Here is a 144,179-nt window from a genome sequence, read left to right on the forward strand (position 1 = left end):
GTTGGGCACTAGATGTTGAAGTGCCAACATCCATGAAGCTTCGCTTAGCTCCCAAGAAATTATTTTTTTTCTTTTGGATATTGAACCCAGGGACCTTTTCTACATTCTTTCCTACCCATGTCTCTTCTACCTTCTTCTTACCCTTATCATCTCCCGTCGCAACTCCTCTCCTGGTTACGATGTTGATGCATGGTTCATGCTCCCTTGGCTCAGCGGTCATCATTTGAATATTTGTTGCAGGATGCTAGTTCCTTTTCTCCTGCATCTTCGTGATAAGGACGTGACATTCTTCTATCATGTGATCAAAATATTTTCAGTAGCTGTAGGTTCTTGTAGGGTTCTGACAGTCTCTTGCGAAGTGTCCTGTCTGTCCATAGTTATAACAAATGATCAGGCTGTGTCCTCGACCAGCTCCTCCTCTGCATCCTCGTCCACCTCCTTGGAAGCTTCCTCAACCAACATGCTGGTCTAAATCCTCCGTGAATGTCCTTCATCTTATATTCTATAAGCATCAGTAGTGTGCTCCATCATCAATTCATAACTTCGACTATTTCTCTGATCATGGCCCACTGACTTACAAAATTTGCAAAACAACTGCTTTGGTGTCTACACATACTTTTGTAATAAATAGAAATGTTCAGAGCGATGTTGGCCTCTTGTTCTACAAATATTGCACCACAAAATTGATCCTGGGTTGACTAGATTAGGTGCTCCACTTGCCAAGTAATCTCAGAACACAAGGCATTGATCCTTATAATGGCCCTTTGGTTTTCATTTTGTACACCACACTTCTGATATGGTTTCTTTATCTTTCTTGAGATATTGCAATTCCAAGGTCAAACTTTCTAGCTAACTCTAAATTTGCTATACTCTTGCATGAGTATCTACGATTGGTGAGGCTTCCAGCTTCATGGCAATATCCAATGCGTTGGCTTGAGTTGCGATCTTCTGCTGCGTCAAGGGTAACTTGATATGTGGCAGTATTGTGGCTACAAACCATTATTTATGTTGTTCTCGCGGTATGTTAAATTTTACTTGTCCCATTAACACCTTGAATCATTGATCCAACTCCCACACAAACTCAGTAGTCATTTTTTTTATTTCCTTCAGCTCTGTAATGCACCGTGATTCTGATTTCAGCTTCAATTCTGATACCAATGCTTTCTTAATATCATCCAACAAAGCATCTTGATTATTCGCAGAATACTTCATGTACCATGTTAGTGCTCTTTCTAGCAACGTCATGATCAATTGCACCTTCTTGACATCTTCGTTAGTGATCTGCCTTGCTTTCCATAATGCATCAACTATAAACTAGAACTCGTTCAGATCCTCTTATCCAAGGCCTCTAAAGATAGGCAGCTTAATGTCATCACCCATTTTTATTCTTGGGGGGTTATGGGGAGGGGAATGGGGGGTAAGGGGAATAGATGGCTGGGGAATCCCAAAGATGCCCTAATTTTTCTCAACTCCAAACTTCGACATACATTCAGGGAGGGAATATCGCAGGGTTTCGGGGTTACTCCCTTCTTCTTCACTCTTAGACCCACCTAGCAAGGGTTTATAGTTAGTTCCAATAAAACAATTTGGTTCGCGATCTACTCTATATGAGTTTCCACTTCGTGTAGATCCCAGTCCTATTTCAAACTTATTCCCTCTTCATCCAAACATTAATCTGAATTCATTTGTAGTATTCCATTTGATGAGCACTAGTATTGCAGCAAAAATGTTGCAACTCCTGGGGCTACCAACTTTACTTTATCAACCTGGGGTTCATACAAACATGGAGGTGATAGTGTTGTATACACAAGTAAATGTGATGGGTCTGCTCTTTGTCACTTCTAAGTTGGTGATAGACCACTAATTTTTTTCAAACCAAACTTCTATTGATTCAAAAGAAGCTTGATTACCCATGAGGAAAAGAGAAATCTACACTAAGAGCAATCTTGTCTACTGCAGTAAGGAAAAACACTGAAATTAAATGCTTAAACACACCATTTTTCTAACTAACTGCAAAGAAGCTTTGCTTCAAAAGAATGCTAATTTAACATGGATGCAATCCTACTATCCTATGCATGCAAATTAAAACATCAAATATTCTACTGTTGTGCATGTAAATGAACAAAATAACTCTATTTTTCTTTTTGTCTTTTTTGTGTGGAAGTGTGAAAGCTAACTTCTTTTAGTGATGTGGTAGGTGGCTGAGGGATGATGGTGAATGGTCAGAAGGCTTGGGAGACAAGTAGGGGTCCCTTTCTACCTTCCTAGGGGATTTTTCCTCAATTCTACCTCAAAATAGACCACTACAGGTCAACCTATAGGATGTCCTAATGTGCTCTACAGGATGTCATGAATTCCTACAGGATCCCTTGTATTCTTATAGGATACAACCGAGAGAAAAAGGAGGGATGTTGAAGGTGATGGAAGGCTTAAATAAGGCGGCTGGTAGATGGTATGAGGCAAGGGAGTGCCTAGGACCACTTCAAAACTCAAAACAAGAGTTGAGAGATGGTTGGATTTGCTCAACAAGCTTGGAGAAGTATTCTTGTGAAATGATGCAATTGGTGAGGGTTTTAGTGAAAGAAAGGAATGACCAAGGATGGATGAAGTTGGGATGAGGCTGTTGATCATGAAATCTCTATGTACTACTAAAACTCCTGCACTGCATTGAACATTGACATTTATCCATAAATCATGTAGACAAGAAGGATTTCAATTAACTAAGGAAAACAAAATTTCATGAGCTAGCTTCCTATTTCATGCATGGGAAACTTGCAGAATAATATGAAACCATGATGAGATATAAAGTAAGACTGAAGAGAGTAGAAATGGAAATCATATCCTGTTCTTGAAAACTAGCAAAATGCTGACCTAAGTAACATAAGACCCTAAATTCCATGAGAAACTAGAATTCTGTCTTTTTGGGGTTGCATAGGAGTTTTTTCCTCAAACCATGATCCCTGAATGGAGGAGTGAGGCCAAATCTGCCTACTGATAGATTTTTGATGTTCCTTTATCTCTTCTAAGCTATTGCTGAAGTAAAGCACAAATGGAAGCAAACTAATCAAATCCACAACTGCTTGCAATGAAATAATACTAAATACAATTCAACCATTAATATATGAAATCAACTAAGCATACAAATACAAGAAGAGGAGCCTTTTTTGCTAGGGTTGGGCCCTAACCCAAGAGCTTCAGCCCTCTGAGTCAACTCAGTGTTGGATCAAGGAAATTCTCATTCGCATTATCAAATCAGAAAATTACATAACAATGTCTTCCACAAGTCTTGAACTCGAAAATGACTAGTATTTTTATAGCAAAAATTCGAATCCTAATGAGGCTATAGACTCCTTATTTATACAACTAAATTCTCCAATGACTTCCTTAAATCCAAGGAGACTCGGCTCCCAAACGCAAGATAAACTAGCTCTTTAACTTTCACTTGCTCGGTTGCCTTTCGATCTCCATGACTTGGCTGCTTGTACTCCCAGCCACTGTGATTGATGGATGAATATTCGAATGAGTGAGGAGTAAATGAGGAGGATCTACCTCCTACAATCTCTCCTCCTTCTCTCATTCGAGTTTCACTGCTTAAGTAGCCTAAATTTCCATGATTTTCTCTCAAAAACCTGCAGTAAATGCACATTAGTCCACTACGCATAATATCTCACTTTGACTCATCTCATTAAGAAAAATACAATCAAAACATGTAAGAAATTATGAGAAGAGATGATTTGAATAAGCTAGGAGGTGCATTAAGGTCTATATAGTTACCCAATGATGAGGCTCATCACCACCCCCCTACTGAAAGTGTTGCTCATCCTCTGAGCAACTCAATCTATATCCATGTCTTTCATTGCTCTAGTGGTCTCCCTGACATCCCATGCTTCTATTGTAGTTTCCTCTTCCTGTGCATAGAATCTCGCCTTCCTTTCTATCTCCTCCCACTTCTTTCTTTCTTCCTCTTCCTACCTCCCTTCCAACATTCCTAAGAGTAGTAGTGGACTGAGTCTCAAGCCAATCCAATTGACTTTGAGCCTTTGGAGAGCTTGCTTGTACATGGGTGTCTTGTTCAGTGCTTCTCTCATTCTCTGAGGAGAATGATACTCTTTGATTTTAAAGTTGTAGGGAAAAGTGTTCCATCTCCTTTGGCAAGCTTGCATGTTGTCAACCCCTAACAGCCTAAACATATCCTCAAAGTGTGTGATTGCTTTCTCTTGGGCAGCAAGGTACCTAGGTGCAAGTTGAGGGTCATTTGCAATCAAGTTATGAGTGTTGATGACAAACATTGGATTTGATTGCTCAACACTTATCATGAGGGGTTTTGTTTATTCCCTTGCCATTACTTTCTTCATTTCTGTAGACCTTGCTTCGTCATGATTCATCCATGATGCCAAATCCATCAACTGTAAGTCCCCTAGTTTTGAATTCGGGTCCCACACATTCAGATCTATCAAGGCTAAGTTATGTAGGTAGAACTCAGACATTTTAGCCCTATCCTCCAATGTGCTTTGATCACAAAGATAAATGAATTGTCTATAATCCTGGAAGGGCATAGTGCCTTTATGTGCTAAAGTCTTGATTTGGAACTGCAACCACTGCTCCTTAAGTTACAATGCATAGGACTTTCCTGGCATCCTACACTGGATTGCCTCGAAGGATAGACTGGCCATGGATGCCAATTAATTCTCTCTCTCTTGTAGTTGTCCTCTTAACCATGCATTTTCTGCCTCCAACTAAGCTTTCATCACTGCCTCTCTATCCCTCAGGTTGCTCAGTTCTCTGTCCATCTCCTTTATTTTCTCCTCCATGTGACCTATGTCCTCCACTCCTTTAGTCTTCACAATTTTCATCCATCTATGTGTTCTTTCCCTTTGTTTCTCAAGCTCAAAGAACAATGGAATGGAAAATTTCTGTGGAATGACCCTGCCCCCTTCAATGAAACTATAGTAGGAGTCAAGGTTAGGTTGAGGACTAGGTTCCCTTAGCTCTGGATCCTCCTTCTTTGTTTTTTGTTGCATACTCCCTTCTTTGTTCAATTTCTGAGTTTCCTATAGGTTTAGCAGAGTTTCCTATAGGATTGCCTCTGCTTCATGTAGGTCCTTCTTTGTATCCTGTAGGAGGCCTTTTCCTTTGGATGAAGCATATCTAGTGACAGGCCTGCTAACATAAGTGATATGAGATTTGGGAGAGGCTTGTCTTGATGATCCTTCTCCTTGATTTTTCATGAGAGGAGCTATCTTTTCTTTCTATTTTGGTGAGTCTTCAATGACAATAGGAACCTTTGTGGGAGTTTGAGATTTTCCTTTGCCTTATTCATGTACATTTTCTTGTCCTAAAGTACAATGGATTTTTTTTATCTTTTTTTATTTTATTTATTTATTTTTTTTTTTTTTATTTTATTTTTATTTTTTATTTTTATTTTTATTTATTTTTATTTATTTTTTATTTTTTATTTTATTTTATTTTATTTTTATTTTATTTTATTTTATTTTTTATTTATTTATTTATTTATTTTCTGTCTCTTCCCTTTTTGCTTGATAGGGGTACTAAGGGCAGTGAGGGCAGCTGCTACCTCTTTCTTAGTGGGTTTTGGAGATACCCTTGGTGATTCCTCCCCTTATTTGCCTTGCATTGTAGACCTATGTTCTTCCTTGTCTTTTGTCTCCCCTTTTCCATTCTCCTTCTCATCCTTGTCTTTCTCCTCTTCTCCTCCCTCTAGTTACTCACTTTGTTCATCAATTTCATCCTTTTCATCCTCTTATGTCTCTTCACCACTTTCCTTCTCCTTTTATTGCTCTTCTTCCTCCTCTATTTCCTCTTCATCCCTCTCTGTTTCTTCTTCCTCCTTTTTAGTTTCTTCTTTATCCTTCTCTGTTTCTTCTTCATCTCTTTCACTGGCAGTGGGGCTCTTGTCATATTCAAGGGCTTTTATATCTTCCTCTGTCTGCATGTCTCTGAAAGTTGCACATGTGATAGGGATTCTGAGGTTTTGGAGGAAATCTTCTATGATAAGTCTAATTAACCCATGATGGGATAGTTTTTGATGGTTTCCTTCCTGCACCTTAATGATCATATCTATCACTGATTGAAGAAGGAAGTAGGGTATGTTGAGTCTATTTTGAGGAGGTGTGTCTGCTCCAAACCTCAACCCTTGGAGAAGCCTAAAATGGTATCCATATACCACACTATACCTACCTTCACATGATATATACTTAATAAGGTGGTAGCTAACTTCATTCCAAGGATATGGTAGGCTTGCTCTTCTAACTCCATTTTTGTCTTCCCTTGCCTCCTCTCCTTCTAAAAAGAATTTCTTCTTTGCAATTTGGCTATTACCCTTATCCTCCTTTGTCCAAGGCATCCCTAAAGGAAGGGTGGTGATTCTGCCTATGATTTCAAGGGTGAGTTCTATAGAGAGGGCTTTCACCAAAATAATGGCATGGGTCCTATAGTCAGTAGAATGAGGGAGAGAGCAAAATATCAGGCTACTTCATCATCATATCCCCTCAATTTTTCAACGAAACACATCGAATTGTGCCTTGTGAATATCTCTAGTACAGGAGGGTTTTGATGAATCCTCACCGTGTTGATGGGTTCCCTCTTATTAAATCCCCTATCATTTTTCTCTGATGGATGGAGGGTTGTATATGTCTGATATCAAATTTAATGGATGAGGAATTTTAAATGAAAATTTTTTGTATACAATTCCCCTAGACTGCAATATTTTTCAACACAATAGAAGGCTTTCCTATATTATTTTCACTTGGAAAAATTTGGAAAGTTCAGCTCCTACCTCCTTATCACTCTCTGATGAAGCCAACCTATGTTTTTCTCTTTTAAAACTTCTCACTTCCAATCATGTAGTTGTTTTTCTGTATCCTGTATGATCCTGTAGGATCTTTTAGGTGCTCTTGTGCTAGAAAAAAATGATCATTGCCTTTCCTGTAGATTGCTTGAGGGCTGAGAGAAACTTTGCTAGTGTGTAGCCTCGAGAATGAGAATGCCTCTATGCATGAGAATAAACATTTTATTTCCACATATGGGTGATTTGAGGGGGATGTTGTGCTAGCAGTCGAAGTATGAGTATCCATTTTTGGATCATTGGTCCCACTACCACATCATCATTCGCCTTACCTCGTAATCAACTCCCACTAGCTTAACCACTTTTGACCTCATCTCTCATTTTCCTTGACTTGATTTCTGCCACGTGTGTAGGGACTAACTGTCTTCTCCTCGTTGACTGAGCAAAGGTGGCCAAGTTAGCTGGCCACCTTCTGCTTATAAAACCAACTCATTCACAAAATTACATGTTTGATCATATTATGCCAACGAGAGAGTGGAAGCGAGATACATACCTGTGGTAATGATGCCTTGATGTTGTTTGTTGAAGAGTGAAGTCCTTGTTGTGTATTTGCTGCATGTGTTTCTCTTCTCTTTTTTTTATTGTCCTTTGACGTTTTTCCTTGATGTGCAGGTACTAGGTGTTGATGCTGATGATCCTAATGCTAATGCTAAGCTCTGGAGGAGCTTCTTTGACCTCTAGATCTTCCATGATAAAGGTGACTGCAACCTGTGATTTTTTGTTTTGTGGGATAGGCTGCTACAGGATTTCCTACAAGATGTCTTGTAGTTGCCTCTCCCTCAAACTTTTTTAATCATTTTTCACTTTTGGAGCATGAGGATGGTTTCCATGGGTAGAGAAGGTGTCTAGGGATTTATGAATGAAAGATATAGCCTTCAGTTACTGTCTCCTTGTTCTCTGTCTTCATCCCTTTTTTTTTTTTTTTTTGAAAATTGTATTTTTTTTCTTCTTGAAACTAACTTTATTGGATGAATGCATGGGTGATCATTGTGGAGAGAAACATGGTGATGAGATGGTGAAGTAGAATTTTATTTTTTTGACATGAGCACGTCATCCCCTTGCTCTAGGGTTACTTCCTTTGGGATTCCCAAGCCACTGTAATTCCTACAGGATCATCCTGTAGGTTTTCAGGGAATCCTATAGGTTTATAGGGAATCCTGTAGAAGACACAAAACCCTTGCAAACTGAGCTAAATGAGTAGGAAAATGAAGGGAATGATGGAATGATAAAGGATGTGGAATGGAGAAATGAAAACATGAGCTGGATAGGTCCCTTTTGATCCTCTCTTGTTGCTCTAGTCCTCCTCCTACTGCAACCAATATTTTCACGACATGCAAACAATATTTTCAAAGTTTTCTTTTCTCTTTTTTCTTTGTTTTTTTTTCTCTTTTTGAAAGCAACTAGGCTGCCTCGAAGAGGTTTTCATCCTAGCTGCTTGCCCTAGGCGCCTCAAAAGAGGTTTTCACCCAGAGATCTTTTTATTCCTCTTTTTTATTTTGACACCATTGGGCTTCCTGAAGAGGTTTTCAACCAAACAGTGGGACTCAGGTGCCTCATGGAGGTTTTCACATGAGCCTCCTTATTTTTTCTCTTTTTTTCTTTTTTTTTTTTCTTTTTCTTTTTTCTTTTTCAATGACTTAATGAGGTAGAAGTTGAGACTTGCTCCACCACCATCACTGTCTTGCTGATGCCATCAATGAATTATTGCTTTGATAATGGCTTCTTATAAACCTTCAATCTATGCCCATTAACAAGTAAACAAATAGCCTCTGCATCAATGGTTCTAATCTGCACTTAATCATTATCATGACATTTCTCTATGATATAAGGCCCTAACCATCTAGTCCTTGACTTACCACTAAAATCTTTGTATCTGGAATCATATAAAAAATCCCAATCACCTTCTTGAAATTGCTTGTCCTTGATGTTCTTGTCAAGCGAGATCTTCCTATGAATTTGATTCACCTCTGTGTGTAGGAGGGTCTGAATTATAAACTCATCTAACCCATTCAGTTGGAGCAATCTCACTTTTTGTGCACTGGTGAGATCTAGATCTAGCTGGCCTGCCATCCTCAATGTATTGTACTCAAATTCAATGGACACCAGGGCCTTCTTCCCATGGACCAACTCATAGGGAGTGAATCCAGTGGTGGTCTTCCAGGTGGTATTGTAGACCCAAGTGGCCTCAACTAATATATCCACCCAATATTTTCTGCTGCTACTAACCACTTTGGTAAGAATGCCCTCCAGCTCTCTGTTGGTCACCTCCACTTGCCCATTAACTTGTGGGTGATAGGGAGTGGAGGTTCTATGCTCGATCTTGTATTGGATTAACAAGTCTTCAATCACATGAGATGTAAATTGGTTGCCTTGATCAGTGACCAGTTCTCTAGGGTACCCAAACTTGTAAAATAGATTTTCACTTAAGAACTCAACCACTTTCTCCTCTGTTGCTGCCTTGATTTCCTTGGTTTCAGCCCACTTGGTCAAATAGTCAGTGAACACAATGATGTACTACTTTTGCTTGGATGGAGGGTGAATAGGTCCAACGAAATCCATGCCCCACTTGTCAAATGGATCGAAAGTCACTTGAGGTTGTAGAGGCATTTCATCCCTTGGAGTAGTTTTTCCCATCCTTTGGCATCGATCACATTGACTAGTATACCTTCTCACATCCTGATGAAGAGTGGGCCAATAATAACCAGCTTTTAACACCTTGAATGTTGTCCTCTTGGCTACAAAGTGACCTCCATAAGGCCCATCATGACAGGTCAAAAGGATGTCAAAGAGATCCTCCTCCCTGACACATCTTCTAAGAATATGATCCAGGCCTAGTTTGAAAAGGTTTCCCCCAATCCAAGTGAATGGGGAGCTCTTCCTCACAATCTTGCTTTTCTCTTTGGAGGACAAATTCGGTGGAAACTGTGCAGACACCAAGTAGTTTTCTATGTTAGAAAACCATGGAGAGAGAACTGAAATGGCGAAGAAGTGCTCATCCGGTAACTGATCATCAACCATTCCTTCCTCCCCTACAGGCAAAGTTAACCTAGATAAAAAATCTGCAACAACATTCTCCCTGCAAGGCTTATCAACAATAGTTAGATCAAACTGTTGTAATAAATGTAACCATCTAATAATCGGGGCATTCACATCAGGTTTATTCATCATATATTTAATTGAAGCATGGTCAGTATGTACAAATGTTTGGTAACCTGTAATTTAATGCCTAAATTTGTTCAATGAATGCACAACAGCTAGGAGCTCCTTTTCAGTCATTGTGTAGTTCAGTTCGGCCTTTGACATATTCTAACTGATGAAGTAAATGGCATAAGGTAACTATTCATCTATCTGGCCTACAGCTGCACCTATGGGTTTGTGTGAGGCATCAACATGTATATGAAAAGAAAGGGCCCAATTGAGGCCTCAGAGAATAGATGCAGTGGTCAACTTGTACTTCAAGGTGTCCGAGGCCTCTTGACAACTTTTTGACCATACAAATTCAGACTCTTTGGCCAACAACCCAAATAAAGGAGAAGCTAACTTGCTGAAATCTTTTATAAACCTTCGATAGTATCCAGCTAAACCTAGAAAACTTATGACATCTATCTATTTTTGCAGAGGTGGGACCATTTGTATGATTGCTTTTTTGTTTGGGTCCACCTCCAGTCCTTGTTGGGATATTGAATGACCTAGAACAATCCCTGCAGTCATCAAGAACTCACATTTTTTGGGACTAAGGGATAGGTTCATTTAAATGCATCTATTCAACACCTTACCTAAGTTGGACAAAGCCTCTTGGAAATCACACCCAAAGGGTGTAAAATCATCCATATAAATTTCTATCGCATCATGGACTAGCTCGGCAAAGATACTCAAGACTGCTCTTTGTAAAGTCGCAAGGGCATTGCATAGGCCAAATGGAAGGACTCTTTAAGCAAAAGTACCCCAAGGAAAAGTGAAGGTGGTTTTATCCTGGTCTTCCGGTCTGATCTGGATTTGATTGTACCCACTATACCCATCTATGAAATAGAAAATTTTTCCCCTGCTAGGCCATCTAGCACTTGGTCAATGGAAGGTAGAGGGAAATGGTCCTTCTTTGTTGCTTTGTTTAACTCTCTGTAATTGACACAAATCCTCCACTTCGCATTTTTCTTTAGAACCAACACCAAAGGAGAGACGTACTCCCTGTCTGAGATAGGGTAAATGAATCTTGCATCTAGCAGCTTTTGAAATTCTTCTTTGACTATATCCTTGAGAGATGGATTCATTCTCCTTTGGGGTTGTCGGACTGGTTTGCAACATTCTTTGATATAAATGTGGTGAGTACACATGGAGGGGTGCACTCCCTTCATTTCCTTGTAACTCCAAGCACAGGCAATCAGATGTTCCTTTAGCATGTTGCACAACTATTCTTCTTAGTGTATAGAAAGAGATGGGTTGATTTTCAAAGTTCTCTTAGGGCCAAATTCTATGGTTTTGACACGGGTAGGATTTGAATCAGCTAAGAATAGATGAATCTCATGGTTTTTCTAGGTTTCCTTTACTACTTCCTCTAAGGACAAGGTGCTGGGAGCTGGAATTTGGAGTATGTGTTCAATCAAATCATCTGCATCTGGTTGTCCTCCTCCCATGGTTGTTTCTAAGGTATAGGGTTGGGTTGAGTAGACTTAATATTCTTCCTCCTATTCCAGCCATAAAGGTAAGTCGTGTTCTAAAGATAGCTGATCAAGAGGGTAAAGGACTAATTTCTTGGACATATTCCCATTTTTTATAGTCATATTTCCAGCCTTGCAACTAATGTAGGTGTCAACACTAGCTAACCAAGGCCTCCCAAGTATGAGAGAGTAACCAGTAAGCTTGGCCTTAGGCTAAAGAACCAAGAAATATGCAGTGTACTCCCAAGAGTCAATGGAGACCATCACATCCTCCATAATCCCCTCAGGGGTCACTGTGGAACGGTCTGCAAGTTGCAAGACTATTGTGGTCTTTCTCAATGAACCCTAGAGATTGAGCTTGAGCATGTTGTCCTTAGTCATCACATTAATGGAAGCCCCAAGACCAATCAAAGTGTGTGGGGCAATGGTGCCATTGACATGCACATGTACTATAGGGCCTCCAGCGTCCAAATACTTTGGGCAAATTACCTGCCCTAGCATTAAGTCAGACAGTTGTCCAATGACATTAATGGTAGGGGTGTCTCTTTTTCACCTCCCTAGATGTTTGAAGCACTTCTCCTTAATCAAATTATTGTAAATAGGTACATCCTTTATGGCTTGGAGAAGTGGAATTTTGAAACATAGATTTTTCAATTCACCTAGAAGTTCATTCTCCTTTGGGGTAGGTTGGACTAGATGGGTTAATCTCTTAGGAAAGGGTGGTGGATTTACTCTAGGCATGCTTTCCTCTCTTTCTTCCCTAGTCTCCCTAGGTAGAGGTAGAGGTTGGTTGTCCGGGAGTACTCTCCCAGATCTCAGGTTGATTTCCTAAATCTCCACAGCATAAGCAGGATATGATGTCTCTCCACTGTATACTTGTTGTTCTTGTCTGTTGTTCAGGTTTGGATTTGGCTGGGTAGACAGTTGGGGTTGTTTAGGTGGAGCAGGGTGTAAAATCTATGGTTGAGTAGGTGGTGAAGGAAATAAAGCTTGACCATTATTGTATGGGGGCCTCCACCCTTGGGGCAGTGCATTCCACTGAGGCTGTGGCGGAGCATATGGCTGAAATGACTGGCTGGTTGGATGGGAATGGTATTGAGGTGCAAAAGTCCAAGGAGGAGGTGTAGATCAGGAAGTATGAGTAGGGACCCCCCAAGAGGGAATGGATGTGGTATGGTTGGGCTTGTAATAGGCATGGGATGACCCTTGCATGCCCTACTGGTATGGCCGAGGCCCATGAAGTCTCCTTTGATTTATGTAGTAGAGCTATTGAGTCACCCCTTCAATTCCCTGATACACAACTTTTAGTCCAGTTAGAAAAGGGCACTTGTCTATGGAGTCATTTTCTTCACATATCGAGCAGACTTCAATCAGATTCAATGGACATTCATTCCTCGGGTGCCTCCTTATGCATCTAGCGAAGAAAATGGCTTTGTTCCTCCTCTTGCTTTATCTTTATGTGCATAGTGTCCATTTGTAGGGCAAGGTTTTGCAGCATTCCACTCTTGAAATCTTCTAACATATTTCCAATTTCACCCTTGATGGATTTATTGGAAGATGATGGACTTACCATAGGTTAACTACCCCTACCCTTTTTCATTGCTACCCAGAGCGATTCTAAAGACAGTCTTGATATCTTCATAGAGTAGCTGGTAGATGTCCCCTCCTGCTAGCAAGTTCAGGGTATCCAGAATATCTTCCCTTACCCCTCTAAGTAGGACTAGCTTCAATGACTCAGGATCAAGTGTGCACCTAGCCCTTTTGTAGTTAAGCTAGAATATTTCTTCATAATCCTCTAGGGATTCATCATGCCCTAAGGTCATCCTAAAATTTTCCTCTTTAGTGTCTTTAGATCTGCAATAGTTTCGATACTTGTTGTTGAAGGCTTGTTGCATCTGAGCCCAAGTTGTGATGTTATCCCTAGGTAAACCCAAGAACTAGCGCAAAGCTGCATCCTTGAGAGTGGATGGGAATAGTTTCAACTTCTGTTCATCATTGGTGTAATCATAGGTTCTGCATATCACAACAAAGTCAAACACGAAAGTGTCTGGATCTTCTGAGATCAGGCCATGGAAATGAGGAAGAGCAGAGGGGCTTATGTTATTTATCTTGGTATCTCCATTAATTTCTCTGATGGGAAAGACACTCTCAACTCTTTCTCTATTGCCTCTCTCATTTATATTTTGAGCCATTGGGTTAGTTGGAATGGGTTCTTCTTCTTCTTCTCCCCTTGTAGGCTCTTCAAATATCTCTGGTTGTTCACCTAAGGGGTTCTCCAATTCATAGCCACCGAAGAAGAGGGAATTTTGGCTATTTGATGTGGTGGGGGTATTTGGCAGAAATTTCCCTAAGTTATCCCTATTCCTACGAGGCATGAAAGAAGTGTTTTTGTTTTGTTTTGTGTTTTTTTCAAGCTTTGAGGATAATTGCAAAATTGAAATCACAAACTGAATGGAAACTAACTGACTAAATGAAAACTAACTGCTTGAATGAAATATCACATGAAGAATGGAAAAGAAAGCAAACTAAATTACTTTTGCAGAAATGAAACTAATAGCAGAATGTCAGAGATAAGGAACGGAAGAAAGAAATCAGAAATCACATATTACTCAGACACCTCCCTAGCAACGGTGCCAAAAAGTGATGAGCACCAATATTGCAACAAGAATGTTGCAACTCCTGGGGCTACCAACTTTACTCTATCAACCCAGGGTTCGTACAAACTTGGAGGCGACAATGTTGTATACACAAGTAAATGTGATGGGTCCACTCTTTGTCACTACTAAGCTGGCAATAGACCACTAAGGTTTTTCAAACCAGACTTCTATTGATTCAGAAGAAGCTTGATTATCAATCAAGAAAAGAGAAATCTACACTAAGAGAAATCTTGTGTACTGCAGTATAGAAAAATACTGAAATTAAATGCTTAAACACACCATTTTTATAACTAACTTCTAAGAGGCTTTGCTTCAAAATAATACTAAGTTAACATGGAATCAATCCTACTTTCCTAGGCATGCAAATTAAAACATCAAACATTCTACTGTTGTGCATGTAAATGAACAAAATAACTCTGTTTTTCTTTTTGTCTTTTTCATGTGGAAGTGTGAAAGCTAACATATTTGGGTGATGTGTCAGGTGGATGAGGGATGATGGTGAATGGTCAAAAGGCTTGGGAGACAAGTAGGGGTCCCTTTCTACCTTCCTAGGGGATTTTTCCTCAATTTTTCCTCAAAACAGGCCACTACAAGTTAACCTAGAGGATGTCCTAATGCATTCTACAGGATGTCCTGAATTCCTATTGGATCCCCTGTATTCTTACAGGATACAACCGAAAGAAAAAGGAGGGATTTTGAAGGTGATGGAAGGCTTAAATAAGGTTGTTGGTGGATGGCATGAGGCAAGGGAGTGCCTAGGACCACTTAAAAACTCAAAACCAGAGTTGGGAGATGGCTGTATTTGCTCAACAAGCTTGGAGAAGTATTTATGTGAAATGATGAAATTGGTGAGGGTTTTAGTGAAAGAAAGGAATGATCAAGGATGGATGAAGTTGGGATAAGGTTGTTGATCATGAAATCTCTATGTACTGTTGAAACTCCTACACTTCATCAAACATTGACATTTATCCATAAATGATGTAGACAAGAAGGATTTCAATTAACTAAGGAAAACATAATTTCATGAGCTAGCTTCCTATTTCATGCATGGGAAAACTTGCAGAATAACATGAAACCGTGATGACATCTAAAGTAAGACTGAAGATAGTATAAATGGAAATCATATCCTATTCTTTAAAACTAGTAAAATGTTTACCTAAGTAACAAAAGACCCTAAATTCCACGAGAAACTAGAATTCTGTCTTTTTGGGGCTGCATAGGAGTTCTTTCCTCAAACCATGATCCCTGAATGGAGGAGTGAGGCGAAATCTGCCTACTGATAACTTTTTGATGTTCCTTTATCTCTTCTAAGATATTGCTGAAGTAAAGCACAAATGGAAGCAAACTAATCAAATCCACAACTACTTGCAATGAAATAATACTAAAGACAATTCAACCATTAATCGATGAAATAAACTAAGCATACAAATACAAGAGGAGGAGCCTTTGCTGATAGGATTGGGCCCTAACCCAAGAGCTTTAGCCCTCTGAGTCAACTCAGTGCTGGATCAAGGAAATGCTCATTCTCATTATCAAATCAGAAAATTACATAACAATGTCTTCCACAAGTCTTCAACTCAAAAATTACTAGTGTTTTTACAGCAAAAATTCGAATCCTATGAGGCTCTAGGCCTCCTTATTTTTACAATTAAAGTCTCCAATGACTTCCTTAAATCCAAGGAGGCTCGTCTCCCAAACGCGAGATAAACTAGCTCTTTAACTTTCACTTGCTCGGTTGCCTTTTGATCTCCATGACTTGGCTGCTTATACTTCGAGCTAGTGTGACTGACGGAGGAATATTCGAATTAGTGAGGAGTAAATGAGGAGTATCTACCTCCTGCAATCTCTCCTCCTTCTCTCATTCGAGTTTCAGCCCTTAATTAGTCAAAATTTCCATGATTTTCTCTCAAAAACATACAATCAATGCACATTAGTCCACTAGGCATAATATCTCACTTTGACTCATCTCATTAAGCAAAATAAAATCAAAATATGTAAGAAATTATGAGAAGAGTGGATTTGAATAAGCTAGGAGGTCCATTAATGTTTATATAGTTACCCAATGATGAGGCTCATCACCATTTTCACACAAACGCATTTTAATCCACAAATTTAAAGAATTCAGGTACTTACCTTGCGGACCCTTGAAAAATCTTCGTTCAACTTCGCTATCACATATAGTCATGTTTATTATGAATTCACTGATAAATCCTCCTAGAATATTGTCAATCCAAAAATCAACCGCTCTTGAGATACTGTTGTTAGTATTCCTGAGTCGTCATACCAATTCACGACTCCACGTAGTAGGCTCATCATTTTTGAAACAGGTATTATGCTTAGTCAACTTTGATACTCATTCATATAGTTCATTAGAAACTTTCGTGAATAATATCTCAACCAATTCTATATAGAGATACTTCTGCAACCAAACTTCAATGGAAAATTGTGGATTTCCATTTTCCTGAACTACAAATTCTCGCTCTTTTTATTCAACCAACTCCTGGATTTCCTTCTTTGATGGATACCAAAACATATCCCTCAAAGAGATCCTGGTCCTGGAAACGAAACCATTTTTTGGATTAAGGGGCTTGGACCCGGGTTCAAAGTATATTGCGCACCAACAAAAACCCTCAACCACTAGCCCTTTCGGCAACGACTTGCAAGCATATCAAAGTCTCACATGAAGTAGTTATGGGAGGCTGTACAAGTAGATTTCTGTAGCCAGAGGGATATTCCACTATGGCACCAATGTGCTTTATTATATTTTATACTGATCTAGAACTTCACATACATAAAATACATCGCGCAGATGCTTTACTTCATAGATTTTCACTTATTACATAAACATATCAGAAAACAACAGAACATATATTCTTTCAAATAAATAAGTAAGAATCATGTGTATTAGTACATAGGAACATAGATTAAGAATACATATACACAAGACCTCACCAAAATTTCTTCTTTTTTATTAAGATGGATCTTTTACTGCATATAACTTCTTCAACCTGTGCAACCAACTGTAGGTGGTCTATCCACTCAATTATAGACTCTTCCAAGGCCTCCGCACACTCAGCTACAAAGCCTTCCCTTCAAGGCCCAAAATATAGACTACAGATAGAAAGTATGATCAATTCATCTATGAATCTCCCTTTCGACAAATCATTACATCTCCTTATATATATTTCATTACTACAAAACCATGGTCCATATACTATGGGTTCGACAAAACAATGAGCTAAAACCCCGATACTTGTTACAAAATGAGGGTCTTTCACCGACCCCAAATCCCCTAGACATTTCGCGATGAATATAACTTTGCGGACTCCGTGCACTCCACTCCTCCAAATGAAAAGTCTTTGAGCAAAATTGGACCAAGTTGGACCATGCCCAATAGTTATTCCCTTTGGTCTTTGTGATACCCCATCCACCATTCAAAGTCTCATGAATCACCTTATCAAGCCATATCTCATAAAGTTTCCCTTGATAATTTTTTATGATATACTAATCTACAACAAAACATGGGAAATACATATTCAACATGTTGACAAGGTATTACAAATTTGTAAGGATAATAAATTACTTGTTAAATTGTTGAAGTGTACTTTTGGAAGGGAAGAGGTGGAGTTTTTGGACAAATTTTGGGCCTTGAAAGAGTACGGGTGGATCCAAAAAATATTTAGGAAATCCAAGATCGGCCACAACCTTGGACCTTGAAAATTGTGCTAGGATTTTCGGGACTCATAGGATACTGTCACAAATTTGTCAGAAATTATGGACACATTATGAGACCCCTCATAAATATTCTTAAGAAAAATGCATTCCTCTGGAAGAAACTCAACAGACCTTCCTCAATCTTAAACAGGCCATGTGTTCCACCGTGGTGTTGGCCCTCCCATATTTTACAAAACCCTTTATGATTGAATGTGATGCCTTGGGGACTGACATTAGAGCAGTCTTAACGAAAAAAGGTTGACCAATAACCTTCAGAAGCCAACAATTAAGTGGCAATAATTTGGGACAATCTACTTATGAGAAAGAAATGATAGAAATCCTACATGGAATGGACACTTAGCAACCATACTTTCTTGGATGATGTTTTTAGATTCAAGTTGACCATCATATTTTGAAGTATATTTGAGAGCAATGCATATCCTCTCTGCAACAAAATAAATGACTTACCAAAATGTTGGACTATGACTATGAGATAATCTATGAGAAGGGTCGAGACAATGTTGTGACCGATTCCTTGTCTCGACAATTTAAGGAGGACAACACCCTATTATCCCTATGTTTTCCCATACCATCTTAGATTGAGGAGGCACACAACAAATCATTTTCCCATCCATCTCTTTCCCATCTAATCTAATGGTTACAAGTGGATCCTAAGCCTCCAGAAGGTTATATTTCGTAGGAAGATATTCTTTTATATAAGGATCATGTGGTTCTCTCCCCTAACTCCACTCTAAAAACACACATCCTAGCTAAGTTTCACTCCTCAACCATTGTAGGACATTTGAGCTTTCAAAAGACTTATGCTCATGCATGCCACTCTTTCTTTTGGGAAGGGATGAAACAAGACATTCTTACACTTGTTGTTAAATGTGACATATTCCAATGTAACAAAGGGGAAAAATGAAGACACTACGAACCTTACAACCCTTTTTTCTACTGGCTTTTATATGGACAGATGTCTCCATGGACTTCATTACAGGTCTCCAAAATTAGGCAACAAGTGAGTCATCACGTTGGTAGTGGAGCAACTCTCCAAATATGCCTATTTTTGTGTCTTATCACACTTGTTCACTCTAGATTTGGTGGCCCAAGTCTTTTTGGACCAAATTTTCAAACTGCATTGCATGCCTACATTTATTATGTCTGATCAAGATCCAACCTTCACTACCAATATTTTGCAAGAGTTGTTCAAGCTACATGGCACGCAACTCCAAATGAGTACAACATATCACCCCTAGACGGATTGTCAAAGTGAAGAAATAAATAAATGTTTGGAGAAGTGGTTAAATTTGACAAGTATTTACCCGTATTTCACTTTTCTAACAATGATTTGCCCTAATTTTTAAAATTGCATGTCATTAATCACTTTTGATTAATTTTCTAAAACGTCAATTTGATGGGTATACTTAAATTTTACCCCTATATATATAGATACTTGCTATTTTATAAAAAAATCAAAACTTTTTGTTACTTTATGGAAAATCAATATATATATATATATATATATATATATATATATATATATATATATATATATATATATTGATTTTCCATAAAGTAACAAAAAGTTTTGATTTTTTTATAAAATAGCAAGTAGTTTTTATAATAATTTTTCCATAATTAATAATGGAGAATTTGATTTTTTACATAGCTAAGTATTGCGCCAAGAGGCTCTCTAGCCCAATGTGGAAGGATGTAATTTATCGTTATGTTATGTTTTGTAAACATTTTGACTCGGTAAAATAAAAATAAAATAAAATAACCAAATAAAATCAATAATTTAACATTTTCAAGAACAACGCAACCACTTGATGCAAAATATGTAAGTTTTAATCTTTTCAACTAGTTTATATTTTCTGTAAGATAGTTTTGTTTTCTCAAGGATTCATTTATTTTGATTTGAATTTATATTAATGAATTATATTTATTGTATGCAGGTTGTTTGTAACTATGAAGCTAATAAGATAAAGATGATTATCCAATAATGAGTTAAATCATAATTTTAATTTTAATTAATAAAAATAATTTGTCTCTCTAGTATCATACTAGAGGCTGATATTATACAACAAATATTTCGTGTGTGTCTCATAACTTACCCCAAAAAAGATGTTACTCATAATTTAAGTTTATTTATTTCTAAAGTCACATTTATTCATGAAATTTTAATGGTTGCTTAACACTGAAAGTATGCTTTAAAATCATAGTAAATTAGTTTTAATTTGAATTTGTTTATTTCTATGTCACATTTATTCATAAGAAATTCATAGTAAATAATCTAATAAGATAAACATGATTATTCAATAATCAAAGTCAAATCATAATTTTAATATATTTTTTATTATTATTTAATTAATTAAAATAATTAGCCTCTTATGTGGAATTCCATTTTTCTCCTCCTAATGTAGGTAAGAGAATTTTCTTGCCTTAAGGAAAAGAAAAAGAGAAGTGAGCTCCTCACAATTCATGAAATTAAATACATAGTAAAAGTAAAAAAAAATAACTTTCTATGATAAAGCATATATATATGGTTATTTTTATCATAGAAAGTTATTTGACAATTGGACAAGGATAGTTTTATTTGGCTCCAACCAAAAGGGGTCCTGGATTCATGGGAATGACATCTTCACAACCACACTATCAAGGAATTCCTCATCTAGTGGAAAGACACCTTACCAAAATATGTAACATGAGAACCAATAACTATTCTTCAGAATTTTCCACATCTCCAACCTTGAGGGCAAGGCTGCTTCTGAAGGGGGAGGGCGTGTTAGGGTCAAAACCTAACCCCTTTATTAATATAATAGGTCCAAGGGGCCCCATAAGAGTCATGATTAGTTAGTTTAATAAATAAATCATGTAATGAATTAACCACATTAATGACGATTGTAAGTGGTTGACCTGCGTTATGAAAAAGAGACCACAATTAGTTATAATGGACCATAGATAACAAATAAAATGGTTAACCCACATTATGCAAGGGACCACAAATAGTTAGGGTTTTGGATCCCATGAAAACTATATCTAGTCGAAGATAGTAAGAGAAGTCTTGTGTTGTGTTGTGTAATGGAGCTTTCCTCTACTAGAGGTTGCGCCCTAGAAGAGGCAAGTGAACAATATTGTTTTAGATCTTAATATAATATTTCCAATTTCTATCAACTTATTGTGTTATTTTATGTGGTATCTCAAGCATATTTCACACTTCTGATATTTTTGCAGGTCAATCATACTATAGATTTAGGGTTAAGAAGGGTTTGAGTAAAAGAATCAACTTCTAAGGAAACTTGGGTCACAATTCCATAACCATGGATCCCATGGATTGAGAATTGAAAATGAAAAGCAATATTAGAAAAATGTATGTAGCAAACCAATGAGGGATGGATTTGGTTCCCAATCTTGATAAGAACAAATTATTTAAGGTCTTTAGGACAAGTTTGCCCTAATGTAGATTTTCCATAACAGTAAAGGGTGGAAAGGCCATTTAGTTTTGAGAGAGATAATATCCCATAATGGGGCTACAATATGCTATAAGATTGGATAGAATCTTAATAGGGAACTAGGGAAGTCCACTTACACTAGGTAATGTGGTTGGGTTTCTTTCTTAATGGAGAAATCATGGGTCAAATTGGAAAAGAACACGAAGGTATTCTCACCTATTCAAGGGCCCTAAAGAAATATTTTTTGGACATAGGCCAACTCATTAAATTTGAAATATTTTGATTAACCATCAAGTATAGGTGGAATGTAAGCCTTGTGGACCTCACACCTCCCAAATATTGCTTCAAAGGATGCTTAGAGGCATCTACCCTACATAATATCCTAAGATGAAGTCCAACCATAAATTAATTACGTAAACAATCTTATTCTTCATTAACAACTCTAATATCAATGAAAATGGTATTTACCAAAGATAAACCTTTAAAGCAATTACTCTTATGAACTTTGGACACCATTTCCATTTTATAAATTAGCAACATAACCAGAAAAACAATCCTAAATAAATTAACCATGCCTTCATTATGATAAAAATGTAGTACTCAAACAAATCACAATAAATGCAAAAAGTGCCTAATAAAACAATAACTTTGCAATGACTTCAAGGATGGAAAACCTTTACTTGATTGGTCAAAAGCCTTAAATTCGAAATTCAAAAGGTTCAATTTACGACTCTAAAGTAAATTATAAAATGGATTTATTATGTATTTCAAAACAATTACATCTTTAAACAAGGTGCGTTGCAGAACAATAAATCCCTTCCCAAAAGCATGACGGCAAGAGCCAAAGTTGCCACAATTGTGGCAACAACTCTAGTAGAAAATTGATCATTTAACCCTTTGAATAGTTTGAATAACGTGAATATGACTGGAATCAGACCATTCTACTTAGTAACCCTAATCAAGTTGGTGTGTTACTTAACTTTTATTACAAGCAAGCTTACCATTATGATAACTCTTATGACCTTAATATGAATAAGGGTGATTACACATAAGCACTCAATATGGAAACACCGTAATCATAATGGAAGGATTAATGGAAATCTTAACACCAACTTCTAGGAACAAGCAATAGAAACAAAGCCTCACACATAACACAATAATTTTTCAATCACTGAAGATGATTCATAATGGAGTCATCATTTTATTCTAAATCTTTTAACCAATGTCCCTTATTGTAAATCGAGAAACATATCCTACGGTCTCTCACCAAGATTACGTGATTGAAAAACAGATCTTGTAGATTCTCACGAAGATTACATGATTTCATGAACTCTTTTAAGGAAAAAATGACTAGAAAAAAAATATCAATCACGATAGTTGATGTCATTTCCTTCCATCATAATTCTCACACGCTGGATTTGCAACTACATAAGTTTGTTTTCGTTATTTGACAGATCTCCTACCGCTTCCTCTTGAAGAGGATGAGTCTCGGGAACCTGGAAAATATGATTTATGAAAACTGATATACTTGAATACTTTTAATACGTATATCGTTCACGTAGCTTTCTCCATCAAAATCACTCGACATTTATGAAATTCACGTATGAGGTAGTTGTCATAAAATCTCATCTATAATAAGAATCCACTGCTCACTGAATAAAACTTAAAATATCAAGTCTCCCTAAAAATCACTGGATGTTGAGTGAATTCATGTAAATTAAATAAGTAAATTAGGAGGTTGAGTGAATTTATGTGAATTAAATAAGCAAATTAGGAGCTTGAAATTGACATAATGGATATGATTCTTCATTGTGAACCTCTATTTATAAAATAATAATTTTTATTTTATATTATTATTTTAAACTTAAATTAATTTATATTTTAAATATTTTTTTAATAATAAATATAGTAAGATTCTAGTTTTAAAAATATAATTTTAATCTTTAAAATTAAAAATCTAAAAAGATAAAATTTTGTTATTTCATATATATATATATATATATCGGAAAACTATATAACATCATGTCACTATATATGATTATAACATTTTACATAACATATATATAACTATATAACATCATATATATATATATAACATAGCATGTTACATAACTATAACTACACTACAACTCAATTATATATATATAAAATGATTTAACATAACACTAGCCTAGATCCAACTTAACACCAGATTTATAGTGCGGAGAGGGATCAAATCTCTCGAGGTGAAAATCTTTTTTTGACTGCAAAACTTGAGGAAAGGTTTGCACCTAGAGAGATTTCATCTCTCTCAGTGCTTGATAGATCATGTGTTAAGATGGATCTAGGCTTGTTTTAGTCGTGTGTGGTCATACAAAATTTGATGAATATGCTAAATATGTCTAGGATTAATTTGGTCAATTTAATTTAAAATTTTCTTAGTTGCCTCAGTTTGTTGAGATGAAAGAAACTATTGGTAACTAAATGATGAAAAATGATGAAATACAAATTTTGAGTGCAAAATATCAATGTAACAATTTTGATTGATAGAAAATGTAAATAATAAGAATATAGCCAATTACAAACAATCTTCATTGTGATCAATCTGAAACTATTTTCTTCTACTATTCCTATTGTCACACCCACTAGTTTTTCCATGTTCTCATATCGATCATCTAAAAAGAGTAGTTGGAATCATAGACCATTCAAATATTTAACTCAATTTACTATAGTAAAAAACATGCCCTGTCTCTATTGCTCTCCAATATTGATAGTAGTTTTCTCCAAAGTTAATAATTGTGACTTATGGAGTGTTAAACCCCAAATAATTTTCAATTGTAGTTACTTTCTATTACGATGTTTGAATGCAAAGTAATTAACAATGTCGAATGATAGAAAATGGGAATAATAAAAATGTACACAATTATAAATAGTATATAGTTTCAAAAAGAAAACATTTCGGGTAAGAAAACATTTTATTTATGAAGAAAATTCAAGTATTGTATTTGTGGTTGAATTACTATAACACATAAGTCAATGCAAGTCATGAATAATTTTTATGTTCTTACACTGAGAGAGAGTGCATATGTTTCGAGGTGAGAAGGAGAGACAAGGGGTGATAGAGATATAGATGTGGGGAGGAGAGAGGGAAGAAGAGAGAGGCAAAGACAGGGAGGAAGGAAGAGATATAGATATGGAGAAAGAAATGTTAGAGAGAGAGAGAGGGAGGGGAAAGGGAGGAAGGGAGAGAGAGAGGGAGGGGAAAGGGAGGAAGGGAGAGAGAGATATATAGATATCGAGAGAAAGCATCTATGTTTAGGGGGTGAGATGGAGAGATAGACAAGGAGAGACAATGGGAGATAGAGATATGGATGGAGGAGGCAGAGATATTCTTACACTAAAATCAATGCACACTATTAATCTAGTTACTTTGAAATTAATGTACATCATACATCTAGTTGTACCAAATAAAAAATCAACTTCTACACTAAAATCAATGCATATAGTGCAAACAATCGAATATGATTATAAATCAACATCTATACTGAAATCATGCATCTATTGCAATCAATAAAATAGGATTAGAAATCAATATCTACACTGAAACCAATGCATATAATGCAAGCAATCGAATATGAGTAGAAATCAACATGTATGCTGAAATCAATGCATTTAGTGCAAGCGATCAAATGGGATTAGAAATAAATATCTACAATGAACCTAATGCATCATGTGCAAGAAATCAAATAGAAGTAGAAATCAACATCGACACTGGAATCAATGCATCTAGTGTAAGGTATTAAATAGGATTACAAATCGACATATACACTAAAATCAATGCATATAGTGCATGTGATCAAATAGGATTACAAATCAACAACTTCGTTGAAATCAATACATCTATTTTAGTGAAAAACTAAAATATTCATGACTTTCTAGATCTAACTTTTATGTTTTTATTTGTCTCTGTGTGTCTCTTTCTTCTTCCCTCTCTCTCCACCTTTCATTATGTGTCTATCACCCTCCCCCTCTCCTTCTCTCTTCCCCTCCATATCTCCTGCATCTCTCTCTATATGATTCTCCCTCCCTTTCTCTATCTTTCTCTTCTCCCCTCTCTCTCCCTGTCGTCTATATCTATACCCCCCTCCATATCTCCTTATTTGTCTCTCTATCTCAGCCCCCTAAACACATGTCACGCTCTCTCTCTCCCCTTATCTGTCTATCTATCTATCTATCTCTACCTCTTCCTTTCCCTCTCTATCTCTCCCCCTTCTCTCTCTCTCTCTCTCTCTCTCTCTCTCTCTGCCCCCTCCATCTATATCTCTATCTCCCATCTATCTCTCTTCCTCTCTCCATCTCTTTGCCTCTCTCTTCTACCCTCTCCCCCGCCACATCTATATCTCTATCTCCCCTTGACTCCCCTTCTCACCCCCAAAACATACACACTCTCTCTATATCTATTTATCTCTCTCATTCCCTCTTCCTCTCTCTCTCTCTCTCTCTCTCTCTCTCTCTCTCTCTCTTACTCTTCTCTCACATTCACTGACTCTCCATCTCTCCCTTGCCACTAACTCTCCACCTTCCTCTCCCTATGCTTTTCATCCCCTTCCCACTCCATCTCTTTCTCCCCCCTCTCTCCTCTCTCTCAAGTCCTCTCTCTTTTTCCTTCTTCTCTCTCCCCTTCTCTCCCACCTCCCTCCATCTCTCCCCCCATCATACACACACTCTCTCTCCACCCTACAACTCTATCACTATCTCCCTCCCTCTCTCCTTCTCTCTCTTCTCCTCTCTCCCCCCTCCATATCTATGTCTCCTTCTCTCCCTCTTCCCCTTCTTTCCCTATCTTTATCCTCTCCTTTTCTTTGTCTTCCCTCGTCTCTTGTCTCCCTCATTCCATCTCCATCTCTCCCTTATCACTCCCTCTGTCTCTCTACCTCTATCTCTCAATGTCTTTTTCTTCACTCCCTCTCTTTCCCCCTCCAAATCCATATCTCTCCCTCCCTCTCCCCCCTCCTCTCTATCTTCCTTTATCTCTCTCACTGTCTCTCCCACCTCTATGTCTCTCTCTCCCCACTATATTCCCCCTTCCATTTCACACTCTTTCTTAAATATGATCCCATTGTATTGTATTTAAGAAAGTATCTAAATTAAAAAAAAAAAAAACATAATTGGTTGTAAAATATTAAACCTATATTTTCTATCAATCATGTTAAAGAAAATACAATAATAAAAAACTTAAGAGAATTCGACACGAGAAGCAGACAGTAGATAGTGGTTTGAAAATTAAGGTATAATTTCCCACTACATGATAGATTCCCCCCCTAATAAAAATTGCATAGCCTAATAAAAACCCCTAAGTTAAACATTGGGCCTTCATCTCTTACAACATTTACCATCACCTTGTACTTACACATGATGAACGTCTACCACAGTCAATAGGCTTTCAGTAGCATGGATCGAACCATATAATAGTCCCCATTACATTACTAGCATCCATGACCATCACCTTCCACCCATGAACCATTCATTTGCATGACTTGAAAGATGTCCAAATTTCTTCTTCTCACTTGATTACTAACCACCCTTCCTAAGAACTCATTTGATTGATCACCAAGAATGCATCACTACGTTTGCAATTTTCCTCTCACATAACCACAATCTAGTAAAACATTTGGACAGTCAATCCCATTTCATTTTCCTCACATCGAGACTAACCAAAGAGGGGCTTATCCTTTGTAGTCACTCCCTTACACCATCACATAGGTCACCACACATTTGGGACACTTGTATCCATGTTTGTACATTCCAAACCACAATTACATTCTTTTTACAAGTGTACAAAGATTCTTTTTGGAAGCAAGAAGCTCACCCATTTTTATATTTATTATCTTTCGAAAGTGCCTAGTCACCCTTCATTAGAGTGCAACTGGAATATAACATCTGGTCAATATTGATTTCATGTCTCACGCGAGATTTTGGATTCACAATGGATAAGTGCATTGTTAAGGCACACCATGCGAAAAGGTGATCGGTTCAAATCCTCATGGTTGTTTATCCCAAAAATTTATATATATTTATTTTGTGTCATCTACCTCAAAATATGGAAAATATGTTCTTCAACATCTTTTGACCAAACTCGTCTTGTGTACGTGTAATCATATTATTTAAAGTCATTGTTGGGCTCCACTTTTTTCATATTATTTTCTACATAAATACTTTCACAATTACACTTTTTCCTTCTTTTTTATTTTGTTAAAAAAGAACTATAAACCTCCATTACCTATTGTCATTAACTGTTATACATTCTGTGTGGTTAATGCATAATTTTTCCATATCTTTAGTGTTTAAAAGGATAAAGATATGATGGTTTTATCTATGATGTTTATATAATGCATTATGACTATAATTGGCATTCATGTGAGCGTAAATAAATATTTTAAAAATAAGAGAATTAATTTTGGCACCAAGTATATGTTTTGGGTACCTGGCTTTGGTTATTGATATACCTCCATTAATTCAATGCAATAATTGCCACGTGGGTTCTGAAGAGGATAGGTTCAAGATTTTTTCTATCTATAATCATTTTCGGAGCAAAATCTATAGTTGGTTCCTCTATCGTGCTCAGGCCATTTGCAAAGTATACACATTTTCACTACTAGATCGATCGAAATTAGAGTGAGGATAATCTGTTGGTTGTAGTCATTCTTTGTTTTCATATCAAATCCAAGGAAACATGGCATGATTCATCTATCTCATCCATGAGAATAAGGTTTCGAGGAAACATGGCATGATTCATTTATCTCATCCATGAGAATAAGGTTTCGAGTAAGTTGTTGTGACATTATTAGTTTCAATTTCCTTATATTGAACTGGGCTACTCTGAGCTATGTTACTCACTAAGGTATTGCCATGTCTATGCCCAAACTTGCAACCAGGTATGTTGTCCCTCTCAATTTGACATTCAGTAGGGAATTTCTTGGAACTATTTCTCATCTTCATTACAGTAAGGCCCTTATTCCTCATTTATCATCTTCAAAAGACTCCTACAATGGTTTATTATGGTTGCCGAAATACAGTTTGGAGTTATTATCTACTTATTTTTTGAAATTTCTAACCATGGTTTCAATGTGAAAAATTGGTGATTCCTCTAGAGGACACTTCCCTTTTTTTGCTCGGAGTGGGTACATGTTCTTATACTTAATTTATTTTATTCATCTATTTCCCAGCGTATTGTCATGATAGTCTATAATTTATAAATCAACTACCATCAAATAATAATATTTTTTCTCCTCGTTGCACGTTCCAACAATAATAGGGTGTTTCGACAAAACCCATCCTCAACATGTATCCAACCGATTATGGTTATTTATAATCATTTTATGTTCAATTATGATTTTTCTATTTTCACAAATAGGGTTCTCAATAACTAGGTTCCACTCTTGCAACTAACTTCAGTACCTATAGGCTGAGGATTTTTCTTTAAAGTCCAAACGATGGTTAGGTTTTTGTCTCCCACTGGCTAACTTCTCCTACTCGCGCCATGTTAGTTTTCTTTCATAACTTCTTCTTATTGCAGGAGTATTTCACGGATAAAAGATAAAATGGTTTCATTTCTTGCTCCGTGTAAATTCCCCTTATTAAGGGCCGCTACTAGTTTCGTTTTTTTCCAGTGTGATCACAAACTTAAGAACTGGAACCATTCGGTGGCATCGAATTGTTTTTAATTGTTGAATGTATGTGGATACGTAAGAGTGGGTTTACATCTCCAGCTAGTAAATGAGCTTGACTCAAGACATCCCTCTGGGAAATTTTTGTCAATTTAGTTTCTTTAGGAGAAATGTATTCTCATATTTTCCTCACTGTGGTTATACATTTCCTTATTCTATGAGTTATATAAAATTTGTCTCTGTGAAAATATTTTCATATGAATGCTAGTTTTTCACTCTTACAATTCTATCTAGTGATTGTATATAGTGGTGGCTTATGGGTGAAATACTTATATATTTCAAATGAAATTTGAAAGTGGTTTTATTTTTCTTTTCTGGTTATTGACGTTGTTTTTACTACTAATATGATTGGCAGCCAATTGATTTACCTTTTGTTTCCTTTATGTATGTACTCGTAATGTATATTAAATATCATAGATCCATTTATCTTTGTTGAATATTAAATGTGAAAGGTATTTTTCTAGTCGTTTATAAATACTTTAAAGGATTTATGACTATGTATCCATTATGGAAATTTTCCTCCTAGGCGGGTTCTATATCAAGGGTTATTCAGTAATTTTTTGAAAGTTTTTTTTTTAAATCTATGTTCCAATAAATTATTAATTCTGATGGTTCCAATGCCATCTCTAGTAGTGAAATAATTTATTTGCCTTACGTGCACCTCTGTGTCAATCCTTGTAATATTGATTCCGCTTTGGCTACTTCCTTCCTTTCGTAAGCTTAAGGGAATCTAAACGGTGAATACAGGGGTCGAGTGTGTGGAGAACACACCCATAAACCGACATACTCATTTCCTTTCCCATGGTTCACAATTTTTTATTCAATTCACCTTTCCTATTTATGTCTCATCCCATCCTATGATTAAGTGATTCACTCTTGTAATTAACATTTCTCAGCAGTGCAGAGGGAAGTTTATGTACCCTGGACTATAACAAATCTGAACCATGCGGCACAGGTAACCCTGTGATCAATAAAAATTTACGGTAACACATCCTAGTGAAAAAAAACAAACAAAATAAACAATATGTTTGTGTCAAGCATCCGTACCCATGCGGCACAGGTAACCCTGTGATCAATAAAAATTTACGGTAACACATCCTAGTGAAAAAAAACAAACAAAATAAACAATATGTTTGTGTCAAGCATCCGTAGGATCTCCTTTTTACATTTTTTTCGTATAATATTTTCTTAAAATAGGCATCTTCGTATAATTCCTTCATGAATGATTAACTATCCATAGATTCATATTGTATTTTTTATTTACTATTCACATGCATACTCATAACTACCCAACCACTTTACCCATACATGCATAATAATCATTACAATGCATACAATATATAAATATAAAGTTACTTGAACAACTAACAAGCACAATCAATACTACTTTCATGTTTAGTGAAAAATCAACACATTCACAATTTTCATATAACCAAAATTTTAGACATATGCACAGAACTTCTAACTGTAATTATAAAATGGTCTGCATTTGGGTGAGTCACTTTCCTCCCAACTTTTAATTTTATCCTCCAGATCCCCCTGAGATGAGATGTACTTTTTAGGGAATCAACAATTTCTTTGATCCCTTAATAACGTATTTTTATGCATTCTCTTCCAAATTATATTTTCCTTAGCGTGTCCCACTTTTGTGGGACTGCCAACACACTTGCCAAGGCTTTTCTTTCTATCTTTTTTTTCTTTAAAGCATGCTTTTCTCTCCCGCAACACTTTATTCCATGCACACTTAGCATCTTTCTCCAACTAATTTATTTAATGGGTCTCTCTCTTCTATCACAATAACTCTTATTTAACACCTCCTAGTGATTTTTTGGAAGTATTTAATATGGAAGATTTATCTCAATCTGCCAATTTTTCCCCAAGAATTTCATGACTCTAGTGTCTTATTCCGAAGAATTCCCAATCTTTTATTTATTAAAAAATAATTTATTTATTACATCAGAATAACTTTACTGTTGACATTGCATTTCCACCTAACATGGTTTTGCCATCATCTAGTCGAATAATTTAGTCTACACATAGTAAGACATTACATAACAAAAACAGAGGGATATTAAATCATCCCCTCCTTTATTTAACATCGTCCTTGGTGTTTCTTGTTCGATTTGTTCACTTGTGAAATAGTGCTAGGTAGGCCTCTTGCATTTTGTATTCTAACTCCCAAGTAGGCTCCTTAGGTGCAAAGTGCTTCCATTGCACTTCAACCTGAGCGATGAATCAATTCTGGAGCATGATCTCTTTCTGATCTAAAATGTGAGTTGGTTTTGCCAATAAGTCTCCTTCTAGTTCAACCTGTATCAAATTCCAATCAATTATGTGAGAAACAGCATGAGCATATTTCTTTAACAAAGACAAATGAAAGACATTTTGCACTTTAACATGGTTGGGTAATGCCATCTTGTATGCTACCATTCGCACCCTATCCAAAATCTCAAAAGGTCCACAAAATCATGGTGCTAGTTTTGTATAGTTCTTATTCTTAAGGTAATTTTCCTTAGCTTCACACTTAAATAAACATGATCCCCAACCTTAAATTTCTTACGACTTCTCCTCTTACCAGCGTAACTTTTCTTCTAGTCCTGTGTAGTGTGTCTATTTTATCTGATTTTTTGTACCATCTATTCCATTTTTTGAAGTGTCTTTGGCCCCAATATTAGCATGTCATTAGGTTGACTCCTTTTGAGAGGTGCGTGGAATTTTCTGCCATACAGGGCTTTGAAAAGTCTCATTTTTATTGAGGCTTGGTAACTATTGTTGTAAGAAAATTCTTTTAAGTGCAGAAAATCCTCCCACCTAGTGGGTCTATCCATGATATACATCATTAGCATGTCTTCCAGAATCTAATTAGTTCTCTCTACCTGCCAATCAGTCCGTGGGTGGTATGTGGTGCTAAAGTTTAGTTGTGTCCCCATGCCTCCAAATAAGGCTCTCCAAAATTTTGACATAAACTTGGAATCCCTGTCAGACACTATCATCTTCGGTACTCCATGTAATCGAAAAAACTCTTTCATAAAAATGTTGGCAATCTGTGTTGTTCCATAAGTAGACTCCATCGGTATGAAATGTGTCACCTTGCTTAAAGTGTCCACCACCATCATCATGGAATCATTTTTTAATTTAGTCTTTTGTAATCTTGTAATAAAATCCACTAAAATTACTTCCCATTTCCATTCAAGAATGGATAGTGGGTTTAATAGTCTATTATAGTGATAGTGCTCCACCTTTACTTGCTAACATTCTAAATAGTTTGACAAGTATTCTTCCACCTCATTTTTCATGCCTGGCTACAAAACTTCTTCCCTTAATGTTGTTATCATCTTTTTATATCCAAGATGTCCCGCGTATGGTTTCTTATTATATTCGTCTAATATCAAATGTTTTAAAGCAATCACATTGGGGCCATATAATTTATTTTTATAGATTAACAAATTTTCAGGGTTCTCTTCATAACCTGGAATGTCTGTTTATTGTAATTTATGTTGAATTTACAAGTATTTAGGATCATCTGAAATGGAATTTTTTAAGATGCTCTATAAACTTTGTTCTAATACTGCTAATAGATACTCCCATTACAACATGTGTATGTCTACTTAATTCATATGCAATTTTATCTTCTTTTTCTTGTATGTGTTTAATGTCAAACTCGAATTCACTAAGAAAAGATAGCCTCCTAGACTGTATAGCATTAAGGTCTGGTTGACTAAAAAATATTTCAGACTGATATGATCGGTTACCAAGGTAAACACAAATTCCCCATTGGTAAGCCTACACATTTTTAAAGCATGTATTACTATAGCCAACTCTAAATCATATACTGCATAGTTATTTTCATCGGTTTTCAGCTACATGGACTCATAAGTTATTAGTGAATTCCCATGCATCAAAACTCCTCCTAACCCTTCTAGACAAGCATCTGTGTAGATAATAAATTCTTTATTTGGATTTGCAATCTGTAAAATAGGAGCCACTATAAGTAAGTGTTTAAATTTATCAAAACCTTCCTAGAATTTGGTTGTCCATTCAATTCTTATTCCCTTCTTCTGTAAGGATGTAATTGGGTAGGCCAGTTTAGAGAATCCTTCTATAAATATTCAGAATATCCTATGATTCCCATGAATGAGCGTATAGCTGACACATCCTTTGGTATGGGCCAATTCAAAATATATTTAACCTTCTTATCGTCCACAAATAGACACTCTTCCGAAATAACATGACCCAAATATTGTATTCTATCCTTATAAAACTCGCATTTGCTAAGTTTTGCATATAGTTGATTTTCCCTTAAACTTTTCAACGCTAATCTCATACATTCCCTCTATTCCTCTTGATTCTTGGAATACACTAAAATATCATCTATAAATACAGGCATAAATTTATGAATATATTTTTTGAGGACACTATTCATTAAACACATAAAGGTTTCTAGTTCATTAGTAAGACTGAATGGTAACAATTCATCCTTTATTCTCAACTAGTGATACCTAATCCCTAAATCAAATTTTGAAAATCCACACTTGATCGAACAAATCATCAATGCATGGCAGTGAGTATTTATTTTTTATAGTTAACTTATTTAATTTCCAATAGGGAATGCACATTCTGAGTGTGCTATCTTTTTTCTTGACAAATAACACAGGAGCCCCCCATGATGAGACACTGGGTCTAATTAGCCCTTGTCTATTAACTCCTGCAAATGCGTACTTAATTCCACTAACTCCAGTGTGCTCATTCTATAAGTAGCTCTAGATATGGGAGTTTCACTTAGTACTATCTCGATGGAGAAATCTATATCTCTACAAGGAGGTAAACCCATAATTTCTTTTGGAAAAACATCCCAAAATTTCATAATGATTGGAAGTTTCTCCAAATATTTCTTTTATGTTTCATGCTCATTAACTTCCACTTGCACCATATATAACTGACGCCCTTCCTTGGCACTCCTTTCCAGCTGTAATGTTGAAATTCATGTAACTAATATTGGTTTTGGTATCCCTTTAATTAACTGAGTTTAGACATCTTGAGTCACACAACTTACTATTTCCTTTGAACAATTTATAATATCTCCATGTCTCTCCAACCAGTCCATGCCTATTAATACATCATAGAAACCTAGATGAAGGATATTTAAATTTACTTCTAAAGAAAAACCATTTAGGTTGATGAGACACCATATTACTTGGCTAGTTACCTTTCTTTTTGTGCTAGTTGCTAGTTGTACCAACCATGTAGTTTTAAATCTTTCTGGTTTTAATTCAGATTTTTCCACAAAAAAGGACTAATGTAACTTAAAGTAGCCCCTGGATCTATTAAAATATAAATAGACTAGTTTAGAATGGTACCTTCAAACTCAATCATAGTAGATTGATGCTCAACATGTCTATCCTCTGGTGTGACACTTATCCTAGAAATGTTTCTGGCAACGTCATTCATAGTTGTTTCTGCATGGACAACATGAATATTCTGAATGGATCTAGGATTATGCGGGAAATATATTAATAGGTGTGGTTCACCAAACCTCCATCACTTCAACGAATCTTTCTCCTTAACCCCACTAATATTTTTATTGTTCATATCCATGGGTTTCGACACAGTTTGAGACTATGCTCGCTAATTTAAAATTCCCTTTCTGAACTTCTTCTGCTGATGGTCCTTCAAAAATTCTTAAGATAAGCAGCTTACAATTCCATTTTTTTTCTCGGTGTGGGTATAGGTACTCATAATTAATTGAATTTATTCATCTATTTCCTTGCGTATGGTCTTGATAATCTCCAAAGTTATAGCTCAACTGCCACCAAATAATAATAATTTTTCTCTTCGTTGCATGTTCTAGGAAAATAGGGTGTTCCAACAGAAACTCATCCTCAATAGGTATCCAACTGATTATGGTGATTTATAATTTTTTTCTATTCAATTATGTTTTTTCTATTTTCACAAACAAGGTTCTCAATAACTAGGTTCCGCTATTGCAGGTAACTTCAGTACCTGTAGGCTCAGGGTTTTTCTTTAAAGTCCAAATAGCTAGTTTTTGTCTCACACTAGTTAACTTCTCTTAATATTTCCCATGTTAGTTCCCTTGTATAACTTCTGCTTCTTGGAGGAATAGTTCATGCAAAAAAGGGATAATGGTTTCATTTATTGCTCAATGTAAATTTCCCTTGTTAAGGGACGCTACTAGCTTGCTTTGTTTTTCCAGTTTGACCATGGACTTAGGGACTGGAACCATTTGTTGGTATAAAATTGCTTTTAATTGTTGAATGTATGTGAATACATAAGAGGGGTTTCACACCTACAACTAGTAAATGAGCTTGACTCAAGACTTCCCACTATGAAGTTTCTATCAATTTATTTTCTTCTAGTGAAATGCATTCTCAAATTTTCCTCACTTTGGTTATATATTTCCTTATTCCATGAGTTATATAAGAAAATTCTCTGTGCAAATATTTTCATATGAATGCTAGGTTTTATGTCTTCCAATTTTTTCTAGTGTTTGTATATGACGGTGGCTTATGGGTGAAATACTTATATATTTCAAATTCAATCTCAAAAAGTTTTTATTTTTCTTTTCTTGTTGTTCACTCTAGTTTTACTGCTAATATGATTGGCAACCAATTTAGTTACCCTTTGTTTCCTTTATGTATGTACTCATAATGTTCAGTAAATCCCATAGATCCATTTATCTATGTCGAATATTTAAATGTGAAAGGCCTTGTTCTAATCGTTTATAAATACTTAAAAGGATTTATTACTATGTATCCACTATGGAATGTTTCCTTCTAGATGAGTTCTATATCAAGTGTTATATAGTAATTATGTGCAAGGATTTTTTTTTCAAATCTATGTTCAAATACACTATTCATTCGGATGGTTCTCGTGACATCGCTAGTAGTGAAATAATTTCTCTGCCTTTTTCACAACTTGATGTCAATCCTTGGAATTTCAATTCCACTTTAGCTACTTTATTCCTTCTGTTAGCTTGAGGGAATCTAAACAATGACTGCACTATTCGAGTGTGTGGACAACACACCCATAGATACCTTTCATATCAACCGGTATACCAAATTCCCTTCCCTTGGTTCACAAATTTTTGTTCAATTTTCCTTTCCTATTTATGTCTCATCCCATATTTCATTTATGCAATTCCCTCTTCTACCAATTGTTTCTCAACAGTGCAAAGGTAAGTTTATGTACCCTAGACTATAACCAATCTGACCCATGCATGCACAGGTAACCCTGTACTCAATAAAAATTTACGGTAACACACCCTAGTGAAAAAACTTAAACGAAAAAGAACAATGTATGTGCCAAGCATCCATAGTATCTCCTTTTTACATTGTTCTGCATATAATATTTTCTTAAAACAAGTGTCTTCGTATAATTCCTTCATGAATGATTAAATATCCATAGATTCATATTGTACTTGTTATTTTACTATTCACATGCATACTCATACCTACCTAGCCATTTTACTCATACATGCACAATAACTATGAAAATACATACATTATATAAATATAAATTTACTTGAACAACTAACGAGCACAATCAATACTACTTTCATGTTTAGTGAAAAATCAACACATTCAGAATTTTCATGTAACCATAATTTTAGATATATGCTTAGAACTTCTAACCATGGTTACAAACTGGACTGCACTTAGGTGAGTCACTTTCGTCCCAACCTTTAATTGAGTCCTCTATTCCCCCTTGAGATGAGATTTACTTTCTAGGGAACCAACAACCCTTTTGATCCCTTAATACCGTATTTTTATACATTCTCTTCCAGAGCAAATTTTTCCTTAGCGGTGTCCCGCTTTCGTGGGACTTCCAACCAACTTTCCAAGGCTCTTCTTTCTATTTTCTTTTCTTTAAAGCCTGCTTTTCTCTCCCGTGACACTAATTCCACCCACACTTAATGACTTTATCCAGCTAAGTGATTTAATGGGTCTCTCTCTGTTATCCCATTAAATATTATTTCGCACCTCCTAGGGATTTTTAGGAAGTCTTTAATATGGAATATTTATATCAATCTCATCTATAAATGAGATTTTCCAAATTTTCCACAAGAATATCTTGACTCTAGTATCTCATTCCCAAGCAATCCTAATCTTTTATTTTTTAATAATATATGTATTTATTACATCTTAATAACTTTATTGTTCACATTACATTTCAACCAAACATAGTTTTACCATCATTTATTCCAATACGTTGGTCTACATATAATAAGACATAACATAACAAAAACAAAGGGATATTACATGTAACATAACATAATTCATAACATAACATAATGTAACATGTACATTGTGCATAACTATAACATAATATAACTATAACATTTAACATAGCATATAACGAGGTTTCTTTCCTCTTATTGTGGAAGGGGACTCCCAAATTATCATCACTATGGCCTCAAAACTTACGCAAATCGAAAGTGGGCTCTGGTCAAATGGGAGAAGGTATGTCTACCAAAGAAAGCTGGAGGCATTGGGCTAAGAGACCCAGAACATAGCAATATGGTAATGGGGGCCAAAATATGGTGGAGATGGCTCTCAAATCCCAGCACTCCTTGGGCCTCCCTATGGATGGCGAAATATGCGAGCAATATGCCCATAGAGGATAGAATTAGAATGTCAGAAGGATCTAAAATATGCAAAGTTTGGAATGTTGACACCATTTCTATAGGAGAAAATGTCATTTGATGGCGAAGTGTTTGGGAGAATTCTGCAAGTGAAAATAAAGGATTGGGACTTTAATGATAGAAGTAAATATCTGTAGTTCAAACTAAGAAAGTACCCACACCAAGTTTATTATTGAGAGAGCACAACTATGAGCACCACCCTAAATGTTACATTCTACCCAATATTTCACCTCACTCCTACTAATTTTATTGAGCACCTTCCATTATATTGAGTTTACTTTCCTACAACAAACCTCAATGCAACTAAATATAAATTTACTTTATTACAGAAAGGCCACGAAATTTACCTCGTTATTAATTGAATCCTCTGCTTCCTTTACCTATTTTTCTTTGTTACTCAATGAATCGACAATTTTTTTCTTTTTTTTTTAATTAATTTTTAATTTTATTTTAAAGTAACGTTACACATATCTTCCGCATATACAATATATATTAGCTGACACATATATATTTTTTAATGTAACATTACGTTAGGTGACAACATCTTGCTCATATTTTTTTTAATATTTTTTTAATGTAACATTATGTTACGTGACATCATCTCGCTCATCTTTTTTTAATATATATTTTTTTAATGTAACGTTACGTTATGTATCATATCCCTCATATTTTTTCAATATTTTTTAATGTAACGTGTGTCAACATCTCCCTCATATTTTTTAAATATTTTTTAATGTAACATTACGTAACGTGACAACATCTCCCTCATATACATAGCATAATTCTCACCAGCAATTCGTAGACGATAATATGTTATTCGGTCATCCATCTGTTCAAGAAGCTCGTTCTTTCAAATCAATACTTGCAAACTTCTCGGATGCTTCGGGAGCTCTCATTAACAAAGTTAAGTCTCAGATATTCTTCTTTAATACGCCTCCCCCCACCCAAAGAGCCATTGCCCGTATCCTAGGCTTCACCATTGCTTCCCTTCCTTCTAAATATCTGGGCGCTCCTTTAATTGCCTCGGCTCTCAAGCATTCCTCCTGGAAAGACCTTTTAGAAAAACTTGAAGCCAGATTGTTCCTATGGACCCACAGAGCTCTTAATATGGCTAGTAGGTTAGTGCTAATTAAAGCTGTTCTACAGTCCATGCCTCTTTACCTTTTTTCCATATTGGCGGCACCTAAGTGGGTTCTCAAAGCAATAAAACAGCTTCAGCGCAATTTCTTATGGGGAAATTCGGGTCCAAATCGAAAGTGGGCTCTGGTCAAATGGGAGAAGGTATGTCTACCAAAGAAAGCTGGAGGCATTGGGCTAAGAGACCCAGAACATAGCAATATGGTAATGGGGGCCAAAATCTGGTGGAGATGGCTCTCAAATCCCAGCACTCCTTGGGCCTCCCTATGGACGGCGAAATATGCGAGCAATACGCCCATAGAGGATAGAATTAGAATGTCAGAAGTTAGTAAAGGATCAGTCATCTGGAACTCGGCCATTCAACATCGAAATCTAATACAAAAGCATAGCTTTTGGGATGTGAAGGATGGCCACACAGCACGGTTTTGGGAAGACTCATGGCAGCAGCTTCCAAACCTCAGAGACACTATCCCGGGCCTCCCAGAACAAGATATAAATCAGTATGATAAGGTGAGTCAATTTTGGGACTCACTCTCTGCTCAAGAACACAGAAAGTGGAAAGAAGCTAGTCATATAATACCTCACAGCCCGGAGCAAACTCAACTTTCTCTTTCCTCAGAACTTCAAAAATGAAAAATCCTATCTTCGGCAGGAATGGACATTCTCAGGTGGGGATACGAGGAAAAGGGCACTTTCACCACCAGAGAAGCATACAAAATTATCATCAAAGATAGGATAATCAGAGATAATTTATGGGATAAGATATGGAATTCATCTATATGGCCGAAGGTTTCTACTTTTCTGTGGCTTCTGTCTCACAACAGGATTCTCACATGGGACAACCTCAGGAAAAGGAACTTCTCTGGGCCATCCATATGTCCTAACTGCAAACAGGAAGAGGAATCAGCATTACATCTTATGCAAACCTGTCAGCTAGGAAGGAAACTGTGGGAAAAGGTCACATTCCGCTGTCAAAAGGAAGGCAGAGTGTATGGGGACATTAAAGGCACCCTTCGCACCTGGAGCCAAGAGCCATATCAAAGCAAACTTTTAAACACACTATGGCAGCTCATTCCGGGACTACTAATGTGGAATATATGGAAGGAGAGAAACAAAAGGATCTTTAAAGATCAATCACTGTCGATTGAGCAGATATGGACTGGATTGCACCAAAATATTAAAGAAACTTTGTCTATCAAAGCCTGGTCCCAAGAAGATTTCCCATCAATCCCGCAGGAACAAACTATCTGGGACAACTGGCAGATTCACTTAACGCATCCGCTCTCTTCCAATTACAACTCCTCAAAGCATCATGATCCTCCAGCAAGATGGACTCCACCGCTAATCAATGTGTTTCAACTTAACTTTGATGGAGCTTCGAGGGGTAATCCTGGGAAAACAGGATTTGGTGGAGCCATCAGAAATTACCAGGGTACTCCCCTTCTAACTTTTTTTGGCTCAATTGGATGGAACACCAACAATGCAGCAGAATTGGAAGGATTATGGAGAGGGCTTAATCTGGCGCAAGAACGAGGTTTCTTTCCTCTTATTGTGGAAGGGGACTCCCAAATTATCATCACTATGGCCTCAAAACTTATGCAAGGATCCCCCATTCACAAGGTCAGCAGCAGCTGGAGAATGGCTCCACGACTTGAGCTTCTCAATCAATGGCTTTCTCATCACCAAGCAATCTCCTTCAAACACATCAGGCGGGAAGGGAACAAGCTGGCAGACTTTCTTGCTAATTTAGGAGTGGACACTGGAATGGAATTCTTCGAAGGCCCTCTATCCAGCATAGCTTCTGAGAACCAACTCTCTAACTTCCATACCATCGTAACAAATGATATGCATTCGAAGGAAGATACACACCCGGATGCGGGTGCATTAATAGCGTGTTAATCGCACTGCATGCGACTTGGGAAGCTGTCAACCTACTTAGCTGGATCTGGCAGTTCACGGTATGTGATCTCCAGGCATTTATGGTTCATTTGGCTCGAGGTCTGCAGGTAAGGGATTTTATTATGGCGCGCCTTAATCACGGTTCATTAGCTCCGAGTTCTTCAGGTATTGGTAATCTGGTTTTCCTCTGTTGGTTATGCCCTCAGTGCCCCTGCGCAGCTCAGGGAGTTTGGAAGCCCCTCTGGCTTCACAACCAGTCTCAATCTGCCTGCTTCTGGTATATTGTTCTGGTTTTCTCCGCCGGTGTCTGGTGTATTGAGTTGGTCTTCTCCGCCTGCGTCCGGTCTACTGATTTCGTCTTGTCCGTCTATGTATGGTGTATCGATTCGGTCTTTTCTGCAAGTGTCTGGTCCGTGCATTGGGTTTATTCTGCCTTTGCCTGGTTTTTTCTTCTGGTCTACTCCATCTGTAGCGAGTTTTGCATTTGGGTCTACTGTACAGAGGTCTGGTCCTTGAATTGGTTTCAATCAGACTGTGTCTGGCCGCCTTACTCCCACCTTCAGTCTCCTTGCTCATTCAAGCTGCCGATACATTCTGTAATGGCCCGATGTCGCGGCGTCCCCCGGCGTGGTAGTAATTCAGGCTCTCGTGGAGGTTCTTGGGGTTGTGGTGGATCTGCCCCTCAACGCATCACTCCGTTAGCCTCTGCCTCTCCATCCTCTCCGCCCTCTGACCATTCTCGACCCACCCTGAACAGCTCCTTTCAAACGACCCGGTTCAAGTTCAGAAGTAGGCTCAATAAGCCTCTCATCTCAGCCACTATTACTGTTATCTTCTCGGAGGAGGAAGATGAGCTTACAAGCTCGGATGAAACCTCCAGGGCTCAGTCTCAATCTCAAAATTCAAGTGATTTTCAGGGTGACATGGCTGGAGTTGTCCTCAATGACACTGTCGTGCTGCACGAGGAGGGCCATCAGGAAGACCTTCAACCCCAGCCAGCTTCACCACAAGAGCAAATTCTTGCTTGTGAGCCTGCGCGCCTCTCTGGAAGTGTTCTGAATCTTGTTCTTCCTCCAGAAGGCAGTATGATGGAAGCTGAAGACAATGTAATGGTGACCTGGGTTAGCTCCCCCAACCAGGCAAACGAGGACGCGACAGGCTCTCCTCCGCAGGTTTAATCACTCCTGGCTCCAGCGTCATGACAGCAAGCTATCTTCTGATTTCTGGTATTTGTGTGAAGTTCCCATGATGCATGGCTTCTTTTGATATCAGCATGAAATTTTATAGTCTCCAGGACACAAATTTGGTTTTGAATCTTTTTGTAATAGCGATTGTAAAAGACAACAATTTTGTAAATGATCAGCTTCCTCTGAAGCTTCGATCTCATATAGCTCAGTTTAGTTTTGGGTCTCTCAAGCTCACCATAATTCTCACTTCTATGACTCTCATTTTTGTAAAAGGAATGCAGTGTGCTACCTGCAACAGTGTTTTTGGTAGAGGGCAGGCTATAGCCCCCTCAGAGGTTCAAACCTCTTTGTAAATATTTTTTCCTTTTATCTTTTAATATAATAGTCTTTATTCAGAAGAAAAAAAAAAAAAAAAAAAAAAATTAATGCATCTAATACAAGAAATGAAATAGAATTATAAATTAACATCTGCACAGAAATAAATGCATCCAATTTGCAAGAAATCAAACAGGATTATAAATCAACATCTGTACACTGAAATCAATGCATATAGTGAAAGCAATTTTCTTCCCTTTCTCTCCCCTCTCCATCTATATTGATCTCTCCCTCCATCTATCCTTATTTGTCTCTCTATCTCACCCCCCAAAAACATACACTCTCTCTCTTCATATCTAATTGTCTCTCCCTCCCTCCCTCTATCTCTTTCTTTTTCCCTCTTTACCCCTTCAATCTATATCTCCATCTCCCTCTATCTCTCTTTCTTCATCTCTTTATATCACCGCAAAAACATACACATTTCTTCTCCAAATCTATATATATCTCCCTCCCTCTCCCTCTCCCTCTCCCTCTCTCTCTCTCTTCCCCTTATCTCCCTCTATCTCCCCTTCTATCTCTCTTCACTCCTACTCTCCTCTCTCCCTCTCTGTCCATATCCCCTGTCACTCCCTATCTCTCTCTCTCCATCTCCCTTGTCTCTCCCACTCCAACCCCATCTCTCTCTCTCTCTCCTCCCTCTCAAGTCCTCTCTCTCTTCCATTCTCTCTCGCCTCCCTCTGTCTCTCTCCCATGTCACTCACTCACTCTCTCTTTCTCTCTCTCAAGCTTCATCTTGCAACTCTGTTGACCATCTCCACCCCCCCTCTCATTCTCTCTCCCCATTCTCTCCATATCTCCTTCTTTGTCTTTCGATCTCACCCCCAAACATACACACTCATCTCTCCCTTGTCACACACTCTCTCTCTCTCTCCACCTTTCTCTCTCTATATGTCTTGAACTTCATCGTACCTTATCATTTCCACCAACTCCATCTCTCGAGTTCCGTCTCTTTCTCAGAGACTCTCACTTCCTCTTCCTCTCTCGAGCTCCCTCTCTTTCTCAAACACTCTCACCTCCTATCCCTCTCTCCATCTTTGTGTCCCCCCTCTCTCTCTTACCCTTCTCTCCCACTCTCTCACTCTATATTTCAATATTTTTAAAATACCTTGAATATATATATATATATATATTATTCTTCTGTCGTACAACAATTTATTTATTTTATTTAATACATATTCAAAATGAAAGATTTAAAATATGTGTTGTACATTTACCTAGAGGTAACATTATAGTTTTCCATGGAAATATTATCTAAAATTTTCCAAAATATTAATGTTCGAGTTAGCTCCATCAAAGTTTCATAGCATGCTTCATGTCTTCCAATTGAAACTATTTAGGTTTTATTTCATTAAAGGTAGCTTTAGGTTTTGATTGCTTCAGGATTTTAAAAATATTATATATTTTATTATGTTATATTTATAACAGAAATAGGTTAAATAAAATTAAGATATATTGAGTCAGCTTGTATGGCTCTTTTTGTGTTAATGGTCAACTATATCACATTTATCAATGTGGTTGTGCTAGTATATATTATAATATAATAAATTTTATATTATATTAAAGATAATAATACTATCTTAATCCAAAATTAATAAATTTAATATTAACATTAAAATATATTAATATTAATTTTTTTATTAATATCATATCATCGTTTAATTTAATAATAATAATAATAATATTCTTTTAATATTAATACTAAATTTAATAAGGTTTTTATATGACATTATAACAATAATTATAACAAAATTTGGAATTTTAGATGTTTAATTTTAGATAATTCAATTTATTTTATAAAGGCTTTATTGAGCTCCGATTAACCACGTAAATGGTTTGATCGAGTTATTTAAATTTAAAATTTAGGCGCTTGATCGAGTACTTTAAGCGCTCAATCGAGCCTCTTAAGTCCTAAAATCATAAATTTGAGCACCTCTTATGAAAAATTTCCTGTAACTCCTTTTTGTACCCTAACATACTTAGGGCTAGATTTTTCATCGGGTGGCAGAGTTGATCGCATTGGATTCATGAAGGAATCCTCTACACAATTGATCCGGATCTTCGAGGGAGGCCCCTAAGTTCTAGAAAATTATGAAATACCAGAAGAAAGAGGAGAACACACAATAAAAAAAACCACAAAGAATTTTTTTTTTTATTAAAAGAAAGAATAAATGTAAAAGCTATATTGTGGTGGACAATCTATCCTTTTACAAAATGTGACTTGTTACGTATAGTCTTTTTTTGTTACAATACCACATGTAAATTACATGGGTGGGTAAATACCATGGGCGAATCAATACCATGGGTGAATGTCACCTACAATACCATGTGTAAATTCCATGAATGGATAAATACCATGGGGGATGAATACAAAGGGTAGATGCCACTTACAATACCATGGGAAAATACCACGAGTGAATGAATAGCATGCGTGGATTGCACTTAGAATACCATGGGTGGATGCCAGTTACAATACCATGGGAAAATTCCATGGGTGGATGAATACCATGGGTGGATACCATTTTCCATTCAGATCATTCCTCCCTCCTTAAGAATCCATGGTCCCCATTGCATGAAGTTCCCTCGTGTGAAGCCTTTGTTGAATATGAAGAGCCACTGAAGAGAAGGGTTTTTTGTGGATAACCCATAACCATGATGAACGAAGATCTGAGGATAGAGATACCATGTAATGCTTGTATCCAATTTTTATATGAACAATGTGCAACGTAGAAAATGGACTTCAATGAAGCGTGGATTTGTAGATGACCCATAACCATGAAAAATGAATATCCGAGGATAGATATACCATGTAATTATTGTGACAAACTATGATACTAAGAGTGTTCAGTGTAGCAAATGGACTTCGATGACAAGGATTTTGTGCGGTTGAGCCATAACCTTGATGCTCAATGTTGATGAAGTAACAAGTGCCTACATAGCCTGTAGTGGGAGGGAACACTTCCAAAGAACCCAAGCTAGATGTTGCTATGCTAAAACTGATGAATATGAAGTAGGTTCCTACTAAAGCGGGGTGGAAGGGCATGTCTTTAAAGGGAAACCGATCTGAATGGTACTCTAGTTATAAAAAATCATGGATTCTCGGTGGGGTACAAAACCAAGCCATACCAGAGATGTAATTGAACTATAAATGTGTTGCAAACTTGTAACAAAATTCACCATGGGTGTTGTAGATTCTCCTATCCAATGAGATCTTATAAAGGCTTCTTTCACATTATAGATCTCTTGCTAGAACTTTGTTGCTAACTTCTGCTATAGGTGATGAAATGAAATTTCGTCAAAAACCCATTTGAGGTATTGAAGAGATATTTCCACTGATATAAGAAACTTGAAATTTCATGACATGTGGAGTGTGAAAATAATTGAAGAAACTCATGGTATGCATGACCACGTAATGTTCCATACATATGTAACTTCAATTGCTCATATCTCTCAAATCGGGAACCAAAATAAAATTCTTTAAAAAACTCATTTGAGATATTGGAAAATAATTTCAAATGAGCTATTTTTCACCTTCTAGAATTCTTTGTGGAGTTAGTAAGAATTGCATGAAGTTATTGCTACAAAATTTTGAAACTGGAATATGCTTCAAACACTCATTCCCATGGAGTCGTAATCTAAATATGATACCAATGATCTAGATCATGGGGAGAGGTCACCAAGATCTAAAAAATTATGAAATTATAGAAGAAAAGAGGAGAACAAAAAAGAAAAAACACAAAGAAACTTTCTTTTTTAATTAAAACAAAGAATAATTGTAAAAGCTACATTGTGGTGGACAATTTGTCCCTTCACAAAATGTGACTTGTTACTTATAGTCATTTTGGTTACAATACCACAAGTAAATTCCATGAGTGGGTAAATACCATGGGTGAATGAATACCATGGGTAGACGCCACTTACAATACCATGGGTAAATTCCATGAGTGCATAAATACCATGGGAGGATTAATATCAAGGGTGGATGTCACTTATAATACCATGGGAAAATACCATGGGTGGATGCCACTTATAATACCATGGAAAAATACCATGGGTGGATGCCACTTATAATACTGTGGGTAAATTCGATGGGTGGATAAATACCATGGGTGGATGAATACCATGGGTGGATGTCGCTTACAATACCACGGGTAAATTCCATGGGTGGATGAATACCATGGTTGAATGTCATTTTCCATTCGGATAAATAATGACATATGAGTTTGACATTATTGAATTAATATGATATTTTTCATCTAATTTCTTTTAAATATAATGCTTGAATTCTTTTTAATTGTTTTAAAGAAGTTGAATAAAAAATTATTATCGTAAAATATACACTACCAAAAAATTTCAAAAAATACCACTATCTTCATTTACAAGTCCTCTTTAAAAGGGTACTTTTGGTTTTTCAATTTATTTAAATAGTTGGAAAAACCTTATGTGAACGCATGTGTCTAAAAAATGCAATTGAAATATTACTTCGCGAACTTCCAGAAATAATAAAAAATACATTTTTTCAAAAAAAAAAAAAAATTTAACATGAAAAACATAGCTCTCTCCATGTAGATCATGCTCATATATATAAATTTTAAAAATTACACATTTTAGACCATAATGTGAATACATGCATACCTCTGAAGATGTGTGAAAGTTTGCAAGGATTAACAATTCATTTAATGGAAAATTGACATATTATACGACACTAAATATGTTTGTGAAAAATATCATTAGAACAAAAACATAATTCTCCACAATTTGTCTTCTTACTCTGAATCAAAATTCACATTGATTATATGAATTTTGAGGGCTTCGATTCGATAAAAGAGAAAAAAAGTGAAATTTCATCACCACAATTGGCCAAAAAGTGTAACCCATCTTCATGCTTTCACCCACGTATGAGTATGATGTTTTATTAATAAAAAATAGCGACTGCAAGGGTTTTATAGTATCAGTTCCAATCAAACTTTGTGTTTGTTCCACTAGATGGGCCTTTGATCAATCTTGAAATTAAGTTCTTATCGATTCGAGCATGGACGCAACCAAAAAAAACATAATAGTGTAAGTAAAAGCATGCCAACGTTTGTTTTTTCTAATTCTATCATACGGGGTTTTATTATCATGTCCATGTTCTGAAAGCCTCGTTTCTTATTCCCGCCATAAAGTAATTTGTTGGGTCATAACCACCTGACTTTTGTACTGACCTTTATCCTATCTTGCCTTCCTGTTTAATTCAATAACACAACTACAACCTACATTATCAACCTGAAGATTTATATGAATATAGTTACATTACATAGAAAAATAATTTAATGTAGATATTATAATAACACAAAAGTATGCAAGCAAACAAAGCAGTAGTCACCAATGTATTCCACATATACATGTTTCCTTTCTACTAGGTATTCAAAAAGAATTTGACCTACCATATGGAACATATCGATATTTTGATATATCTTCAGATCATGAAGGAACTAGGTAAGTTGTATCTACTAAATTTGGAAGCTTGGAACTAGTTATGGCTCTTGTCAAACTACTAGAAGGAAAACCCTTCAAGACAAAGGTGACATATATTTTTCCCATCACCATGAAGAGTCTATGCACCATGAACTTGGAGGCAAATTTTATGCAAGAGGAACACGCTTGCTCTATTCTTAAAATTAAATAATAAATAAAATTAAAAATGAAAAGATTAGTTAAAAAAAGTAAATATTATAAACAAAATTAATATGAAAAACATATGAGATCGACACATGGACTTTCATGCTACTACGTACTCCCTAGTTGATATTCTGTGTGTGGGTCCAAGTACAACTATGCAACAATGAGCCCGCTACAGAGCTTTCTACGAGATTGTTGAACCCGTACGGGTAACAACGAGATCATGGAGTAACCATCAACCTTATCAGTATTAGATCTAGTGTTTGATGCATTAGGTGAAGGAGATGATGAAGGGGATCGATATCCCACACCAAGCCTCTTTTATATCATTCGAAAGCTATTACGTTGAGATGTCGATAGAATATTCTAAAAACAAGAATAAAACACTAAGGATACCCTTCCTTCTTTCTTTCTCTCTAGCTAGGAAAGAGGGATCCCCAACCTGGTATGAATGTGACTAACTGAGATTGAGGGTACAAACTCAAGCACCTATCATGGGCACTAACCTGCGTCTACCCAAATGTTGGACTAATATTATTCGACATCTAGAACCTCATCATCCAAAACATATCTAAGCAGGCATAAAAGCAGAAACAAAATCGAGACATTCAATAATGTTCGACATCATCCAACTGGTACAATAAGTATTATATCACTCACAATATAAAAAGAAATTGAGAATGCGAGTAGGGTGAAACTAGTACTACTTCTCTGCATTGAATTATTCCTTACCTAAAGATGGTGCACGGAGCCTGATGACTAGCAGGGGTTGTTTTTTGCCTTCTTTCTGCCTATACTATTGTCTCAAACTATCACCTTCAAGCACAAGAAGCCTGGTAAAGGCAATTGCATACAAATAAAATTACCAAGAAAGAAAATATTCTAGTACACACAAGATAAACATCCTGATTCTGGACGATTGGACTGGAAGACAAGACATATAGTGGCATATAGAGTGTTGATCTGGCATGAAAATTTTTCTACAAAATAGTGACTAAGGCAAGCCCGCATTAAAACATGCATGGTTAGTAATGGTTGATTTTCTATATCATAGTCAGTATTTGACTTAGTTCTGTTATGATTTCGGTAACTATCTCTCCCATTGAGCTTATACTCCCACCTTTCCTCCTGTTACCCCTACTCTAGTTGTTTCTTGCCTTGATGTTGGTCAAATGGTTACTTATGCTATTGATAATGCACCAATAATCGGATATGAAATTGCTTCCACCTTTGCCTCTAGTGTTGGTCGATCAATTGTCTTCCTTTCTGTTGCTTCCACTGGGTAGTACACTGGTTCATTTGCAGTTGCATGTCCCTTTTTTGCCATCCTAGTTGATGCTTGCTATGATACTACTCCCATTGACATTGTTGCTACTGGTCAGGGTGGTAGCAAGGAATATGGGACTAGCGAAGATGTTGGCTATGATGGTTACATATAAACTTTGTGATAAACTTGAACTGGCTTCACATCTTCATATGGATATAAATTTTCTTTTGGAATAGGAAAGGGTGCTAGTGGTTCCAAATCAATAGCTAGATTTACTATTGGTTCATGATCAAGCTCCTATGCTACCAATGGTGGTAAAGCTAGTATACTGCAAGAACAAATGGAACCTACCTTTGCCATCATTGATGTGTTCTTTGCCTATCTTGCTTCTAGTGCTCCTTGCTCAGATGCAGAGTCCATTGGATGGTAAACTAAGGAAACTGGTTCTACCTTAGATGTAGCATTTCTTGCAATTGGTGCCTCTTGAATTTATTCATAAATGTGTGCTTCATAAGGTCTAAATGTCGGGAAAACTTGGGATGTACCAGAAGTTGGAACAAGAGATGATGTCTCAGAACTTGGAACTCCCATTGATGTACCGAAACTCAGAAACAATGTAGGATATGCAATTCAAACACCACAAAATAATTCAGGTCCAGGTCTAGGTCTACAAATAGTACATGGTTCAGGATCTTATTCAACATAGAAAAGGTGAGCAAAATAAGCATGAGGTCCAAGTCTGGTTCACAGGTAGTACATGGTCCAAGATCTTATTTAGCCTAGCAAAACCCAACAAAAGAAGTACAAGGTCTAGGTCTGGTTCACAGGTAGTACATGGTCAAGGATCTTATTCAGCCCAGCAAAATAAGCACTAGGTCCAGGTCTAGTTCATAGATGGTACACAGTCTATTTATGGTTCACATATTCACGAGTAGTACATGCACATGATGAGAACATGCAAAAATCCATGTGGCTATTACGTGCCAAGATATGTATATAAACCACAACATTTAATGTCAATAAACTTGGTGTGGGTACTTTCTTAGTTTATTTTGGGTTTGAAAAATATCGAATTAATTAAATCATTTTAATAAATAAATTATATAAACAATATAGCCTTTTTGCATACTCTCTTTCCTCGAGAACAAGCCAAATAAAATGATAAAAAATCTTATTGGTCTGGAGAATCATCACATCTATGTGATAGATTGAGCGACCATATGAAATGAAATAAGAACTAAAAGCTTTAGGTATTTTGAAAACGAATTAATATTAAAAACTAAAATTGATTACTAATAGTCCCATACTACATGTGGAAGCCACTAAAAAATACAACGATAAACGTAATCCAACGATAAAATAGGGGAGTTCACATCATTATTAACTTGGTTAGATTGTGAGAATGGGAAAATCCCCGCTTGGTTTCCCATCAATTAGCAAGTTCGAAAAATTGAATCTGCTTTTTCATTTCTCTAAATTTTGTGAGATCGTATGCATGTTATAACGTCATTACATCAATAATGTCATTCTACGCGGCTGCTCAGTGTATGCGGTAGGATGGTAAACCACCGAATTCTTAATGAATAAGTTATATTCATCAGTGACAAAAAACAATAAAAGGTTACACTCCATTTGGGCGTGACCCAATAGCAAACTTTAACAAGTATATCATAAATTTAACACTTTTTTTATTACTTATTATTGCGCTGAGAGGCGCTCTATAGCCTAGTATATGAGGGAGATGTTGTCACGTTACGTAATGTTACATTAAAAAATATTTTAAAAATATGAGGGAGATGTTGACACACGTTACATTAAAAAATATTGAAAAAATATGAGGGATATGATACATAACGTAACGTTACATTAAAAAAATATATATTAAAAAAAGATGAGCGAGATGATGTCACGTAACATAATGTTACATTAAAAAAATATTAAAAAAAATATGAGCAAGATGTTGTCACCTAACGTAATGTTACATTAAAAAATATATATGTGTCAGCTAATATATATTGTATATGCGGAAGATATGTGTAACGTTACTTTAAAATAAAATTAAAAATTAATTAAAAAAAAAAGAAAAAAATTGTCGATTCATTGAGTAACAAAGAAAAATAGGTAAAGGAAGCAGAGGATTCAATTAATAACGAGGTAAATTTCGTGGCCTTTCTGTAATAAAGTAAATTTATATTTAGTTGCATTGAGGTTTGTTGTAGGAAAGTAAACTCAATATAATGGAAGGTGCTCAATAAAATTAGTAGGAGTGAGGTGAAATATTGGGTAGAATGTAACATTTAGGGTGGTGTGTGACCTAAAATATTAGGTTAAATTTAATAATATTACATTTTAATTAGTATTTTTCCCAACCCCTAAATTTCTTGGCGTTTCTTTATATTTAGTTGCGTTCAGGTTTGTTGTAGGAAGGTAAACTCAATATAATGGAAGGTGCTCAATAAAATTAGTAGGAGTGAGGTGAAATATTGAGTAGAATGAGTGAGGTGAAATATTAGGTAAAATTTAATAATATTACATTTTAATTACTATTTCTCCCCACCCCTAGCCACTATTTATTAGGTGGGGCTGGTTATAAATATTGGGTAGCATATAATATTGTAATATTAGATTTTATGTAATAAATATATTTGCAACAATTAATATAGATGTGTTCCATCTATAAATTTAATTAATAAGCGGATAAAAACTTAATATTTACAATATGACAAGATTTTTAATCATGAATATTTACCATGGATATTATTAACTTCTAAGTAGATTTTATACAATACCATGGGCCATCTAGACTTTTGATTATTATGTTATGGATCTAGGCTTTTAATTGTTACAATACCATGGGCCAGTACCATGGCTTACCAATACCACATGCCCAAAAACAATAACTTATTTCAAAATAAAAATATTTTAATTTAATTTATTTCTATAACATTTTTTAGTTAATTCTAAGAGAAAAAATGTTATAATTACTCTTGAGGTATATCTAAACCCTCCATCCTCACGACTACTAACAATAATTACATAGAGATTAAATGGAGGTTTTAATAAATTAAAAAATGAGAATACTTTAGTATATACATATGTGAAATTTATATAATATAAATAATATTATAAAGAACTAGGATATATGCATCTTAACCAAGGATCCAAGCGATGCGAAATAAAAGTGATTAACAATGATACAGAAAAGATCATGGGTGATTCTTTTAATTTTTTTATTATTGTATTTTCTTTAACATGATTGATCCAAAATATGGGTTTGATATTTTACAACCAATTATTTTTTTTATTGATTTAGATACTTTCTTAAATACAATACAATGGGATCATATTTAAGAAAGAGAGTGATATGGAAGGGGGAATAGAGTGTGGGAGAGAGATATAGAGGTGAGAGACACCGTGAGAGAGAGAAATGAAGAGAGAGAGGAGGGGGAGAGAGGGAGGACGAGAGACGGATATGTGGGGGTGGGGGTGGGGGTGGTGGGTGGGGGGGGAGGAAAGAGAGGGAGTGACAAGGGAGAGATGAAAATGGAATGAGGGAAGAGAGAGAAAAGGAGAGGATAAATATAGGGAAAGAAGGGGAAGAGAGAGACAGGGAGACATAGATATCGAGGCAAGGGAGAGGACGAGAGAGAGAATGACAGAGGGAGGGAGATAGTGATAGAGGTTGAAGATGTAGAGAGAGCATGGGTATGATGGGAGGAAATAAGGAGGGAGGTGGGAGAGAAGGGGAGAGAGAGGAAGGAAAAATAGAGAGGACTTGAGAGAGAGAGGAGAGAGAGCAGGGGAGAGAGAGATGGAGTTGTAAGGGGAAGAAAGACATAGAGAGAGTAAGGATGAGAGGGAGTGACAAGGGAGAGAGAGAGAGAGAAGGCGGAGAGAGGGACAAGGGGAGATAGAGATATGGATGGGATGGGGCATGAGGTAGAAGAGAGAGGCAAAGAGAGGGAGGGAGGAAGAGGTATAGATGGGAGATGGAGGGGGTGGAGAGAGAGAGAGAGAGATAGAGAGAGAGAAGGGGAAGAGATAGAAAGGGAAAGGAGGAGGGAGAGATAGATATATAGATAGATAGATATGGGGGGAGAGAGAGTGTGTGTGACATATGTTTAGGGGGTTGAGATAGAGAGACAAATAAGGAGAGATGGATGGAAGTATAAATATAAGATTTTCAATGTGGTTGCTGATTTCTAGTACTATTTGATCACATGCACTATATCCATTGATTTCAGTATACATGTCGATTTATAATTCTATTTAATACCTTACACTAAATGCATTGATTTCAGTGTCAATGTTGATTTATACTCCTATTTGATTTCTTGCAAATGATGCATTTGTTTTAGTGTAGATATTGATTTATAATCCTATTTTATCACTTGCACTAGATGCATTGGTTTCAGTTTAGATGTCAATTTCTAATAATATTTAATACCTTACACTACATGCATTGATTTTAGTGTAGATGTTGATTTCTACTCATATTTGATTGCTTGGATTAGATGCATTGGTTTCAGTGTATATATTGATTTCTAATCCTATTTGATTGCTTGCACTAGACACATTGATTTTAGTATAGATGTTGATTTCTAATCCTATTTGATTGTTTTCACTAGATGCATTGATTTTAGCGTAGATGTTATTTTCTGATTTTATGCAACAAGATGTATGATGTACATTAATTTAAAAGTAATTAGATTAATAGTGTGCATTGATTTCAGTGTAAGCACATCTTTACCTCCTCCATCTATATCTCTATCTCCCATTGTCTCTCCTTCTTTATCTCTCTATCTCAGCCCCTAAACATACACACACTCTCTCCATATCTATCTATCTCTCTCTCCCTCCCTTCCTTTCCCCTCCCTCTCTCTCTTCCCCTTCTCTCTCTCTCTCTAAAATTTCTCTCTCCATATCTATATCTCTTCCTCCCTCCCTATATTTTCCTCTCTCTTCTTACCTCTCCATCCCATCTATATCTCTATCTCCCCTTGTCTCTCCTTCTCACCCCCAAAACATACACACTCTCTCTCAGTGTAAGCACATAAAAATTATTCAACCATAAATACAATACTTGATTTTTCATCCTAAATAAAATGTTTGCTTACCCCAAACATTTTCTTCTTGAAACTATAAACTATTTATAGTTGGGTACATTCTTATTATTCAATGTGGAGAGATGGAGGGAGGTATAAATATAAGATTTTAAATGTGGTTGCTGATTTCTAATCCTATTTGATCACATGCACTCTATGCATTGATTTAATGTACATGTCGATTCATAATTGTATTTAATACCTTACACTAAATGCATTGATTCCCATGTCGAATTTGATTTCTACTCCTATTTGATTTCTTGCACATGATGCATTGCTTTTAGTGCAGATATTGATTTCTAATCCTATTTTATTGCTTGCACTAGATGCATTGATTTTAGTTTAGATTTTGATTTCTAATCATATTTAATACCTTACACTAGATACATTGATTTCAACGTAGATGTTGATTTGTACTCATATTTAATTGCTTGCATTATATGCATTGGTTTCAGTGTAGATATTGATTTCTAAGCCTATTTGATTTCTTCCACTAAACACATTCCTTTCAGTATAGATGTTGATTTGTGATCCTATTTGATTATTTGCAGTAGATGCATTAATTTTAGTGTAGATGTTAATTTCTGATTTGATGCAACAAGATGTATGATGTACATTAATTTCAAAGTACTTAGATTAATAGTGTGCATTGACTTCAGTGTAAGCACATATCTACCTCCTCCATCTATATCTCTATCTCCCATTTTCTCTCCTTCTCTATCTCTCTATATCAGCCCTAAACATACACCGACTCTCTCCATATCTATCTATCTCTCTCTCCCCCTTCCTTTCCCCTCCCTCTCTCTCTCTTCCCCTTCTCTCTCTCTCTAACATTTCTCTCTCCATATCTATATCTCTTCCTCCCTCCCTGTCTTTGCCTCTCTCTTCTTCCCTCTCACCCCCATCTATATCTCTATCTCCCCTTGTCTCTTCTTCTCGCCCCCAAAACATAAGCACTGTCTCTCAGTGTAAGAAAATAAAAATTATTCAACCATAAATACAGTCCTTGAATTTTCATCCCAAATAAAATGTTTGCTGACCCCAAATGTTTTCCTCTTGAAACTATAGACTATTTATAATTGGATACATTCTTATTATTCCCATTTTCCATCATTCAACATTGTTAATTACTTTGCATTCAAACACGGTAATAGAAAATAACTACCATTGAAAATTATTTGGGGTTTAACATTCCAGTGATTGAATTTCGAGAAAACTACTATTAATATTGGAGAGGAACAGAGACAAGGTATGTTGTGTACTACAATAGCTCGAGTTAAATATTTGAATGGTCTATGATTCCAACTACTCTTTTTATATGATCGATATGAGAAAATGGAAAAACTAATAGGTGTGACAATAGGAATAGTAGAAAAAAATAGTTTCAGATGAAGACTGTTTGTAATTTACTATATTTTTAGTATTCACATTTTCTATCTATCAAAATTGTTACATTGACACTTTGCACTCAAAATTTATATTTCATCATTTTTCATCATTCAAGTTACTAACAGTCTCTTTCATCTCAAAAAACTAAGGTAACTAAGCAAATTTTAAATTAAATTTACCAAATTAATCTTAGACATATTTAGCATATTCAAAATGATCAAAATAATTAGATGTTCAGAAATTTGTGTATGACCACACCCGACTGAAACCAGCCTAGATCCATCTTAACACCGGATCTATCAAGGGCCAAGAGGCATCAAATCTCTCAAGGTGCAAACCTTTCCTCAAGCTTTGCACTCAAAATGTAGGTTTGCACCTAGAGAGATTTGATCCCTCTCAATGCTTGATAGATCCGGTGTTAAGATGGATCTAGGCTGGTTTATATATATATATATATATATATATATATATATATATATAGATATATATATGATGTTTATTTTTATTTTTTTATTTATAGTTTGAATGTGTAATTTTTTCATTATTCAATATATATTGAAATGTGTTATCTCAAAAATATTATTACAAACAAAATGGCTAATATTCTATATATCAAGATAAAAAAAATATGTCAAATAATATATCTTTATAACAATTTTATATTGAGAAATTAAATAATTAAAAATAAAATTAATATATAGTTTATTTAATTCTTAATATGGACTAGATACATAGAATTTGAAAAATATTATTAATAAAAATATTTACATTTGAGTTGAGAGGCATTCTAGATTGAGATATTCATGATTAAATTTAAAATTAAATCAAAAAATATTTTTTTAATTAATGTTAAAAAATGTAATACTTATAATATTTGTTTTCTTTAAAAAGAAAATTTCTTTTTTCTTATGCCTATAATTAATACTATACATATCACATTAAAAAATTTAATTAGAAAAATATTAAAACATATAAAAAAATGGTGAGGACATATATATAACTATATGTATTATCATAATTTTAATAAAATTGAACATAAGAATATTTATATATAGTTATAGTTATATGAAATTTACATAATATAGATAATATTATTGAGGATTAACTTAAATCCATCTGCACTCAAAAATCTGTTTGCATCTTAAAAAACTTGTTCCCTCTCAATGCTTAGTAAATCAAGAATTATGATGGATCTACACTAACTATAGATAAAGTTTCTAAATAGAAAAAGAGTACATATTCCTATGAATGGTTAAATTTGATTGATATTTACCAGTATTTTGTACTTTTAATCGTCAAATTCTTGCGACTTTATAATCTAAACAACATAGTTGACCTTTAGTTAATTTTTAAAACCAAGAAGTTGACACGTGAAATAAAAATTTACCAGTATCTATTTGTGGGCATGCGTGCACACACACACATATATTGATTATGTGTAAGGGAGAGAGAGAAAGATGTATGTGTTCATGATAGAGAGGGATATCTATTACATATATATTTATAACTCTATATCTTATATAAGCAATTAGAAATTAGACTATGAAAATAAAAGAAGTTGAGTAGAAGCTAAAACTCTAAAATAAGCACATATTGCATGGTGTTTGTAAACTTTGACATAGAAACAAAGTTATGTTCATAATATGAGACTCACTAAGCCTATTGTCAATCTTTGGTATGCTATAAAAGGCTTGTGTCTATCTTAACTCACACCATACAATCCTGAACCATGCACCCTAAACCCAAAACTCTCAAGCTTGAGTTTGAAACTCATGTGCTCGCCCATTGTACATTTGTATGATATGTAAAATGCTAACCTATAGGGATAGAGTCATTAGATTGAAGGGTCTTTTAGTTGTTCAATAAAAGTAGTAAAAATGACATAGCAAATTTCTATTTGATTTTGAGAGTTTTTAAGTAGTTTGTTTAATGTTAGTATGCTCATGATAGATCTCATTTTTTTATAAAATGAATCTATTTAGTGGTTGGAAATGAGAATTTCAAATGGGAAGTTACCACCGCTCCTATGCATTACATAAATTCATAATTGAATATAAACATGAATAGATTTGGGCCTTTCAAAATTTTAGATGGTGGCAGAGAAATCCATTCTTACTTGGTAAACAATGATGAATTTTTTCAAAACACATACCTTGTATACTATTATTGATTTCCCTTTATATTATTATTCCATGAAATATTAGAACCTCATGGGACCAGCCCGCAATTCCACACTATAATGATCGACAATAATATATGATTGCGCTAATCAACAATTAAGTGATTTAAAGAATGATTTGGGACTTAACACTTGTGATTAGAGTTTATTCATTGGATGGTTCTGGATTGCATTGGTTGGCATTTATGACAGACTTCAATTCTGTTGTGCTAGCGGTACTTACCTCGATTACTGTTCCCCACTCTTTGGTTTACACCAAAACCCAACCTTCTATGTCAATTCTTCATTTTTGCTGTTGTGACTTTGCTACACTGAGGGTTTGGTCTGGAAGTGAGGTTTTGTGCTCCAAATGTATGGAAGTGAGCCACGGGCTCTGCGTCCGCCCAGCTATGGGTTGTGCTGCTTGTTAGTATGGCACCTTCGTTTGTTCTGGTGGCTTTGTTGCTTGGTTCCTTGGACACAGTGTGACAGTTCTGCTCATCCGTGTAAGAGAATGGCTACTGTCTTTGTTTGTTCAGTTGCTAAAATTGTTTCTGCTCCACTGTTCTCATTTTATTGAGGTTCTTCTGGTTGTTGAATTTGATTAATGGGTTTTCATGCTACAGGTCACAGTCGCGATGATCTCCTCTGCTCGCAGTTCTCTTCAGGTATGTTGTCTCCCCATGATTCATTTTCCCTCTTTGTCTTCCTCTGGTTCTAACAAAAATGGCTCCTTGGTCTCAGGGTATCACCGTGCATTGTGACTCAGTGAGCTTGCATTCTTTCCGTGCGACTAAACCTCCAGGTAAGCAATTCGTTCACTGTATATATAATTCCTTACTCTTCATTTGCTTCTTGCGTTTCACTCCGTTGACCTTTGTGATGACAATTTTTCCCTATTTTGCTTGTGCAGGTTGGGTGTTCGTTCTTTGGCGTGGTTGATGTAAGCGCTACGGCTTGTCCTGGTAGGCTCTACTACTATTATCAATTTGCTTTTAATAGTTGGTCTCTGTTAGTTTGTTGGGCAGAGTCCCAGTCCTTGTCCACTTGAACTTCTCTATTGTCGCTATGCAACTTGGGTTAGTCTTGTACAAAGCCTCATTTGTGTTTTGGAAATTTTGTAATTGTAAAACACTGTTTGGAGGGTGGCCGTCCAAAACCCTCGCCCTTAGGGTTCTGCTGGCTCGTTTGGTTCTTCCGCTGTTCGAAGGGTTATCCCTGGACTATTATATGTATACAAATATCTTTTTTTTGTTGAAATGAAAAGAAAAAACGGTGTATTTGGTTATACTTTGTTACCTCTGTCCTGGGTTTTGTTGCTCAGCGTTTATATTCTCATTCTTGGTTGAACCATTCGTAATGTGCTTGGCTTTCATTCGTGAACTCTATATGTTGATTGCCAGCCTTCATGCTGGAAAATACTCGTGCAATTTCTATGTCTGCGTTATGTTCTTTAAGAAAGAAAAATAAAAGGAAAGTATAGGAATGCACAGTGTTTGCTTAGTTTAGCTTACTCAATTATTAAGAGAAAAGTAAATGAATATTACAGTGAACTGTTACAGATGGACTCGAATGTTCTTGGATGAAATAAATTATTCTCTGTATTATATTTCTGTTCTCATGTGTTGAACCCCTCCATGATTGTATTACATTGATTTTTATATTGTGCTAGAATAGTTACTCAAACTATTCTCGGTTACCATACAGTTACCCTTTGTAGTTACATAGTTGATAATCTTTTTGGGTTTTCTTGTATTGTAGGAGTTACAATATTGTACTTTTTGTTCATGAACAGACATCTGTAAAATAGACTAAGAAAATGAAAAAACAATGTAACTGTTATGACACTACTCTAACTGTACTGTTTCTAATGCTTCTTAACTAATTAATAATAAAACAAACTAATTCCTAGACACTGTTTTATTCATCAAACGTAAATGAAATTAAATTTTTTGAACCTATCCTTCTTGTCTAAGACCAACACTCGGTCATGATGCCCTTAGCTGGATGCTCTTGCATCAGGCTCCTGGGGTAAGAAAAATTCATGACTCTGGTCCATGAGCTTCTCGACTGAATAACCCGCCTGCTCTATCTGTCTAGTGTTAAGCCATGAACTATCCTCAATAGGACAATTCTTCCACTTGACTAGATATTGCAGATACTCTTTCCGCCGAGCTCGCTTGGTCACCTGAGTGTCCAGGATCCTCTCGATCTTGAGGGGCTGAGCATAAGGCATTTGTCCCATCCAAGTATCACTTCCCTCCTGTGTGTCTCGTGTAGGCCGTGCAATAATGTATTCCTCTGGATCAGCATTGTATGGAAATAGGTCTGCTACATTAAAGATGGGCGAGATGCCTATTCCTGGTGGCAGCTATAATTCATAAGTGTTTGCTGAAAATTTCCGGAGAACTTTGCAGGGGCCTATCTTTTTGTACTTTAGCTTGTTATATGCACCTCTAGGAAAATGCTCCTTGCGCAAATGCATGAGGACTTCATCCCCTACATTAAACTGCACCTCTCTCCATTTCAAATCTGCTCACTGCTTATATTTTTTACTATTGTCCTGCAACTTTATTTTCACCTGCTCGTGTAAATCATTCATCACTATAGCGAAATCCTCTCCATTAGCACTCCATTTTTCTTGTTGTCCTAGATCTCGTAATTCGTGTACTCCACGAGGATGCATACCATATAAGATCTAAAAAGGACTCTAACCCGTGCTGCGATTGGGCGAGTCATTGTAAGCGAACTCTGCCCAGGCAAGTACTCGATCCCACATTCGCGAATTTTCACTGGTCAAACTTCGTAGCAGGTTCCCCAGACTTCTGTTTACCACCTTTGTTTGCTCGTCGATCTACGGGTGATAAGCAGAGCTAAAACTTAACTACGTGTCCATCTTCTTCCACAGGGTGTGCTAAAAGTGCCTCGTAAACTTCACATCCCTGTTAGAGAGAATGGACTTAGGTAGACCATGTAGCATGATGATCTCTATAAAGAACAAGTGGGCCACGTGAGCGGCATTACTTTTTTTTCTGTAAGGGATGAAATGTGCCATCTTCGAAAACCGGTCCACTACTACCATCACCGAATCATAACCCCATTGTGTCCATGGTAGACCCAAGATGAAGTCCAAGTTGACTGAGTCCCACAGTCTACTTGGAATGGGCAATGGCATGTAGAGTCGTATATTTTGACTGTCTCCTTTTGCCAACTGACACACTTTACACCTGGTTACAAATCTCTGCACATCCCTTCACATTTTTGGCCAATAATAAAAATGGCTGAGCTGCTCTAATGTTTTGTCTATGCCGAAATGTCCAGCTAGACCTCCACTGTGCTTCTCCCGAATGATATTCTCTCTCATTGAGCAATCGGGGATGCATAACTATCCTCCTCTAAACAATAGTTTCTCCTGCAAATTATAGTCCAACCACGGACTATTGTTTCTTACAAAAGGATTTTGACATGCTTCATAAGCCTCCTTCAAATCTGTGTCAGTCTGATACAAGTCTTTCAAGTGCTCAAACCCTAGCACTTGTATTGTACTCTCCTACAAGAGTAAGGCTCTTCTGCTCAACGCATCCGTCACCTTGTTGGCCTACCCGCTGATGTGTTTCAACACAAAGGTGAAACTCTACAAAAATTCAACCCACTTAGCATGCTTGTGATTCAGCTTGTGTTGTTGCATCACATATTGCAATGCAGAATTATCTGAGAATAAAACAAACTAATTCCCCAGTAGATAGTGTCTCCAATGCTTCAGTGCTTAGACGATAGCATAGAATTCCTTGTTGTAGGATGAATACTTCTACCTGCTTTCATTCAACTTTTCGCTGAAAAATGCATCAGGTTTGTCTTCTTGGCTAAGTATAGCTCCAATGGACATACTTCTTGCATCACAGCAAACCTGAAAAAGCTTTTTAAAATATGGCAATCTCAGGATCGGTCTCTCTGTGATCCTCTTCTTCAGTAGTTGAAAACTCCTTTCCGTTGCCTCGGTCCAACGAAAAGGCTGACTTGCCTTCTTTATAGTGTCCAACATAGGTGTGTAGATTTCACTGAAATTTCTTATAAATTTTCAATAAAAACTTGCCAACCCATGAAAACTACGTACCTCAAATAGACTTTTTGGGGATGGCCAGTTGACAATTGCTACAATCTTCTCTGGGTCAATCTTCAACTCATTTTCTGCAATCACGAAACCCAGGTAAACAAATTCTTTTTGCAAAAAAGTGCATTTTTTCAGATTTATCAGCAGCTTATTCTGCTGCAATTTTTCCAGCACTTTGCGAACATGTCAAAAGTGTTCCTCCCTCGTCTTGCTGAAAATTAATATATCGTCCAGGTACACTATTACAAACTTCAGAATGAATTCTTTCAGCGTTTCGTTCATCAATAGCATAAAGGTACTGGGTGCATTACTCAACCCGAATGGCATTACCAGCCACTCATATAGTCCTTCATTAGTTTTGAAAGCTGTCTTCCACTCATCCCCTTCTCGGATTCGAATCTGATGGTACCCACTCTTTAAATCATTTTTTGAAAAATATGTTGTCCCACTCAGGCAATCCATCATGTCATCCATCCGTGGCAGTGGAAATCTATATCAGATGGTAATCTTGTTGATGGCCCTCGAATCTGTGCACATTCGACATTCTCCTCCTTTCTTGGGAGCGGGAATTGTTGGAACTACGCAAGGGCTCAAACTCTCCCTTATCAGCCTTTTATCTAGCAATTCCTACACCTTCTTTCTGATCTCCTCATTGTCTTTGGGGCTCATCCGATACGCCACCTTATTCGGTAAACTTGCTTCGGGTATAAAGTCAATGTGATGACTTATACTTCTCTTGGGAGGCAATTTATCTCGTAAGTCATCCACTACCATATCACTGAATTCCTACAGCATTTGCTGAATTTCTGTGGGTAAATTTGACACCTATATGTGTAGCAGCACCATCTTTGCTCTTCTTACAACAACATAGCTTACTTCATTGTCTGCAATCAGCTTCAAAAACTATTTTCTACCCATTAGTAACACTCTTGTCCCGCTTGTTTCCACTGTCTCATCTTCCTTTATGGGCACAAGCGTGTGCTTGATCCCATCCTTGACAAACTTATAACAGTTTGTCTTCCCATCATAATCTACCTTCCTGTCATAATGCCATGGCCTGCCTAGCAGTATATGACATACATCCATTGGCATTTTACCACAAATGACCTTATCCTTATATCTACTGATATGGAACTCCACTTCGCATTACTCATCCACTAACAACCGATGGCCTTTTTGCATCCATGATACCTTGTAAGGAGTGGGGTTCTTCAACCGCTTCAACCCCAACTTCTCCACCATCTCTGTGGTAACCAGATTATTTGTGCTCCCACTATCGATAATCAGCTTACAACATTTACCGTGTGACTTACAAACTGTCCGGAACAAGGCTTTCCTTTGAGTTTGTTCATCTATTTCTTTGGCTGGTTTCAGCAACACCTTGTTCAAAACTAAGGCTTCCCCTGTTTTCGGCACATTTTTTGATTCTTGGGGAGGTGCCTTTGCTTCCTCTAGTTGTGTGACATACGCACCCCTCTGTCCATCTTGTTCCACCTCAGGACACTCAAAAGATCTGTGCCCCCACTTGTGGCACCTGTAACATTGATAATTAGCTCCTCTGCCTCGGCCATTTGCTCTTCCTCGCTAATAAGGCCTACCACCTCTCGTGCTGTCACCTTTTTTTGTTGTCCCAGAAGCTTTGGAACTGCTGCCTTCTTCACTATTGCTGGTAGTTTTCCCTCTACCATAAGACTATCCTCTTCCTCCGCTGGTTCCCCGTCCTTTCCTAGAATTTTGTTTTCTGGTGATCTTCTCCTTCATAGCACTCTGATATGCTTCTTCTATGTTTTTCGGGGAAAGAACGCTGATTTCATCTAATATTTCTAACCTTACACCATTTACATACCTTGTTGTTTTCTCTGGGGTGTCCTCCATATAACCAGTTCTTAAATTTACCCAGTAGAATTCTTCAGTGTACTCTCTTACTATCATCCCTTTCTGCTTCAAATTCTGCACTTGTTGATGTAGTGCAATTTGGTAATCCTTGGGTAGAAATCTTCCTTCCAACTTGGCCACCATCCTTGACCATTTCTTTATTGGCAACTTGTTCATCCTCCTTCTCTCTGTTTGGACACTGTCCCACCACAGGGTTGCTTGTCCCTTCATCTTTGTTGCAGCGAACTTAACTTTCCAATATTCACTGACCTCTTCACACTCGAAATATTTATCCAGTTCGCTGATCCAGTGCAACAAAACCTCTGTGGACAAGTTTTCATCATAATTTGGGATTTCTGGTTTAGGTTTGTTGCTCGCCAATAGGACCAACCTCAACAGTCTCATTTCCGGCCCTTCTTCATCCGATCCATCTATTCTTACTATAACTTCTTCTTCGCTATCATCTCCTCCCTCTAGATCCCTTCTCCTTCCTGCTTCAATTGCCTCCAAACGGGAAGTAAGGATCCTAATTTCCTCTCGCAATCCTTCATCTGCTGCTCTCCGAGCACCTCTTCCACGTCCTCGTATTCCAACTTCCATTTCTCAGAAGAAAACACTAAATCCTACTCTGATACCACTATGATGGGACCAACCTGCAATTCCACACTATAATATTTTACAATAATATATGACTGCGCTAATCAACAATTAAGTGATTTAAAGAATGATTTGGGACTTAACACTTGTGATTAGAGTTTAGTCATAGAATGGTTCTGGATTGCGTTGGTTGGAATTTATGACAGACTTCAATTCTACTGTGCTGGTGGTACTTACCTCGATTACTGTTTCCCGCTCTTTGGTTTACACCAAAACCTTGCCTTCTATGTCATTTCTTCATTTTTTCTCTTGTGACTTTGCTGCGCTGAGGGTTTGGTCTGGAAGTGAGGTTTCATGCTGCAAATGTATGGAGGTGAGCCACGGGCTTTCCATGCACCTAGCTATGGGTTGTGCTGCTTGTTGGTATGGCACCTTCATTTGTTCAGGTGGGTTCATTGCTCGGTTCCTTGGGCACAGTGTGACGGTTCTGCTCGTCTGTGTAAGAGAATGGCTACTGTCTTTGTTTGTTCGGTTGTTAAACTTGTTTGTGCTCCACTGTTCTCATTTTATTGATGTTCTTCTGGTTGTTGAATTTGGTTAATGGGTTTGCATGCTACAGGTCATAGTCGCGGTGGTCTCCTTTGCTCGCAGTTCTCTTCAGGTATGTTGTCTCCCCATGATTCATTTTCCCTCTCTATCTTCCTCCGGTTCTAACAAAAATGGCTCCTTGGTCTCAGGGTATCACTGTGGATTGTGACTCAGTAGGCTTACATTCCTTCCGCGCAACTAAACCTCCAAGTAAGCAATTCGTTCACTGTACATACAATTCCTTACACTTCATTTGCTTCTTGCCTTTCACTCCGTTGACCTTTGGGATGACAATGTTTCCCTGTTTTGCTTGTGCAGGTTGGGTGTTCGTTCTTTGGCGTGGTTGATGTAAGTGCTACAGCTTGTCCCGGTAGGGTCTGCTACTGTTATCAATTTTCTTTTAATAGTTGGTCTCTATTAGTTTGCTAGGCAGAGACCCAGTCCTCGTCCACTTGAACTTCTTTGTTGTCACTATGTGACCTAGGTTACTCTTGTACAAACCCTCATTTGTGTTTTGGCAATTTTGCAGTTGTAAAACACTGTTTGGAGGGTGGTCGTCCAAAACCCTTGCCCTTAGGGTTCTACTAGTTCGTTTGGTTCTTCCACCATTCGAAGGGTTATCCCTGGACTATTATATGTATACAAATATCTTTTTTTTTGTTGGAATGAAAAGAAAAAGAAGTGTATTTGGTTATACTTTGTTACCTCTGTCCTGGGTTTTGTTGCTCAGCGTTTATATCCTCGTTCTTGGTCGAATTGTCCGTAATGTGCTTGGCTTTCATTTGTGAACTCTGTATGTTGATTGCTAGCCTTCGTGCTGGAAAATACTCGTGCAATTTCTCTGTCTGTGTTCTGTTCTTTAAGAAAGAAAAATAAAAGGAAAGTATAGGAATGCACAGTATTTGCTTAGTTTAGCTTACTCAATGATTAAGGGAAAAGTAAATGAATATTACAGTGAACTGTTACAACTGGACTCGAATCTTCTTAGATGAAAGAAATTATTCTCTGTATTATATTTCTATTCTCATGTGCTGAACCCCTCCATGATTGTATTACATTGATTTTTATATTGTGCTGGAACAGTTACTCAAACTGTTCTCGGTTACCATACAATTACCCTTTGTAGTTACATAGTTGATAATCTTGTTGGGTTTTCTTGTATTGTAGGAGTTACAATATTATACTTTTTGTTCATGAACAGACATCTGTAAGATAGACTAAGAAAATGACAAAACAATGTAACTGTTATGACACTACCCTAACTCTACTGTTTCTAATGCTTCTTAACTAATTAATAATAAAACAAACTAATTCCTAGACACTGTTTTATTCATCAAACGTAAATGAAATTAAAGTTTTTGAACCTGTCCTTCTTGGCTGAGACCAACACCTAGTCATGATGCCCTTAGCTGGATGCTCCTGCATCAGGCTCCCGGGGTAAGAAAAATTCATGACTCCGGTCCATGAGCTTCTCGACTGAATAACCCGCCTGCTCTATCTGTCTAGCATTAAGCCACGAACTATCCTCAATAGGACGGTTCTTCCACTTGACCAGATATTGCAGATACTCTTTTCGTCGAGTTCGCTTGGCCACCTGAGTGTCGAGGATCCTCTCGATCTCGAGGGGTTGAGCGTAAGGCATTTGTCTCATCCAAGTATCACTTCCCTCCTGTGTGTCCCGTGTAGGCCATGCGGTACTGTCTTCCTCTGGATCAGCAGTGTATGGAAACAGGTCTGCTACATTAAAGATGGGTGAGATGCCTATTCCTGGTGACAGTTGTAGTTCATAAGCATTTGCTGAAAATTTCCAGAGAACTTTGCAAGGGCCTATATTTTTATACTTTAGCTTGTTATATGCACCTCTAGGAAAAAAGTCCTTGCGCAAATGCGCAAGGACTTCATCCCCTACATTAAACTGCACTTATCTCGATTTCAAATCTGTTTGCTGCTTTTATTATTGACTGTTGTCCTACAACTTTATTTTCACCTACTTGTGTAAATCATTCATCGCTTTAGCGAAATCCTCTCCATTAGCACTTTGTCTTTCCTGTTGTCCTAGATATCGTAATTCGTGTACTCCGCGAGGATTCATACCATGTAAGATCTGAAAAGGACTGTAACTCGTGCTACGATTGGGCAAGTTATTGTAAGCGAACTCCACCTGGGGAAGTACTCGATCCCACATTCGCGAATTTTCACTGATCAAACTTTGTAGCAGGTTCCCCAGACTTCGGTTTACCACCTCTTGTTGCCCGTCAGTCTGCGGGTGATAAGAAGAGCTGAAACTTAATTACATGTCCATATTCTTCCATAGGGTGCGCCAAAAGTGCCATGTAAACTTCATGTCCCTATCAAAGAGAATGGACATAGGTAGACCATGTAGCCTGACGATCTCTGTAAAGAACAAGTGGGCCATGTGAGTGGCATTTCTGGTTATTCTGCAAGGGATGTAATGCGCCATCTTCGAAAACCAGTCCACTACTACCATCATCGAATCATAACCCTACTGTGTCCTTGATAGACCCAAGATGAAGTCCAAGCTGACTGAGTCCCACAGTCTACTTGGAATGGGCAATGGCATGTAGAGTCCTGTATTTTGACTGTGTCCTTTTGCCAACTGACACACTTTACACCTGGTCACAAATCTCTGCACATTCCTTCACATTTTTGGCCAATAATAAAAATGTCTAAGCTACTCTAATGTTTTGTCTATGCCGAAATGTCTGGCTAGACCTCCACTGTGTTTCTCACAAATGATATTCTCTCTCATTGAGCAATCGGGGATGCATAACTGTCCTCCTCTAAACAACAGCTTCTCCTGTAAATTATAGTCCAACCACGGACTATTGTTTCTTACCAAAGGATTCTGACACACTTCATAAGCCTCCTTGAAATCCATGTCAGTTTGATACAATTCTTTCAAGTGCTCAAAGCCCGGTACTTGTATCGTACTCTCCTGCAAGAGTAAGGCTCTTATGCTCAATGCATCTGCCACCTTGTTGGCCTGCCCGCTGATGTGTTTAAACATAAAGGTGAAACTCTGCAAATATTCAACCCACTTAGCATGCTTGTGATTCAGCTTGTGCTATTGCATCACATATTGCAATGCAGAATTTTCTGAGAATAAAGCAAACTCATTCCTTAGCAGATAGGGTCTCCAATGCTTCAGTGCTTGGATGACAACATAGAATTCCTTGTCGTAGGATGAATAATTTTGCCTACTTTCATTCAACTTTTCACTGAAAAACGCAACAGGTTTGTTTCTTGGCTAAGTACAGCTCCAATGGCCGTACCACTTGCATCATAGCGAACTTGAAAAAGCTTTTTAAAATTTGGCAATATCAAGATCGGTCTCTCCGTGATCTTCTTCTTTAGTAGTTGAAAACTCCTTTCTGCTACCTTGGTCCAACGAAAAGGTTGACTTTCCTTCTTTATAGTGTCCAACATAGGTACGTAGATTTCACTGAAATTTCCTATAAATTTTCGGTAAAAACTTGCCAACCCATGAAAACTACGTACGTGAAACAGACTTTTCGGGGATGGCCAGTTGACAATTGCTGCAATCTTCTCTGGGTCCATCTTCAACTCATTTTTTGCAATCACAAAACCTAGGTAAACTAATTCTTTTTGCAGAAAAGTGCATTTTTTCATATTTATTAGCAACTTATTCTGCTGCAATTTTTCCAACACTTTGCAAACATGTCAAAGGTGTTCCTCCCTCGTCTTGCTGAAAATTAATATATCGTTCAGGTACACTATTACAAACTTCCCAATGAATTCTTTCAGCATTTCATTCATCAATCGCATAAAGGTACTGGGTGCATTGCTCAGTCCGAATGGCATTACCAGCCACTCATACAGTCCTTCATTAGTTTTGAAAGCTATCTTCCACTCATCCCCTTCTCGAATTCAAATCTGATGGTACCCACTCTTTAAATCAATCTTTGAAAAATATGATGCCCCACTCAGGTAATCCATCATGTCATCCATCTATGGCAGTGGAAATCTGTATCGGATGGTAATGTTGTTGATGGCCCTCGAATCTGTGCACATTCGCCATTCTTCTCCTTTCTTGGGAGCGAGAATTGTTGGAACTGCGCAGGGGCTCAAACTCTCCCTTATCAACCCTTTTTCTAGCAATTCCTGCACCTGCTTTTTGATCTCCTCATTGTCTTTGGGACTCATTCGATACGCCACCTTATTCAGTAAACTTGCTCTGGGTATAAAGTCAATATGATGACTTATACTTCTCTTGGGAGGCAATTTATCTGGTAAGTCATCCATTACTATATCGCTGAATTCCTGCATCATCTGTTGAATTTCCATGGGTAAATCTGACACCTCTATGTGTAGCAGCACCGTCTTTTCTCTTCTTACAACAGCATATCTTACTTCGTTGTCTTCAATATGTTTCAAAAATTGTTTTCTGCCCATTAGTAACACTCTCGTCCCGCTTGTTTCCACTGTCACATCTTCCTTGATGGGCACAAGCGTGTGCTTGATCCCATCCTTGACAAACTTATAACAATTTGTCTTCCAGTCATGTACTACCTTCCTATCATAATGCCATGGCCTGCCTAGCAGTATATGACATACATCCATCGGCATTATATCACAAATAAGCTTATCCTTATATCTGCCAATATGGAACTCCACTTTGCATTACTCATCCACCAACAGTTGATGGCCTTTTTGCAGCCATGATACCTTGTAAAGAGTGGGGTTCTTCAACTGCTTCAACCCCAACTTCTCCACCATCTCTGTGGCAACCAGATTATCTGTGCTCCCACTATCGATAATCAGCTTACAGCATTTACCGTGTGACTTACAAACTGTTCGGAATAAGGATTTCCTTTGAGTTTGTTCAACTGTTTCTTTGGTTGGTTTCAACAACACCTTGTTCAAAACTAAGGCTTCCCTTGTTTCCGACACATTTTCTGCCTCTTGGGGAGGTGCCTTTGCTTCCTCTGGCTATGCGACATATGTACCCCCCTCTCCAGCTTATTCCGCCTTAGGACACTCAAAAGATCTGTTCCCCCACTTGTGGCACCTGTAACATTGATAATTAGCTCCTCTGCCTCGGCCATTTCCTCTTCCTCACTAATAAGGCCTGCCACCTCTCATGCTGTCACCTTTTTCTATTGTCCCAAAAGCTTTTGAACTACTGCCTTCTTCACTATTGCTGGCAGTTCAGCCTCTACCATAAGACTGTCCTCTTCCTCTGCTGGTTCCCCATCCTCTCCTAGCATTTTTTTTTCTGGTGATCTTCTCCTCTACCTTCATAGCACTCTGATATGCTTCTTCTATGTTTTTCGGGGAAAGAATGCTGATTTCATCTAATATTTCTAACCTTAAACCATTTACATACCTTGCTGTTTTCTCCGAGGTGTCCTCCATATAACCAACTCTTAAATTTACCCAGTAGAATTCTTCAGTGTACTCTCTTATTGTCATCTCTTTCTGCTTCAAATTCTGCACTTGCCGATGCAGTGCAATCTGGTAATCCTTGAGCAGAAATCTGCCTTTCAACTTGGCCACCATCCTTGACCATTTCTTTATTGGCAACTTGTTCATCCTCCTTCTCTCTATTTGGACATTGTCCCACCATAGGGCTGTGTGTCCCTTCAGCTTTGTTGCAGTGAACCTAACTTTCTGATCTTCACTGACCTCTTCACACTCGAAATATTTATCCAGTTCACTAATCCAGTCCAACAGAACCTCTATGGACAAGTTGTCTCATAATTTGGGATTTCTGGTTTAGGTTTGTTGCTCGCCATTAGGACCAACCTCAACAATCTCATTTCCGGCCCTTCTTCATCCGATCCATCTGTTGTCACTACAACTTCTTCTTCGTTATCATCTACTACCTCTAGATCCCTTCTCCTTCCTGCTTCAACTGCCTCCAAACGGGAAATAAGGATCCTGATTTCCTCTTGCAATCCTTCATCTACTACTCTCTGAGCACCTCTTCCACGTCCTTGTCTTCCAACTTCCATTCCTCAGAAAAAAACACTAAATCCTGCTCTGATATGATGAGACCAACCCGCAATTCCACATTATAATGGTCGATAATAATATATGATTGCGCTAATAAATAATTAAATGATTTAAAGAATGATTTGGGACTTAACACTTGTGATTAGAGTTTAGTCATAACCCTTTGGTTTAAGCCAAAACCCTCCCTTCTATGTCATTTCTTTGTTTTTGCTCTTGTGACTTTGCTACGCTGAGGGTTTGGTCTGGAAGTGAGGTTTCGTGCTGCAAACGTATGGAGGTGAGCCACGGGCTCTGCGTGCACCCAGCTATGGGTTGTGCTGCTTGTTGGTATGGCACCTTCGTTTGTTCTGGTGGCTTCATTACTCGGTTCCTTGGGCACAGTGTGACGGTTCTGCTCATCTATGTAAGAGAATGGATACTGTCTTTGTTTGTTCGGTTGCTAAACTTGTTTTTGCTCAACTGTTCTCATTTTATTGAGGTTCTTCTGGTTGTTGAATTTGATTAATGGGTTTGCATGCTACAAGTCACAGTCACGGTGGTCTCCTCTGCTCACAGTTCTCTTCAGGTATGATGTCTCCCCATGATTCGTTTTCCCTCTCTGTCTTCCTCCAGTTCTAACTAAAATGGCTCCTTGGTCTCAGGGTATCACCGTGGATTGTGACTCAGTGGGCTTGCATTCTTTTCGCATGACTAAACCTATAGGTAAGAAATTTGTTCACTGTACATACAATTCCTTACACTTCATTTGCTTCTCACCTTTCACTCCTTTAACCTTTGGGCTGACAATGTTGCCCTGTTTTGCTTGCGCAGGTTGGGGGTTTGTTCTTTGGTGTGGTTGATGTAAGCGCTATGGCTTGTCCTAGTAGGCTCTGCTATTGTTATCAATTTGCTCTTAATAGTTGGTCTCTGTCAATTTGCTAGGCAAAGTCCCAATCCTCGTCCACTTGAACTTCTCTGTTGTCGCTATGAGACCTGGGTTAGTCTTGTACAAACCCTCGTTTGTGTTCTGGAAATTTTGTAATTGTAAAACACTGTTTGTAGGGTGGTTGTCCAAAACCCTCGCCCTTAGGGTTCTGCTGGTTCGTTTGGTTCTTCCGCCATTCGAAGGGTTATCCCTAGACTGTTATATGTACACAAATATCTTTTTTTTGTTGGAATGAAAAGAAAAAACAGTGTATTTGGTTATACTTTGTTACCTCTGTCTTGGGTTTTGTTGCTCAGAATTTATATTCTCATTCTTGGTCGAACTATTCGTAATGTGCTTGGCTTTCGTTCATGAACTCTGTATGTTGATTTCTAGCCATCGTGCTGGAAAATACTCATGAAATTTCTCTATCTCCATTATGTTCTTTAAGAAAGAAAAATAAAAGGAAATTATAGGAATGCATAGTGTTTGCTTAGTTTTTCTTACTCAATAATTAAGGGAAATGTAAATGAATATTACAGTGAACTGTTATAGATGGACTCGAATGTTCTCAGATGAAAGAAATTATTATTTGTATTATATTTCTGTTCTCATGTGCTGAACCCCTCCATGATTGTATTACATTGATTTTTATATTTTGCTGGAACAGTTACTCAAACTGTTCTCGGTTACCATATAGTTACCCTTTGTAGTTACATAGTTGATAACCTTGTTGGGTTTTCTTGTATTGTAGGAGTTACAATATTATACTTTTTGTTCATGAACAGACATATGTAAGATAGACTAAGAAAATGACAAAACAATGTAACTGTTTTGACACTACCTAACTGTACTATTTCTAATGCTTCTTAACTAATTAATAATAAAACAAACTAATTCCTAGACACTGTTTTATTCATCAAACGTAAATGAAATTAAAATTTTTGAACCTGTCCTTCTTGGCTGAGACCAACACCCACTCATGATGCCCTTAGCTGGATGCTCCTGCATCAGAACCTCCCAAATCCTTATTTAAAAGTAAAAGTGGATTTAAATTTGTTTCACCGCGTTGAAAATTGTGGGCAATTGATCTTCCTCAAAATACATTAAAACTAATGGGTTTGAGCATGCTAATTGAGAACTCTTGTAGAATAATTCAACATGACTTGCAAAAGGTGTAGAATTACATAAGCAATGACCATACATAATTTTCCTAGATCATTGTCTAGTTTCATAATAACTAACATGATTCAATATGTAAACAATGATTGTATATAATTTCTCTAAATCATTGGCTAGTTTTGCAATAACCAACATGATTCAGTATGTTTTTCTTTAAAGTACATATTCATTATTTTACTTGGTTTCATTATGCTTTATGGTCAAGGTAGAATTAATAAGATAAAACACAAAAAATATATCAACAAATGATTGTTCTATAACAAATTAATAAAATAGATATATTAATAACATGTAAATAATGGGTACAAATATATATAAAACGTCTTGTGAAAGCCATTTTTTATAAGAGACCCATCATAAGAAAAAAAATTACTTGAGAAATAAGAATTTCCATCAAATTTATACCCTAATTCTTATTATAAAAACCACATTTATCAAATACCAAAAAAAACAAATTTGTCAAAAAGTAAAACTTCTTTTAAATTATAAAGTCTAAATAATAGTTTACATCTCAATCAATTTAATTTGAAGACATAAATTTTATCATTTTAATAAATATAATCATAATAATTAATAAAGGAGTAGCTTAACTTATAGAGGAATAATTAATAAAGGAGTAGCTTAACTTATAGAGGAATCTTCCAGCTGAATTTTCTAAAACAATACCATCTGAGGCCGCTAAAAAGGCCAAAACATGGCTAATGAATTTTTTTTTTCTTGATGAGGTTTACCAATTGATATATGTCAGGTAAACTTCCTCCAGTGCAAAGAAACGATTCACTTAATACAACACCAAACAAAGCGTTGATTCGGAGCATACTCAACACATACCATTAGGGGGAAAATTACAAATTTAAAAGCGCCTAAATATAAATATGTATTGATGCCCCAGTAATGAGAAAAAAATATAGAATTTAAACTAAACTACCTGTCCTGAAGCTGGCCTTGGATTTCCTGTACATTTCCTATACCTCATTATATGATTGGAAACATACAAAACTTCTCAAGGCTTTCCATGAGAATAGGTTCTTCCTTGTTTAAAACCTATTGGTTCATTGTGTCTATTGTGCCCATTTTGTTCTACTGTTTATTCTTCTCAGTCATCATTACACACTAAATACTCTCATTCCACAGCTAAAATCCCACCAACCCCCACAGAAAAGAATATATATGTTGCCCATGTAACAGGGTTAACCTAGAGAATCACGTTTCTACCATTGTTCGAGGGGAAAGAGGAGAAGAAGATTGCAGAAGTAGAAATTGAAGTTGATTTCTCCTCATTCCCACAATGATGGTGGCCAGAGAGAGAAGAGTAGGCGTACCCTACCTGTATCAATTCAAAGCTCTTCAGTTGCATACTTTAATCGCTAATCTCATATGGAATTTGGCCAGAGAAACTATGATCTGAAATCACCCCTAGGTGACTTCAGGAAATTAATGAAGGTATTATAGACTCGTGCTGGTGTGTGCCTATGTATGTTATTTTAAGCGAGGAATCGATAATATTGCGAAATACACAAGCATTGGAAAACAGTAAGAGAAACATAGCAAGCAAATACAAAACACAACAATTTAATAAGGAGTTCACCCAATCCTCCTAGGCTATATCTCCTGGTCCAGCTTTCAATAGTGGCCTTTTCTATTATGTCTTTAAGCAGAGTTTTTACAATGAGGAGCTCAATTTGAGTCTCCTGTAATAGATGACGCTCAGTAGGGTGGGACTTGGATTCCCCAAGCCACTAAAGTACATAGACTCCCCCTTACCGAGTCTCGACCTCAACTGGTCATAATGGGATGAGACCAATCTGGTACTCAGTTCTCGATCAATATTCTCACAGGTGTTATAGACATTTTTGTGCCCTACAACTCCGAGCATGAAATGTCCATAAACCAAGGGCTCCTAAGTCCCTAAAAGTGTTGTTCTAACCCCTAAAGGAACAAGGTCAATAGATTACAACTTCTCCCAGAAGTTCTCCATGAAAAACTACTCAAAATTGGTCAAAACAGGATCATTGCAGCTGCTCCACTGGCTAGGTGCGTTGCATCTCACCCAAATGCACTGTGAGGGTGCGTTGCATTTCAAAACTCCCTTCTATGGGGTGCGATGGGCGAGAAATGACAAATGGCAGTGTCATTCCGCGAGGTGGAGAGGCAATGGAAGCTTCCAGAATCTTCTCTTGTGACACTTGCCTCACTGAATTCGACCAAGGATGAGTAAGAGGCCCTCAGTCTCCAAGTGGAAGCAAGAACTGACAGAGAGAAGACACTAATCAAATCACAAGCTGACTCATCCTCCTTACAGATATCTATATATGGATCCCTCATCCCAGAGATCCAGAGGCTGGAATTTTGCATATTGCAAGGAATTGTTGTTGGTTTCTTGAGACAAACATGAGATTGTTGGGTGATTGATGCTTTATTTGAGGTGAAGAGGGGCTTCTTTGCTGGGAGGTTAATGCTGGGTCGAAACCACTGGTTGTAACTCCTCCTGGATCTTTTCTTGTTTATCAATAAAAGCTATTTGAGTTCTCCTCCATGCTTTTGTATCATTAATGCTTGTTACATTTGTATGGTCAATTTAAATCTGATCCTAAGTTTTTTATGAATATAGATCCATGTCTTTGTATAGTGCTATGCTTCTGTGATCTTACAGGTACTTTGTGAAGCTGGGCGTGCAAGGGAGCAGGTAGCTGGAGACTATCAAAGAAGAGAGGGATTGAATCAAAGGATTAGCGCAAGACACAGGTTGGTTCTTTCTATTCCTCTCTATCTATAATTCATAAAGGAAATACAAAAGTAGCTTTTCTCTGTTTGTTTCTAAGGTAGCTGTCACACCTTAGTGGGATAGAGCAGTTCTAAATAGACACTTTTCCCTGTAACAAAATGGCGACTCCGCTGGGGAAATAATTAGTTTGTTTGTTTATCATTCTTTGTTGTTTGTTTCATAAACTTATAAGTAGCATTCGAACTGCATTTGCCATAACAAATGCAAAGTAGATAACTGTTGCTTCAATCCATTCACTAGATTTGTTTATGATTTAAACAGCTGATTCACAAACTATCTGATTGCCCTTGTGATAGCTCTTAGATCCTCCTTAGATCTACCCCTGATTGTTGCATTACTGATTGCTTTCTACTCGGCCAAAAACCAAGGACTGAACTGCAAACTGTGACCCGGAACTCGGACAGAGTCTCGTTTCTAGCCCAGCGCAGGTACTGTTCAGAGATTCTGAATTTCAGCGCACTTCCCGAAGGGACAACCTGCGCTGCATTTCAGATTCTCTGTGTTACAGGTGTGTTGATTAGACTAGCTCTGTGCAGCTATGGTTCCTGTGCTTCATTCTTTCTAGTTCTATCCCTGAATTTTGCTGCCTGTGATCAGTATATGTCTATTTGAAACCCCTTTTCCTTGCTGTTATTCCGCCTCCTTTGTACAAAAGAACTGTAGATGTTTTTGTGTGTTTGTTGAGTCGTTTACAGTTTTCCTTTGCAAAATTAGCATAGTCGTACTGTCGTCCTTTGATTTGAATCTGTCGCAAGTGTCGATTTCGATCATAGGAGAAAGTTTGATTGCTGTTGATGGTCGATTATCCTGTTACTATTGCCTTTGGTCTGAATTTGTGATTTTCTAGTGTTAAGAATGAGTGTTCATTTCAAAATCGTAAGGTGTCGTAATCATCTCTATTTTTGATTTCGAAAAAGAGCTTGTTTATATTTGTCGCTTGAAAAGAAATTCAGATTTGTACATCAACTTTCTTTTTAGCATCAATACTAAGGAATTCGAAAACAAATACATGCATGTGCATTTGCATATAAACAGTCTATTTGGCTTGATTTAGGAAAGTGCATTTACAGTGTGCTCTTTGCTCTTTGTGAAAATATTCTGTCTTTCTTTTCCCTAGTAGCTAGGATTTTCATTGCACAAAAGAGATAAAAAGTTTGTTTAGCATCTTTAGATTGCATTTTAGGAATTACATCTACATCTCGTGGTGAACCCGAAAGGCAAAATTCATAAACAAGATCAACTTAAAATAAATTCAATGAATCTAACAACGCTTTGGAACGTATTCTGGCGTCGTAAAGCCTGGTAACTGTTGTCCTCACTGATGGTTGGGTGATTCCTCCACTTTGAGACGATAAGTGCCAGTACGGACTTGTTCTCCCACATACCGTCGAGTATATTTTGGGAGACCCCTATAGGCTTAAATCCTTTATCCATAGGAAGCCGTGTCTGCCGCCCTATCGATCGCAATGCACTGAACACAGCATTCGGGAAGATTGACTACCGTACCATAAAAAGTATTCTGCAGTTTTGCGATTGGTTTGGTACTCCCTCTACTTAGACCTCCAGAGCAATCCCTTTCGTTCCTTTTCAAACTCCTTAACGGAAAAGGTCCATCTGAGCACTTGTCACTTCAGGCTCATTAAAAATCGAAGGAGACTAGAGTCATCTTTTGTTTTTTCTCGACTCTTAAAAACTGGAAAAACAAGTTGTGTAAATGCGTCTAAAAATTTATTTTAAATGGAACATTCATTACCCCTTTTCTACGTTGATCTTGGGTTGAGAAAATGAAGTCCACCAACCAAGGAATTCCCCTTGGAGGAAATCCTAGTCCCTTCTCCTCTTGGGGAGATGTTGGTGCACCCCATATGGCCACATTGTCGCTTCCAGGACTGACAATTGGTTTGCCTGTATGGCTCTTCTCAACCTCTATCGTTCAGAACACCACTATTCCTGAACAATTGAATCAGCAATTAGATGAGTCCAGAGTTACCCACCAACCTTCTACTTCCTCTAATTCTTCCTCTCCTCCTTCCTCTTCGCTTGATGGGGCTGGTAAAGCCAAAAGTCAAGTTCCTAAGGAGAAGAAGGAAAAGAAGAAGAAAGAGAAGAAGAAGAAGGAGCCAAAAGCGAATGGGGGCAAACACGTGTCGTCTAACGAAAATCCACACACTGCACCGACCAGGCCTAAATCGCCATGTGTCATTTGCAAAGGAGACCACTTTCACAGAAATTGTCCTTGCATCCCTCGGATCTTAAGGGACTAGTCTCCTCGTTTGCACAACCCGGTGTCGTCAACCTCTGATGATCATGTTGAAAACACACCGTCAACTAGTGAAAGTGAAGCCCCAGGACAAAAAGGAAAATATAGATTTCCTTGTAAACTGTGCGAAGGCGATCATGCTGTCCACCGTTGTCCCTTCTTAGACGAAGCTAGAAGAGTTTTGGATGATCGTCCGGTTTCACCGTTACGACTTCCTCCTGGATATAAAAAACTCTTGCTGAGTTCGTCACTAGTTGAAAATCCGGCTGACCCGCTTAGGTGGTCGGCCGAAGCATCTGTCACTGAAGATGAACCATCTGAATCCATACCAGACGAAAGTCAAAAGGTCGAGGCGACAGTTGACCCGGTCTTGCCTTCAGAGGTTCCATCTTCAGATGATACAATCACTGAAGAGAACAAGGATGACACCGTCCAAATTCTTTTCATAAGCACAGACTCCAACGAACATGGGGGCAATTTACCCGTTCCTTTACCGCAGGAAGGAAGTTCGTCAGAGTCGTACCTGGCCGTCTATTCGGTCCCACCTCCAAGCAATCTAGTTGTCTCCTTCGACTGGAATCAACTAGGCAGACCCCGTTTACCAGCTAGTGTACCATTCCGAATTATTGTTCAAATATATAGAATGGTTATGGCTGGTACCATCATAGATGAGGGGGCTTCTGTGAGTATCCTTTCCTCAACTGCTTGGAAAGTGCTTGGTTCGCCATCGCTTTTGCCTGAGATGAGAAATCTGACAGGCTTTGATAAAGGAACCAGTCGACCGTTAGGGATCCTTCCCGATGTGCCCATAACATTGAGAGGGAAAACAGTTCACATGAACGTAATGGTAGTTCAAGGACCCCTGGATTACAATCTACTCCTTGGACGAGACTATATTTATTGCATGGGAGCAATTGTCTCCTCACTCTTTAGAGTAATGTGTTTTCCGCACGAAGGAAGAGTGGTCAAGCTCGTGGACCAGCTTTCATTTCCCGGATCATACAGAGCAAATAGTCGTATACCATCCCTGAATGGTCTTTTCACACAAGAAATGTCTCAATCTCCAGTTCGTCCTCCCGATGAGTGCGAGTGATTCAGAGGGATATGACTGAAACCCAGGGGGCATGCACCCTAGTCTACTTCGGTAGGAAAACTTCAGGTATAGGGTAGGTTTCCGCAGGAGAAAATGACTAGTCTGTACCCCCGTCCGTGATTGGAAGAGGGGTTATTCTAGAACAAGATTCTCTTGTCAAAGTTATGTGAGTTGGCGGGCATCGCCGCTGACCTTGGTTTGTTTCGATAGACATCGCTGAAGAAGTGTTTTGTTTGCACTGTGAATAGAGCAATCTTTGGGTAACCTGTAAGAGGTAGGCCTCTCTCGGTAAAACAAATGTTTTAACGGACTAAAGAAGGGGTAACCTTGAAACTTTGTTTTATACCTGGGGGCATGCAAACCTTTTGGAGTGCAAGCGAAGAGCGACTATTTATTTTTTTAATTTTTAGGACCTCTAACCCTTTGAACTCATAGGATTGGTCGTTTCCTAACTTGCATAAAGAAAGGATGTGGGGCAAATCTCTAAAAATTGCCGTTTTTTATATGAGACATTCTTATCACAAGACTGGATTAATCGAGCAGTTTTAGCACATAGTTCAAGCTCGTTAAAAAATAAACATAAGACATGAGCAAATGTTTCCACCCGCGTTTAAGCTCATTAAAAAATGAACTATTCCCCAGTAAATAACCATCGTGAATGTAGTACTTCAGCCATTAAAGCCTTGGTCGTGTTTGCACCGTCACCTCCACTTTTCATTGGCCGGTCATTCACCTCCATTTGATTGTTTACCCATTTTGAGGAACAGCTACGAAGAGTGATTTCACTAGCCATACTTGTGACACTGCCGTGATTGGAAAATTCCAAACCTTATCTGGAATCAGCTACTACCCGTTTTATCACTCGTTCCTCAAAAGACGAGTCTCCTTCAAACTCTTTCAACTGACTCGTAAAATATGAAAAGATTGTCGAGCCATTGGCCTCTCCAGCTCGTTAAAGGGACAGGAAGTGCTATCCCTCCTCTAGATTTTAATCTTTTTGGACCTGAGGGATTATTACACAAAAAGATCAAGCGCTTGTTTTGTTCGGCTCGTTAAAACTATCGAAAATTCATCCCTTCTGTATTGTTTTATACTTTTTCGGACTTAAGGGATTAGATGACAAAAAAGGAATTTTGGAGTTACCTTTACGTTCCTTTTCAGACTCTCTAAAATTGAAAAGGACCGAGTTATCTTTGTCGTTAAACTCGTTAAAAAGATTAATAGCGACAAACTTGTCTTTAGACGAGAACGAGTTTCACTATCACTAGGCTCGTTAAAACATAGCGATGGGTTTGCCCAAAGGGCAAATTATAGAACAAGCATATGTTATCCTCCTCAAGCTTAACAAAAATAAAGAGGTACTGGTCAGCAATGACTGGGGAAAAATTGAGAAGAAAACTCAAAGAAACTTTGTTGGTAGCAAGTCACTCTTGAACATGACACTTCCACTCTGTGTCCGAGTCGGGTTGGATTGTTTCATTCACCAGTCACATCACCATGGTCATGCCATACCATCCACATTTGGGGTTAATGCTACCAATCCATCACATTAGTGTCGCCGATATGTTCAAGAGAAGTCACCTGTGTCTCACCCACTACCATACATTATACTCCATTCTTTCATGACTGCCACCCTAAACCTTATATCACCAGATCGTTTTCACCTCCATCAAAATCATTTGCTCCGTTCTGTGTCATTGATATGGGATTCATTAAGGCCCTCCTATGACAGATCACTTCTTGTCGACATCAGCTCATTATCCAAGAAGTTGATCTAGGAACACCCCATTCAGTACTTTGAAGCTTGCATGCCTCAATGGCAAGTTTCTCACTTCCAGCGCAGGTTTACATCAATGGCCTTCGACCGAAAGATTTTGCGTGGTGTTCGACGCCAAGTCCTTTATTCACACCACGTGAATTGTACTGCAGTACCTTGAGGGTCATTATCATTATCGGTGATTCCTCTCGCACTTGTTAACAGTTTACATCAATGACTGGTAATCAAGCGATGTCTTTCCATGTTCGACTTCAGAACATTTCTCACATGGATCGACTTGTACTTCGAGTGAAGATCGAACGAGATTGAAGACCCTGGATCTAGTTTCATCCATCCGGGCTGCGATATATATTCAGGGAAATAAAGACATTAAATGTACAGCATTGCAGCACAGATAATCATCCTACCAAAAGGATGATGGCTCTATCAGAATCATCAATCTACACTCAGACGGTTGTCTGTCCTATGTACATGAAAATGAATTTATAAAGTTGAGCATGGGAATGCTCGCCTCAGCTAGATCATGAAAATATTATGAAGATAATGTATTGTATTGTATCTTATTACAGTTCTCCTCCCAGCATTGAAAGAACTTCGGATCCTCATAATAAAGCATTTCACCTGACACCAAAAGGTTAACAGCCTCATACTTTAGGGGGCAACTGTTATAGACATTTTTGTGCCCTACAACTCCGAGCATGAAATGTCCATAAACCAAGGGCTCCAAAGTCCCTAAAAGTGTTGTTCTAACCCCTAAAGGAGCAAGGTCAACAGATTACAGCTTCTCCCAGAAGTTCTCCATGAAAAACTACTCAAAATTGGTCAAAACAGGATCATTGCAGCTGCTCCACTGGCTAGGTGCGTTGCGTCTCACCCAAATGCACTGTGAGCGTGCATTGCATTTCAAAACTCCCTTCTATGGGGTGCGATGGGTGAAAAATGACAAATGGCAGTGTCATTCCGCGAGGTGGAGAGGCAATGGAAGCTTCCAGAATCTTCTCCTGTGACACTTGCCTCACTGAATTCAACCAAGGATGAGTAAGAGGCCCTCAGTCTCCAAGTGGAGGCAAGAACTGACAGAGAGAAGACACTAATCAAATCACAAGCTGACTCATCCTCCTTACAGATATCTATATATGGATCCCTCATCCCAGAGATCCAGAGGCTGGAATTTTGCATATTGTAAGGAATTTTTGTTGGTTTATAGAGACAAACATCAGATTGTTGGATGATCTATGCTTTGTTTGAGGTGAAGAGGGGCTTCTTTGCTGGGAGGTTGATGCTGGGTCGGAACCACTGGTTGTAACTCCTCCTGGATTTTTTCTTGTTTATCAATAAAAGCTATTTGAGTTCTCCTCCATGGTTTTGTATCATTGATGCTTGTTACATTTGTATGGTCAATTTAAATCTGATCCTAAGTTGTTTATGAATATAGATCCATGTCTTTGTATAGTGCTATGCTTTTGTGATCTTACAGGTACTTTGTGAAGCTGGGCGTGCAAGGGAGCCAGTAGTTGGAGACTATCAAAGAAGAGAGGGATTGAATCAAAGGATTAGCGCAAGACACAGGTTGGTTCTTTCTATTCCTCTCTATCTATAATTCATAAAGGAAATACAAAAGTAGCTTTTCTCTGTTTGTTTCTAAGGTAGCTGTCAGACCTTAGTGGGATAGAGCAGTCCTAAATAGACACTTTTCCCTGTAACAACAGGGATTGCTTGAGCCTCTCAAGCCTTCTCAGTTCTGTCTGCTCAATGTTGTCTTAGCTCTGCAGGTCAACTCGACTTCTCTGTTCTCTGCTTCTTGCTTCACTCTCTCCTTTATCTCCTCTCTGCTCTTTGTTTTTTCATTTCTTAAAGCTAATATGTCCTGTGACTGTTCACTTCCTCTTCCGGCTCTTCGAATCGCCTGCCTCTTTCTGCTGGAATTCCTTGCTTCTGTGTCATTGCCATTGTGTAATGTTTCACAGAGAGGTGGCCAGCTATCCCCTCACAAACTAAGCACCAGCTCTTCCTCGAACAGTCGTTATTTTTGTTATTTCTTAGATGCCTATGAAATGGATCCTTATGTCGACTCATTGGTCAACTCGGACTTCAAATCTTTATGCGCCATAGCTTATTTTTCCCTCCAGTCCGGTCATCCATCAGGTGCAATCTCCGCTTGCGTTAATCGCATATCAGAAACAACCTCTGTTTCTGGGTTTGAGCTTCCTAACTGCCATTTTTGCACCATGCACAGTCTCTATGGGCTAATGGTCAGCACACTTTGACCGAAGGTCCTCGTTGCTCCATGTTGGCTACAAATCACCATTATTCAGAGGTTATTTCTGATAGCTATAAGATTTCTTGAAGTCTGTCATCCATTATTAACAACCATGGAATTGTTTGAGGATCCAATTCGGATCACGACCTTCCCACAAGAAAAGCTTTTGGACCACCAAAAGTTGGTTTTCAAGCATCGACTAAGTGAAGATACAACTTTCTCACCTGTCCAATCTCTATCCATTTTTCACTGCTTGGCTTTGAACCCCTGAGCCCAATTCTAAGGTACTCAACATCTCCCCTACGTGTCGTTCTCACCTTCCTATCGAGAACTGTGTCTTCCTGCAATTCATTAAAATATTCAGGTAATAGGTCATCAATAGAAGGCAATTGACTCTGCTCTTCGGGATCCTCAATTAGTGAAGGTTCAAACAATCTCAAGCTATCTGCATTAATGACTGAGTAGATGTGCATATAAACTGGCAAATCAAGGCAAAAAGCATTCTCACCAATTTTCTCAAGGATCCTGAAAGGTCCATACCTTATTGGTTTCAGCTTTCTACCTTCACCTTGCATCCTATCATTGCTGATATACAACCAGACATGATCAATATGCTCAAGACATAGACTTTAAAGATGTATATGCCACTTTAATTTACCGGAAACAAGTAGAAGAATTGGATTATCATATTAAGAACTGACTCCTATATCATTGTGGGAAGCTATGCATTCCACAAACTGAAAGAGTAAAGATAATTCGAGAAGCACACACTTCTCTAATATCAGGTCACTTTGGGGTAAGTAAAATAGTTGCACAGCTGAAAAGATTTTGTTATTGGCCAAAAATGAACGAGACAGTGTCTAGATATGTAAAAGGGTGTACTATGTGTGCTAAAAGCAAGCCCAACAATAGGAAACTAGGCTTATACACTCCATTTCCAATTCCTTCTCATCCTTGGGAAAGTGTTTCCATGGACTTTGTTGGAGGACTACCTAAATATAAGAAAGGTCATGATTATTTGTATGTTGTTGTGGATAGGTTCAGCAAAATGTGTATTTTGATACCTTGTAATAAATAAATTACAACTGAACAAACTGCAAAACTGTGCTTTCAACATATATGGGTTCATTTTGGACTACCCACTTCCATTATATCTGATCGAGACAACCGATTTGTGGGAATGTTTTGGTCAAGTCTGTGGGAATAGATGGACACCAAATTAAAGAAAATCACAACTTTCCATCCACAAATCGATGGCCAGACAGAAATAGTCAACAAGACAGTGATCCAGTTGCTCAGGGGATATTGCAGTAATCATCCTAAGCTTTTGGATGAACATTTGTGTTATGTGCAGCATGCTTACAACCAAGCCAAACATTCTTCTACACAGAGATCTTCTTTGAGACCTGTTTTGGTTTCACACCAAGGTCTCCCTTGGATTTTGTCTTTGGTAAGGACACAACAGTTGAGGGATACAATGATGTGGACAAGGCAACTAGGTTCATTGAACAAATCGAAGAAATCCATCAGGCAATATAGGAATAGCTGGAAAAGAGCCAGACCAAATACAAGGCAAGGCATGAAAAGCATCAGATGGAGCATAGTTTCTAAGTTGGTGATCAAGTCTGGCTGTATATCAGCAAGAACAGGTTGCAAGGTGAAGGTAAAAAGTTGAAAGCAATAAGGTATGGACTTTGAGGATCCTTGAGAAAATTGGTGAGAATGCTTTTTGCCTTGATTTGCCAACTTATATGTACATCTACTCAGTTGTTAATGCAGATAGCTTGAGATTGTTTGAACCTTCACTAATTGAGGATCCTGAAGAGCAGAGTCAATTGCTTTCTATTGACGACATGTTACCTAAATATCTTAATGAATTGCAGAAAGGCACAGTTCTGGACAGAAAGGTGAGAACGACACACATGGGAGATGTTGAGTACCTCAGAATTGGGCTCGGGGTTCAAAGCCAAGTAGTGCAAAATGGATAGAGATTGGACAGGTGAGAAAGTTGTATCCTCACTTAGTCGATGCTTGAAAACCAACTTTTGGTGGTCCAAAAGCTTTTTCAGTGGGAACGTTGTGATCCGAATTAGATCCTCAAACAATTCCATGATTGTTAAGAATGGATGATAGACTTCAAGAAATCCTATAACTATCAGAAATAACCTCTGAATAATGGTAATTTGCAACCATCATGGAGCAACGAGGACTTTCGGTCAAAGCGCGCTGACCGTTGGCCCATGGAGACTGTGCATGGCGCAAAAATGGCAGTTGGGAAGCTCAAACCTAGAAACGGAGGTTGTTTCATCGCGTATCACGGAACAAAACCCCTCGTGAAGGAAAAGCCCTGAGCACTCGGTCACAAGGGAAACCAGAAAACCATGGGATAATGCTAAAATTGACAGGCGGGTCCCGCGCTCAAAACTGGTGGAATATCGGAGGCATTTCGGGCGGTAAGTAGATTTGGCAGAGGACCCAATGATTCCATACACCGAGTGACGCGTGTCCAGCGGGGAGAGAGAAAACCGCTTACATCACGGACTAACAGTCAAGCAACTCAACCGCGTGATATAAGCGAAGACAGTAGGATCTGGGGCTCCAGATCAAACGACGGAGATTGCACCCGATGGATGACCAGACCCAAGGGAAAAATAAGCTACGACGCATAAAGATTTGAAGTCCAAGTTGACCGATGAGTCGACAGAAGGATCTGTTTCGCAGGCATCTGGGAAATAACGACCGTTCGAGGAAGAGCTGGCGCTCAGTTCGTGAGGGGACATGTTACAGGGAAAAGTGTCTATGCAGAACTGCTAATCCCACTAAGGCTGGTAGCTACCTTAGAAACAAACAAAGTAAAACTACTTTCGTTTCCCTTTATGAAAGATAGATGAGAGAAGAATAAAGGAGACCAACCTCTGTCTTGCGCTTGGTTCCTTGCTCGATTCCTCTCTCTTCTGATAGTCCTTTGCTACTTGCTTTCTCGTATACCCAGCTTCAAAGAGTACCTGTACAATCAAAGCAACATAACACTATACAAGAACATGGATCTATTATCATAAACAATCTAGGATCAGATGTAAATTGACCATACAAATGCATGAAACATAAATTACACAAGAGTATGGAGGAAAACTTGAATAGCTTTATCGATAATCAAGAAAGAGCCAAGAGAGTTACAACCAGTTGTTCTGACCCAGCATCATCCTCTCAGCAAGTAAGCCCTTCTTCACCTCATGAAAAGCTTAGATCACCCAACTCTATGATGTTGCCTCAAGAAACCAACAGCAATTCCTTACAAGATGCAAAATTCCAGCCTCTGGATCTCTGGGATGAGGGATCCATATATAGATGCCTGCAAGGGAGATGAGTCAGCTTGTGATTGATTAGTGTCTTCCCTCTGATAGTTCTTGCTTCCACTTGGAGATTGATGACTCTTACTCATCCCTGGTCGAATTCAGAGAGGCAAGTGTCACACAAGAAGTTTCTGGAAGATTCCATGCTTCTCCACCTCGCGGATTGACACTGCCATTTGTCTCTTCTCGCCCATCGCACCCCATAGAAGGGATTTTTGAAATGCAACGCAACCACTGTGCGTACTTAGGTGAGATGCAACGCACTTTGCCTATGGAGCAGGTGAAATGATCTAGTTTTGACCAGTTCTGAGTAGTTTTTCATGTAGAACTTCTGGGAGAAGCTGTAATCAGTTGACCTTGTTCATTTAGGGGTTGGAACAACACTTTTAGGGACTTAGGAGCCCTTGGTTTATGGAAATTTTATGCTTAGGGTTGTAGTGCCCAAAAATGTCTATAACAGTTGCCCCCTAAAGCATGAGGTCATTAATCTTTTTGATGTCGGGTGAAATGCTTTATCATGAGGATCCAAAGTTCTTTCAAGTTGGAAGGAGACCTGTAATAAGATACAATACAATACATTATCTTCATAATATTTTCATGATCTTGCTGAGGCGGGAATTCCCATGCTCAGCTTTATAAATTCATTTTCACGTACATAGGACAGACAATCGTCTGAGTGTAGACTGATGATTCTGGTAGAGCCATCATCCCTTTGATGGGATGATTATCTGTGTAGCAATGATGTACATTTGATGTCTTTATTTTCCTGAATATATATCGCAGCCCGAATGGATGAAACTAGATCTGAGGTCTTCAATCTCGTTCAATCTTCACTCAAAGTACAAGTCAATCCACGTGAGAGATGTTCTGAAGTCGAACATGAAAAGACATCGCTTGATTACCAGCCAATGATGTAAGTTGTTAACAGGCACGAGAGGAATCACCGATAATGATAATGATCCTCAAGATACTGCAGTACAATTCACGTGGTGTGAATAAAGGACTTGGCGTCGAACACCATGCAAAATCTTTCGGTCGAAGGTCATTGATGTAAACCTGTCGCCGGAAGTGAGAAACTTGCCATTGAGGCATGCAAGCTTCAAAGTACTGAAATAGGTGTTCCTAGATCGACTTCTTGGATAATGAGCTGATGTCGACAAGAAGTGATCTGTCATAGGAGGGCCTTAATGAATCCCACATCAATGACACGAAACGGAGCAAATGATTTTAATGGAGGTGAAAACGATCTGGTGATATAAGGTTCAGGGTGGCGGTCATGAAAGAATGGAGCGTAAATGTATTGCAGTGGGTGAGACACAGGTGAATTCTCTGAGTGAATTCTCTTGAACATATCGGTGACACTAACATTATGGATTGGTAGCATTAACCCCAAATGTGGATGGTGTGATGTGACCATGGTGATGTGACCGGTGAATGAAACAACCCAACCTGACTTGGATGCGGAGTGAAAGTGTCATGTTCAAGAGCGACTTGCTACCAACAAAGTTTCTTCAAGTTTTCTTCCCAATTTTTCCCCAGTCATTGCTGACCAGTACCTCTTTATTTTTGTCAAGCTTGAGGAGGATAACATATGCTTGTTCTATAATTTTCCCTTAAGGAAAACCCATCGCTATGTTTTAACAAGCTTAGCGATAGTGAAACTCGTTCTTGTCTGCTATGGACAAGTTTGTCGCTATTAGGTTTTAACAAGTTTAACGACAAAGATAACTCGATCCTTTTCAATTTTAGAGAGTCTGAAAAGGGACGTAAAGGAAACTCCAAAAATCCTTTTTCATCATCTAATCCCTTAAGTCCGAAAAAGTATAAAACAATATAGAAGGGATGAATTTTCGATACTTTTAACGAGCCGAACAAAAGAAGCGCTCGATCTTTTTGTGTAATAATCCCTCAGGTCCAAAAAGATAAAAATCTAAAGGAGGGATATCACTTCCGGTCCCTTTAACGAGCTAGAGAGGCCAATGGCTCAACAATCTTTTCATATTTTACGAGTCAATTGAAAAGAGCTTAAAGGAGACTTGTCTTTGAGGAACAAGTGATAAATTTGGGTAGCAGCTGATTCCAGGTAAGGTTTGATATTTTCCAATCACGACAGTGTTACAAGGATGGCTAACAGGATCATTCTTCGCAGTTGTTCCTCAAAAGGGGTAAACAATCAAATGGAGGTGAATGATCGGCCAATACAAAGTGGAGGTGATGATGAGAGCACGACCAAGGCTTCAAAGGCTGAAGTACTACATTCACGATGGTTATTTACCGGAAATTGGATCATTTTTTAATGAGCTTAAACTTTGGGGCAAACATTTGCTCATTTCTTATGTTTATTTTTTAACGAGCATGAAGTCCACGTTAAAACTGCTCGATATAACGGTGATTTCTTGACTTTACCATAAATAGCTTTGTTCCTTCAAAGGTTGTACTGCATGCTCAATTGCTTCATCAAACTAGTCAGAAATGAACAATATATGTTTGAAAAATGAGTTAGGACACAAATATTTTACTCGAATTACGTAAAAGTAATTTAAAAGTGTTTTTACCTCTCATTTTATCATTTCATTTGAACTTTTGTTTGTTGGAGCTTTGGAGGTGCTTTCCCCCTTTGATTTTTCACCAGCTGATTCCGGGAGATTCTATGGATGATTTTCGGCGCCGTCTGGACCAGGTAGGAGCTAAACCTGAGCTCTTTCATTTCATCCTTTCCATTTTGCATTTTGAGCCTGATTTCTGGTTTTTCTGAGCCTCTAGGGTTTGAAAAACTCGCCCTGGCTCCATCGCACCCTTTATGCATCAAAAGGTGCATTGGATGTTAGCCTGTCCACTGGCCAATCGACATGAAACGCATCCAGAACACTATTGTAGGTGCGATGAGCGCAAGGAAGGAAATTTATGCACAGTTTTCAATGGAAATTTTTGCTTTTTTCTCACCAAATCAAGATCTAACTCTTCTCTTGTTTATTTTCAGAGATTTGTTCGAGTAAGATGACTATTACATGGCAAGAACATGAGCATGAAGAAGAGGACATGGTTGCTTTACATGATCCGGTTACAGTAAACGCACTGCGGAACTGTGGCCCGTTGAAGTTTTTCTGCATCTCTAGCATGAGACAACAAATCAACTTGCTGCAGTATTTGCTCGATGCTTGGTATCCTACCAGCCAGGTGTTCCAGATTAGGGGAAAATCCATCCCCTTGACTGTAGTGGACATCTATTTTTTGACCAGCTTATCGAGGCAGGGTGCCCCTATCTCTTTATCAGGTTCGGCCCGTGGAGGTGAATCTGTGAGAGATTATGTTCGCAGGTATTGCAGAGAGGGATCCCAGCCGAGTAAAGACAAAAAGATCATCATCTGAGATGTCACTGACAGGTCTTTGAGGACCATTCTGTTCACTTTTGGTAGGATGGCTGGTGGTGTGGCTCTTCATGTGGCCAACCGCTCTTATATGCAGTACGCCTTGGAATGTCTCGAACCGAAGGTGTTCAATTGGTGTGACGCAGTACTCCTTGTGATGAAAGAGAAGCTGACCAAGGTGAAAAGTAGGAGACTGAAGAACTTTGGATATGGTTCTATTTTGACCACCTTCACCTTGGAAAAGATACCACTGATGCAGCTGCAGTATATTGCACTTGGTTTACCTCCACCGACTGAACCACATATGCAGAGATGGATCGACCATATGTCTAGGCATGCTGATCAGTTCTGATACCTTCTTCGGGTGTTTTGATCATCAAGAGATGGTTTATTCCAAGTATTCATATGCTGGTATGGACTTCCGGGGTGACCCAGATTTGGTACTGCCGGCTCGAGAGCAGTGGGGTGCCATTGGTAAATTCTTGACCATATTTATGTTTATTGTTTTTATTTTATAATGTCCTCGTGCTTTACTCTATCAAGACTAGTTAGAACTCATGTGCTCATGTAGATTTTGGTCCCGTTCGACCAGTAGTACGCCTGAGAGTGCTAGTTGTCGCGCAGTAGGAGAGGCTGTTGGAAGGGCTATCCTTTGCGACCTTGATGTGGCCGAGACTCTTTCAGCATTACAAGATCAGGTAGAGGGCCTCACTCTTGGTATTCCAGATGTGAGGACTGACGAGCTGCGTTTGAGGTTGTAGCGACATACTACTGGCGTGCCAAGTCAATGGACTAGGCTTTTACGCATGATTGCACAGGTGGTGACTAGTTATCACCAGCATCATTAGACTAGGGTGCCCCCTAGCGTTTTGGTTGTTGGGTCATTTGACCAATTTTGTCTTGGTTACAGAACATTATGTGTAAACCATAAACAGTTACATATATATATTTTTGATTTTCGGAGTTTTATTTTGGTTAAGTTGCATGATCCTGATGCAAATATTGATGAGATGCCTCTTTTTATGAATGTTGCAAATGTCTATCTAACGCATAATTTGCTAATGAGTCAGTTAATGTGTTTAAGCTTCTGGAAATATGCTGATATTGAATAAAATCAAATTTTCTTTCCAAAATCTTGACCCTTAGGAACATGCGATAGATAGCTAGATTTCGGACGAAGTAGATACCAGTGAGCTGTAGTATGACGAGGTGTGAGTCTAGCCTGACGACCAGTCGGCTTATTCCACGTGTGATGGTATCAGAGAGAAGTTCTATCAACGTGCTATATTCAGCGATGTTATTCGTTGATCGACCAATACATACCCCTCTGAAACATACTAACTCGCCGCTTGGATCAAAAATGGCCCAAGCCGCAGAAGATAGGTTCCACGAACTACGACTTGCTCCGTCGGCATATCCAACAAATGATTCCAATAGGTTCTACATATGCAACAAATGTAAAAAGTGGATTTACTTGACCAAAACAAATACTTTAGCAAAAACAAAAATGTAACAAAAGCATATAGGTTACCATACTGAATCATGCATAGTAACGCTTAAGGTACAACCTGTTACGAGGTTATGCCAGTGGAATCCCATCATAATCCATTAACTCGTAGGCTCCTTTTTCTAACACTCGCTTAACAATATAGGGGCCCATCCATAAAGACTTGAATTTACCTGCTCCCAATTTATTAGATTCTTGGTCATAAAGCAAGACCAAGTCACCTTCTGAGAAGACACGAGGTTTGACATTCTTGTTGAACTGCGCCTTGACTCGTTTCTTATGGGCTTCGTTAGCCAAAGCGGCATCACAACGGGTTTCATCCAATTGGATTAGTTCCAAGAAACGAGCCTCCTCTTCTGAAGTTCTGGGGAGAAGGTCGATTGCAAGTTTGAGGGATGAGATTTCACACTGAACAGGTAAGATTGCTTCTAGGCCATACACCAGTTGGAAAGGTGTAAACCTGGTTGCATTCCTTACCGATGTTCAGTATGCCCACAAGGCTGAGTACAGGATGAGGTGCCAACTCCTTTTATGAACTCCAATCATCCTTTGCAGCATGCGCTTCAGGACCTTGTTGATTGCTTCAACTTGTCCGTTGGCTTGCGGGTAATATGGAGTAGAGCTGTCATGCGACAACCCTAATTTGGCAGCCAATTCGACCATCATGTGATTGCGAAAATGTGATCCATGATCTGTGACTATAGCCTGGGGGACGCCGAATCTGGCGACTACATGATTGAAAAAGAAGATGGCAGTTGTTTCACCAGTGTTATCTAATGTAGGCATCACCTCGGCCCATTTGGTAAAATAGCCAACTGCAACTATGATATACCCATGCCCCCTGGTCGAGGTGGGGTTACATGTCATGAAATCGATGCCCCATTTGGCGAATGGCCCAACAGCAACTATTGGCTGCAGAGGTGTGGGTGGTCTTCTAGTTTTGTTATCGAAAATTTGACAGGCATGGCAACTTCTGACTGCGGTTATGCAATCTTTGAACATTTTTGGCCAGAAGTATCTTGCTCATAAAAATTTTTGCAGCGTAGCGTAACCGGATTGATGCCCCCCACACGCGCCTGAATGGCAATCATTCAGGACTTTTTCGGCCTCCTCATGGGTGAGGCACCTCCTCAGAACTGTATCGACACCACGATGGTAAAGTGTATCACCGACGATCATGTAGTCTTTTGATTGGTATCGAATACGTTTTTGTTCAGAGTGGGAGGTATTAGGCCTATATTTTTGGGTTTGGAGATAGATGATTATATCCCCATACCACAGATTGCTTGAAGATATCAGAAACAAAGCTTCATCCATGATAGTTTCTTCGGATGTTTCATCGTTGGATGACAATGGGAGATCACATAATAATTCTTGGAAAACCAGGGCTTTCTTTGACTTGGATTTTACAAATTCCAGATCAAACTCTTGTAGAATTTCTATCCATTTTGAATATTTTCCCCCTAGCAACTGTCGCGACAATATATAAGTCATGGGGTTGCAATCTGACAGAATGGTAGTTTTTCGAAAGAGGACATAGTGTCGAAATCTCTGTATCGCTTGAACAGCTGCTAGCGCTAGCTTTTCAACATAAAAATATTTGCTTTCTGTATCATTTAAGTTCTTACTCAAATAATATATAGGATGTTCAATTTGTTGTCTTCTTGAACTAAAACCATTGCGATGGTTGTATCTGCTGCAGCCAGATACAAGTTAAAGTCTTTTTGATAATCGGGAGCGTACGTTAATGATGCTTTCATTAGGGATTCTTTTAAAGCATCAAAGGAAGCTTGCACAACCTGATCCCAGATGAAGGGCACTTCCTTTTTCAATAGATGTGTATAACCTTTAGCAAGTTCGGCATAATTTGGAATGAACCTCCTCAGAAAGTTTGCTTTCCCTTGGAGTTTCTGAATCTGAAGCAAATTCGAAGGAAGAGGCAAATTTATGATTGCCTGAACCTTACATGGGTCGAGACGAATCCCGTCCTTTGAGACTACAAAGCCAAGTAAACGACCAGAACTAACACAGAACACACATTTGTGTGGATTAAGTCGTATCTTGTAGTGTCGGCAACGTAGAAATATCGCTCTTAAATGTTGCGGATGATCAGTCCGCTTTCGTGAATGAGTTAGAAGGTCATCGAGATATGGTTGAACGATGTTTTTGGTGTCATGGAAGGCACAATTCATTGCCTCCGGAATGTTGCCCCTACGTTCTTTAAACCAAAGGGTAATTTTTGATATGCGAATGTGCCCCACGGACAAATAAATGCAGTCTTTGACTGGTCCTGTGGGTGGATATTTATTTGATTATACCCGGAGAATCCATCCATAAATGAAGGGTGTAGGGTAGTTGTCTTTTGGACAAGCTCGATTTACATCCCTATAATCGATGAACACTCTAATCGTTCCTTGTTTTTTCATAACAGGAACAATGTTTTATACCCAATCGGTTAGAGGAACCGGGTAAATGAAACCAGCATGGAGGAGCTTTTCAACTTCCGCCTTGATGGCAGCGGCTTTCTTGGGGTGCACCTGCCGTAGCCGTTGTCGTACTGGTTTGACATCTGGATACATCTTGATTTCATGTTCAACAATACTCAAGTCAATGCCTAGCATTTCATTATATGACCAAGCAAAGACATCTCTGAATTCGCGAAAAAGAGCGTTATATATTTCCAGTTCTGAAGGAGAACAACATTTGCCAACATAAATATTCTCTACAACATCTGTTTTGGTAGAGATATTTATGGCAATAGTCTCTTCAATGATGGACAAGTTTCGCTCAGAATCCACCGTGTTTACAGTATTTGATAAGAAATCAAAAACTGAAGGATGATGAAGGTCATCAGGAGTATCTTCTTCACAATCCGGAAGAAGTGAACGATGGTGGTAATCTTCCCATGGTGCCCCTTCAATTACCATTGATTGAACAATTCCTTCGTCGGTGTAATGCACTCTCGACCAAGGATCTGAAGGGGTGCCATATTCCTTAGACCTATCTATCCAAACGCTTGATGAGCATTTATTTGGGTTTGCCTCCCATGCCAAGAACAAAGATTGCTACAATATTTCCATTGGGCTTGGAGGCAATACCTGCATATGATCCATGTTTATATCGTTTGTTGAGATCTTTTCAATCGAAGATATCATATTGCAGGTTCCTAACGATGCTACTTCCGCCAGATTTATTGGAGGTGGAAGGGCAAAAGTTCCCATTAATATAGGGTCTTTTAGTAGGCCTACTCCGATATTTTGAAGCGAATGGGGGCTTCCATGGATCATTGGAATGCTTCCCGTAACTTGAGAACCATTGGGGAGGAAAGTCTGTTGATCGACGATTGTAATCCCTCCTTGAAAGGGGAATGCAATCTTCCTAAAATAGGTCGACACAACAGCATCCATATCATATATCCATGGTCTTCCCAGTAGGATGTTGTAATCGAGGTTTCCGTCAATTACTTCAACATCTATTTCTACTTTTTCCCCCCTAATTCAACTTACAAGTTACTTAGAATACCATATGGGGTATATGTTCGTCCATCGAATGATTTTAATGTCGTCGAATATCGCGACAAGGTTGGAGATCCTAAAGTTTTCCAGCAACTCATCAACATAATACATGTAGATTCCGCCTCATCAATAATTGTTCTGTGAATGGTTTTGTTGAGGGCTTTCACTTGAACGAGGAAAGCTAGTTGAGCTGGTAACTGAGGATCGTATCCTTTATGATTAAAGGACACAAGATTGGAATATTTTGGGTCCATCCCACCGATGGCTGATAATAAAGCCTGATTTTGGAATGGGCAATTTTGCAGTACCTCAAGTGTCGACATAGCAGATGGAGATTGGGCCAGATCTTCCACTATATTATAATGTTGTGCTGCTCTAGCATGAGGATTAAATGTCGACTTGTGTACTACTCCCTTTGGCGGTTTTATTGTTAGTTCAGGAATGATGGGTGGCGCAACTTCTGTCGAAGTTGTTGTCGAACTACTAGGTTGATCTTTATCCTTGTTGTTCGACAACAATGGATTCCCATAATCTTTATTCCTTGTCAATATCAAAGCATCATTTTGATGTTTGGAAATCGACAACATCAGCACTTGAGACGGGGAATAATTTCCACTGTCAACCATATTTGTTCTTGGATTTGGAAACGGATGAGTTAATACCGCCGAGGTCTTTGTATTCTTTAAGAATTTTTTAAGCTCAGCTTTATACGGACAATTTGATGTCCAATGATCCTCATCACATATAAAGCATGGATGATTTGGTTTCCTATTTCCAGAAGGGTTTGTAGAAGATTTTTCAGGTGATGATTCCTCCTATTTCTTCTTCTTCCCTTTGTTTTTCTTCTTGCCTCCTGGTTGCTTGGTTTCTTTGCCTTTATCTGTCGAGACGACATTTACTTTCGAGGCAAGAAGTTCTTCTTTTGCATTTTGACTGGAAATCTTACGGGCCTTTTTAGATGTAGCCTTTGTCGATTTCGTGTCTGTTGCGCCAATCACGCCATCACCGGCATGAGAGTCATTGTTTGATTTAGGAGAAGGAGGGACTGAGAATTCCGGTCTGGGAGCGTCAGGTATTTTATCGTAGAGCGTGCCAGACTGAGTGTAAATCAAGTCTAAATATTGTGCACGAGCAATAACTTGCTCTTCAGTGACGACTCCCCCTTTTGCCACATCTTTTGTAATGGAAGGTAACAAATACTTAATAAACCATTCAGCTAAAAGTTGATCAGGAACACACATTTTTACCTTTCTACGACGACGTCGCCACTCACGAATATGATCAGATATGTGAGTGGCTGTTGTTTGTTTGAAATTGGTAAGAAGTTCTGTTCCCGTTTTGTACCTTATCAGTAACTGAAAATGGGTTAAAAAGGTTGTGGCTAGGGTACTGAAATTGTCAAACGAAGCTCTGGGAAATTCGATATACCATTTTTCTGCCGGACCAGTTAACATCCTTTGAAAAAGGCAAAGCCTAATCGAATCATCGTTTAGGGTGTTTGATGAACACCACAGATGAAAGGTCATCACATGATTCGACGGATCTTCACCCGGATTTCCATTAAATTTAGGAATATCTGATGGAAGTTTATGTGGAATCGCTGGCCACCAAGGGGCGTAAGCAATTGGATCGTTTGTTAACCAATTTAGGTCCGGTAACTCTAAAGTCACCACGAAGGGTAGCTGCTGATTCAGGTTAGGCGAAGCATACCCAGGATAAGATGGAATCGCCTGAGCAGTTGGTCTTTGCATACCAGCATAATGCATTTGATGTTGGTAACTTTGGTAAGGTTGGTGGGCACAACCATTGTAGAATGGTTGATTTTGACTGTTTTGAATATATGGCTGCCCACTATTTGCAAAGATTTGTTGGTCAGATCCTTGGTATACTTGTTGGAATTGTGGTTGTTGGTATTGCACCAGCCATGGTTGTGAAGCCATGTGTTGTTGCCCGATACTAACTGTTTGACCAAGATGAGGGGTAATTGTACCCGTTTGGGCCTATGTCATTCCGCCAGTCAGTGATTGTGGTTGAGTTGCAGGGTCAAGAGGTTGTTGCATTATAACCTGAGAAACCTGAGGTTGGCATACAACAGGTAGTGCTTGTACTTGCGACACCGTCACAATAGCTGGCGTAGTTGGTATATTTGACATAGGTAAACATTGTTGCATCGAATATACAACTCTTGGTTGTTGAGGCAGTATCGGCACCCAACTGCTAGACATAATTCCAGTGTAACCTGAATTTTGTTGTGAACTCCCATATGGCTGTCCTCCTGGAGGTGACAATGAAAGGGTATACTGCCCCACATATGGTGGTAATCTGGCACTTAACAGAATTTTTTGCCCTTGAGGACTGGACTACCCAAATTGACATCCTGAAGGATCAATCTGTTGAGACTCAACATAAGAGTTTCCGGATACTAATCCAGATCAACAAACAGGAACGGACCATACTGTCGAAATAGCCCCTGAGTGGGCCCCTTCTAGCGATTGAGAGCTAGTTGGGACACATGGTATACCGGCGAACATTGTTGGGGTGACAGCAGGAAGTTCTGTTGTCGCTGTGTCGGACGACACAGTCCTAGATGTCGATGGTTGTTCAGACATTTCTAGTCTTTCCAAAAGATTACATAGCGATTCTACAGGAGCTTCCGATGGTGGTAGACTTATTTCTGATGAAGAAGAATACAGAGTGATCTCGACTCCAAATTGCGATGGAGTACTAGATGGAGGATCCTCCAAAATCTCCTTTATACCAATCAGACCAGGTGGAAGAGGTAGACTGTCAAGTCCGTAAAATATTTCTGGTGCCGAAGAAGGTATGGAATCTGCAGCGACAGATGTTTGGGGAATAACACTCTCTGAACCTGTTGTAGATGAAACTGGTTCAGTAACACAAGTGTTTACCTTCAAACTAGGATCAGAGCTACTGTCCCTCGGTGGCTGCTGAACTTCTTCTGTAAAGGTAGGGATACCAGAAATGGATGGAGTAACCAGAGTTTCTGATGGTGTTGGAACACTTGTTCCAACTTTACTAGGAGATTTGGAACCGGTTAAATGAGTTCGCTTTGTCTGTAATAGTTTCGATTCCGAAGACAAAGACGGTTGACTCGTAAGCCTCCGCGAATGACGGGGTTTCAATTCACTTTCTTCCACGGTTGTGGATTACTCGATCAACTAAAAATAAAGGGGAAGTATGTTTCCGAATTAGATGAATTTTAGATGCTTTAACACAACTTGTTTTTTCAATTTTAAAGAGTCGAGAAAAAACAAAAGATGACTCTAGTCGCCTTCGATTTTTAATGAGCATGAAGTGACAAGTGCTCAAATGGACCTTTTCTGTTAAGGAGTCTGAAAAGGAACGAAAGGGATTGCTCTGGAAATCTAGGCAGAGGGATTACCAAACCAATCGCAAAACTGTAGAATACTTTTTACGGTACGGCAGTCAATCTTCCCGAATGTTGTGTTCAGTGCATTGCGATCGATAGGGCGGTAGACACGGCTTCCTATGGATAAAGGATTAAGCCTATTGTGGTCTCCCAAAATATACTTGACGGTACGTGGGAGCACAAGTCTGTACTGGCACTTATCGTCTCAAAGTGGAGGAATCACCCAACCAACAGTGAAAACAACATTTACCAGGCTTTACGGCACCAGAATACGTCTCTAGCCTAGACTTCTAGATGTTGTGCGTTAGGTTCCAAAGCATTGTTAGATTCATTAAATTTATTTTATAGTTGATCTTGTTTAAGAAATTTTCCTTTCAAGTTCACTATGTGATGTATATGTACAGTTCCTAAAATGTAATCTAAGATGATAAACAGTCGTTTTATCTTTTTTGTGCAATGAAAATCCTAGCTACTAAGGAAAGAGAGACAATATTCTTTCAACAAAGAGCATAGAGCACACACTATATGCACTGTCCTAAATCAAACCAATCAAACAGTCTAAATGCAAATGCACATGCATGTATTTTTTTTCAGCCTTCTTAATATGTGAATGATAAAAAGAAAGCTAATGCGCAAATTTGAATTATTTTTCAAAGCGAAAATTACTAACAAGTTTCTTTTTCAAAATCAAAATGAAGAAAACGACAACACTTTGCGATTTGGAAATGAAAAATTGCTTTCGACACTATAAAAACTACTAATTCAGATCAAATACAATAGTAACAAGGTAATCGATTATCAAGAACAATCATGTCCTCTTCTATGACTGAAAACAACACTTACAACACTTTCAAATCAAGAAATGACAGTACAATTACGTTACTTCTTTGTAAAGGAGAACTGAAAATGACTCAACAAATACATAAAAACATTTACAGCTCTTTGCACAATGGAGGTGGAATATCACCAAGGAAAGGGGTTTCAAACAGAGGTGTACTGACTACAGGCAGCAAAATTCTTGAATAGATATGAAAAGAGTGAACACAGAAACCAAAATTTAGGAACAATGCCTAGTCTGATCAGCGCACCTGTAACACAATGAATTTGAAATGCAGCGCACCTATTACACACGGGAAGTGTGCTGAATTTGAGATTCACAGAACAGACAGTGCGCTGGACCAGGGACGAGACTTTGCTTGGGTTCCGGGTCACAGTTTGTAGTTCAGTTCAAGGATTTTGGCCAAGCAAGTGGTAATCAGTAAATCAATCACAGGGGTAGATCTAAGGAGGTTACTAGAGCCACCACGAGGGCAATTAGAATGCTTGTAAATCAGTTGTTTAATTCATAAACAAAACCCGGAGATTGACTGAAGCAGCATTGATCTACTTTGCATTTGCATAGCAAATGCAGTTTGAAGGCTAGCTGGCTTGACTTCAGGCTTCGTCTGTAAGTTTATAAAGTAAAAAAATGTAGATAAACAATCAATCTAGTCGCTCCCTAGCGGAGTCGCCATTTTGTTACAGGGAAAAGTGTCTATGCAGAACTACTAATCCCACTAAGGCTGGTATCTACCTTAGAAACAAACAAAGTAAAACTACTTTCGTTTTCCTTTATGAAAGATAGATGAGAGAAAAATAAAGGAGACCAACCTCTGTCTGGCGCTTGGTTACTTGCTCGATTCCTCTCTCTTCTGATAGTCCTTTGCTACTTGCTTTCTCGTATACCCAGCTTCACAGAGTACCTGTAGAATCAAAGCAGCATAACACTATACAAGAACATGGATCTATTATCATAAACAATCTAGGATCAGATGTAAATTGACCATACAAATGCATGAAACATAAATTACACAAGAGTATGGAGGAAAACTTGAATAGCTTTATTGATAATCAAGAAAGAGCCAAGAGAGTTATAACCAGTTGTTCTGACCCAGCATCATCCTCTCAACAAGTAAGCCCTTCTTCACCTCATGAAAAGCTTATATCACCCAACTCTATGATGTTGCCTCAAGAAACCAACAACAATTCCTTACAAGATGCAAAATTCCAGCCTTTGAGTCTCTGGGATGAGGGATCCATATATAGATGCCTGCAAGGGAGATGAGTCAGCTTGTGATTTGATTAGTGTCTTCCCTCTGATAGTTCTTGCTTCCACTTGGAGATTGATGATCTCTTACTCATCCCTAGTCGAATTCAGAGAGGCAAGTGTCACAAGAGAAGTTTCTAGAAGATTCCATGCTTCTCCACCTCGGGGATTGACACTGCCATTTGTCTCTTCTCTCCCATCGCACCCCATAGAAGGGATTTTTGAAATGCAACGCACCCACTGTGTGTACTTAGGTGATATGCAATGCACTTTGCCTGTGGAGCAAGTGAAATGATCTAGTTTTTACCAGTTCTGAGTAGTTTTTCATGGAGAACTTCTGGGAGAAGCTGTAATCAGTTGACCTTGTTCATTTAGGGGTTGGAACAAAAATTTTAGGGACTTAGGAGCCCTTGGTTTATGTACATTTTATGCTTGGGGTTGCAATGCCCAAAAATGTCTATAACAGGACAAGTGGCCACCTCTCTGTGAAACGTTACACAGTGGCGATGACACAGAAGCAGGGAATTCCAGCGGATAGAGGCAGGCGATTTAAAGAGCCGGAAGAGGAAGCGAACAATCACGGGACAGATTGGCTTTAAGCAACAAACAAAAAAAGAGCAGAGAGGAGACATAGGAGAGAGTGAAGCAAAGAGCAAAGAACAGACAAGTCGAGCTGACCTGCAGAGCTAAGGCAGCATCGAGCACACAGAACCGAGAAGGCTTGAGAGGTTCAAGCAATCACTATGAGGATATCGGTCGGGAACTTAGTACCAAATTGGACTCATCCCATTAAGACCAGTTGAGGTCGAGACTCAGTAATGGGGAGTCTGTGTACTTTAGTGGCTTGGGGAATCTAAGTACCACGCTACTAAGCATCATCTGTTACAGGAGACTCAAATTGAGCTCCTCATTGTAAAAACTCTGCTTAAAGACACAATAGAAAAGGCCACCATTGAATGCTGGACCAGGAGACATAGCCCAGCAGGATTGGGTGAACTGCTTATTAAATTGTTGTGTGTTGCATTTGATTGTTGTGTTTCTCTTACTGTTTTCCAATGCTTGTGTATTTCGAAATCTTATCGATCCATTACTTAAAATAACATAGGCACACACCAGCACATGAGTCTCTAATACCTTCATTAATTTCTTTAGGTCACCTAGGGGTGATTTCAGATTAGACCACTTCTTTTGAGGTCACTGCATACAAAACACAATGAATCAACCAAGAACACCGTAATATTATAAACACTTGCTCCATATAACTTGCATTGTAATAATCAACATAAATGACAACTCGAACCACTTGAAACAAATATACATTAGACCTCTAGATTCAGGTACATCGATTCTATACTTTTCAGATTGCCAGTGACCGAGAAAATTTATCCTCCGAGATTTGGTTGAGAAAAGTTCCTACATGGCACAAATCTGAGCAAATACAAACACATGAAAAAGAGCTTGAATCAAAACTTTGCAAAAAGCTGGTGTAGAAATTATAAAGACTAAATTTTGAGTGATTTCCAATACTATAGCATTGTGTATTGGCATCATCTTATAACATGAACTCTAATGGAAATATAAAAGGACAACTTACAGTGCAAACATATCGAAAGTGAAATTGTTGCATGTTACACCCCTATAGGAGAAATGGTCATTTGATGTGGCATCAATTCAATCGTACAACTCATTATTAGTGTCACTAAGCGACTTATTAATCTCCAGTAGAGTTGCCCCTGCAGAAATGACATAAAAGGCCTATAAATAAACTTGGAACCATCAAAGCTACTTAACTATGTTACCTAATACAAAATTCACTGCAAAATACAAATATATTGTATACTCATGAAAACACAACGACAGGTATTGTCATTTCCTCGATGGAATTTTCAGTATAAAAATCCAAACATTGATTTCACAAAGTTAAAAGTCACTCATGGGTACACTTACCATTAGACTCATTATCAGTTTCCTTAGTTATAGATTAATGTTCAAATTTGTTGATTTTTAACTGCAGAGCTTTTGCCTCTGGCACGATTGGTCTGATGCGATAGTAGTGTTAGTTATCATTATTGTGTTCCAAATACTAGTACTATTCTAAGCATTACATTCTCTGCTTTTGTAGATTTAAAAAATTAGGATAATTTGTGATTTCCTTTAATACACGAAGATAATTTTTTTCTAATCGACTTGTTAGCACTGCTGCCAAAGGAGATCTTTTTCTGGTGCTCTTAAGCTATTCGCAGTGAGTTTGATAAATGTAATCCTTTCTCGATAGTAATCGATGTGTGAGATCCAAACTTAGTTTGCTCCTTTTGGTTGTGTTTCCCCCCAAAAAAAAAAAAACACAAAACACCATGTGACTATATTTAAAACGCCATCAAAGTTATTATAATGGTTCATAAGATGACAGTGACTTTACTTCGAATGTTTATCAAGAAATTAAAATAAATTATTATTATGGCCTTAAATACTCTAACAAAAGTAAATCGTGTAGTTGTAGTCGAACGACCACAAATGAGAAAGGAGATAACATGAAAGAAGATAAAATTGATTACTAGTCTCGACTCTACCTTGATTTGTATGATCTCCATTTTTTTTTATATTCTCACTCTCGATTTTGATTATGTACTAATAAATTTCACATTTATAAAATAAAAAACATGGCTTGCATATCTTATAATCCATTAGAATTTAAATTATTCATTAGATGGTGTGATGTATATTTTGGATTCTAAGGAATATTATTAATATTATTATATTTTGGAGTCTCTGTTAGCGTTGACAACTATATAAAATGATGAAGTCAATCCCTTCTGGGACACCATTCTGAATCACCACCATATTGATCCTCTTCCCACAGAGAACCATAAGCCCAAACTCATTACAAACAACAGACTGTAATTCCCTTCCCTAAACCTCCTAAACCTCTGGTGTATTTTGCTTCCCTAAACATCCCAAACCTCAAAAATTTCAATCAATGTCGATCAATTCAAGCAGAAATGTACCAAATATATTGTCGAATCGCGACCATAATTGTGCCCCTGATATTTATAAATTCCTCATCGTTGACAAACACACGGGCAAGAAGAATTTTAATGGTCAAGAAAAACCTGAGATGGCACGTGAATATGGCACGTGTGCCCTTTCGACTAAACTAGAACAACACCACCAATTCCATACCTTAACCGTGCGTCATGCATATAAAAAAAAATCTAATATGTGGCAAAGATTTTTGTTTTTGGGTGTTCTGACCAGATTTATAGGTGGATTGATGGTCATGTATACTTACATCATGAACAGAATGATTCTCTTCGTTTTCTTCCTCATCGCACGATTCCTCGGGTGCATTTTTATCCTGAGCAGAATGCTCTTTTGGTTCTTCCTCAATATGGAGGCCTAGTGGGCTGAGGGGTTGGCCATATTCACCCATATTGGCCAGAATTCGGGCCAATTCGTCCTCTTGCAATGAATTTTGCAATGGACTCTCTTCGCGTTGTTCTGTCTCTGCCTCCACCTACTCAGGTTGTTCGGTCTCTTCCTCTATTTCTCCTTCCTCATTTCCTCCCACTTCTTTCTCATTCTCTTCTCCTTCCAATTGCGGGGGTTTCTCGTTCCTTGAGTCGTCTATCTCCACAAGTTGGCTGGTACCCCCTTGGGGATTTTCCAACCTCCCTCTAATCCGTGCTAATCTAACTGATTTTCTCCGTTTTAATGGTCTATTTGGTGTACTGGCAGTATGTTTTCATTTTGGGGTTGGCGGAGTCGGTGCCCCATCTGTCATAGCAATTAGTTTTTCCTAGTTGCTCTGCTGCTAAGCAAGACTGTGGCTAACTATCAGCCGTATCAGTCCATGGTGACTTACTACTGATTCCACATGTTGTGAATTTTTCATGCTTCGGGAAACATCATGAAGTAATGAATTTAAAAATGTAGGTAGGTTCACAGAGCATTTCTCTTTTAATATAGCTAAGAGTTTAAGGTGTCATGGTCTTACCACGTCTTTCTTGCCTTCACAAGTGATGTAACTCTGGATGATCCTCCCCAATTCTGCCCATGGCTCTCCTAATGCCGCTGGTAGGACTCCCTTTCCTCTGACTGTCACGTTCTGGCCTTCATCCTGGAAGATCTTCATGATCTTTTGTAGTCTCTCCTTCTTTAGAGTCCACACAGGTCTAGTGGCTGGTAGTCCCGAGACCTCTGCAATTATGTCAACGGTAACAGCTATGTGTTTTCCCCCTACTGTGGAGTGGTATTCTTGCAAGTTCTGCAAAAATTCTATTGCCACGGTCTCGTTGGATTGCTGTAAATGATTAAGATAGACTAACCATCCTGTCCTTGCCAGGATTTCCCTTGCAGTATCAGAAACTATCAATACCTGTGGTTCTCTTCGAATTGACCTTCCTCCCATGCTTTAGCTTACTGTAAAAACACAGAGACAGTAATGGAACAGCAGGCTGTTCAAACTGTTAGAAACACAGAGAAAATAGCAAAATCGCAAGGCTCGTTCAACTCTTACTAATTGTTGCAGACTATGATATGGAAATATCTTAGGAACAACAAGGCATGCAAATTGAAAAATGAGATACCATTAAGCCTTGCTATTCCCAAGTAAGAGTTTCCGAATAATAGCCTGACACGTATGTCAGCAAATTATGAAGTCAACCCCCCCCCCCTGGCAATGTGATAGGCCATCCTCGGCCATCAAATGAAGGAGCGGCGGGCTGATCTGTCCTGGTACAGGGTCATAAAGGAACAATGTATGCCAAGATGCCATGTTTACAAAAGCTACAAGTTACCAAAATCGAGGTGTATAACAGGATCGCTTAATAAATAAGAAAATGCAGTTACATGATGCGAGGCTGGGAGGATAGGACAGCTAACATGCACAATGAGTGTAATGCGATCATTGTCTACTTTTTCCGTCATGATTGGTTATGATGGATTTTCATGTGTTTAATGGTTCAGGGAAGTGATATGCATAATCTTTATTTGACAGATTACAAAGGTATAAGACAGAGAAGGGTGTTAATGATTACCATTGGTGTATAAGAAATGTGACTTCAATAACATTAACAGAGCTCTGCTACCGACAGGTGTCCATAACCTTGGCAGAGTTGTTTGTTTCACCCATGGAACCATGATCCTTTGTGTATGCCTAGGAAGTATTGTTCAGTGTCAAAATGGAGGTCATTATGCTGGCTTGGTAACCAGTTAAATCATAATGCCATTCACCAGGAAGGAGTGAAAGGTGGGCAGACGGGCTCGTGATGAAACCTCCTGTTCCAAGGACACTTTATTTTTTTTCTGATGTGCCTTTTGGACCATATCCCTGGTGTGGTGGCCATAGTGGGAATGCCACTTCACTTTCTTCCTTATGATCATGGTAGGCTGGCTCTTGATGAGACCCCCTATCCTGCATTTGACAATTCAAAACATTCTTCTTTTTTTCTATTTTTATAAAATGCTTTCCTATTTATACACAAAGGGTGGTTCAACCCTCCTTAAGAGTAGGAATGGTGGAAGAAGTCTTAACATCTCAATAGAAAAATATAAACCCTTTGTTCTTATTCCTTAATAATTATCAAAGAAGATTATGGGAATTTAAAAAGAACCAGCATGATAAAGATGACCAATCATGTCAGTATTAGTAGGGTAATGACAGCAAAAGTGATGAATAATTGTGTCCTTTCCTTGTTCCTCTTTATCAATTTACAGCAATTTCTTGTAAAACTAGCGATTTTATATAATTTGTTGATTTCAGTATGCTCTAGCTTTGTATCCATCGCATGAGTGTATAGCTGTGCTCCAAAAGACCTAAAACAAGAGGAACAATAGGTATCTTTAGTCATAAGTAAAAGGAATACGAGAATGTTGTCATTTGAAAAAGGAAGGACAAGGGAATACAAGTGTTGTTCCTTTGAAAAAGGAACAGAAAAAACTGAAAGTGTCGTTCCTTTGAAAAAAAGGAACAACAAAAACCGAAAATTCCATTCCTTTAGAAAAGGAATAACAGAAAACCAAACATGTCGTTCATTTGTAAAAGGAACAGCAAAAAACCAAAAGTGTGGTTCCTTTGGAAAAGGAACAGCAAAAATTAAAAGTGTTGTTCCTTTGGAAAAGGAACAACGGAAAACTCAAATGTCGTTCCTTTAGAAAATGAACAACAAAAACTCGAATGTCATTCCTTTGGAAAAGGAACAGCAAAAATCAAAAGTGTTGTTCCTTTGGAAAAGGGACAGCAAAAAAACTCAAATGTTGTTCCTTTGGAAAAGGAACAACAAAAAAACTGAAATGTCGTTCCTTTGGAAAAGGAATAGAAAAAATCAAAAGTGTTCTTCCTTTGGAAAAGGAACAATAGAAAACTCAAATGTCGTTCCTTTGGAAAAGGAACAGCAAAAACTCGAATGTTGTTCGTTTAGAAAAGGAACAGCAAAATGAAAATGAAAAAGGACAGCTGAAACAAAAGGTGTTGTTCTTTTGAAAAGGAACAACAAACAACGACGAAAGTGTACACAAATGCTGTCCCTTCAGAAAAGGAACAACAAAAACGACAACGTTGTTTCTTCTGAAAAAGGAACAATAGAAAAAAATGCAAATACAAAAATATATACAAAACAAAGAAATTATGTACAAAGTATAAAAACAGGTGAATCACTTAATGAATCACAGGTGAGGGAGATTTCTCTTCCTCCTGTAGAATTTGCACATCGGAGTCCTTGCGTAGTTGCTGGCAGAAGGATTCCCAAGTAAGTGGTTTGCGGTATAATTGAACTCGTTGGCCATTTACTTTAAAGGTATGTCCAGATCTATCAATAGTGACTAGAGTAAGGGTGCCATCATCATGTACCTTCTGGATTTCATATGGCCCTAGCCAGCGAGTCTGAAGTTTCCCAGGAAAATTCTGAAACCTGGAATCATATAAGAGCGCCCAGTCTCCTTCGCGTAAGACTTTGTTTTTAATGAGAGCGTCATGCCATTTAGCTTGTTGTTGTTAGATTAATGCAGTATGTTGAAGGGCATAGAGCCTAATTTCATCTAGCTCATTGATCTGATGTAATCTATTAATCTGTGCCTCATTTAGATCTAGGTTGACTTCTTGTGCTGTTCACAGTGTTTGGATTTCGAATTCTATGGGAAAAATGGGTTGCTTTCCAAACACCAATTGATATGGTGAATAGCCGGTAGTGCTTCTCCATGTTTTTCTGTAGGCACACAAGACTTTTGGTAGTCTTGCAGCCCAATCGCATCTATGTAACGAAATGGTTATTGTCAAGATTGCTTCTATTATTTTGTTGCTACTTCCTACTTGACCGTTTGCTTGTGGGTGGTATGGAGTAGTAATTTTATGCTGGATATGATAGTTCTTAAGTGTTGTAGCAATCTTGTTACCAGCAAACTGTGGTCCACCGTCTGTAATTATGTCTCTTGAAAGCCCATATCGCACAAATATATGAAGCAAGAACTGTATGACAGAATCCTATGTAGCTCTTGGTAATGCTTCTGCTTCAACCCATTTGGTGACATATTCTGTTGCCACCAAAATATATGTTTTCTGGTTCAAGGATGGGTTAATTGGACCAACAAAATCAAGTGCCCATCGCTCGAATGGTTCAATAACCAGTTGTGGGTTCAGGGGCATTTCGTCAGACTGGCTAGGGCGTCCTACCCTTTGACAACTGTCACAAGTTTGAACGAACTTTTTTGTGTCTTTGAAGATCGTAGGCCAATAATACCCTGTTTATAACACCTTATGTCCAGTTCTCTTATCGGAAAAGTGTCTGCCACATGGTCCGTCGTGACAAGCTTTCAAAATATCAAAAATTTCATCCTCCCGGACACATCTCCTGATGTGCATATCTGCTCCTGTATGGAATAGGTAGCCCCCAATCCAGGAAAATCGAGCACTTTGTTGGACAATCTATTTTCATTCATTGGGGGTCAGATGTTTTGGTAATTTACCTACTATTAAGTAATTCGCAACATCAGCATACCAGGGTGTTTTAATAGTGACAGCAAACAAATGCTCATCTGGAAATTGATGTTCAACTGCTGCTGCATCCACTGGTTTTGGCATTCGCGAGAGAAAGTCAGCGACAGGATTCTCTTTTCCAGGTCTGTACTTGATTGTAATATCAAATTCCTGCAATAAAATCAGCCATCTAGTTATTATACCATTTGTGATTGGTTTATTCGTTAAATATTTTATGGCAGAGTGATCTGTATACAAAATAACAGGATATTCATTAATGTAATGCCTGAACTTATTGACAGCATGTATTACAGCTAGAAATTCCTTTTCAGTAACAATATAATTCAATTCAACAGGGGATAAGTTCTTGCTAATATAATAAATTTCATATGATTTTTTATCTTCTTCCTGCCCAAGGACTGCTCCAATAGCTGTATCTGAGGCATCTGATGAAATTTGGAATGGCAGGTCCCAAGTTGGTCCTCGAAGGATTGGAGCTGTGGACACAAGCTTCTTTAGATCCTGAAAAGCACGGTCACATTTTTCTATCCAAAGAAAGTCAACATTACCTGTCAGTGCATCTAGAGGTGCAGCAGTATGTGAAAAATGTTCTATAAACCTTCTATAATAACCAGAGAATCCAAGAAAACTGCATACCTCTGTTTGAGTGGTAGGAGTGGGAATTAGAAAAATTATTTGAATTTTGGCTGGGTGTACTTGTATGCCAGTTGCTGAGATATAATGGCATAGAATAAGTCCTTCACACATCATCATACAGCATTTTTCATGGCTTAAGCAAAGCCTGGTGGCAATGCAGCGCTGCAGGACTTTTTCCAATGTGTCCAATGCTGGGTCAAAATCATCTCTGTATGGTGTAAAATCATCCATGTAGACTTCGAGCCCCTCATTTATTAGATCTGAAAAAATGCTGAGGATAGCTCTTTGAAATGTGGCAGGAGCATTACATAAGCCAAAAGGTAGAACTCTGTAGGCAAATGTTCCCCAAGGACAAGTAAAAGTAGTTTTGTCTTGGTCTTCAGAGGCAATCTGAATCTGATGTATCCACCGAAACCATCTAAGAGAGAAAAGAATTTATTTCCTGCTTGAGTTTCTAATACTTGATCAATGAATGGAAGGGGAAAGTGGTCTTTTTGTGTTGCTTTGTTTAATTCTCTATAGTCTACACAAATCCTCTACTTTCCATTCATCTTTGGTACCACAACAAGTGGAGAGACCCATTTACTATCAGAGATAGGGTAGATGAAGTTAACATCTAAAAGTTTTTGAAGTTCAGCTTTTACAACGTCTTTCAAATGAGGATTAAGTCTCCTTTGTGGTTGGCGAACAGGTCTCGCATCTTTTTCTATGTAAATGTGGTGTGTAATAACTGGGCATCAATTCTTTTCATATCAGGGTAGTCCCATGCAAATGATTCTTTATGTTTCCTCAATAATTGGATGAGCTTCTTTTCTTTTTCAGATGTCAGGTTGGCATTAATGTTTAAAGTCTTTCCTGGCTCAATTTCCACAATTTTGCTATTCGAAACAGAGGTAGTAGGTATTGTTTGATCATGTGTATCTTTAAGAAGATCCTCTTCTAATTCATTATCAAATGTCGCTTCTATCATGTGACATTGTATGTGGGATCTGGGTTCAACTTGGCTAATGAAATTATTAATGGCATCATCTTCTGTTTGGTCATTGAAATCGAGGGCCTCTTGTATGGTTAATGGAGATCTAATATTTTCTATGAGGTATGATACAAGATGCTTGTTAGTTTTTATTATTGTGACACTTGTCTGTGCTGGGGGGTATAAAGCTAGAGTCTTAAGATTTTTCCCCCTAGTAATGGTCATATTACCTTGTTGGCAGCCAATATAAGCATCGGCAATTTCGAGCCAAGGTCTACCTAAGACCAATGGATTTCTATCAAGTCGGTTTTTGGGATTTATTATCAGAAAATCAGTCAGATACTCCCAAGAGTCAACAGATACCATAACATCATGTAGTGTGCCCTCTGGCCTAATTACAGATTGATCAGCGAGTTCTAATAAAGTGGAGGTCAGTTCTATTGATGTAATGCCCAATTTTTGGCAAGTAGTGGTTGTTAAGATGTTAATTGCTGTTCCTAGATCAACTAAGGCATTTGAGAAGGTTTGACCATAGATTTGTACGGTTACTATTGGATTTCCTAGGTCTTCGTATTTAACAGGTGTTTCTTTTCCTGATAATAAGTCAGATGAAGTGCCAACTACTTGGACTTTTGGGTTATTTGTTATTGTCCTCCTTGGTTTCTTTATACATAGTTCTTTGATAGTCTTTGCATATATCAAGATGTCTTGAATGGCTTGGAGGAGCGGGATTTTTATGTACAGGTTTCGTAATTCTCCTAGAATGTCAAAATTAGGATATTGTATAGGTCAAGGTATAATTAAGTGTTCTGGGAATGGAGGAGAGGATGTGGTTGCTGGATCATGACTTTGTTGTCTGGTGACATCCTCTTCTTGTAATGGTTGTTCTACAGGTAACTGATTTTCAACTTGAACTGTTTTATCTCCCTCTGTTTCAATGATACGCCTAGATCTTAGTTGAAGGTCATTACACTCCCTTAGATCGGTCCCTATCTCTGGTGTTTCGATTATTTGAATGGACTAGACCGGTCTGTTACTCGGATTGGGGTTGGGTTGGGCTAGGAGTTGCGGCCTTAAATTAGACTGGGGGTTTTGTTGTAGGGCTGGCAGTGTAGGTTGAGGGAGCAGGATGGTTCCTACTAGTAGATTCATCGGTCTTTGCCAGTTTGTCTGCGAGGTTTGACTCTTTGAAGTAGGAGGAGTCCATTGTGGTCAAAAAACATTATTTTGCCAATATGGTGGGGTATAGGGAAAATTTGGCCAATTGGGTTGGCTTGCTTGATTGGGCCATGGAGATGATGAAGGGAATGATTGTTGTGACCAATTCAGGAAGGGAGGTTGATTTTTCCACATTGTATTATATTGTTGAGCATGATATTGGTGAGGTTGGAAAGAAGAAGCTGGGTCTGAAAACATACCTGTTTGTCGTGACTGCCACTAACGACGCTGATTAACTAGATACACCGACTCTGGCTCTTCTTCTGCTTCCTTGTATACTGATTTCAATCCAGGAAGTGAGGGGCAGCTTTCTATGGAGTGGTCTTTTGTACAAATGGCGGAAACTTGAACTGCATCTAATGGACACTCCTTATGGTTGTGTTTCTTTCTGCATCTGGGACAGAAGATTGCCAAATTCTGTTCTGATTCTGCTTGCTTTTGGTTGGCATGCATAATATCAAGTTGTGTTGTCAGCGTCCCCAATATGTCGGTTTTAAAATTTTCTAATAAATTTCCAATTTTTGCACGAGTTACTCCTTCTACCGAAATTATATTATCTCTTACAAATCGATCATGTTCTACTGGTTTTAGTCTTGTGCTGCCTCTCGAGCTCCTGATACATAAATCAATATTGCCAGCAAAATTTTCCTGATAAATATCTCCTTTCCCCATAATTTTTAATGTCTCAATCCATTGTTCCTTCATTTCTATAATTAATGTTGTTTTTAATACATTATCAGGTAAGGGTAATGATGCATAAGGAGATCTTTGAAGATTATACTGGAATCGTTCAACATACTCTTCTAATATGTTTAGTTGTATAATGCATTAATTGCAGATACAACCAAACGTCATTTACTTGACTGGAATGATCGGTATGAAATCTTAGTTGGAACTGCACGTGGGCTGGCCTATCTTCACGAGGAATCTGATATTCGGATCATCCACAGAGATATTAAAGCGAGTAATATTTTACTAGATGATAAGCATCGACCGAAAATAGCAGACTTCGGGTTAGCCAGATTATTTGCAAAAGATCAAAGCCATGTTAGCACTAGAGTTGCAGGAACTTTGTAAGAAATTTCCCGACCGTTCAGTCTTGCAACTAATTCATTTTTATAAATTTCAGTACATAAACCTGCAATTACAAATCATATATCTGAAAATGGATGACATTATGTTGAGAGCGTTAAGTTATTGACATTTCACTGTCGATAACATTTTGCAGAGGTTACATGGCCCCTGAGTACGCCTTACGTGGACAGCTGACAGAGAAAACAGATGTATTCGGCTTTGGAGTGCTTGTACTTGAAATTATGAGCGGAAGAAAGAATCAAAGTTTGGCTCATGAGATGGATTTTCTCATCGAAGGAGTATGGCTCATATGATCTTATATTTGAATTGTAAATTTTCTAATTTGTCCATAACAGTATGATCCCCTCCTAACTAAAGTTTTATGTTTGGTTGATATTGGCCAATTAACAGACATGGAGACTGTATAAAGCAGAAAGAGCTTTAGAAATTATTGATCGTACATTGGAGGGTAGCTATACTGGCGAGGAAGGGATTAGAGTGATTAAAATTGGTCTTCTGTGCACACAAGCAGCTCCCACGTTGCGGCCATCAATGTCACGGGTGGTGTCGATGCTGACAAGTGAGCGAGAAAATCTGCCTTCGCCGACAAAACCTGCTTTCATAGATCTGGATAGTGTGGGCACACCTGACCAGATTAAACGTATTTGGCCTTGGCAACCAGCAAGTTCCGACACGCATTCTGCCGCGGCCGATCCTTCATCGGGCATTCTGGAGCCCAGGTGAAAATCAGAAAATATTTCTGGCCGTTATGGTCAATGGATGGCCGTTCGGATTTAAATAACTGTAAGCACTTCACATGTACCCAAGTTTATGATGTAAGCACTTCACGGTTGAATGATAATTTTCCTGAGTATCGACACAGAAATGGGGCTTTTCTTTTTTGAATTGGTGGGACAACGGGCGCGAGTAATCAAACTTTTATTAGTGCGTAAGTAGATGGAAAAGGTTGCTTTTAGTTAAAGCGTCTATTTCTATTTAATCACTTTTCCTCGAGTAAGAGTAAATTAAATATTATGGTGGCGTTGATTAAGTTTTATTGAAATTAAATTTTGTTTATTCGAAAAGTAATTAATTAAAAAGAAAATGTTAAAATACAGGAAATTTTAATTTAAGAAATAAAATTAAAAGATTATAGGAAAAATTAAATTCAAAATTTTTATTTTTGAAAGTAAATTGAATATTAAATCAATTAAAATAAAATGAATAAACTTTTAAATTTCAGAAATATTATAATTAAGATAAGAAAAATAATAGGAAATTAATAATAAGTAAATAAATTACAAATTAAAAAAACTTATCTCATATAAAAAAAGTTTGAACTTTCCAAGAGAATTTAACATTAAAAAATATAATTATTATGGTGATTAATTGACAGTTAAATTAAATTAAAGTTATATATATATATATATATATATATATATATATATAATATTTTTAATTATATATATATATATATATATATATATATATATATATATATATTTCTTACTCTCTAACTAATACTTATTTTTAACCAATAAAATAAAAACACACCTCAGACTAAATATAGTGTGACAAATTGTCTATTTAATATAACACTAATTACATCTTAACTCAAATGACTTACATTTTAAATAGCTTGAAATCATCCTAATATTAATTATATTGTAATTGAAATTTAATATACATCTTAAATAACTTTATATAATTAATAACATGATAATAATTTTTTGATATAATTAATAATATTATTAAATATACGTCTATAAAGCCTGTGTCATAGAAGTTACAAATCTACTTTCGCCATCATTTATGATTTTAAAGGTTTAAATGTAGTTCCTAAATGTTAAACATGATTGATAAAAATTAAACATTTAAATTCAGATTTTAAAAAACTTGAGTTTAAGTTATTTAATGTATAGAATTCGAGAGCCCTATTATTTTTCGAAGTGTTGAGTTTAGTTATGCATTCAAAAATGTGTTTTAAGCAATAAAAAAAATCACATTTTTTCTTGAAAAATGCCTTTTCATCTATGAGTCAGACTAAACCGTAATAAATTTGTATAATCATTACCATAACTATAAACTTCACAATATACATTCTCAGAGAGACAAGAAAAAATACTAGTTTTACACTTCTACTACTTACAATAACAACATGTGCAACAATATTACAATGTGTTCAAAGAAGGCATTTGCTCTTACAAGCAATGGCATAGCTCTCTACATTCTTCACTTAAAAAGAAGGTATGAAACATAAAGTCAAATCAAGAAATGACATAACTCTCTACATTCTTCACTTAAAAAGAAGGTACGAAACATAAGCTCAAATCATTGATGAATGTTATGTATGTACATGTTTAAAAGTCTCTCTAAGGAGTTAGGGTGATGGAAGCATTATAACCATCCTTTGGACCCCTTTTGTAGACTAGGCCTCGCCATAAAACCAACATTAATGAATTTTACAAAATAATATAACTGTGAATGTGAGTAATATTTGTTGTGAGTTATTTCCATACTAGTATGTATTAATAAATTATTTATTTCCTTTCCAATTTAAATTATACATTTTAGAATGCAATATGGTAACCAAAAAAAAGAATTTTAATATTAATATCATCATAACTAAAGTTTAAAATTTATACCATCATAACTAAAGAAGGCCAGATTATATGACACCACATTGTCCATAAAAAATAAATAAAAGTTAGTTAAAAAATCATAAAACATGCATGAGATAAATGGAAACTATAAATTATAAAAAGTAAGCCAAACACCAACTCATCAAACATAAATAACAACATTTTACTAGATACCATTTGTTGGGATTCAACTGAGTTAAGTAAGTTGTTCATTTATAATCATTTTGAGAGGTAGTCTTAACTCACTAGTTCCTCATGATTTTTGAATAGTCCACTTAGTAATAATTGCATCGTGTGATGCTCACATGGGTGAAGAATGCAATGAGTGCTAAGTGGACTATTCAAAAATCATGAGAAATTTGGAAATGGTCATAGACTAATGTCTTACTTAAGAGAGTTGAATCCTAAAAAATAATATCTAATATAATGCAGTGTGGAAACCCTCAATTATGCTTAAAAACATTTTACTAATCAAACAAAAAGAAAAAACACGTCCTATTCAACCTCACGAAAGTGAAATAAAACTCAATTAAATTTAGAATTTGATGGTGAAAAATGAAATGAAAACCCATAACATTAAAATATAATAATAAAAAACCCAAAAGTAAAAAAAAATAAACAGTAAACTTAATGTAAAAAATTGACTTCAAGTGTAAGAAAGTAAGTTCAAGACTTACACATAATCACTAAAAAAAATATAATATTGAAACCTAAACTATTATTACTATTCCAAATAACACAAATAGTGTTATGACTTACATTGTTTTAAAGTATAATCAATACACACTTGTACTAAGCTTTAAAATATAGTATTGAAACCCAAATCATTGCCATCGTTCCAAAATGGCGTATAGTTTACAATATCCTAAAAATATGATTGCAGAGTAGTAATAAGTTTCCATTTTAAATAGATATTTTCAAAAGTGTAAGCTCTTGGAAAGACATCCAACTCACCAAAAGAAAAATATAAAATTATGAATTACCATCACATCTATCCTACACTTAAATGGTCTATTATTCCTGCCCTTAAATGGTCTAGTATTTTATTCAACGTATATTTCATGTTAAACGAGACATTCAACTCACCAAAGGAAAGAAATAAAAAATTGTGAATTACCATCCCATCTGACCTACACTTAAATAGGTTAAATTGTTTATTATTGTATTGGAAGTATATTTCATGTTCAACAGTCCCATTCTTTTTAGATGGTGTGATAATCTATACAACTGAAAGTCATCGGTGACGGCCCTCACTCGACCTAACCACCCTGTGAAAGACTCTGATCACATTATAAAACAAAATAATCATTAAACTTTATTAGTTTTTGAAACAATCTTTTATATTAGCCCTTTTATAATAATCAGCTTTCTGCGCGACATAATGATGCTTCGGTTGCTCCAAGCAGTAATTTACGTACCAAAATATCACAAATTAAAGGAACAGTAAAATGAAAATATTGGATGATTCACAAACCTTGTCCTTTTCCAGAAAAAGATGAATGAGGGTGTGATGCCCATAACGTTTACAGTATGGTCATATATTCTATTTAGCTGCAACCATCATGATGTCAAGGAGTTGGTAGCGTTTCACTCGGATGAAAATCGACAGCCCAGGAAGCAGCGAATCCAATGATGCAAGAGATAAGTGCTGATCTTCTTGCATCTCCTGTCCTTTCTGGGCGTTTCTTTTTTGTAACAACTTTTATCTTTAATAAAAGTTTGTCGCTTTTTCCTGTTAAAAAAAAAATGATGCTAAGTACAATTTTTCTGTCCATATTTTCCCATTCGTTTCTAGTTTTCATCATCGGGTTCAATCGCCGAATCAATCCCACGCCTGCAATCCCTTCCACATCGAAGTCCTCAGAACGTCCTGTCCTTCCGGGTAGAATGTCTCTCAGGAACGTCCGTGTCCTGAGATCGACTGGGCTTTGAATAATGATTGAGTCTGAAATTTAATTCTGTGACTTCAACGTTACATGGCCGTTGGATTAAGTAGGAGCAACTCCACTCATATCAGAAAAATAAACTTTAGCCTTACATGGCCATTGGATAACAGAAACAGCTCCACTCACATTACACAAAAAGAGCAGCGTTCTGCTCCTACAATGCGATGCCGTTGGGTCGGACTGTGCGGGACACAAAGAGAGGAAAGAAGACCATGAAGAAAGAGGGTATGGCGATGGCCATGACGTTGAAATAGTTAATCAGCAGCGTGTTACTAAGCGTCACTGTATTGAGGCTCTCATCAGCTGAGCCCGTGACTTCTGCTGTGTGGGATGAATGTGGAAACAGATGAATGGGATGAATGTGCGAATGTATGGCCGTTTGGATTTAATCACTGTAAGCATTACACGTGTCCCCAACTTAATGATGTCGAGCTCAAAGCGGCCTAAAGATGCAAATCTCCTGTTCACTGCGTGTCCATGAAATGAGTATTTGGGTGAATTATCAACGCCGAAATGGAGCTTTTAATTTTTTTAATTGGTGGGACAATTGAGGGAGTAATCAGATTCTTATTAGGTGGAGAATATAATTTAATACGTAACAAAATGGAAAGGGTGGGCTTTATTTAAATCAGTGTGTACTTTTATTTAATAATTTTTTCTTAGAGTAAGAGTAAATTAAATATTATGATGGTGTTCATTAATTTTTATTTTAATTAAATTTGCCTCATCGGAAAAGTAGTTAACTAAAAAAGAGGATAGTAAAATGTTAAGAATATAGAAAATTTTAATTTAAGAAATAAAATTAATGAATTATGAGAAAAAATTAAATTCGACAATTTGACTTTAAAAGTAGGATAATAAATCAATTAAAAATTAAATGACTTTAAAAATAGGATAATAAGCCAATTAAAAATTAAATGAATAAATTTATTTAATAATTTTTTCTTAGAGTAAGAGTAAATTAAATATTATGATGGTGTTCATTAATTTTTATTTTAATTAAATTTGCCTCATCGGAAAAGTAGTTAATTAAAAAAGAGGATAGTAAAATGTTAAGAATATAGAAATTTTAATTTAAGAAATAAAATTAATGAATTATGAGAAAAAATTAAATTCGACAAATTGACTTTAAAAATAGGATAATAAATCAATTAAAAATTAAATGACTTTAAAAATAGGATAATAAACCAATTAAAAATTAAATGAATAAATTCATAGAGTTAAATTAAAGAGTAAATAAAAATTATGAATTTTCTAATTTTCTAATGAAAAATATTACAAATTAAAATCACTTGTTTAATAAAAATTATAAATACTTAAAAATAAAGAGAGTTCCCAAAATAATTGAACATAAAAAAATAGTTAAAAAATATTGTAATAAGTTTATATATATATATATATATATATATATATATATATATATATATATATATATATATATAATGTTTTTAATCTAATTTTATATTAAATAAATAATAATAATATTCAATTTTATCCTCTAAAAAAATATATATTAAAATATAAATAGTATGTTTTCTCATTCAAACCTATTAAATTTTATTATTAAACTTTAAAAATTATAAATTATAAAATAACATTATTCTCTTGAGGGGTTTAGTAGCTTTCATGGTTTAACATGGCTTATTACTCTCCAACGAGTAAGTGTATTTGATAGCTGGAACAAAAACGTGATTCAAATCAAACATAGTGTGCATAATTTTCCATTCTGTATAATACTAGCAATTTCCCCAAAAGGTGTAAAGAGAGGCCGATAGGATTGTTAAATTATGATAATTTTAAAGACACCTACATTTGTATTCATCATCCCAATATTATTAGCTTTTCCATGGAGAATATATCACTTTTACTAAAAAGTGGAATCTCAACCCATTAATTGATTAACTTTGTAGTGTCAATATGAAAATAGCACAATCAAATTGAGAAAGAGTTGAAACATCTTTTTAGGTGATTTTTTCAAATTTCAATGTGAAGTTAGAAATATTTATGGTTGTGACCCAAACTTAAAACTTTAATGTGAATGTAATAAACTCATATATATGGTTATATAACTTCCTAAGAAGTGTTATTTAGATCATTATAAATATCTATATACGAAGTTATATAACTTCTAATAAAATATTGGGTAGATCATTTTTAAGAAAGGTGAATTAGAAGAGTCTCTCACTTATCAAGAAAGAAATTTGCAACTTTGAGTCAATAGTCTCCAAAAATAAGAGGGAATAATGAATTTTGTTTACTAGAGGAAATTGTGAGGAAAGTTGTGAGGAAAGGGCTTCCTCTTCGGCTTGTACTAAGAAAGGAAAACCAACAATATACTAGGAATAAAATATGTACTTATAACAAATATAACCTATACAACCCAAATTCTTACACTGTGCCTACTGGGCACAACGTATAAGCATATATGTGATGCATGGCGAGGGTGAATGCAATCTTAGTTATTGTTAATTTGGTGAACGTGTATAGTTCGATATATATATATATATATGAAATCACCAAAAATTGGGTATGTAAAAAAACAAAATAACTATTTTGTCATTCAAAGGAAAAACTAAAATAGATAACCATCTCGAAAACCACAACAAAGAGTAACCACGCACTTTTTTTTATTATAAGATAATTAATTCCTCTCTAATTTGCAAAATTGCATGGGGGAGATATTTTTAAAACTAAATGAGGGGATACTTGTATTCTTATACATACACGTGTCTCATTAATAATACAAGTGGAAGAGTAATTAGATTTTATCGTCAAGAGTCTACTAAATTAGATTTTATGGTCAAGAGTCTACTAACTACTCGAAGGACATTTATATGCATGCGAGACTGTACGTGTATAATGATAAGTCTTGAAAGTTAAATTTCAAAATATCTCCATAAACTTCATTATTGTAACAAGCCTTACACTCTGATGAAAAGAACAATTGAAGAGAACTAACCTGAACAAACCTTCAATTTACCAAATGAAAAATGGTCAAATTTGAAAAATAACTTTGGGATTCAATTAATTAACAAAAATTGAGGATCGACTAATTGCGATAGAGGGCTTTCAATGCATTATCCTCGTTGGCCAGCCGACGCATGGAAGAATCCGTGATACAACACAAGCTTGGATAATCCAAATAATTGAGAGTGTGCGTGGTTAATTTGGTAACCAAATGCTCCATCATCGACGCTCCCGGAGGGTGCTGTGATAATGTCTCAACCAACTCACCGTTAACCAAATTGGTGGTCCAATTTGGTGGTAAAATTGTGTAATTCTGGCGCTGAATTTCTGGTTTTGCATACAGTTTTCTGAAAGTTGGGATGACCACATCCACGCTTTCCTACACTGGACGGATACATTATATTCGTACTCTCACATGTATTAGCATTTTTGCAATACTGGTATTGCACGCCCAAGCATAAGTAGCAGGGGAATAGAGGGGCGCATCAGGTAGTAAGGATAACAAAGAATAGGAATGGAAGGATGAAGGAGATGAACATATAATTCCATCGGGCGAAAATCAAATGTTAGGCACGGAATCAGCGTTGAGAAGAGGAGAATGACACAACAACGGCTTGAACGACAATCAATCGCAGGTAGTGTTAAGTAACCCCTATGTCTATTAAATAACTCTTTTTATATTAATGAATTTCCTGCCAATTCTCAACACTAAAAGTAGTCCCCGTGAGACATTAACATTTGAAAAAATGAACGATAACAACCCATCACAATTCCAAATGTGATCGATTCCAAAGAACCCATCACAATTCCAAGGAAGGCAAGGCGAGCGATGAGGAGGCCGATGGGGAGGCGAGCGTTTGAGGAGGCCAGTGGATGAAAATGGAAGAGGTGAGCCTATGAACCATTAATTAATTAAAAAATTATTAATTGACACCTTAAACGAGGGGACTGCTCGGTGAAATCACAACCCTTGCTCTCAAGCATATTCCCTTAAGGCCTAATCCTATTCATTGATTTAAAATTTCACATGTTCACATCTACCCTGAGTTGAATTGAAATAGGTTAAGCTGATAAGCCTAACGACAGTAGATATGAGGAGAGTTTCACCACGTAAACAGATGGTTATTGATAAATATTTTGGAAAATTATGGCGAAGTAACAACAACCAAAATGGACAACTTCGAAGATTTGGTTTGTTTTAAAAGTCGTCAAAACTTTTTTTTCCAAATCTCGTTAGTAAATTTGGCGGAAAACGCTCCCTTTGCAAGTTTTACTCTCACAACACAAAACTCGAATTTTCAGTAAAACTTATTAAAAATAAAAATAATGACATTTTTAATAGGTAGAAAGCTCTCTAATAGGATGTATTGTCCAAATCTTGTTAGTAAATTTGGCGGAAAACGCTCCCCTCGCAAGTTTTACTCTCACAAGGTAAAACTCGAATTTTCAGTAAAACTTATTAAAAATAAAAATAATAACATTTTTAACAGGTAGAAAGCTCTCTAATACGATGTATACGGGTTTCACCGTAATATACCTTTGCATGCGGACGAAGATTTCCAAGAATTATTGCTACATGAATACTCTGCATAGCCTCGTTCAAAATGAAGATCATGCTTGGAAATAAATTTGTTACATGAATACTCTGCATAGCTTCATTCAACACGAAGATCATGCATGGAAATAAATTCGGGTGGGGTGATCATCCACCTTACTGCTTACTATTATGTAACAGTCTTGTTTATTATTTTATAATAAATATTACACACCAAACTCAAGCTTCCCATGTACAACTACTACACCTTGAAAACCGCCATACCCAGTATTAATACATTTACAAACACAAATAAAAAACTTTCCATTTCTAAACAGTATTCAACTTTAAATCAGACTCAGTCTAGCATTCAAATGTTACGAGGGTGCACCGATGACGGCCTTGTCAAACAAAGACGCCAATTGGAAATCATCCCGGGGCTCTCATCCAAACACCTATCCTACACCTGGGCACATTTCCAGCTGCATTTCCGTGGAGATATGGTTCCAGCTTAAGGAAAGCATGGTGAAATAATTCGAAACATGTAGTCTGATCGTTCTTATTCACAACCGCGGGGCCAGAGTTGTGGGAACCAAAAGCGACTGGAGTCTCAACATCTAGTACCAATTGAGAAGCAGCGATTCCCTGAGAGCAAGGACAGGCAAGTTGAAAATAATTAATATTATTTTGTATTAATGGAGAAATGGTTACATAGTTGTAGCGTATCTCCTTAGTTTAGGATTTGTTCCTAGAGTTTAGGAGTGTGGTTGCAACTTCCTGATTTCCAGAGTTGTATTTAATGATGTAATCTTTTCGTTGATGGTAATAGAGTGTACGAGAGTGATCTCTCTGTCTTGTGAGTGTAGTCTCCAGGTGCAGGCCACACCTGTGAGCTGCATCTCCTTCTTTTCAATTCTGCTCACATTTTATCTTGGTATCAGAGCTCAGATTGGGTGAGCCTGATCTTTTATCACCTTTGTAGCTGAAGTGCCTTTGTAGCTAGCTTGCCTGTGTGGTAGAATTGCCTATGTGGCTTGAAGTGCCTCTGTGGCCACATGCACACAAGAGCTCTATGCTCAATTGAGTAGGTGGACTGCAGAACACCTGGCTCGGACTCGGGAAATTTTTTTTTTTCTAAGTAGAAGGGAATTTGCGCGCTTTTCACGTTGACAGTAGCGCTAGGAGGTGGAATTGGCGCGACTATTTGGGGATTAATCGCGTCAGGGCGCCAGAACACCCGATTGGCGCGAAATTTCATGGATTAATCGCGCCAGCAAATTTACTCTAAGTGATTTTTAATTGGCACGGATCTTTCGCTCGGGAAAGGGCCAATACGCATGGGAACGCGCCAATCTACCTTCAAGGGGATCTGCGGGAAGCCTCATCTTCGTTTGGCGATTTGCGAGGGGTGCAGATCGGCGAAGTTGCAGATCTATCCGGGAGAGGCAAATCAGATCAATTTTGATCAGATCAATTCTTCGGCTCTATTGAAAACGCCAAATTTGCTCATCAGAGCGGGAGTGCCAGACACTGTAGATCGGTGGTAGAGGTGACAGATCAATCTGACAAGTATCGTTTTTTGTTGTTGGGTAGATTCATTTTGTAGATCTTATCAAAATGAGTAATACGATGGAATCTTACCTTCACGAGTCTGGTAAACTTGATGGATCTAACTTCACGAATTGGAAGTTTAAGATCCAGACTTTGCTTGAGGGTGTGAATGCGTGGTCCATAGTTACAGGTGATGAGAAGAAGCCAAATGCGGGGACGCAGGAGCAAGACTGGGATAAACGAGAGAGCAAGGCGAAAGTTTTGCTGAAAATTTCTGTGAAGGACAACGTTATTGCGCACATCAGAGACCATAAAATGTCTGCGGAGATCTGGACGACCATCAAAAATCTGTATCAGACCCAGAACATAAGCCGAGTCTTGGCACTTAAAAGCAAGCTATTTTCGATGAGGATGAACGAAAATGAGACTGTTGCTGCATTTGTTGTGTGAATCAAAGATGTGAAAGACGGAATGGGGAACATTGGAGTGATAGTGTCTGACTCTGATCTTGTCACAATCACACTGAACGGGATGCGAGATGAATTTCAAATGTTCATCACTGGATTGCCGGCAAGGGAGAAAGCGCCCACATTTGATGATCTGACAGGGATCTTGCAGCAAGAGGAGGAGCGGCGGCAGAACTTGAACCCCGAGAGTGATGATCTTACGCTGATGGCAAAACGACGATCATTCAGAGGAAAGCAGTCACAACAGCAATCAAAGCAGAAAGGAGGAACATCACATAAGAATTCACATTCACATAAAGGTATGCTTGCAAATCATTCTGAAAAGAAATGTTATTATTGTGGAAAGAAGGGTCATATACAGAGTGAATGTTATAAGAAGTAGGCTGATGATGCAAAGAGGAAGCAGGCAAATGCAAAGCACAGAGGATAGTTTGTTGAAGAAGAAGATAAAGACTTCAGTCATGAATTTCGACTGTTCACAGTCGACTATGCCCTTTCAGCATCTAATGAGGACGATATTTGGTATGTCAATTCCGGAGCATCCTCTCACATGACAGGTAAAAAGGAATTTTTTGATAGTCTTGAAGAAAGTATAAATGGATCAAAAATATACCTAGGAGATGATAGTGGATACGAGATTAAAGGTTATGGGGTAATTTCAGTCAAGTTACCAAATGGAAAAACTTGTCACCTTAAAAATGTTTTATATGTACCTGGAAGTAAGAAAAATCTGATATCTATATCCATGATCGCAGATCAAGATATGCAAGTCGAGTTCCTTAAGACTCATTGTGTGATAAAGGATTACAGGAATGAAATAGTTGCAACAAGCATGCGAGTTGGAAGCCTATACAGACTGGATGCAAAAGGTATACCAAAGCAATCCATGGTTGCAGGAGGATCGACAGCCAAACAACTCTGGCATCAGAGGTTCAGTCACTTGAATTTGCAGGACCTCATGTTATTATAGAAGAAAGGTATGGTTGAGGGGCTCCCTATCTTTCGTAATATTCAGTTAAATTGTGATGGTTGTGCCTTAGGAAAAATGCATAGAGAACAGTTTCATGTGCATGATAGGAGGAAGGAAACAGATATTTTAGAACTAGTGCACACTAATGTATGCGGACCTATGCAGATAAGGTCGCTAGGAGGAGCATATTATTTTCTGTTATTTACTGATGACCACACAAGATATTCATGGGTTTATTTTTTGAACAAGAAAGGTCAGACTTTCCAGTGCTTTATAGAATTTAAAACCTTGGTGGAAAAACAGTTTGGTAAGAGTATAAAAATTCTCCAATCTGATCAAGGGGGAGAATACAAGTTAAGGGAATTCATGAAATTTTGAAAATCTCAAGGGATTGTTCAGTAGTATACAGTGCCACACACACCACAGCAGAATGGAGTTGCAGAGCGCAAAAACAGAACCTTGGTGGAGTGCACAAGGAGCATGTTACAAGGTAAGGGTTTGTCTAATAGTTTTTGGGCAGAGGCTATTAACACGGTTGTATATTTGGAGAATAGAATTCCTACCAGGTATCTTGGCTTCAAAACCCCTTTTGAAGGTCTATATGGATTTAAACCAGTAGTAAACCATCTAAGAGTATTTGGGTCAAAAGAATTTGCCCATATACCCAAAGCTGATAGGAAGAAATTAGACCCTAAAGCAGTTAGATGCATCTTTGTTGGTTATGGCACAGAATTTAAAGCAAATAAATTATAAAAATCTTGAGTCTCGTAAGACATTTGCAAGCAGGGATGTAGTGTTTCATGAACAGGTACAAGAAGGGAAAGATGACGTTGGTGATGATTGGCACATTCCATTGTTGTTGGAGGAAAGCAGAGAGGATGAAAGAGAGCAGGAGCAGAAAGAAGAGCAAAAAGAAGAACAGCAAGAAGGTGATAATGCAAGCCCAGTTGTAGCAGAAGAAAACAAATTTGAGGTAAGTCCCCTACCAAGGAGATCAGGTAGGAAGACTCAATTACCATTAAAATTCAGAGACTATGCTTTGATGTCAAAGGTTTTGAACATTGTAGAACCCACTAATTAGAAATAAGCTAGTCAATTTAAAGAGTGGAGAGATGCAATGAATGAAGAAATGGAATCAATTCTTAGAAATGATACTTGGGATTTAGTTGACCTTCCTAGGAATAAAACACCCATAGGATGTAAATGGTTGTTTAAACAAAAAATGAATGCATACGGAAGTATAGAGAAATTAAAAGTTAGGTTGGTTGCAAAAGGATGTTCACAACAGGAAGGTATAGATTTTGATGATACTTTTGCACCTGTAGCAAAGTTAAATACAATCAAAATGCTTATTGCTTTAGCTACTAAATGTAATTGGGAATTACACCAGCTTGATGTTAAATCTGCATTTTTAAATGGTGATTTAAAAGAGGAAATTTACTTAGTACAGCCAGAAGGATTTGTAAAGCAGGGGCAGGAACATCTTGTTTGCAGATTGAAAAAGGCTTTATATGGTTTAAAGCAAGCACCTAGGTCTTGGTACGAAAAGGTTGATTATTTTGATTTCTTTGTATGTGGATGACATGATTATAACAGGAGATGCAGATGATTTAATCAGAGGAATCAAAAGGCTTATGGCACAAGTTTTTGAGATGAAATATCTCGGAAGCCTTCATTACTGTCTGGGATTAGAAGTATGCAGAGATACTGGGCAAACTTTTCTTACCCAAGGGAAGTATGCTAGAAATATGTTGGAAAAGTTTGGTATGGATCAGTGTAGATCAGTAGCGACACCTTTGCAGCAGAATCTGAAGTTGAGCAGTGACAATGGCACTAAAGAGGTTGATGCTACAATGTACAGATAGCTCGTTGGCAACTTGATATATCTTACAACAACTAGACTTGACTTGGCATACTTTGTTAGTGTGTTGAGCCAATTCATGTCGAAACCGCTTGAAAGTCACTAGGTAGCATCAAAAAGCGTGTTGAGGTATCTTTGTGGTACTGTTAATTATGGTATTTTATACACTGATGCATCTGATGTTACTCTAGCAGGTTTTTCAGACTCAAACTGGGCAGGTAACTTGGATGATCGGAGGTCCATCACAGGTTATGCATTCAACATAGGATCCGGAGTCATAGCATGGAGCAGTAAGAAGCAAAGTACTGTAGCCTTGTCATCGTGTGAAGCTGAGTATCAAGTATTGTGTGCAACAACGTGTGAAGTAATCTGGTTGAGAAGGCTTCTTAATGATGCAGGAAAATAACAAAGGAATTCTACTTCCATCAAAAGCGACAACCAGAGCACCATTAAATTGGCACACAATCCAATGTTCCATAAAAACACCAAACATATAGACACTCAGCTCCATTTTATCAGAGAGAAAGTACAGTCAAAAGAAATTGTTATTGAATATTGTAAAACTTGTGACAATATGGCTGATATTTTTACAAAGCCTCTTGCACAAGTGAATTTTGAATTGTTTAGAGGGATGTTAGGAGTTCAGGAGAACCCTTTCTCCATTAAGGAGGGGAGTTGAAAATAATTAATATTATTTTGTATTAATGGAGAAATGGTTACATAGTTGTAACGTATCTCCTTAGTTTAGGATTTGTTCCTAGAGTTTAGGAGTGTGGTTGCAACTTCCTGATTTCCAGAGTTGTATTTAATGATGTAATCTTTTCATTGATGGTAATAGAGTGTATGAGAGTGATCTCTCTGTTTTGTGAGTGTAGTCTCCAGGTGTAGGCCACACCTGTGAGCTACATCTCCTTCTTTTCAATTCTGTTCACATTTTATCTAGGCATTGAAAAGGCACTGCGAGAGCTCGTTGCGGCAGGCGCTGTCAAGGTCGGTGGGCACCATCAGCATTTGGGGAGCTTCAAGGTAAACTGTTCAAAGCGAAAGAGTTTACCCGTAACAGAGAGGGTTCTTATCCAGCGGGAGCTCTCCACCCATAACTGAAATTCCCAATCCACCCATCCCCTGTATTTGAAGATTGTGACATAATACTTTAAACACATGGCGAAATGGAATAGACATCAGAAGTCCGGGTACCCATCTATTTGTCTCATTCCACTGCCCTCAAGAAACAGTTGTCAAATTACAAGGAGACAAGTGTCAAACTACAAGGAAAAGGGTAGAGAATTGAACTGATTTAAAAAGAAGGCCAATCATCCTAATTAATTACATCTTAATTTAAATAACATACATGTTAAATAACTTGAAATTTTCTATTTAATGTAATATTAATTACATTGTAATTCAAATGACACATGTTAAGTAACTTCATATAATTAATAATATGAAAAGAATTTTTTTAATAAAATTAAGTGTAAGTAATGCATGTTTCCACAAACCTATGTCATAGAAGTTGCAATTGTACTTTCACAAGAATTTATGATCTTAGAAGCTAAAGGAATATAGTTCGAAAGGTATTTAAATCTGGAAGGTGTGTGATAAAATAATTTTTTATTATTGTGAATAACAACAAAATTGTAGGAAATGGTTAGTACAAGATATTGTAATGATTGTACAATCATCATGATCATAATTATGAGTTTCACCTGATCATGAGTTTCACCACATACATTCATAGAGAGATCAAAGAATGTAGTGGTCTTACACTTCTACGAATTACAATAAGACCATGCGGAACGATATTAGAATGTATTAAAAGAAGAGCACATGTTCTTACTAACAATAATATAGTTATTTATATTTAATTCTTTATATTTTTCACTTAAAGAGAATGCATGAAACATAGGTTTAAATCATTGATGAAAATTGTATCGGCATGCTTTAGAGTTTCTATAAGAAGTTACGGCGATGGAAGTATTATAGCTATCCACGATGTTGACGTGATATAAATTTTTAGAAGTGTTAAAGGGTGAATTTAATAAGTGTAGCTAGTGGTACACATGTGGTATAATTATATGATTAGGTGTTTAGAATTATGCTCAAAAATCAAATAAGAATATTTGTAAAGTTAGTTTCAGATTGAAGAGTTTGTCATTCTGAATCCAATGGTGCAAACGACACATAAATCCGAGTTTGTATGCAAGAGTTAGAGAAAGTCAAAGGTCAAGTTTGGCTTGCCTACATGGTAGAATTGGGCTGATGCTGCAAGGCCTTCAACGAATGAGGAGGCACCAAGTGGCAGCCCGCCATTGGCCCTCGCAAATCGCACATCGCGGCAGTAAGAGATTTAGATTACAAATCGGCTCACGACAAGGTTGGAGTTGCGATGCGATGCGATTGCATATCGCAATTGCATCGACACCATGAATCAGCCCCGGCGTGGGTGAGTTCTAAAGACGATAGACCTCGGATGTGATGAATGTTTATTCTACAGTTTAAAGTCTCAGTGGGTCTGCAATCGCAGAGTTTTCATGTAACAAACCTTTTTCGTTGGACTGCTGATTGTAATGAGATGGAGGATTTCGGGCGCGGGAGTTTTATCAGTTCTAGTTTAATATCTCATTGGGTCCATAACCCCGCATCGCAACATTTTACAGTGTTAACAACCTGTAGCTTAGCTTATTGCAATTATGATACGTCCGACAGGATATGGGACGCGGTGTGACGCAATTTTTGCTTCCTTAGTGAATTTTGGAACCGAAATGTAGTTTTCTGTCGGTTTTAGAGCAATTTGTGGAACAATTAGTGGAGGAACTGGGAGAAGTCATAACGTTTTCAATTCTTATCCAAATTGGATGCAGAAAGAGGCTAGATAGCCATTTTTTTAGTATGTTGAACTCATTGAGACAGGTTGTAGAGACAATTGAGCATTGAAAACACACTTTTGATGTAATTTGAGCATAATGAAAAGGCCCAAGCCATTGGAAGCTGGACCAAGGAGACATAGCCCAGGAGGGGTGAACTTCTTTATCATATGCTTGTGGTGTGTTGTATTTTGTTGTTCATTGTTGTTATATTTCTATTGTTCAACATATGTTTTTATGTTAATTTGTTCATAACCTTTACATAAGAAACTCTCATGAAAACCCATTAATTAAGAAAAAAATTTGAATCCTTAAGCACTTGAAAAGAAAATGATAAGCATCTTGGGTTTAATTTTGAATGGGGAATTAGTACAACATTACTAATCTGCTCCATTTCAGATCAAGTTAGTATTAGAGAACTAGTTTTTCATATTAGATTTGCTTAGTGAAATAATAATTTATTTGTTTGCAAATTTATGTAATGCTTACAAGGTTAAAACTCAAAAGAGGAGAAGGGACGCTGGTTGAAAGCCCTGAAATTGGGTCAGGTGGAAGAAGATCAAGGTTGCCAAATTCTTCTACACCATTACATCTTCAATTGCAGACATTTCAGATGAATCTCGAGAGATTATGTCTCATGAAGGATAACCTATCATGACATAAGATGAGAAAACATTAAGAAAGGCTTTTTTTGATATGACAGAGATGGTTAAGGTCCTCTATGAAGAGAGGAATATCAAATTGCAAGGAGAAAGTTCCAAGCCTCCCAATGGAGAAGGCTCTTTAGGAGGAGGTAATTGAAAATAATATAGAGGAAAAGGAGGTAATGGGAATGGAGGAAAACCTCCATCATCTCCACCATCTTCTTCATCTTCTTTCTCGAAAGCATCTTCACACTCTTTCGCGAATACCACCATTACTCATACTCATCATCATTTTTCAAAAGGGGTTGGTAAATCACCTTTTCTGAAGATTGATGTTAAATTCGAGTTTCCTATGTATAATGGGGAAGTTAATGCAGAGAAGCTGGATAAATGGATTCGTCTGTTGGAGGTGTATTGTAGAATTCAGAACCTTCAAGAGGATGATATCAAAATTCAGTTGGCTTCATTGAGAATGGAGGGTGCAACACTTGTATGATGGGAAGCAAGGACTCAAGATGAGATAAAAAAACATTGTAAGATCTCTATTACTTGGTCTGATTTCACTGTTGCAATAAAAAGACAATTCTACCCTTTAGCTCATATGCAAAAATCTATCATGAATTGGAAAAATTTAAGACAGTTGAAAGGTAAAAATGTGCAAGAATATACTCAAGAGTTTAGGAAAAGAGATCTTATGCTACGAGTAGACTTACATTCATAGGATACCTTGCTAAAATACATAGGAGAGTTGCATATCTATCTTCGACATACCATTCTTATGTTTAGTCCCACAAATCTTGATGAGGTATGTGTTCAAGATACACACCTCGAAGCAAGAGAGAAAAATATATAGGAAGAAGGTAAGAAGAAGCCATTTCAAAGTGGAGAAAAAGTGAAGAAGCTTAAAGGAAAGAAGAAGAAAAATGATTTTGTTAAGAAAGAATGGGAGAAACCCAGGTGCAAGAATTGTTCCAAGGAGGGGCATGATGAACAACATTGTTGGAGGCTTCATCCAAAATTACGCTAGAAGAAATTTAACAATAAACAGAAACAAAAGACCAACGCTTCTGCACAACAAGACTTGGGTTCAGACTCAAACGATGAAACAAAAATCACAGCCATAGTCACCAAGGGAAAAGTCATGGAAAAAGTAAGCAAAGAGGCAGCCATGGAAAGTACCAGTAACTCTCACAGTGTTTCAAATGAGGAAAGTTGGATCGAGCTATTCCACATCCTAGTTATTTCCAAACATATGAAAATTGATACGCAATTTGACAATAGATCTTATGCCAACTTGATTTCTGTGGATTTGGTCAAGAAAATGAATCTGGAAACTATACCTCGTCATAAACTATATCCATTGGGCTGGATAACCAAGGATGCCAATTTGCAGGTCACATGGAAGTGTGTTTTCATATTTGCAATCACCACAAATTTCATTGTTGAAGTTGAATTAGATGTTGTGCCATTAGATATCTCATGGATTGTATTGGGAAGCCCGTATCTATATGACAGGAAAGTCATTTTCCACATATTTGAGAACAAATATCATTTGTTCAAAAACGGAGTGGAGTACATTGTGAGAGCCCATCGCAGAAAGCTTAGTCTGTCCTTGGCAAGCACAGACAAAATGAAGCGACTGGTCAATTCCAGCAAGAGTCTCGTGCTTCTTATGATCAAGAAGAAGAATGAATCAGAGCAGGAATCCTTTACAGGTTGTGATGTGAAGCTGAAAGTTGAATTGGTTAATGTGGTCAATCAATATGGAGACATGTTTCAAGAACCAAAAGGATCGCCACCAAAAAGAGGAATTCAACATGAAATTAAGCTACAGTAGGACTATCCACTACCAAATATTGGTATGTGTCGAATGTCAATTCTGGAAAGCTTAAAATTAAGAAACAAGTCCAAGAATTGTTAGATAAAGGAATAATATGTCCCTCTAATTCGCCATGTGGTTCACCAATTGTATTGGTACCCAAGAAAGATGTAACCTAGTGCATGTGTGTAGATTATCGAGCTTTAAATAAGATTACAATAAAGAATTGATAACCATTGCCTAGAATAGATGATTTGCTAGATCAGTTCAAAAATACAAAGTATTTCAATAAATTAGACTTGTGAAGTGGATATCATCAAGTAAGAATAGCTGAAGAGGGCATTTGGAAGACTACCTTTAAAACCAAACATGGATTGTTTAGGTGGCTGGTTATGCCTTTCGGTCTTTGCAATGCTCCAGCTACATTCACGAGAGTTATGAATGATGTTTTAAGATCATTTCTTGATGAATTTGTAATTGTCTATTTAGATGATATTTTTATATTCGGAAAATCACGAGAAGAGCATGTGAAGCATGTTAGTAAAGTGTTGGATGTCTTGAGAAAGGAACAAATATTTATGAAGATGTCTAAATGTGAATTCGCGAAAACCTCCTTAGTGTACTTGGGCCACATAGTTGGAGGAGGTGATCTGAAGATTGATCCCTCTAACTTTTTGGTCATTGTGAATTGGCCAATACCCAAATCAGTCATAGAAGCAAGGAGTTTTTTAGGAGCAGCGCAGTACTGGGGAAATTTCATTTCCAATTTCTCCTTCATAGTATCTCCACCACATGCGTTTACCAGTGTGAATGTTGTCTTCTAGTGGGGAAGCAAACAACAAAAAGAATTTGATGCTTTGAAACAAAAGATTAGTTAAACCCTAGTTTTAGCATTTCCGGATTTGAAACAACCCTTTGAAATATAGACAGATGCTAATGACTATGCCATGGGTGAAGTCCTTTTACAACATGGTAAGCCCATTTCCTTTCATTCGGATATTTTTAATGGTGTTGTTATAAACTATCCTACACATGATAAAGAGCTTTATGCATTGGTACAAAGTATGAAGAAATGGAAGAATTATTTGATAGGAAAAGAAACCATTATTGACACTGATCATTAGCCTCTGCAATACCTACAATATCAAGCTAAATTGCAGCAGTCAAGGAACTTTCGTTGGATGGATTTTTACAAAAATTCCACTTGGTAATCAGGTACAAGAAAGGTATATATAACAGAGTTGTTGATATGCTTTCTAGACCAATTGTAAATGTAGCCATTTTACTCAAGAATAATTTTGTTATGCTTGAAAGTTATGTTGAACAATACGCATAGGATGTTGAATTTCAAGAGGTATACTTAAACTTGAGTCAAGGCCACCAAGTTCAGGAATTGGACTACCATGTTCATGATAATTTGTTGTATCATTTGGGAAAACTTTGTGCTCGACGGGGAGAGAGAGTAAATGTCACAAGGGAAGCACACACTTCTCTCATTGTTGGACATTTCAATGTAAGTAAAACAGTGGAAAATATTCAAAGGTATTTTTATTGGCCTCGTATGCTTGAAAGTGTGTCATGTTTTATTAAAGGTTGTTCATTTTGTGGATTCAGTAAGCCTAGTAATAGGAAACTAGGATTGTATACACCACTTCCATTGCCTTCACGACCATGGGAGGTGCTTCTATGGATTTTGTAGGAGGTCTTCCTTTATCAAGTAAAAGTCGTGATTATTTCTATCTAGTTGTGGATAGGTTCAACAATATGTACATATTAATGCCTTGTAAAAAGCAAATTACAGCTCAACAAGAAACTTAACTTTTCTTTCAAAATGTATGGGTTCATTTTTTATTTCCTACTTTGATTGTAAGTGATTGTGATTCTTGATTTGTTGGTAATTTTTGGTCAAGTTTATTGAACTTAATGGACACCAAATTGAAGAAAAGTACAACCTTCCATCTACAAACATATTGTCAAAATGAAGTGGTTAACAGGATAGTCATTCATTTGCTAAGAGGATATTGCAGCAAACATCCTAAGTTGTGGGATCAACAGTTACATTATTTTTAGCATGCTTACAATCGAGAAAAACACTCTTTTACTCTAACTTCAACTTTTTAAGCATGCCTTGGTTATTTGCCTAAGTCGCCTTTGGATTTAATATTTGAGAAAGATGTAGCTATAGATGGACATAGTGACATAGAAAGAGAAAAGAAACTCATAGAGAAAATTCAGTTGATTCATCAAATAGTCCAAGAGCAACTAGAAAAATGTCAAGGCAAGTATAATGCAACGCATGATAAGAATTGTTTGGATCATCAATTTCAAGTAGATGATGAAGTTTTCTTATACATTAGCAAGGAAAGGCTTCAAGGTGAAGGTAAAAGGATGAAACCAATTCGTTATGGCCCATTTAAAATTCTGGAAAAGATTGATAATAATGCTTTCAAGCTTGATTTTCCTTCATATATGCAAATATATTCCATTGTTAATGTTGAAAATTCAGGATTGTATGAACATCCTTTAATTGAAGATGAAGGACAGAATGTTCAAATTCCATCTATTGAAGACTTTTCTCCAAAATTTCGTCATGTGCTTCAGCAAGTCACTATACTTGACAGAAGGAAAAGGACAATTAAAAGGGGAAACATTGATTATCTTCGGGTGGGTCTCAAAGGTACACATCGATCAAAGGCTAAATGGATTGAAGTGGGGAAGGTGAGGGAACAATACCCTCATCCATTCAATAACTGAAAGTGATCCTTTTCGAGACCAAAAGGCTTCGAGTGGGGATGAGTGATCAGGTGCTTAGAATTATGCTCAAAAATCAAAGTGTCAGAATCTTATCAAACTCAGCTTCAAATTGAGGAGCTTGTCATTCTGGATCCAACGGTATGAACGACACTAAAATCCGAGTTCTATTGCAAGAGTTAGAGCAAGTCAAAGCTCAAGTTTGACTTTCCTAAATGGTATAATTGGGGTGATTTGGCAAGGTCTTCAAAGAGTGAGGAGGTGCCGAGTGGTAGCCCACCATTTACCCTCACAAATCACATATCGTAGTGGTAGTAGGTTCAGGTTACAAATCAGCTCCCGGCAAGGTTGGAATTGTGATGCGATGCGATCACATATTGCAATCGCATCGACAATAGGAATTAGCCCTGGCACAGGTCAGTTCTAAAGGCGATAGACCCTGGATGCGATGAATGTTTATGCTTTAGTTTAAAGTCCCAGCAGATCCACAATCGTAGTGTTTCCATGTAACAAACCTTCACCGTTAAACTGTCGATTGCGATGAGCAGGAGGATTCCGGATGCAGGAGTTTTATAAGTTCTGGTTTAGTATCTTGTCGAGTATCTAACCCCACATCACAACATTTCTCAGTGTTAATAGCACGCAGCTTAGCCAATTGTGATTGTTATATGACTGACAGGATATGGCTTGGGGTGTAGTGAAATTTTCGCTTCCTTCACAAATTTTGGAGCAGAAATGTAATTTTCTGCTAGTTTTAGAGCAATTTGTTGAACAATTAGTGGAGGAACTAGAAGAAGTCATAATGTATTTAGTTCTTATCCAAATTGGATGCAAAAAAAGGCTACATAACTATTTTTTCAATATTCTGAACTTATTGAGACAAGTAGTAGAGACATTTGATCATTGAAAACACACTTTTGATGTAATTTGAGCATAATAGAGAGGCCCAAGCCATTAGAAGCTGGACCAAGGAGACATAGCCCAGGAGGGGTGAACTCCTTTATCATATGCTCTTTGTGTGTTGTATTTTGATATTCATTGCTATTATATTGTTGTTTTTCATCATATGTTTTAATGTTAAATTGTTCATAACATTCACATAAGAAACTCTCATGAAAATTTGTTAATTAAGCAAAAGTTTTGAATCTTTAAGCACTCGAAAAGAAAATGATAAGAATCTTGGGTTTAATTCTGAATCGTGAATTAACACAACATTAGTAATCTTCTCCATTTCAGATCATTATAGGAGAGACAAATTTCACACCTATTTGTAGTGTAAGGGCCCCAACCATGGTGGCTGTAATATCTTAGTTTTGTGTTTTGTTGATATGAGAAGAATCAATCCATGTGGATTAAGATATATTGATTTAATGTTGTAAGTATATGAAATGCATTAAAAAAATTTTTATTGTGAAGTGTAATTCCATGTCAAGGTTTGATTAGTGAATGCATAGGAATCAAAGGGGTTCGATAAGTTTAAAATGTTGTTGGTGTATTTTTCATGATATGCCTATGTATATTTAAATTCTTATAAAGAAAGGAAAAAAACATAATGAACATCATATCCACCAAGATGGTATCTTAATAGAGTAAATGTTACGTTTTAAGCATAAACATAGAATTTAAGTGTGAAGAAATACTAGGCTAGCTACTACAAAGAGATAAAATAGAGTAAAACCAATGAGAAAATTAATTAATTAATCAAAGAGACAATTTGAATTACTCATGAAACCATAATCTCATATTATTTTTGAACATGAATAAAAGAAGTAATATCTATAGGATAACAAAGAAACTTGATCTATGTTGGTGTTCCATTGAGCGTGCACTAATTTAACTAGTTAATATCCCTAGAATAGCTAGTATGTAAAAAATCAAGTGGACACTAAATTAGAAAAATATCTAAATATAGAATTAACTAAAAGTAAAGGGAGTTGAAAATTAGTTAGCAACAACCCTTACATGAAATAACTACCTATGCAAACTTCAAAAATAAAACTTAAAGTCAACATATAAGTTAGGTAGGTGAATGGATAAGGTAATTAGATATATTATTTCTAGAAATAAGAGAGGAAATTTGTGTTGGAACTTAGGGATATGGAAATGCATGAAAATGGAGAGGAAATAGCCATGTCATAATCCAGTTAGTGCCTAGTAATATCCATATGTTATTTTAGATTCCATCTTTGCTAAAAATGGTCTTTATTAAAAATAGAAAATACTAAAAATAGGTGATGATCCAAAGTGGTAGGGAAGGTTTATTAGTTAACTAAAAGTGGTCATATGTTCCCCTAATGATCCATGGAAGAGGGTCGAACCATGGCCTAAGTGAGTGATCTAGGATGTTTTAAAGTGACTTGGATTTTAAAAACGTTCAAGTGTACGTGATTAAAATAAATTGACTTAAAGTGTGCAATCAATAAATTGAAATCAAGTCTAAAATACTTAAAGAAGTTGCAACCTAAAGGAATATAGAAGATTGAGACAATAAGAAAATAAGAACAAAACCAATTGATAACAGAATTCATTGAGTGTGGAATACGTCTCTAGGTCTTGCCTCCAAGGGAGTGACCTCTTTATTATTCTCCAAAAAATTGCAATTAAAAATAAGAAAAATGCCTCCAAAATTGTGGTATAAACAACCTCTCTACTACGAGGAAGTGTTCTTGAAAATGCCACCAAAAATCACCTTTTGGTTGTTGCAAAATCAAGCTCCAACAAACCACTTATTTACAAAATACACAAGCCAAAATAAGGCTTAAAGGCTCTCGAAATTGTAATATTTATAACCACAACACTTGTTCATTCCATTTTGTTTAAATAGAGTTGGGGTTCCACAACCTTGCGGTCGAGCCCATGGAGGTTACAATCCCATTCGTTACAACTATATAAAAATAGTCCCTGTAGTGGATTATTGTTATAACCACATAACAATACCCATGCAAAATATAATGTATGGTGTCCAATGCTGTATCTTGCATTTGGGTGTATATCCAATCAAATAATGGATTTTAATAATATGTGGCTTAACCATTGTCTCCCACGTGCATACATTCTAACAAATTGTATGGGATTAGTGGACATGCTTTGGTATAAAATAAATATCATTTGTTTTATAAAAGGCCTCGCAATTGTATCACCAACCATGTTGATATTTCGTTACAACCAAATTATAGTGTGTTGGAGCCTTCATTAATTTTGAAGAGTTTTGACCAACCGTATGGAGGGAAAGGACAAATGGCAGCATCGGTTGGGTGGTAGAACGAGAAGTTGCAGGAAGGTGATGGCAAGGTGGTAGTGGAAGGAAAGTTAGCCGAGGAGATGGGAAGGCATAGAGGCAGCCAAGGAAGCAAACAGCTGAGCGAGAACTGGCAATCCAGGCAGCCAGGAAGGATATAAAAATAGGAAGAACAGAAAGGAACAGGTTGGTTGTTGTTGGTGTTGCTACTATTGTTGTTGGGTTTCATTGATCATTGGGGTTGTTGCTAAGGACGGACCTGCCAGACACTGAAGGATTGGGTTGTTGAGGAGGTACGCAGACATAAGAGAAGAAGCAGGAAGAGTTGGAAACTAAGGAACTGGGTTGTGGAGCAGATCTGACCCGAGCTACTGAGCCAGGTATTTTATGTATTGTTGATGGCGAGAGGCCAAGTTATAATGTATTATGTTCTATTTCTTTAATGTAATCCGAGTTGATGATTGTCAAGACTCATAGTGTATTGCACATCATGTTCTGTGGTTTATTAAAATTTTAAATAGTCTCCTTGTTGTATGAAGTTGGTGCTTGCTAGGTCGATACTAGTATGTTGTTAGTTCTGTGGCATGTACGATGAGTCCTTGTGTATGAGTTTAGGATATCATTATCTTTGTTCCATGTATTATGAATGCATATATGTATGACCGCCTGTGTCTAACTTAGATCCCCTTGATTACATGCTGAGCCCTTCTCCCCTTTTGGTCGCGCCAAGCATTGGGTGATACTCTTTGCCCTTCTAGGTGACGTGAAAATGGCAACGTTTTCCTAGACTCTAGCGGACCATTGTTGGCCTTCTGTGCCTGAACCCAGGGTCTTTTCCCTGATGACTCATCCGAGCCAACAAATGGTTCCATTGTCGGGACCTGAAATTAGGAGAACTGGTTCAGAATATGGTGTTGAGGGTGTTTAAGAGAGAGATCAGAAATTGGTGGAACCACAAAATAGACCAATTTGTGGTAGAAAGAGCTGCCTGTAGGAATCAGCCGATCGGCAAGGTGAAAATTCCCTGATGACTTGTACAATTGGTTGAGGGAACTGAAGTGGCAAAGTCCTTCGAGTGGATCGGCGAGAGCCTGCCATAGTTGGACTTCATCCGAGACTGCACTATTACAACAGCTAGATAATGAGCGGATGAGAGCAGTTGATTTCTGGGTGAGAACTATGGTAGGAGGATATGTAGTTGAGTTCACTGTAGAAAGCTATCAGTCCTACTCAAAAGCAGAGGTGGTGTTCAAATCCGAGCTAAGGGGGAAATTGATAGGGGAAATCCCAACGTGGATTGAGATGCTTTTGGTAGAAGAGGGACTGCTATCCCTATCCATTGTCAGGATGGAAGCATAAAACCCAAATATCGGGGGAAGGAACTAAAGGGGAAAATGCTACCCACAAGGGGATAGGGGTGCTACGGGGGGATGGAAGTAGAGGGACTAAAGAAAGAGAGGGATGTTAGAGCACAGAGAAGGGCGCTGTTAGCACATAAGTGGCAGGTAAGAGCAGCTTGGGCACTAAGGAAAAGAAGGAGAGGGTCTCACCTGATAGGAGTGGCAATGGAAAAATACCGAGCTGAGATGAAAGGGGAAGAGGATGCTAGGGCACCAGAAGATGGGATGAAAGGATGTCAGAATCAGGAAGGGGAAGAAGGACATTCCCTACAGGTTTTGGAAATAGGATTGCAACAGGGAACTGGAGGAGGATTATCTCGGAATGTTGCGGATGTGGGATCGCAATCGAGAATATATGGGGGATACTCCCCGAAGGCTGCGGAAGAAGAACCACAGGATTAGCACCCATGCTAGCATGAAGAGGATGACAACATGGGTGATAGAATGAGGAAGTTATTCGACGAGGAACCAGCATCCAACAAAGTTCAGCAGCCCCAACCCCAAGCCACAAGCAGCATTTTCCTCGACCTTCCCTTGGTACCTTATCACAAACTAGAAGAATTCATCTTTAACCTAACAAAAGTAGCATGAGTATATAGGGCGCGAGAAAAATACAGGACTAGTCTCAGTACTGGGAGTGATACCAAAACCGGCTAAAGCTGTAACTTGGGACTACAGGGGTCACTACAGTCAGGAACCAACAGTTTTGTGTTATTAGCTAATATTCAGAGTAGTATGGCAAGATCATTTACAAGATACTCAGAGTTTGAAGGTAAGGGGAATGAGGATGTGGAGCAGCACTGGTACCTCTGCGAAGCCATTTGGAGAGCCCGTCATAACCCGAATAACGTTCGGGCAGTGGAATTCTAGACCATGCTAAGGGAACGAGCTCTACGCCAGTTCATAAAGTGGGCATAGCAAAACCAGAACCCAACCATAGATGACATTAAGAGGGGATTTGTGCAAGAATTCAAGGTACTGCAAAATGATCAGCAAGGGCTATCGGAGTTGTGGGAAATTAAGTAGAGGGAGGAAGAGACTACGTGGGAGTTCATGCAAAGGCTCAAGGATGCCATTTCCAAGTTAAGTTATACTTTGGACCTGAGCCACCAGTGGGATAGGTTCATCAAGGCGCTCTTTCCCTTGACCAGGACACTACTGACACAATAGAAGATAGGAACCCTGCAGGATGCCTTAGAGCAAGCATCGTGGATAGAAGCGATGGCAGGATATCCCCACAAATACTGGGGAGGCACAAGCCTACAAGATCCAACAATCACGGGCTTGCAAAGCCAGAACGCAAACCTAACCGAGAAGTTGAGGGATCTTCAGCCCATACGATTGGCCAGGCCTAATGTTTGGTGCACCCATTGCCTGTTGGAGGGGCAAGTTGAGACGGAATGCCAACGAATGCGAGGTCTTAACCAAGCAGGAGGGGTGACAGGGTCATCGAGAACTACTCCAACCATAGGGGTTGTGGCCATTAGGGCGCAAAGACCCTTTTGAGGAACGAATAACACAGATTTACACAAAATTTGTAAAACATATGGACATCTGCTGCAAATGTGTCTAGTGCTGCAAAAGTACTCTAGTGTCCCTAATAACAACTACTGCGAATTATGCGTTTCGACTACTCATCACACCAATCAATGCCGGGCACTGGATGCTCTAGTACAAATACTGGATAGATCCACGTTCCAAGCCAATGAAGCAAATCGAGGGGGGCGAGGAGGAAATGGACGCGGAGGGAGATCTAGGGGCAGAGGACCCCTAACATGCTATAATTGTGATCAAGAAGGACATGTCGCAAGGGAACGCCCGCTCCTAAGAAGACCATGGTGTTCGTAGTCCAGAGTTAACATCCATGCGATAGAAGACTGCCTAGAGCTCATCATGAAATGGGAAGAGAGGACCAGACAACGAGGGGCTAACCTGGTGAATTCTGAGCCTCAGACTAATTAGGGTCTCCCCGCAACAAATATCAATATATTCACCCGAGGAGGGAAGAAGACAGGGGAAGATCGTTATGCCAAGGAAGCTCCCGTGATCGTCAAAGTGGCATCACCACCAAAGGCATATCAACCCAAGCGCCAAAAGTAGTATTACCAAGAAGCAGCGAAATTGTTCAAAGGGATGACTAAAGATAGGGACACCTAAGGTCTACAATTATGCGAACTCAACTTTGCCCAACCCATTGGGGAATGGTTTTAACTATTCTTAAAAATTGTCGAAGATGAGACCATGCTAAGGGAATTACCGAAAAGCTTGAAAGTCACGGTGTTTGTAGAGCGAGAGGACACGGGACAACCTTGTGAAGTCTAGCTAGAGAAAGCCTCCAGGAAGGTGAAGCAGAATAAGAAGAGAAGCGGGGAGGAATTCTAAATCAATGCGCAGGTGGTAGGATTCCAGATAAAGGATACCATGCTAGATCTGGGATCAGATGTAAACATCCTACCCCAGAAGACCTAGGAGGCAATGGGGAAGTCGTAACTGAAGTATTCGCCAATTCAGTTGAGAATGGCAAATCAGTATTTTATACTACCCATTGGAAGATTGGAGAATGTAGAGGTCGATGTAGCAGGAGTAAAAACACACACTGAATTCAAAGTAATAGACATTATGGGGGATAAAGACCCATATCCAGCACTCCTGGGGATTGACTGGGCATACAAAATCTATGCCGTCATAGATTTGAAAAAGGAATTAATGATCTTTGAAGTAGAAGGATTGAGGGTGATTCAGCCATTGGACCCTTATCAAGGACCTCGGTTTACAGAACCAATAGATGACAGGGAAGAACCAGGGACATTAGATTAGTTGTATACTCTTATGGCAGGAAAGAGGGAAGATTATGTAAATCCTACAGCCAGAGGATCAGTTAGCTGGAGGAGCATCCAGAGATCCAAAGCTGGTTAAGAAACTGCATGGGCTGCATGGCAGAAAGGTGGATACAAACTAACAACCCTACGATGTGCAATGATAAGTCAAGTAAACAGGGGAGATATAGGAAAGGACGACATCCCGAATTATTGTGCCCTTGACCCGATACATCAGTTCCTGGACAAGATGGACCAGGATGTACCAGAAGACTAGAGAATTCCCCTTCTAGCCATTACGCTCATGGCAACACCGGAAAGATGGTGGAAAGCACGCTGCTAGGTATGAAAGACTGGAAGGATGCAAAGAGAGAAATAAAGGAAAGATTTAGTAAGAAGGAAGAGCAGCCACCAGACCAAAAAGAATACACGGGGAATTCAAGTCCTGAGGAACATGTCAAAGGGTGCACGACCAACTGGGAAAGCCAGGGACTACCAAGGAACCTATGGGTGCATGCCTTTATACACACCCTCAGTGCCATCCCCCGGGCATGGTACATCCATGAAGAACTATGACGACAAACAGTTGCTTGGGATGCCTTGAAAACACAGTTCATCGGCAATTTCTCATTCAAGGATAGTGAAGCACAAATGACAGAAGCGCTTCAAGCAGTGAAAGGAGTTTTGTTCACTCCAAAGACGCTAGTTGAAGGGGAGCACGAAGAAAAATTCCTGCAATGCTTATTTGACATGGAATCTCCAGGATTTGTAACCTACGACAGAATCAACGCAAAACTAGAAGAAGATGGATTGGAAGGGCTTAGACACCTAGCCTTTGAAGAAACAGAGGGAGAAAGGGGGATCCACGAGAGTCCCTCGATAGAAGGCGCCCATCTCCTACCAGTGAAGCTGAGAAAGCAGAATGTAGGGATGGAGGATAAACCCAAGATAGACTCAATAGGAGACTACTGGGATGAGAAGACCACTAAAGAAATTGTTGAGTTGCTACAAGAATACCAGGACCCATTCCCAGCTTAAGTAGTTGAATTGAAGGGGATAAAAGGTAACTTGGGAGAAATGAAAATTATTCTAAAACCAAGAGTACGACCAGTGAAGCACAGACCATAGCAACTGAACCCAAGGGTCAAAGAAAAAGTTAAAAGGGAGATTGAGAGAATTCTGGATGTAGGAATCATTTTTCTAGTTGATGAAATTGACTGGATAAGCCCTATAGTGGTTCAGAACAAGAAGGATGTGACTGATATTAGAGTATGCGTCAACTATAGAAGCCTGAAGAATGCATGCGTGCATGACCCATTCCCCGTGCCCTTCAGCGACGAAGTCCTAGATAATGTTGCAGGGAATGAGGCTTACTCATTCACAGATGACTTCTCAGGCTACCACCAGGTCCTAATAGCCGAAGAAGATAAAAGGAAAACAACATTCATGATGGAGTGGGGGTCATACGCATAGAATGTAATACCATTCGGATTAAAGAATGTGCCAATAGTCTTTTCAAGGATTGTAATAGACTCTTTTTGAGACTACATTCATAAGTTACTAGAAGTTTACATGGACGACTGGACAATATATAGCCTGTTGAAAAAGCATACCAGTCTGTTGAGAGTAACGTTCAAAAGATGCAAACAATTACATATCTCTTTAAATTTGAAGAAGTGCATTTTTTCGGTTCCCTTTGGAACCCTACTAGGCGATATCGTTTGCAAAGATGGAGTCTATGTGGACCCTGCCAAAATAGCCTTAATCGTCCACATGGAACCACCCCACAACATAAATCAACTAAGAGTAACTCTAGGCCATACAGGGTACTACAGAAGGTTCATCAGAACCTATGCAACCATAATAGCCCCAACGGAGAGAGTGCTAAAGAAGACAGAGGAATTCATTTGGACAATAGATTGTCAAGCAACACTGAACAAACTAAAAGAAAGGTTAGTAAGTGTGCCCATATTGGTGTACCCTGATTGGAACAAAATGTTCCATGTACATATTGATGTGTCTGGAATAGCAATAGGAGCAGTTGTAGCACAAATATGAGAGAATATGGATCATCTAGTATACTACGCAAGAAGAAAGCTCTCCACAATGAAAAAAACTACACAACAATAGAACGAGAAGCTCTAGCAATGGTCTACTCTCTCCAAAACTTTAGGCACTACCTGCTAGGGGCGCCATTCAAATTTCTCACAGACCATTCTGCACTGAAATACCTAGTAAACAAGATGGTATTGGAGGGAAGAATATGCAGATGGCTATTATTAT

The 144,179-nt window shown here is 37.8% G+C and overlaps 1 protein-coding gene across 1 annotated transcript; it reads left to right on the forward strand.

The window, feature by feature from the left end:
* The first annotated feature begins 64,872 nt into the window (after nucleotides 1–64,872).
* On the forward strand, nucleotides 64,873–113,300 carry LOC149237120 (cysteine-rich receptor-like protein kinase 42). The gene is made up of 6 exons (XM_089369154.1): nucleotides 64,873–64,968; nucleotides 65,089–65,130; nucleotides 65,376–65,427; nucleotides 112,191–112,425; nucleotides 112,581–112,725; nucleotides 112,838–113,300. Exons 1-6 carry the CDS (start codon nucleotides 64,873–64,875, stop codon nucleotides 113,168–113,170), a joined length of 903 nt encoding a protein of 300 aa, XP_089225280.1. The 3' UTR covers nucleotides 113,171–113,300.
* Nucleotides 113,301–144,179: the final 30,879 nt, after the last annotated feature.

Source organism: Pinus tabuliformis, chromosome 8 (genome assembly GCF_031772625.1).
Source record: "Pinus tabuliformis cultivar Carrire ecotype Pingquan chromosome 8, CPIR1, whole genome shotgun sequence".
NCBI classification, from domain to species: domain Eukaryota; kingdom Viridiplantae; phylum Streptophyta; class Pinopsida; order Pinales; family Pinaceae; genus Pinus; species Pinus tabuliformis.

Coding starts and splice junctions, on each gene's coding strand:
- LOC149237120 (XM_089369154.1), top strand. CDS start 64,873: ATGGGTTGTGCTGCTTGTTGGTATGGCACCTTCATTTGTTCAGGTGGG. Junction 65,131..65,375: donor TTGCTCGCAGTTCTCTTCAG/GTATGTTGTCTC, acceptor TTGCTTGTGCAG/GTTGGGTGTTCGTTCTTTGG. Junction 112,426..112,580: donor ACTAGAGTTGCAGGAACTTT/GTAAGAAATTTC, acceptor AACATTTTGCAG/AGGTTACATGGCCCCTGAGT.